Source organism: Sabethes cyaneus, chromosome 2 (assembly GCF_943734655.1).
Source record: "Sabethes cyaneus chromosome 2, idSabCyanKW18_F2, whole genome shotgun sequence".
In the NCBI taxonomy this organism is placed as follows: domain Eukaryota; kingdom Metazoa; phylum Arthropoda; class Insecta; order Diptera; family Culicidae; genus Sabethes; species Sabethes cyaneus.
Window position 1 is genome coordinate 29,179,712 of NC_071354.1, and position 144,179 is coordinate 29,323,890.

At 42.2% G+C, this 144,179-nt stretch overlaps 7 protein-coding genes and 1 pseudogene across 8 annotated transcripts in view; 4 read left to right on the forward strand and 4 right to left on the reverse strand.

Annotated features, from left to right (window-relative positions):
- Window positions 1–4,258: 4,258 nt before the first annotated feature.
- Window positions 4,259–4,358, forward strand: LOC128739031 (U6 spliceosomal RNA; annotated as a pseudogene).
- Window positions 4,359–34,012: 29,654 nt separating this feature from the next.
- LOC128733956 (gamma-tubulin complex component 6) lies at window positions 34,013–55,309 on the reverse strand. Its single transcript, XM_053827868.1, has 4 exons — window positions 54,835–55,309; window positions 53,834–54,776; window positions 53,421–53,773; window positions 34,013–37,179 (listed from the first exon to the last, which is right to left on the reverse strand). The coding sequence occupies exons 1-4, from the start codon at window positions 55,246–55,248 to the stop codon at window positions 34,429–34,431; spliced, it is 4,461 nt and encodes a 1,486-aa protein (XP_053683843.1). The 5' UTR covers window positions 55,249–55,309; the 3' UTR covers window positions 34,013–34,428.
- Window positions 55,310–63,029: 7,720 nt separating this feature from the next.
- On the reverse strand, window positions 63,030–64,142 carry LOC128735223 (uncharacterized). The gene has a single exon (XM_053829715.1). It carries the CDS (start codon window positions 64,140–64,142, stop codon window positions 63,030–63,032), a length of 1,113 nt encoding a protein of 370 aa, XP_053685690.1.
- A 3,944-nt stretch (window positions 64,143–68,086) lies between these two features.
- Window positions 68,087–111,366, forward strand: LOC128738032 (probable E3 ubiquitin-protein ligase HERC2). 2 transcript variants are annotated; one of them, XM_053832846.1, is made up of 13 exons: window positions 68,087–68,982; window positions 69,042–69,283; window positions 76,551–80,322; window positions 80,380–81,791; window positions 81,848–81,999; window positions 94,477–99,007; window positions 99,063–99,254; window positions 104,344–104,659; window positions 104,718–107,565; window positions 107,625–107,819; window positions 107,882–108,350; window positions 108,413–108,544; window positions 109,411–111,366. In XM_053832846.1, exons 1-13 carry the CDS (start codon window positions 68,529–68,531, stop codon window positions 109,417–109,419), a joined length of 14,724 nt encoding a protein of 4,907 aa, XP_053688821.1. In that variant the 5' UTR covers window positions 68,087–68,528; the 3' UTR covers window positions 109,420–111,366. The 2 variants fall into 2 exon arrangements, with proteins under 2 accessions (XP_053688821.1, XP_053688822.1); XM_053832847.1 differs by having other exon boundaries at window positions 104,721–107,565.
- An 8,086-nt stretch (window positions 111,367–119,452) lies between these two features.
- LOC128738683 (ADP-ribosylation factor-like protein 6) lies at window positions 119,453–142,291 on the forward strand. The gene is made up of 3 exons (XM_053834001.1): window positions 119,453–119,630; window positions 141,812–141,940; window positions 142,014–142,291. Exons 1-3 carry the CDS (start codon window positions 119,453–119,455, stop codon window positions 142,286–142,288), a joined length of 582 nt encoding a protein of 193 aa, XP_053689976.1. The 3' UTR covers window positions 142,289–142,291.
- Window positions 120,439–132,128, reverse strand: LOC128738682 (peroxiredoxin-6-like). Its single transcript, XM_053834000.1, has 7 exons — window positions 131,955–132,128; window positions 131,724–131,880; window positions 131,477–131,634; window positions 121,417–121,476; window positions 121,223–121,298; window positions 120,642–121,152; window positions 120,439–120,569 (listed from the first exon to the last, which is right to left on the reverse strand). Exons 1-6 carry the CDS (start codon window positions 132,035–132,037, stop codon window positions 121,021–121,023), a joined length of 666 nt encoding a protein of 221 aa, XP_053689975.1. The 5' UTR covers window positions 132,038–132,128; the 3' UTR covers window positions 120,439–120,569; window positions 120,642–121,020.
- Window positions 142,292–142,348: 57 nt separating the features above from the next.
- On the reverse strand, window positions 142,349–143,772 carry LOC128737688 (uncharacterized). Its single transcript, XM_053832384.1, has 3 exons — window positions 143,529–143,772; window positions 142,739–143,461; window positions 142,349–142,679 (listed from the first exon to the last, which is right to left on the reverse strand). The coding sequence occupies exons 1-3, from the start codon at window positions 143,688–143,690 to the stop codon at window positions 142,410–142,412; spliced, it is 1,155 nt and encodes a 384-aa protein (XP_053688359.1). The 5' UTR covers window positions 143,691–143,772; the 3' UTR covers window positions 142,349–142,409.
- Window positions 143,773–143,980: 208 nt separating this feature from the next.
- LOC128737858 (small integral membrane protein 20) overlaps window positions 143,981–144,179 on the forward strand; it is a 10,051-nt gene continuing 9,852 nt past the window's right edge. Inside the window, exon 1 of the mRNA XM_053832592.1 lies at window positions 143,981–144,179. This exon is cut by the window's right edge and continues 14 nt beyond it. Coding sequence (XP_053688567.1) covers window positions 144,070–144,179 — 110 coding nt within the window. The 5' untranslated portion in view covers window positions 143,981–144,069.

The following is a 144,179-nucleotide window of genomic DNA, read 5'->3' on the forward strand; positions in this document are numbered from 1 at the left end:
TATTCTTCAGCTGACGAATTTCTCGCCGTATCTCTTCGAGATCGGGAGCCGGTACGCGTCGTCGTTTGTAGGCACTCCGAGTTTAACATCCATTGCGTCTCCTGCTGCTATATCGCTGTTGAGGTGCTCATCGAAATACTGCTTCCACCTGTCGACCACTTCGCGCTCGTTTGTGATTAGGTCCTCTCCCTCGTCCCTACACATGTCAGGTTTAGGTGTGTAGGTCTTACGTGTTTGGTGAACCTTCTCGTAAAATTTGAGCGTGTCATCAGCCCGGAGTAGTTGTTCCAGCTCCTTACGATCTCTGTCCTCCTTCTGGTGAATTTTCATCCTCAGGATCTTGGTCAACTCATTCCGCGCTCGTCGACACTTGGCCAAATTCTTTCTCGTGGATATGCTTAGATAGTTTTTCCAAGCTCTTTTTTTCTTTTCTATCGCTTGTTGGCATTCCCCGTCAAACCAATCATTTCGTGCACTCGAGCTTTCCACTCCTAGCACCGTGGTTGCGACCTCGTTGACGGCCGAGCGTATCATACTCCATCCATTTTCGAGAGTCGAAGCATCTAGCTCCACAGAGGAAGGCAGAGCTTCATCCAGCACGCGCGCGTAATTTTCGGCAACTGGCGGGTTGTTTAGCTGCCGAATGTTTAACCGAGAAGGGTGGCTTTGTCGCAAGGTATAGACTGTCGATAGGTTTGAGCGCACGTGTACTGCTACCAGGTAATGGTGCGAGTCTTCCGCCCCCCTTAGGGAGCGTACGTTGAAGATGTTGGTCAGATGATCTCCAGGTGGCCTTATGGATGTCTTTGTGGGGAAAGAAGGTGCTTCTGACCCCCAAGCCTCGGGAAGCTGCAAAGTTGGTGCGTCTCTGGCTGTTATCGTTCGTGTAGGTGTGCAGGCTATGGGGCCCGATCACCGGTCTATATATAGCTTCCCCAGTAAACCATTTGGTCTGTATATCTCGATTGCAATTGAGAAATACGACATCATATCTGAACGAAAAAGTTATATTTCACGCCAGATAAGAACATATATATACCAAAGTGGAGGCAATATACGTGCGAAAATTTTGACAATTATTTATAATTCTACCTTGCATTTTATACAGCGGTTTTCATAACACGCAACTTAATAATCCTGAATAAATGTTTAGGATATAACTTAGACACATTCCGCCGTGACGTTACAACGTTTTGACTTTTCTTTGCACAGTATTTATGTTTTAGCTGAGAAAATCGTTGAGAAGCCCCTAAATATTATTATATATTTGGAAAGAGCATAAAATTTCTTGTTAAAAGGGAACAAATTAATAGCATTTGCTTTGCCCAGATTGTTTTGGAAAGCAAATATGTAGCGTGACGTTACAACGCGCCAGAAATACGTCTTTTGGTTCTTCTGTTAAAAAATATGAAAATTCTGCTCCCTTTCAAATTTTATCTAAAGACTTTCTTCTATGATTTGATAAGAGATGAATACTGAACAACTTGCTATGTTCAGAATTTCGATAATTAGTGAAGTTAATTTTTAAACAGATTTTACTTTTCGTGACGTTACAACGATCTGCTCTACACAGAGAGGGTCGTAGCTCCGTTGTAACGTCACGAAAAATTTGTTCATGTAATATTCGTTAATTATCGCTGTTGCTGCTCTCTGTACATAAGGGATAAGCCAAAAATGTATTGTTAATTTGTTTTTCACTATTTTACTTACGTAATTGTGGGGTTTTCACAAATTACGTCGCGCAGTGGGAAGAATGCTAAGAAAGTGAGACATAAGTAGTATCATCGAAACCTTAAGACATAGCATAATAGTTGCTTCAGAAAAGTTTCTTCATTTAAAAGCACTTTCTAATGGTGAAAAAATGTTCGGACATTAGGGTGTCCTCAAGCAGATACAAAAAATGCTTTCTATATTTTAAGTCAGAAATGATTATTGTCTACAAAACATTTGTATAAAAACTAATTTTAAGAAACTTTGTTGAATACTGAAGATTGTTGAATACTGAAGACATGAAAAAAGTTATAGAGCCAAACTCTTAGGGACACCCTTAAAAATAGTTTTTTTTCCATATAGCTCTTTAATAACGCTTCGTATGGCTTGAAAATGTTCTAATAAATTGGTAATCTAATTCAATTGCATATTTTTGTCGAAAATAGTAGGCTCTATCTTTTTCCCTTTAGAAGCTATTACTGGCTTTTTTATTTTTACATGTACTCTTTAATGTACTGTATCTCGGGGAAAAGCAGCTATAAGCAGCTGATCTCACTTGTTTTTTGTGAGTTAATTTATGCTGTAATCCACTATGTACAACATAGGGTACAACACTGTGGAATATCTAAAAAAAGGTATTATGAAGGCAACCGTAGGTGAACATGTCGAAATAAAGGAAACAAGGGATAGCTCCTAAAGGGAAAAAAGATAGAGCTCTAGTATCTTCGACGAAAATGTACAATTTAATTCGATTACCAATTTATTAGAACATTTTCAAGCCATACGAAGCGTTATTAAAGAGATCTAGATCAAAAAACCTATTTTTGAGGGTGTCCCTAAGAGTTTGGCTCTATAACTTTTTTCATGTAAGAAATAGAAATTTCCAGCTTTCAACGAAGTTTCTTGAAATTAGTTTTTCTTCAAATTTTCTGTAGACAGCTATCATTTCTGACTTAAAATAGAAAAAATATTTTTTGTATCTGCTTGAGGACACCCTAAAGTCCGAATATTTTTTCACCACTAGAAAGTGCTTTATAAATGAAGAAACTTATCTGAAGCAACTTGTATGCAATGTCTTAAGGTTTCGATGCTATTACTTATGTCTCACTTGTTTTGAATCCGTCCGGCTGACCGCCGTGACGTTACAACGCGAGCTTCAATCAGTTGTAACTTAGGTTCTACTTTACTTATCATCATTCTTTAGGCACCGTTTTAAAGGTATTTTTGAGTACAAAGAGAATACGGATTATTAGATTGTTCGAATTTGTACTTTTCTGCCAACGCGAAAAAGTACGCCTTTTTCGTGACGTTACAACGCAAGAAAATGGCCCTATTTCATCCACTTGAAATACAAAATAACTGCAAAATTACATCCAAACTAGTTTTGGAATGGATTCAGCATATATTCTTATGTAAGTTGGTCGAAAACAAGTGATATTATGAAAAGTTTTAGCGCACTGTAGCAGCATTTTCAAAAATATCACGAAAAATCATTTATTTCTTGTAAATTTCATTTATTTTCGATACACGTTTTATATAACTTCCGAAAACGCTAGAATATCAGTTATGGCAGTTTTGAAAGGTTCAAACATTGCCAAATCATGGAAAAATAATCAACAATGCTAATAGCATGTTTTATAAAATGTCTGATTGGTATACCGGCCCGCGGAATGTGTCCTTAATATTGCAATCATCTATATTGCTTAATAATTCACAGTCATGAGTTGTATATGTTGTATTGTAACAACTTATTGTTCAATTTGTTTTAACATACTCTGATCATTATACAATTCAAATGTAAAATTGACATGAAAACGATTTAATGTGAACTTTCGATTACTATCTTGTGTTATCTTGGTCCCTACCTGAACGATCATATTCCCGATGACGATCTGGATGTCCCGTCGTGAGCAGCTGTCGTACGTTGCCTCCAGCTGCGCATAGAACGCTTCATTGTCGTCGTTGGGTCTACTTTCGTGTGAACAATGCACGTTTATGATGTAGTTGAAGAAACGGTGTTTTACCCTACTAGCACAGTTGTTATAAACTAGTTGCGGTAACCGATTAATGACTGATTTCAGTCATAAATAGGTTGCAGCAACCAGAAGTGACAAAAGTGTGCTACTTGGGTATCCTCAACAAGCACATCCTCACGTTGATCGCTTTACAGTCCATTACGCGATCCTGCATTTTGCCCAACCCTACGAAGGCCGTTCCCAGATCGTTGCGAGTTTTGCGAATTAATTGTGTTGATGGCCGAGTCAGATTGCACATGTATCCCAGTTCGGTACTGCACTTCGTATTTCAAATACATACTTCAATTACTTCAATGAGAGATTTTCCAGATGTTGGAAGATTCTAGGATTCGCTTCCCGAGGATACGCAGTCTGCGTTGTACCAATACTTGGTATTCGCAGAGTAGCTCAATTGTACTCGGTGCTCCTTTACAGTTGAGCCTAAGCAGTGTTTGGCTTTTTTTGATATTATGTTCAATAATCCTTTTTGATTGTCGTAGTCCGTTTAAACCATTTCAGTTTACTTTACTCCAGTCCTAGCTTTAGCTGAACACATACTAAGATTGAAACGATACAGAGAAGATTAGCATGGTCTAGGTTTATTCGTCGTACGTAAAAATTCTTCTATCTGTTGGGTCAAGGAAATTTAGTCCCTTTTTACCGGTGTACTTCCCAAACACAGACATCAAATTGGTATAGGTTTAATCGTCGTAAAGAATCTTCAACCGGGAAAACTTTGTCACTTTTTTTCAGGAAAGTAAACAAAAGCACAGTAAACAGATAGTTTTGCTATGCTGCAAGCTATCTATCTATTTTGAATCGATCGGTATCCAAGCCATTAAAATCCATTCATAATTGGCAGAGCTACTATTTATTTATTTATAAATAAATAAATAAGCCAGTAACTGACCAACTTCCTTAAGCGGTTTTTTGTATTCATCCTGGCATCACTCAGGCGGCGATGAATATCGTACAAAAAACGGATAACGGATGTGCCATTAACACACATTACAAATTCCCAGCAAATCTATAAAAATACCTATAAAAATGGATTTCTGTCTGTCTGTCTGTCTGTCCCTAAAAGGGGGGGGGGGCTTCCATACAAATGAAACACAAATTTCTGCATAATTCAAGAGCTAATCAAGCAAATGGAACAAAATTTGGCATGTAGGTGTTTTTGGAGACAAGATCTTTTTTATGGTGAATTGACACCCCTTCCCTCTTTAGGAGGGGAATTATGACTCCTCTCCCCTTTAAAATTGGCTTCCATACAAATGAAATGCAAATTTGTGAAGGTTTTTGGAGGTAAGATTTTTTTCTATGGTGAATTAGAACCCCCCCTACTTTAGGATGGGGAGGGGGTTCCTATACAAATGAAATAAAAATTTCCTCATAATTCGAAAACTAATCAATCAATTGGATTGCATATTTGGCATGTGGGTATTTTTGGAGGCAAGAATTTTTTCTATGATGAATTAGGACCCTTTACCTTTTTAGGAAGCGGGGGGCTCCCATACAAATGAAATACAAATTTCCTCATAACTCCAGAACTTATCAAGCAAATGGAACCAAATTTGGCATGTGGGGGGTTTTGGAGGCAGGATTTTTTTATGTTAGTTTGAGACCCCTCACCCCTGTGGTAGGGGGATAAGGACTTTCATACAAATAAAACAGAAATTTTTGCGTAACTCAAAAACTAATCGAACACGAGAAACTTTAGACTCTTTCATAAAACATTAGTCAATAACAAGACCCCCAAAAACTATCAATAGTAACATTAGATGATTCAGGGCGAGATGGAAACAGGCCACGAGTGTCGGAAGCGCCGGCCACTGCTGGCGGGGCAGCCCCCCGTAGAGATTACATCTATCTAGGTTTATGTATTTTCCTAGATCTACTGACCTCTATTATTTCCTTCAGTTGGGTCACCCCTGCAAAATGGTACTTTCTACGAAAAGATTTTCCATGAAATGGTACATCCCGCGTAACATATTCCGCGTTATGGTCAACCGTGTTCCGCAAAATGGTATTCGGCGAAATGGTTTGTAATGATGGCGAATATGTAAATGCTATCCGCTTTATTTTATCAGGCTACTAGCTGACCCGACAAACTTCGTATTGCCACAAATTAACCTGTGTTGTACATAAATCATGAATCTCGGATGATCTTTGTCACTATCTCGAGTTTTGCAAGCCCCCCAGTGGGCGGCGCTTCCAACGGCGGGTCACCGGCAACACTCGCGACCGGCTCGTCCTGAATGATCTAGTGTTACTATAGATAGTTTTTGTGGTCTTGTTATTGATTAATGTTTTCTGGAAGAATCTCGAATTTCTCGAGTTGGATTAGTTTTTGAGTTTCGCAAAAATTTCTGTTTTATTTGTATGAGAGTCCATATCCCCCTACCACAGGGGTGAGAGGTCTCTAACTATCATAAAATAAATTCAAGACTCAAAAATCTCCTACATGCTAAATTTGGTTCCATTTGCTTGATTAGTACTCAAATTATAAGGAAATTTGTATTTCATTTGTATGGGAGCCCACCCTCTTAAAAGGGAAAGGGGTCGTAATACACCACAGAAAAAAAATTCTGCCATCTAAAACTCTCACATGCCAAATTTGGTTCCATTTGCTTGATTAGTTCTAAAGTTATGAGCAAATTTGTATTTCGTTTGAATGGGAGCCCCCCCTCCTAAAAAGGTAAGAAGTCCTAATTCATAATGGGAAAAATGGTTGCCTCCAAAAACACCCACATGCCAAATATGGTTCCATTTGCTTGATTAGTTCTCGAATTATGAGGAAATTTGTATTTCATTTGTGTAGAAGCCCCCCCTCTTGAAGTGTGGAAGGATCCTAATTCACCGTAGAAAATATTTTTGCCTCCAAAAACCTCCACATGCCGAATTTGGTTCTATTTGCTTGATTAGTTCTCGAGTTATGGGGAAATTTGTATTTCATTTGTATTGGAGCCCCCCTCCTAATGTGGGAAGAGGTCCTAATTCATCACAGAAAAAATTCTTGCCTCCAAAAACACCTACACGCCAAATTTGGTTCCATTTGCTGGATTAGTTCTCGAGTTATGAGGAAATTTGTATTTCGTTTGTATAGGACCCCCCCTCCTAAAGTGGGGAGGGGTCCCAATTCATCATTGAAAAAAAAAATGTCTCCAAAAACACACATATGCCAAATTTGGTTCAATTCGCTTGATTAGTTCTCGAGTTATGAGGAAATTTGTATGGAAGCCCCCCCTCTTAAAGGGGAGAGGAGTTATAATTCCTCTTATAAAGAGGGGAGGGGTCTCAATTCACCATAAAATAAATTCTTGTCACCAAAAAAAAAACACCCACATGCCAAATGTTGTTCTATTTGCTTGATTAGTTCTCGAGTTAGGAGGAAACTTTTTATTTCATTTGTACAGGAGCCCCCCCTCTTAGAGTGGGGAGGGGTCCTAATTCACCGTAGAAAATTTTCCTGCCCTCGAAAACCTTCACATGCCAAATTTGGTTCCATTTGCTTGATTAGTTCTCGAGTTATGAGGAAATTTGTATGGAAGCCCCCCCTCTTAAAGGGGAGAGGAGTTACAATTCCCCTTATAAAGAGGGAGGGGTCTCAATTTACCATAGAATAAATTCTTGTCACCGAAAACACCCACATGCCAAATTTGGTTCTATTTGCTTGATTAGTTCTCGAGTTATGAGGAAATTTGTATTTCATTTGTATAGGAGCCCCCCCTCCTAAAGTGGGGAGAGGTTCTTATTCATCATAGAAAAAATTCTTGCCTCCAAAAACACCTACATGCCAAATTTGGTTCCATTTGCTGGATGAGCTCTCGAGTTATAAGGAAATTTGTATTTCGTTTGTATAGGAGCCCCCCCCCCCACTTAAAGTGGGGAGGGGTCCCAATTCATCATAGAAAAAAATTTTGTCTCCAAAAACACACACATGCCAAATTTGGTTCCATTTGCTTGATTAGTTCTCGAGTTATGAGGAAATTGGTATTTCATTTGTACAGGAGCCCCCCCTCTTAAAGTGAGGAGGGGTCCTAATTCAACATAGAAAATTTTCTTGCCCTCGAAAACTTTCACATGCCAAATTTGGTTCCATTTGCTTGATTAGCTCTCGAGTTATGAGGAAATTTGTATGGAAACCCCCCCTCTTAAAGGGGAGAGGAGTTATAATTCCCCTTATAAAGAGGGGAGGGGTCTCAAATTACCCTAGAATAAATTCTTGTCACCGAAAACACCCACATGCCAAATTTGGTTCTATTTGCTTGATTAGTTCTCGAGTTATGCAGAAATTTTTGTTTCATTTGTATGGGAGCCCCCCCTCTTAGTGGGGGGAGGGGTCTCTAACCATCACTAAAACCTTTCCTGGCCCCAAAAACCTCTACATGCAAATTTTCACGCCGATTGGTTCAGTAGTTTTTGATTCTATAAGGAACACAGGACAGACAGACAGACAGACAGACAGACAGACAGACAGACAGACAGACAGACAGACAGACAGACAGACAGAAATCCTTCTTTATAGGTATAGATTGCAAAACTCGAGATTGTGATAAAGGTCATCCAAGATTCAGGATTTATGTAAACACTAGGATGCCACAGCTTGATGCCGATCACCCCGCTCTTAATGTTGCATTGAGTTTGCCAATCCCTGTCGTGTTTGAGAATGTTATCGACGGTAACTATTTAGATTAAGCCTCCATCGGGAAACGCGCATCTCCGTCGATTGAAACGTGCAAGATCTGCTGCTCTTCGCGCACTTCAAAGATCACGCTGTCAATCCAAAACACCTTTTTATTGAATAGTAGCTTATTCAACCATTGTATAGCTTACTACCAACAAAGGAAACTGGTGCTTGATAAGCTATTATACAACAAAAATGTTTGTTGGGAAGTCACCAAGCAACATTTTAATCGTGCTTGTAGTGATTTTCGAGCCTACAACCGCTTCATATATAAATAGTATACTCTACGGATGCAAGGAAACCTTCTCAGAAATCCGAAGATTTCGTCTGGAAAATTGACGCAGTGTACATGGACCGGAAGGCAGCGTTTGATCGGATGGGTCACGGTATCCTGCTTGCAAGGCAAGAGAAGCTGGGAGTTTCCGCACCGTTCTGCAAGTGACTACAATCGCACCTAACATCCCGTAGGCTGAGTGTAAAGCAACATCTCTGGTCACAGGGGAGCAACCTTGCACTACTGCTCTCTTCTCTGTTTGGGAGTCGGTCTTTTCCTGTGGCTGTCCGATATCTCGCCATATCTTCCCAACATTAGCGATTTTGCAAGTAATTACCCTACCACCACTTACGGCATTGCCAATTCTGTTGTGTACAGAATAAAATTTGATGACGTTATCAATTGATTTGCAGTAGCCATGGCGAAAAGAGTCAAGCAACCACGCTCGATGTTTTGTTCGTATTGCCAGCTCCACGCTGGAGAGAATTCGTCGTCGTTCGTCGGATATAGCCGAACCAGCGTTTACAACATGCTCTTCCTTCTGGAGAAAGGTGAGTGCGTCGAACGGAAGCCTGATCCAGTCGCCCGACAGTGGCGTTGAAGCTGAAAAGGAAGACCAAGAGCAAGATGGCCTCGTTGTTCCGTGCCTTGGACCGGGAGGTTGCAGCAACCTTTCAAATGGTAAAAATCGGAGAGGTTGTGTACAAGACACGCCCGCATATAGGTGACGCAGGACTACGTAGGTCTCTTTGTGGCGATAGTAGCATATATCTATGCATGTAATAATACGATTCTTCATGTATACATGCTGCATGCAGCATATATAAGGTTTGTTGAGACTGCAGGTTTAGAACATTCAATTATTTTTGAATGAATGTTAATAGCGCCTCAAATCTCATTTCAACATCAAACACTATTCAGTTAGACATATATGTATTTATATATTTGATTTGATGATATCAAAAACATGTTATGTTGAAACGGTAAGGTTTGCTGCAGGTTGAGAAATCCAAATTTTTGCAAGTCGATAATTTTTTACAGCGTTCTATTCATTCTCATGATTGAAAGCTACTAAATAAGTTAAAGTTGTTTCCAAAACGTGTTGTACCTTACTGCCTTATACTGAGTTGACAGTCAAATAAATATTAGCATCACTACGGATCCCTCCTGCCTTGTCATGTCCATCATTTTCGTAAGAAATTAATCTAAATGTAATGCTTGACTATGGAAGTTGTGACAAAAGAAATACGCTCAAAGGGAATTGTTCAAAATTATCATATAAGTTTGAGCAGAAGGGCTTCAAAATAAAAATAAAATCTATAAATAAAAACAATATTTAAAAAATTCGAGATTTCCTATTTTCTCAGAAAACTCCAACGAAAATTTTCCGATTTTCTTAGATATCGCTTTTTAAATTTCACGACTCTTAAATTAAGCGTCATAGAACCACGTAATTTAACGTTTCGTTACTCGCGCTAACTTCGATTCATAGTCAGGCGAAAACAGAAGACTGTACTCGAATGCTAATGCCACCTGGCAAAAAACTTATGTAACATTGGTCACCGATTGAGAGAACTGGGTCCACTGATCAACCTTGCTGAAAAATAACTTTATTGCCAGAATCCCAAGATATAACGAGATACAGTTAACGTTCCATAGGTGTTATGCAAAAACAACAGCGCGAAAAACCCTGGGTTAAGCGTCATTTTTTATCAAAATATAAGAAAATTTTCTCAGCAATCCAGAAAAAACACCAGTTGGAAAAAAAATTGCATGACAGTGATGGAAAACTCCAAAGAAAAACGGTAGGGCAATTTTTCGTTATTAAGTATAATAGCCGGAAAACAAACGATTAACGACCACACATGATCGGTTCTGAGAGACCAAACGCTGAACTCCTAAAAAAAATTTCAAAACTCAACTTACCTATGCCTATTTCTAAAACGCAGCAGTTCTCTTTCAGTATATCTGAAATTTACAATTCAATGCATTTATTTAATTCAAATTGTGGCAATACGAAGTTTGCCGGGTAACCTAGTTATGTAGGTAGGTATATATGAATGACAGGCAATTGGTTTTACATTTTTACGACATGAATCTTTCTGCGGTCGACACCGCGTTGAATAGAGATTTGCGTTCTCTAATTAGATGAAGATACCGCATATACGTATGCACCTACACCAAGCAAACGTAGGTATTTGTAATTAAAAAGTAATAAAACCAAACTAATGCATTCGAATAGAATATCTCATTAATAATTGAAGCTGAAACAGTTGAGTTCGTTCTAAATTCCAAAGTTCTACACTCACAGTGATGATGACATCAAGAAATTTACCAAAAGTGATGAAATTCTATACCGATTGAAAGTCTTTTGAGAATTTCTTTGAGTATGATTGCATCTTAATAGGATGTTTTGACCGCTGGAAACACTTACCAACTTTTGTGGTAGGTATCAATAGCTTGTTCATAATTATGTCACTGTAAAGTAAACAGGTTTTGGAGAAATTGGCAGGTTAATGTTGCTAAAACATGAACTATGTCATATCATCATCAGCATATTAAAAAAGTTTTGCTTTAATCGGTATATTTTGGAGCAGAATTGAATTACAACTTGAAACTATTGGATTCTCAATTTGAAACTAAGAGATTTTCCCAAAAAAACGCATAGCTTTTATGTAGCACGCATTTTAAAGTGCGTGAAAGTAAATAAAATAAGTCCGCGTTGTCCTGCTGTGAATAGCTGTATTTCTCAAGTTTTTGTTTGTCCTTTCGATTATTTCCGTTGTTAGGTGACCCACAGGCTGCATCTTACTAAATACGCTGTAAAGAAAAGGACACCTTTATGGGAAATTTAAGCAAAATCTAATGTTTATTATTTCTTTTACTTCATGCTGTTCTCCATGCATTATTCGATCATGTGTCTGAGCTCTGAGGCTTACTGTCGTAGAACCGAAACGATCGATGCGATACGCGAATAGGTGATGCCATAACGTAAAACATGCGATTGCCAATGTGCCTACCTACTGCAACATTTGTACCGCAAGTTATTGGCGTACTACCGTGGCGATTTTAATCTATTGTATAATCATAATTTTTCCACATCCATATATACGAAATTCACTCTATATTTGTACACTGCGGTGGCAGCAGCAGCAGCACTGCACTTCGATTTGCGGCAGGCGGCAGGCGAACCTGTTTTATGGCTCGGTCGAGTGCAGTCGATTATTGCATATTGCATACTGTTGTTGCATACCGGCCGTGCGCAAACCAAACCAAACCAGCTCAGCCTTTCGGTTCGGTTGGTTGGTAGGTATACGTATGCTCGTACTTATTTACTGTTGATCTGCAGGGTCCATAACGAGCCCAATCAGCTTCGTACTATGGCTGCTGTTTGATCGGCTACACTACCGTAAACAGCATTTTGTGGGGTACTGCTACAAACAAGCCCGCAATTACCCACATGAAATTGAAAGGGAAAAAAGCGAACGTCTCTTTTCCTGATTCATCATCATACGGTTGGGCATGCATGAGCACGGCGGACTAGATGCCGGCTGGTCAAAACTTGAACTTCACCAACCTCCTTTCGAATTATTACCACTAGAACTACAGTGTGTTGACTATGCAACAACATCAACTATTTGCGCTAGGCTGGAGCATGGTTTGGACTGGTTGGCCGACTGCTTGGCTTCCTGAAAGGGAAACGTGCGGGGATCTGCTGCTGCCGCTGCTGCTGCAGCACACGGTAACACAGTTACAGAAAGTGATGCTTTTCCTCGATCGAACTCGATCGCTCATACCTCCGCACCACCGCCACCGCCTCCGTCAGTGCGAAAATGAAAGTGAACCAAAGTATGTGCCTACATTACCAAAGTCGGCACACCATTGCATTGCGGGGGAAAACGAGACCCATCAAGGAAAATGCGATAGGCTTTACCGAACATAAAGGGGGAAGCTTTTTTCAGCCCAGGAGAAGCTCGAAACAAGCTGCCTGCAACATTGAAGACTACGACGACGACGACGACGATGGATGATGACGGTGGCAGTTTTCCTTGAAGGCATGCAAAACATGCGCGATTGGGACTGGAAATGATGGCACGGGGCGATTGGAAGGTTGGAATATGGTGCGGTGAACAACTGGCATGTGTGCTGATCTTTCATCACACATTACCCGCTGCATGTGGCCCATGTCATGTTGCCAACCGTTATTTTCCAATACGCGTCGCTACGCTATATTGTATTACGACACGATCAGCTAGTCGTCCATGACTATATACGTGGTTGCTTTGATTTGGCGTGGTAGAATTGGACTTCAGACAATGTTGGCAGAAATGGCATACGTCATGCTGTATATGCCGAAAAGTGCATTACTACTCAGTGGCGGATGATGTAATCCTACCATTTGATGAACTTGAGTGCACTGTGTTACGTTATTCGAAATGCAGACTGCAAAATATAGCATAGTTTGACCACATTTGGGTGCTATTCTAAATGCAGGGGCAATTCAAGAAATATTTCAGTGTTGACCATTTTATCTCTAATCAAAACTATTCACCGCCACAGATGTTCTGCTGATAATATCCAAGTCATCGGTAAAGCGGACGAATTGACTGGATTTGTTGAAAATCGTGCCTCGCGTATTGATATTCGCTCGGTTCATAACACCTTGTAGCGCTATATATTGCATAACAGGCATGAGAGACCACAGGTGTTGATGAAGCTCTCCGTGAGAACTTGATTTCGAATGAACTTGACAAACTTCCCGAAATCCGAACACATCACTGTGTACCATCCATCGTAGATTGAATCAGGTTGATGAGCTTCCTGGGAAGCTATTCTTGTCCATGATTTTCCATAGCTCTTCTTGGTCGATGGTATAATATGCGGCTTTGAAGTCAACGAACAAATGGTGCGTGGGAACTCTATATACACGGCCCTTTTGGAGAATCAACCGCAGTGTATTTGATCCGTTTTAGACCGACCTTCGAGGAAGCCGGCTTGATAAGTTCCCACAAATCTGTTCGCAATTGGTGATAGTTGGTGAAAAATAATTTGGGACAACACTTTATAGGCGGCATTGAGAACGGTGATCGCTCGATAGTTCTCACAGTTCAACTTGTCGCCCTTCTTGTAGATCGGGCAGATAACCCCATCTTTCCACTCCTCCGGTAGCTGTACCGTATCCTAAATTCTATCAATTAGCCGGTACAGACAAGTGGTCAGCTATTATGGTCCCCGCTCCGATGCCATGTTTTCCAACCGATTTATTATCCTTTAGCTGCATGATGGCCACCTTATCTTCGCCTAACGTTGGGGCTCTGGTACCTCTCTGTTTGTCGTATAGTCGAAATTACTTTCCACGCCACCATGGTTCCCTGCGTGGGCGCCATTAATGTGTTCATCGAAATGCTGCTTCCACCTTTCGCAACAAACGTAACCCCCCAACTTCGATGCTAATCACATCACCTTTCCCGACACATTTCGACTCGCGGCACAAAGCCATTGCCGGATCCGTTCAATTTCTGGCAGAACTTTCGCGTTTCCTGAGAACGATACAGCCGCTCCTGCTCCGCATACTCCTGCTCTTGCAGGTAGCACGTTTTCTCCCGGAAGATTTGGTTTCGCTGCATCTTCTTCTGTTTGTGTTTTTCTGCGTTCTGGCGTGTGGCACTGCCCATCTGGGCCGCCCGCGGAGTGTTCTCCTTACCAATCACCCTCCTTTCATCCATTGTCAAACCAATCGTTCCGCTGATTTTGTGCCACATGCCCGATTGAACCCTCCGCTATACTGCTGACGGCTTTTTTGATGGTGTTCCATCGACCTCTTCCGTCAGCGCAGCTTCGTGTTAGTGCACGTAGTTTGAGGCGACGTCTGGCTGCTTCAGCTGCGCTAGATTTAACCGAGGCTGTCCTTGGTAACGAATGTTGATCACAACGGAGAGTTTAGGACGCATCTTAACCGTCGCCAGATAGCGGTCCGAGTCAACGTTAGCGCTTCGACAGGATTTGACGTCAATGATGTCTGAGAAGTGCCGACAGTCGATCAAAACGTGGTCGATCTGTAATGCTATCTGATTTGGTGACCTCGACCTCCAGGTACAATTCTGTAGAAGTCTATGCTGAAAAAAAGTACTACGTACAGCCATATTCGTGTCTACAAAACGATGCCCTACAAAGAAACGCATGCCGGGCGGCCTTACAGATAGCTATTCACCAACACTTCAGCCATGGTCGAAAAGATGGATGTCGGTATGTTCTTCAGCTCTTTCGTGGTCTTGAAGTGCTTCTCCGTTTTGGCCACGAAATTATTGGAGTAGGTTCTCCATGTCAGGCTCGCCCAAAAAAGAACAGCGGCATGGACATTCCCTTCTCGCTGATCATCAGGCAGTCGTCAGACGTCAGCCTTCGGGAAATTGGCAAGGAAGATTATTTGACGTCATCGCTTACCTGCTTGGCGGGGGACGTATAGAACCCGGTTCCCAGCTGATCGTTGTCTACAGCATCTTGCAGGTCTCGTCATCCATTATGACCATGATGTAGCGCTTCGCCGAAAAATCAGAGGGGTTGTGTACAAGACACGGCAGAGATGACGCAGGACTACGTAAGTCTCTTTTGTAGTGATATCAGCATGTATCCATGCATGTAATCATTCGATTCTTCATGTATACCCGCTATATTCAGCGTTGTATGTAACATTTATCAAAGTAGTAACATTGTATACGTTTAATCCTCAATAGTTTTCAGACTTATTTTTATGTGCATTTGGAAACAATTTAACAAAATCAAGAACACAAACTATTACTTTTCCGCTATCTCTCAGAAATTAAAAATTGTTTCTATTACCAGTGGTTTTTCACGTTAAAGGGATATTACCGATTCAATCCCATTTAATTAACGCACATCTTTTCACTACACTTCCAATGAAACGGCAAACATGCGCATTAATACAGAATCATATTATAGCCGAACACTACAGCCGTGTTGAAAAATTCATAGCTGCAAAAAACTCAATGAGATTTCAAGCACATTAAATTTCAACCTTGATCACAAGCGCGAAACTCACATATGAATTTCCCTCGCTATTATACGCGATGACTCTGTTGCTATGCGATGTGAACCAAATTCAGCTAAGAGCATTTTGCTTAATTCTTCTACAGCTGCCATTTCATACAACGAACCAGAGAGCAAAAGAAAATCTACCGTCAGCAGTGAAAAATGCAACACACATTCATGAATTAAGATAGTAACCATATTGGTGGAATTTACATTTTTTGCTTCGCGGGAATCGACATTTTCTTAACTAGAAAGTACCAAACCCAATAAGAATTAGATAAACATGTAATTTAAATGTATGTTTTAGCTTAACTTTGCGATTTATTTGGAGATTTCCCAAGTAACAACGGTAGCTGAATTGCAAGAGCAATGGCTGTTTACGGATTGGTTTAAGGCAATCAAAGCTGCATAAAGTAAGCACCTAAATGGTGTTTAAATAAGCGATGTTTAAAGTACTTTAAGTTTTTCATACCAGTTCTCTCCCTAAAGCTAATAAACAAGCCGGATTTTTTTGCCAAGCAATCTGCTTCTAAGCAGCCATAAACATTAAACTGTTTTACGGCTGCTTATAGGTGTTAAAGTGTAGTGTAAGATCAATAAATGGAATGACAAGTTTTAGGAAATTATAATAGCACTGGAAGCACTGATTACGTGGCGAAAGCGTGCTCTGCCAATACATATGCATTTTTAAGGCGCAAAACAGTACATGCTTCGAATGGTAACCATTTATCCAGCCATCTTTGAGCCACTTTCGGTTTCCCCTTAAAGGTATTAAAGTGTAGAGTGTAAGATTTCAAACTACTTTAAGGCTGCTTAAGGGTGTTAAAGTGGCTTTACATACTTCTACCAAGTTTTCTTTCGGCACACAGCACACATACTGTCAGATCATAGAATTTCGCAATTCGGCTGGCAGCAAAAGTTTGTCAGTTATCGACATTATCGACAGCTTCACGCTAGGCAGGCTAGGCTTCAGGTGTAAAGATATTTTCACTGTCTGTCTGTCTGTCTGTTTCTGCAGATGCAAATGGGGCGGATCATGTGGTGAGTGCTTATGGATCAAAAGATGGCGGGTTTGATTCCCGAAAAAAAGACATGCATTTTTAATTAGCTAGCTTACTTATACGAATTAAAGTTATTCGAAATTAAAAATATCGCGTTCGACAATGTTCACAGCAAAATACAAATGACGCGTTCCATTTTTTCTAATTTAAAGATAGATTTTTTTTGGCTGCATAAAGGTTGATGAGGCGTTGATTAAGCGACTGGAAAAGCAAAACTATTTCTTGTTCTAAAAATAGAATTGACAGCATTGCGCAAATTGGCCATTTAAAAGCGCAAAAAAGTTTCTATTAAGCTTCATTGCAGCTTCAAAAGCAGCTTCAAAAGCAGCTATAAATGAAGCTGAAGCTTGATAAAATCACCAGATTTCGATATTTAAGAGCTGAAAAAAGGTTTTTATTTCTAAACCTAAACCATAAATCAACTACAGGTTGAATAAAATCAAGCTATAAAAGCGTTTGATCAGCCTGAAATTGTTACTTGGGTCATTCCCTCACGCTCACTCACAGTTACGTATCACACGAGAGAATGCCTATGCTGTTCAACAGCGAATTTGTATGTAGGGGAACTGGGGGGAAAATGAACACCCTTAGCAATGTCGCCATTTGCTGCCCCAGGAACCAACCAAATGCTGAACGCACTACATGAATTGAAAGCTGGATTCATATTCCACGTAGCAAAATATAAAGATGTTTGAAAAAGAACGATTTATCATGAAAAATTCCTTATTTTCGAAAGTGTCACATTCGAGCCTGATTTTTTTCGTGTGGGTAAAATGAACATGCAGTGAGGGCAAAATGAACATGTCATAGAAAACTAAAGTTAACATGCAGTTTGGATAAACTAACATTATTTTACCTTATCGTTGTTCTACATAAGCTGTAGATATTCAACAAGGCTGCTAAAATTAAAATAGGACTCCACAAGGTTAACATAATGCATCTTCGCCACGTTCATATAATGCTTGACTTTCAACTTGCTTCATCGGTCATTTTCCGTTATTTTTCGAGAGACTCGATCATTTTTATTGATTGAATTGTAATTAGGTCCTGGCTGCTGATATATGGAAAATAAAACATCATTATACACATTGTTCATTTTGCCCCCATAGTGAAGTTTTCATTTTGCCCCCAAAACACCAATTGTTTTCTAGTGTTTATTATAAACAAACAGTTGATAAAAATATTTGGAATTTTCGACAGATCCGCAGGACAGTGATAAGCAAACAACACTAAATGATACCAATAGTCGAAATTTAATTTGTTTCGCCAAAAAAGCTTATATACTATTAGTGGAAATTACCATCAGCGTCAGATTTCAACAAATATTTTTTACTTTTTCAATTTTTTTCACATTAGAAAGCTTATGATCACCACATATTGTCTCAAACAGCTTGAAATACTTCTAGGAGAAGACACCTATCGATCTGGTACAGATTTTAATCGGTTTACTGGCATTTTGGCTACCTGTTCATTTTACCCCCCCCCCCCCCTGTTCATTTTACCCACAGTTCCCCTATATGTGTATAGCTGTGGGTAGCAGTTGAAGCAAAGCAGAATGTGATCAAGCGGGAAGAAATAGGTGTGAGTTTTGTGCTTCTTGTTATGAGAACAGAAAAACTCACGCGTGATTTTTTTCTGCATAGGATCAAGCTGACATGATTCACAGTTGATTTTGATTTTTGATGAGTTTTGAGATTTTGAGTTTTTACCATCACTGCACTCAGATATAGCGCACTTTTCCAACACATATATCAAATTAGCTTCGGTTTAATCGTCTTCCGTAAAGAATTTGCTAACTGTTGGGACAAAGAACTCTTGCTATTTTCCTAACACACTTCTCTAACACAGACATCGAATTGGGCTAGGTTTAATCACGCTCATAAGAAAGTTGTTGGCACGAGGGGGCTTTGTCACTCTTTCTGGAGTGCTTCCTAAGCAAAGACATCAAAATGGTCTAGGTTTATTCGCGTTTCGCGATGCTAGGAAATGTTGCTGAGACGAGGAAACTTTATCACTTGTTTTAGCTTACTTCCCAAGCACAGATATCAAATTGATATAGGTTTAGAACGTCGTAAAGAATTTTCGACCTGTTGGTACGAGGGGGCTTTGGCACTTTTTTTATAAAAATAAAGGAAAAATGTAACGAGAATAATATTAAAATACAATGGATCAATGAATGTAGCTAGTTTTGGAGTGATAACTACTTGTTTCTGGCGCTAGTGTAAACCGTCTTAATATATTAGCGCCAAAAGAAAGTCGTTGTCACTTTAAAACCAGCTATCTTCAATGATCCACTCGAGTGTTACGAAACAATTTGCAAAACAAAAGTTTTTTATTTCTTCATAAATCCACAAATTTTCCGTTTGAAAAAATCCGTGAAGAACATATTACTAGAAATAATTGTTTCGATCTAGAAAGAAGTAGATTTTGATTTAGTAGCTTAAGCTGTTTTACTTACTACACATCCATTAGTAGTGAAAGGTCAACAATCGCAACTTTTCTAATTATCGATGCAAGCGCACTTACGCCAATGCAATGTACCAGAAGGCAACCTAACTAATGGATAATTGCTTGGCGCAATTCGCATAAGTACATAAACGTAACCCCCAGCTTCGATACCAATCACGCCAAAGACGAACCCTCTGAAACAGAATTCGCATTGTAGAGAAAAAAAATTATTGTAACCGGCTAAACCTGGTCAACTGCTGCAGTCTGCCCGGCCAGTTGTGTAGCAAAAGCAAATGTCGTGGTCTCAACACATGAATGCTACCTCCGTACCGGTCCGATGGTGGCGGTGCGGTGGCCATTCGGTCAGGTTGCGTTTTCGCATAATCATCATCACGGCACATGACCGCAATAATGGTCTCATCAGCTTCTGCCACATTAGTGCCGAGCAAAGCCGCGCATTGACTGCGATTCCAGTCCAAGAGTTCACTACGCTTGACCGCAACTCATCAGGTAGGACATTAATCTTGATGATGGAGACGGTGGCGTTCCCAGGATTGGCACTCCCCGTTACTAATCGGTGTACCACAATTCAAAGTATATCAGTTGAAACATTGCATTTATTTTTATAATCAGTTAATAGCCTTCACAAAATGAGACAAACCTAAACTGGCACCGTCCCTACCGGGTGTGACTTCGGATTGCCGTAGCGGTAATAAATATCAAATCTTTCAGCACTCGGCTAGCGGAAAGATCATTAAAAGGGCACTAGCCATTAGAGCATGCATCACACTGACCGTTTAGTATATCCATCGGTCATTGCTGAACCTTGCTCGAAGCGCGTAAATTCTCATTAGAATGTCCATCTGTATAGATGCTATCGGGCCGGCTTTTACAGCTGGAGCTGCGTACCGCGTCGCGCTCCGATCGGTATCTGTCCGTACGGTCTGTGGTGCGGAGAAGGAGATAGGTTGTGTATAGGGCACACATAGGCAAACACCGATCGACGAACGAAAGGGAATTCCAGCTTAGCCAGCGCTGGCTGGCTTGCTAGCTCTGCCGTGTTGTGGGCTGAGCCCTGATCTGCTTGCTGAACGCTAAACTGAAAGTGAAATAAAAGACTGACTGACTACACGCAGAGGCGAGCGAACCGTTATTATCTATAGAATCCGGTTCGGACCAGGAGGAGGCTCTGGTGATCCAAGCAAAGCAGTATCCAGTGTAACGATGTAACGGGACTTGGAGTTTTCGTTTTCAATCAATGATCGTCATGCTGCTGTTGCTGGTGCTGATGCTGATGATGATGATCATGATAATGATGCTGTTGTTGACCGTGCCGTGACCGCTGTTTGTTGCCGCTGTTTTAGAGTTATCAGCTAGAAGCCGTTAGTTATAGTACTTTCGATGCGGCACGCAGTTCGGTCCGGTTTCGCTTTTCTTTTGTTTGGGTTTTCAGTTATGATGCATGCTGGGTGGATTTGGTTTAGATTATGATTTACGCCCCGAATAGAATATTTTTAATTTATTCATTTGTGCGATGTTCTTAAAATACTAGGAATTTTCCAGATTTACCGTACAAGTTTAGGCCGGAAGGTCTCAGAATTTTGCGAAATTTTGTATACGACCGCAGTTTATGGAAATTAATAAGGAAGCTATATTTAAAAAGTATAAGTACAGATATGTACAAGGGACACAAACTTCTTCACTTTAGGAATTGCTTTGAGAGAATTGAGAGAAAAGGGTAGTTACTCTTTTCTACCTACTCATTTTACGTTCAGGACTTCAATTTGGTGTACTTCAAAGTTCAAATGATGAAATTGATTTAAGAGAAGGGATAGTTTTACATATCCCAAAAAATGTTTACTTTCAGGACATCAGCTTGGTCTAGGTTTAATCAAAACAAATAATTTATCACGTGTTAGACGGATAGATCTTGTTCCTTTTTTTTCTCATGTCAAGGTATGTAGGGTAAGAACCCCACAATTCGCCCCCTCCCCAGAATTCGCCCTCCCATTGGTATTCCCGTGATTTAACTCAATATATAGTTGAAATATACGTTGTTAGTTTAATTTATATTCATTTTAACTCAGTTTTCAGTTATTTGAATAGAATTCGTTGTGTTGTTTTATGTATTTTAATGATTTAATGTGGTTTGAAAAATAGGTAATGTATTTAAGACGCGATTTTTCCATTTTCAAGAACGAGCACGAAAAATAAAATTGAGGAAAAGTAATGGAAAATCGTATCTCTTTGCACTTTTTTCGCATCATTTTGGTTATATCTGTTTCAAATTTCATAATTGTGCTTTTATTTTGATATTTTATCGCAATTCTGCTGAAAATAGAACATAAATGCACTGGGCGAAAACTGGGTATTGTAAATCATATGAGTTCCAAAATTCGCCCGGGTCGAATCTGTATATACTTAGCCGAACTTACTGCGTGAACCAGTTTTCGCCCTCATCTATCAAATATATGCAAATATGCCACACATAAGCAAATGCAAGTCACAATCGATTAGTTTGTTCGCTGATTTATGTTTATCAAAATGGTGAGTAAAAAGTAAAGAATAAATAATATTTTGATGCACATCATATCTTCATTTGAATTCGTCTAACAAAAGAATTACCTGCTAAACATGGGCTAATGGGGTTTCTACCAAACGAACTGTTGAATTAGCAATAATCGACATCGAAATTGATAATAAGATTAAAACCGCACGAATTAATAAGACGCGCATAATATTCTCAAAAATCACAATTTTTCTTGTCATGAGAATAAATCTGTCATGAATAAAACTTTGAAAAGTATTTAATGTGCAATGCAGACAACAAAGAAATAATCGTGTTGATAAAATAGAATATTTCGATAATATCATGAAAATTCTAATAGCTTAGCATTACAAACCCGGTCTAACCAAAAATGCTAGTTAAGAATTCCAAGTTATGTCAAAAAATATCCTAGTTGAGTAGGTAAGATGGGTATGCTTACCAGTTACCAGGAATATTTAATACTGTAAACCGACATACCCATTTACAGACAGTGATTTACTAAACAATTTTTTTTCTTCATCTTTTTATTGACTATATTAAGCTGTTAAGCTTAGTTATTTCTTGGGGAAGAGGTTAGGTTGTGGACTCGAGTCTCACCTTCGATTAGTCAATATATATAGCCGAATATCAAGATTTTCCAGTTCAACTAATTTTTTATTGTTCACAGTAAACATTTACTCTTTCCCAAAAAATTACTAAACAATGATATAAGTAATCAACAAAGGACCAGAAAAAGCACTATTCATTTTAAATATCTTTGACGAGTGTCAAAAGCCTTATTTTACTGCAATGAAAATAAACATTTAGTAAAAACCCACCTTCTCTGTGTTTTTTAGTTTTACTGAATCAGGTATCAGGAGGTGATGATGATCAGTTTATTTCAATTTAGATTAACATTTAACGAATTCCTGATACAAATTGATTGCCATATTAAGCACTGGATAGACATAATCTTAAAGTTAAATAATAGTAACAACAATTCTAACAAAATAATTGAGGTTATTTGGGAAATTTGCAACAAATAACAAGTGGGCGAAATCTGGGTCACATGGGGGACGAATTTTGGATCGCTATGGGCGAAATGTGGTACTAGAGGTTCCTGCACAAAATTGGCTTTTTTGCTATCAAATTTCAATTTTCGCGATTCCTAATAGCCAAAATAGATAGAATATTAATATATAGTCCTACTTGTCTGAGTTCAGGGCTGATTTTATAATAATATGGCGATTTATTCATTTTACAGCATAAAAACCTGATAAAAAGGGCGAATTCTGGGGTCGTTACCCTAGTTGATTTCGCAAGTGTACAAACATGCAACTAGAAATTGTGGCTAGTTGACCACTCATACGCAATGCACCTTGCGTACAAGTTAGCCATTCTAAAGGTTTGCCAAACTTTGACAAATATTTTTAAAATTTCTGCATGTTGATGCCCGAATACTAGACATTTCCTTTTGATGGCTTAGACAGCATTCCATCGGTAAAATTCGCACAAGGTTGATTTTTTTTATCGATATAGCCATAAGAAAACAGGTGTATGCGCTGATTTACAACATCTATGGTCATTCCAAATTCTTTCTTCTTATAGTAATAGCTTAGTACTAACTGAACTGTAGCCGGTAGAAGTCCTTCTGCGATATTATGCATTGTGTCTAGTGCGAAATTTGAGCTCATTCAATATGCAACCATCCCGCTTCAAGCCACAATCAAACGGAACGGTTTTCTCCACTTCTCAATTTACTAGGGTATGTTTGATAGCATTCCTTAGTCCTCATAGGAAGTCACTTACTAAAGGTTGAAGAATTTTGTTATATCCATTTTTTTTGCATGAGTAGCAAAACAGCTCGGGGCGTACTATTATATTGATCCGGAAAATTCTGAATTTTGAAATCAAATGCGGAAACTTTGTTGAAACTAAAAGCATTTCCAAGTTCAACATCGTCTTGGTATAAAGTCTTAATCTAATTACATTTGGAAATTCTTTGAAAACCGGGCTATTTTAATATGGTTGTCCTTATCCCAAGTAACAATTCTAAAGCCAAGGGTTTCATTACATATTACCAAAAGGATACGAGTCAAAACACAGTCATAGCTAGTTCTACAACCATAAAAAAACTGTAAATAAAGCAAATTTATTGTGGTTGCTTATATTACCACGATAGAACTACTTGGCTGCACCACGTCTCCTATAAACTTACCATAAGTGTAGCGTTGCAATACAAAATGGCGCTGCAATCAAAATTGATCTTATCGCGGTTGCCTGTCAAACAGCAAGAAATCCGTTAGTTTTATAGAGCTATTAAAACGGTAACAGCCTGACCCTTCAGATTTATTGCTGCTATTATGAAAAATACTAAAGTTGAAATTTTCAATGGCATCAATGGCACATCAATATACACGATACAATTTAATGCTCACATGCTGCAACTTACTTACTTACTTACTTAACTGGCCTAACGTCTTACGACAAGGCCTGCGCAGTATAATTTCTACATCTGTTTCGGTCCATGGCAGCAGGTCTCCAGTTCCGCGGGCACCCAGTGCTTGCCAGATCTCGCTTCACCTGGTTTTGCCATCTCGCCCGCAGTGCCCCTCTTCGTCTTGTTCCTACCGGATTCGATGCGAAAACCATTTTTGCAGGATAGTTGTCCGGCATTCTAGCAACATGTCCTGCCCAACGTATCAGTCCAGCTTTAACCACTTTCTGAATACATGGTTCGCCGTAGAGACGCGCGATTCCGTGGTTCATTCTTCGCCTCCATGCACCGTTTTCTTGCACTCGACCGCAAGTGTTTGTGGAGTCCGTAGTAGGCCCGACTTCCGCTGATAATACGTCGTTTAATCTCACGTCTGGTATTGTTGTCTTCTGTTGGCAGTGCGCCAAGGTATACGAACTCATCGATTATCTTGAACTCATCCCCGTCGGTTACCACGGTACTGCCCAAGCGAGCCCTGGCGCGCTCAGTCCCACCCGCCAGCATGTACTTCGTTTTAGACATATTTATCTTCAATCCAATCTTCTCTGCTTCGCTTTTCAGTCTGGTGTACTGATCTTCCACCGCCTCAAATGTTCTGCCGACAGCATCCACGTCGTCAGCAAAGCAGATAAATTGACTGGATTTCTTGAAAATCGTGCCCCGCATTTCGATCGCCGCTCGTCTTATAACACCGTTAAGCGCAATGTTGAATAACAGGCAGGAGAGACCATCTTCTTGTCGAAGTCCCCTACGAGATTCGAATGGGTCCGACAATCCACCCGAGATTCTCACAGAGCACTGGATCCCATCCATCGTAGTCATGATAAGTCTAGTAAGCTTACCCGGAAAGCCATTTTCATCCAAAATTTTTCATAGCTCTCGTCGGTTTACACTATCATATGCGGCTTTGAAATCGATGAACAGGTGGTGCGTGGGGACTCGGAATTCGTGACACTTCTGGATGATCTGCTGCAGGGTGAAGATTTGGTCCGTTGTAGATCGATCCTCCATGAAGCCGGCCTGGTAACTTCCCACAAATTCAATTTTACATGTGAAATGGGAGCACTGCCAGTTGTCAAAATCATCTCGCTTGGTTGCCAGATCTATCAGATTATAACGAATTTAACAAATCTTGCAGTTTCGGTACAGCATCGGCACAGTTCGGCGCGTTTCGTCTAACAGAAAAACGGCTGTGTCGAGTGACCGATCCCTTGCTTGGGACAGCACTTTGCAGGCGGCATTCAGGATAGTGATCGCTCGGTAGTTCTCACAATCCAGCTTATCACCTTTCTTGTAGATAGGGCAGATAACCCCGTCTTTCCACTCCTCCGGTAGTCGTTCCGTATCCCAAATCTTGACAATCAGTTGATGCAAACAGCCGGCCAACTTGTCCGGACCCATTCTAATTGGTTCCGCTCCAATGCCATCCTCTCCCGCTGCTTTGTTGTTCTTCAGCCGCTGGATGGCTTCTTTAACGTCTCTTATCGATCGGGGTGGCACATCTTCGTTGCTTGCTACACCAACGTGGTCACTTCCTCCGCTATAATGGTCTTCCGCCTGCACGTCATTCAGGTGTTCATCGTAGTGCTGCTTCCACCTTTCGATCACTGCATGGTCGTCAGTCAAGATACCTCCATCTTTTTCCCTGACCATTTCGGCCCGCGGCCTTTGCGAGATTCGTTGAGACTCTGATAGAACTTCCGTGTGGCGCTTCTTCTCCATGAAGAGTCGGATTTGCTGCCTCCGCTTCTGTTTGTATCGCTCCACGGGTGCGGGTATCCATTCTGACGGGTGCACAGTGGTCCAATCAGCGAAATACGTGATCGTGTGAAATTGCGCCAAAACGTGAAATTTTTCGCATATAGTGTCTTTAGGAACATTTCTTGGTATCACAAACCCCTTCTTGTGAGAGAAGTCTTTGGGTGATTAATTCCCTTAAAAGTGAGATAAGAAATTTATTTTCTCGTACATTCGAGATACAGGTTTGGAACTTTCGGTAAAGTTGTAGTAAATATCAATGCAAACAACTTTGTCAAAGACACCATACTGGTATCTCTTCATGGAAATTATCTATGAAGCGTTATTTGTGGCCAAACCGTTTAAAACAGTTTTTAAACCCTGAGTTATTCTGGTCGACTTTTACGTGTTCATAGTGTTCTAGAAAGTTGTTCATCTTGCTGAAATCAACGTTTTTGTAGAACATTATTATAAGTAATTTTCTGCAGTTTCGGAGATTTTGAGCATTTTTGATGAAAAATAGTACTACTTTGAGCTTAAATATTTCCCAAGGTGGCAAATGGTGGCAGACCAAACAACTCCTACTTAAAAGTACAACAAAAAACCTTTAAAAGCAAGTGTCAATTGACTGTATCTGTTTGTATCCTCAAAAGTTGTTTTAAAAATCCAACACAGTCATGGTTATAGAGCAATTAAAATGTACTTCGGATGCAAAAACGCCATTTTGTTTATGTTGACAATCTCTTTCTAACAGGTTGTTACCAGCAATTTTTTCGCCTATTTTCGAGTCGAAAATGAATGTAGACTTAAAATTATTTGACGCAATTAATAAGAGAAAAGCTTCCAACTTAACTTAACTTAAGTCTATTTTGTTCAATACCGTCGATTGGTGTCTTTTCAAAAGATCGCACTCATAATGGGCTGGTACCAAATGGCCGAAACACAAGTGGTCGAATCACGAATGGTCGAAATCCAAAAAACCGAATTTCAACAACAGTCACAGAAGACCGAATTTTCTCGGAATTAGAAAACACGAATTAACAAGCAGTTAACGATTAACTTTACTCAAACAAAAAATAAAATAAGCAACACATCTTTTTGTTGTACTTTTCAGTACTCGTTGTTTGATCTGCCACCTGAAAGATGAAAGAAGTACTATTTTTCATCAAAAAAGCTCAATATCTCCGAAAATTCCGAAAATCACGTAGATTAATGTTCTACAAAAACGTGGATTTTAGTAAGATAAACAACTTCCTAGAACACTATGAACTCGTAAAAGTTGACCAGAATAACTCAGGGTTTAAAAACTGTTTTGAAGGGTTTGTCCATGAATAACGCTTCATAGACAATTTCCATGAAGAGATACAAGTATGGTGTCTTTGACAAAGTTGTTTGCATTGATATTTACTACAACTTTGCCGAAAGTACTAAACCTGTATCTCGAATATACGAGAAAATAAATTTCGTATCTCACCTTTAAGGGAATTAATCACCCAAAGATTTCTCTCCCAAGAAGGGGCTTGTTATACCAAGAAATGTTCCTAAAGACACTATATGCGAAAAACTTCACGTTTCGGCGCTATATCAAACGATCACGTATTTCGCTGATTGGACCACTGTGGGGTGACTCAACGCAGCATTTGTACCCGCACTGCGTTCTTCTCAGCCAATATCTGCTGGCATTCCTCGTCGAACCTTTCGTTACGTCGATTCGGTGCCACACGGCCTAGGACGTTCTCCGCTACGCTGTTAATGGCTGTTTTCATGGCATTCCAACAGTCCTCAAGAGGGGCTTTATCCAGCTCACCCTCTTCCGGCAGCGCGGTTTCGAAAGATAACGTGTAGTTTTCGGCAATCTCCGGTTGCTTCAGTCGCGCTAGATTATACCGTGGCGGGCGCCGGCATCGTATGTTGTTCACAACAGATAGTTTTTGACGTATCCTTACCATCACTAGGTAGTGATCCGAATCAATGTTAGCGCCCGGATTGGTTCTGACGTCGATAATGTCTGAAAAGTGCCGACCATCTATCAGAATGATAGATTCTGTCTGGTTGGGTGATCTCCAGGTGTACCGATGGTAGAGGTTATGCTGGAAGAAGGTACTACGTATCGCCATCTTCTTAGAGGCGGCGAAGTCGACAAGTCTTAGACCGTTTTCGTTCGTTTGCGGGTGGGCGCTGAACCGTCCAATCACCGGTTTGAATTCCTCCTCCTGACCAACCTGAGCACTACAGTCCCCGATGATAATTTTGACATCATGTCTTGGGAAGCGGTCGTATTCACGCTCCAACTGCGAGTAGAATCCGTCTTTGTCATCATCGGTACTTCCGAGGCGAGGGCTGTGCACGTTAATTATCATTTGTTTATCATTTGTTTATTTGTAAAAAAAATCATCGGACACAAGGTGGTCTTCATGATATAAACACATATGACAGTAAATATATACAATAGTACAATTACAAATTTATCGTCTACGAGAGAGTCGTCGTTGAAAATTATTAGGCGTCATGTTGAAATCGAACCAACCGTAGAGTTCGTTGAACCGCATTGCCATAAATCGGATAGGGTCGTACAGTCCGTAGTTTGCATTCCGTCCCTGCAGGTGCAGGAAATACCTGGTTCTAAGGGGTCGTTCAGGAGCATACAGATTTAGTTGGCTCAGAAGAGTGGGGCTGTCAATATCTCCTAGTAACAATCTAGCCAGGAACGTGGCTTGAGCGTTGGCACGTCTTCTTTCAAGAGTCTCCAAGTTAAGCAGACGGCAGCGTTCCTCATATGGCGGAAGGTTTCTGGGATCGCGCCATGGAAGACTGCGCAAAGCATACCGTAGAAATTTTTTCTGCACTGCTTCGATTCTAGTGATCCAAATTTGTTGATATGGACACCAGATCACTGATCCGAATTCCAAAACAGACCTTACAAGTGCATAGTACAAAGATCGAAAACAGTACGGGTCACGGAACTCCTTGGCGATTTTAAAAATAAATCCAAGTTGCTTATTGGCTCTGGAGATAATGTCATTGTAGTGTATACGGAAGGTTAGTGCGCTATCCAGGACGACACCAAGATCACGAATGTGATAGACGCGTTGTAACAAATGTCTTGCCATGTTGTAGCTAAAAGCTATGGGCTTATTTTTACGATGAAACGAGATGGCGAAGCACTTTGAGATGCTGACGGTAAGCATGTTATTCGAGCATCAATCTTCAAATTTATCCAGAAGGCGTTGCAGTTCAATGCAGTCGGAGTCCCTTTTAATTGCTTTAAAAATTTTTACATCGTCAGCATAGAAAGATCGACAGCCAGGTAGCAGAAGAGCTGATAGTTCGTTTATAAAAAGAGAAAAGAGCAAGGGTCCAATGTTGCTCCCCTGTGGCACGCCAGAGATGTTGTTGAACGAGTCGGAGACCTCTGATCCGATCTTCACACTTAGCCTACGGTGTGTTAGGTACGAACGTAGCCACTTGCAGAACGGTGCGGAAACTCCCAGCTTCTCCAGCCTAGCAAGGAGGATGCCGTGATCCACCCGATCAAACGCAGCTTTCAGGTCCGTATACACTGCATCAATTTGCACCCCTTTATTCATGTTGCGCAGGCAGAACGAAACGAAATCGATGAGATTCGTGGAGACTGAACGTTTTGGAAAAAAAACCATGCTGGTCTGAGGAAATGTAGTGTTGGCAGCTAGCGAACAAAGCGTCGTTCACGATTATCTCGAGAACTTTAGAACTTGAGCATAACGATGTAATCCCTCGATAGTTTTGTACGTTGCGCTTATCACCCTTCTTGTGTATAGGGAACATTATTGATTCTTTCCGTAGAGTAGGGAACGTACACTGCTGAATTGAAGCATTGAACAACAGTGAGAGAGGTCTAGCGAGTACAGTAGAACACTTTTTCAGGATACAAGATGGAATTCCGTCAGGTCCGGCCACTAACAAATATTTTAATTTTCCGATGGCAGTTTTCACAATCTCCTCCGTTACACGAAAAACGTTGTGGTTGATGACTTCGTTAGGTGTGTTTCTAACAGCATAAGCAATTTGTTCTGAGGAAGCAGGAGCACGATTAAAAGCCTGCTTGAAGTGAGTAGCAAAGAGGTTGCATTTATCGCGAGCAACATTGGCTTTACGATCGTCCAGAAACAGATCAACAGGTAGGCCGCCTTCGTTTTTCTTAGAGTTGACAAATGACCAAAATTTCTTCGGATTTCTGCGGAGGTATCCTTGCATTCGTAGAGTATACTGCTTATACAAAGAACGGTTGTACGCTCGAAAATCACTACAGGCACGGTTAAAGTTTCGTTTGGTGGCTTGGCAGCGTGATCTTTGAAATGCGCGTAGAGCAGAGGATCTGGCACGTTTCAATCGACGGAAATGCGCGTTTCCCCAAGGAGGCTTGCGAGCGGGTCGGCGTATGGGAACGAAATCGGTGTTCAAACTGTTCAAAGTGCGAATGAATTGTTCAACAGCCGTGCCAACATCAGGATACAGTAACAGAGATTTCCAGTCGATCTGCGCAATTGCTGTGGCTAAACCATTAGAATCAGTCCTATGAAAATCGAATCGTTGCCGTCGATAACATCCTCAAACGCGACAGGGTTTGGCAAACTGAATGTAACAACAAGAGCGGGGTGATCGGCATCAAGCGTGATAATAGGATCGGCCGCCACGGTAACCGAGCCAAGTTGCATGGCTGGATCATTGGCAAGTATCAGATCTAACAAACGATTATTCCTGTTTAACACTGGATTAGTTTGCGTCAGGCTGTGGAAACAAAAAGCGTTTAACAGCACGGTGCAAGCAGCGGAAGCGTGAGAGCGTTGGTAGTCGATGCTAGGACAACCGTTTACAGGAACATTCGAAACTAAACTGGACTGGTTGTAATCACCTAACAGCAGCGCTAGGTCACTCAACGCTAGATGAGAACACACATTACTAAGTGAGTCGATATGTTCGCTGATACTCATGGTGTCGTCCTTACGGTAGGGGGGTAAATAGATTACGCCAATGCTCAGAGAGAGATCGCCTACTAGGACTTTCACCCATAGCTGCTCAAGTGTTTCGTAGATCGGGGAAGGGCCGGTGGAGCAACTCAGCTTATTAGAGACCGCGATCAACACACCAACGCCACGGGACTTTCTGCTGTTTTGCTGGTTGCGATCGCATCTAAAGACGGAAAATGCGTTCCCAAATAACTGTTGGGAGTGAATCTTTTCGTCGAGCCAGGTTTCCGTTAATACAATTATATCGAAGTTTGACTCAGCTACAGCAATATAAAAGTCGTCGATTTTGGTTCGAAGTCCACGCACGTTCTGGTAATAAATCAGCAATGGAGAATTCGAGTTCGGCTGCGGGTCTGACACAGAGCTGGAAACGGAGACGGCGTCATCGAAGGAATTGTTATAGGAGTTGTTCCACTTGCCTGGTGTGGAATTTTGGGAGCCCCGTTCCGTACACCCACACGCAGGCCCGGGACGACTGTTGTTCGCTGGCAGGAATAACTCGACTGCGGTGAGGAGGTCTGGGGCTACCATAATACCGTAATTATGCTTATATTGAAGAATCGGCCCTTGATTCTTAATCTGCACATCTGTACGACCGATCAACCGGCCACCACCCGATCACCCGCTTCTGCATCTCGCCCATCACTATAAAAGCTGTGCCCAGCACGTGTGTATTGCCGCAGCTCTGGTAGATGGTATGACCATCTCTATACGTACGTACCATCGTTACTTTCCAGCATACCTCCTGCAGTGCTACGATGTCGAACTTGCGGCTCTTCACCTCTTTAGAAAGACAGGTCCATGTTCCTAATTTCCAATCGTTAGTCCGTTTTCGTCGCCTGGGTCTTTGCCGATTGTTCCGATTAGAGTTATTATTATTACTTACGGAGTCAATTGCTTTGATTTTTTTAGTGGTTCAGGCTGGTAAATCCCGCAACCAACCCCACAGTATCGCCGGAGGGCCAACGTAGTTCGAAGGAGCCCTCCTCCCCTGTCAGCATACGACCTTGGTTTCCACCGGGGTTGGTTACTCGATCTCCACCGAGGTTGCTCGTATCCCGGCTGGTACCACGAGGAGGTAGGGGTAGGAGTTGCTAGGTAAGAAGCTGTGGACCACTGTGGGGTCTATTTTATGCCCAGTGCAGAAGGCACCGATGGTACGCATTACCAAGCCGTTTAACAATCATTCTATAAAAAATCAGTTTGTTTGGAAACGGTGGACATGCAAGAAAACAAGTCTGGCAGTTGAGGAAGATTCTGCTGACGTCTGATCAATGTCGTTTTTCGTAAGGAACTGTATAGCTTGATTTGAAAATGATCTGATAGAATTTGGACGATTAGCTCACAGATTTTGATCATCTCTGCTATTTCAATTTGCGGAAGTGATACATCTTTAGATAGACGACAAATTGCTAGCGAAATACATTCCTTGATCTTTGTTACACTAGAAGAATGCATCACAAATTGCGGGACTGAGGTGCTAGTTCTATTTTTAGGAAACATTTCTGTTTATTCGAATTATTAAAAATATATCCTACCTACCTACACTGACTGGGAACTCCTCTCTTTGTGTTTTAGCTTGTATGCTTCAAACTTAGTTTCCCGGGTATAGGCTAGCGAGCTTATGCATTTCGCTTGGTTTAGGATCATCTTTAGGCATTTATTTTGTACGCGCTGAAGCTACAGCACAGCCTGACCAGATCGTGATCACGTATCCATCGCTAGGTAATTGGATGTTCTGCCTATCATCGGGTACAAGGGCCCGAAGACCCCGGGATATGCTACATTTGTTGGTCATTTTGTTAATATGAGACCTGAAGATCCGTTGCCTGTCTAGCATGAGGTCAAGGTAATCGACTTCATCGGTTCACTCACCACTGTATGATGGAGTCGCTGAACCGAAAACTTACGTTCGCAGCCAGAATCAGATTCGGAGACTTCGAGTGTGGGAAAAGAAATTTTTGCTGCATTGATCACGATTCTCCAGCCGCAAAATATTCTGTCAGAGTATCCAAACCTCTCTGAAGCTTGCATAAGAGGGAACGTATGACACGACCTTCGTACATGATTGCTGTGTCGTCCGCAAACTACGACAATGCCCCACATTCTAGGAGGGGAGGGATGTCAGATGTATATATGATATACAAAATGGGCCCCAGCATACTGCCTTGAGGTACACCTGCAGGGATGTTAAATGTTTGCGAACAGACACTGTTCAGAGATATCCGGAACACTCTACCTGACAGATAGCTTCTGATGATCTTTATAAGATACAATAGAAAATTGTGTGGATGCAGCTTGAACACCAGGCCGTCGTGCCACACATTGTGAAATGCCTTTTCGATATCCAAGAGCGCCATTGCTGTCGTCTTGGATACTGACTTGTTTCGCTGGATTATGTTGGTAACTCCATAGAGTTGGTGGATCGTGAACCTTCCTTTGCGGAATCCAAACTGTTCCTCCAAGAAGACACCATTCTCATCAGCGAACGAAAGAATCTGGCTTTGGATTGACTTCACAAACAGCTTGGAGAGATCAGAGAGCAAACTGATGGGCCGATTAAAGCTCTTGGAAACTGCAGGATCTTTCCCCGGTTTCAGCACTGGAATAACTTTAGCTAATTTCCACATTGAAGGGAAGTAGCCAAACTCCCAGCACCGGTTGAACAGGTTTTCTAACAGGAAATTTCGTACAGAATGCCCTGCTTATAGAACCAGGATTCTTGTATGAAAATTCAACAGATGAAATCCTCGGGATACCTATAACTCGGTAAAGCAGTCTCCTTTGCTACAAAATTGGAATCCTCGGGATATGAAAGCATTAATAACCCAGGCTAATGGGCAAATGAAACAGTTTGCGGATATATTACAAACGTATGAATAGCCGTATAAATATAAAAGTGAATTTTTAAAGGGAAATTTCTCTTCCATTTCTAACAAGCAAAAGCCAATGTAACTCACATTTACACGATTATATAATAACAACAATCATGCAGCTCCTTACCGGAGAGACATTTCGGATAGTTCGAATGCATTTGATTAGCTCCCATCAGCGTGTGGCGCACGGTGGGTAAATTGAGTCTAACTAGTTAGCGAGATATATCTTCGACAGTCCACATTAGCAAAAAAAACCGGGTGGTCAAATAAGAAGGCTCAATAGCAGCTATAAAAAGTATATACCTAACATTATCATTATTCATCCGATTCGACCAAACCGATTGGAATTGGCAGCGCCCTATCTTATCACAAACAGAGAGCTACTCAACAAGAGCTGTAATTTTCCAAACGAGAGTATAAAATAACAGCAATCAGGAAGATAGGGCCTACTCCAAACACAATCGGCACAGGAAGCTCCGCACAACAAGATCTAGATTATAAAGGAACTGGTCGCTCGTTCGGGAAGTGGTGCGGCTTGGCTTACGACGCCTCCCTGCCACTACCCCCGGCAGGCGCAGCTGCGCTGCTGTAGTAACCGTTAATGTTGATAACATTAATAAACTCATAAATCTCCTTCTGATAGCCACGATCGTACATCTTGTTGCCCAGATAGATTGTGTACTTAATTAGCTGTTCGAAATCACTTTCGTCGGTGAGCATTTGCGCGTACTTCGGGTGTACGAGCGGTGAGGTGGGGCTCGCTTTGTCCTGCGGGCGCCAATCTTTCGACTTTAGGTGCTTGTAAAAGCGTAAGACCACCCGAAAGATGTCCTCCATGTGGTTGTAAAATTCGACGCTTTCTTTCTTTAGCAAACACAGAAACAGGATTCGTTTGACGTAACTTTTGTGCTTCCGGTAGAGGTCCTCCATAGATTCAGCGGTTTCGAGATCTTTGCGAAATGCTTCCCACGATGCTTGCAGGGCACTGCTGGTGATGTAGTTTTTGAGGGCGTTAACCAGGTGGGACAGTTTGTGCGAGATCAACTGGACCCGGCTGTACTGAGGCGAGCTGAGGACTCGTTTGCCGAATTTTTTGTGAGTTTCCTTTAGCAGTTGGAATGATTTGCCGAGAACGAAACTAACTCGGCGTACTTTGACCAAATATCGGAACACGTTGGTGTATTGTTCGATTGTTTCCGGATTTAGGATGAGATTCAGAGGCCATTCCACGCGATAGCTGAGGTTAAGCATGCTGATTGCATTCGGCTGGGAGAGATCGAATCGGTCAGGGATTTGTTCGACGTTGAAGGACAGGCGGTCGGCATTTTTGTCGGCACCAGCTGCGCTGGAACAGAGAGCGGAATCCAAGATTGTATGCAGCGTTTGGTAGTTCAGCAGCTCGTCTGGGCTGTGGACTTCCTCGAGTAGCAGGAATAGGTTGTCACAAATGTAACAGGAGAACTCTCCATCCATCAGGAAAAAGTAGTTGCGCAGGCTCTCAAAATGACCTAAAATATCCAGATCGTTTAAACACATTTTCATGATTTCACTATTCACGATTTGCATATGAGCTTTCAAAGGTATTACGAGGGAACTCTGCAGGAAGCGGGTTACCGTGAGAACATCGACACTCCGTAACTCGCTGTCCAACTGACGCAGTTCTGACAGATTACCGACCTCATTGTTTAAACTAGCTAACGCGCATAGGTTCAAATCACGCTTTTGAAGGGCCTCCATAAACTCTCTGTAGATTTCATCTTCCTCGTCATTTTCACCAGAATCAATATCCAACATTGAACAGCTTTTTCTAACTTCTGGAAACTCAAAACCATCTTTAGCATGCCGACCTGCCGTATTGAGAGCACTTTCCGGAGTTTCCTGTTCTAGCAACGCTGTATCCGGAATCCCGAACCGACTTTCATTAAACTTCTCCTGAGCGGCAGCCGTGTCTAGTTTTAACTTTCCATTTGTTTCGCTCGCTTCAAGTGGATTAGCGTTGATGTCCTGGGGAACTCCATTGATCGCAATAACCGGCAGTTGTATATCCTCACTGATCGTGTCACTGTCTACCGACATCGGAGTATCTACGAAGTTCTGCATCCCCGTTGTGATATCATATTCACTTTCCAGAATCCGCCGACGGTTCCTAGCACGATCCGAATCCAAATTCAAATACATATCCGGTTTCCGATCCCGTTTCGAGCCACGATCGTGATCGTCCACGATAACGTTATACTCTTGGCTCATAATCTTCGCACGGTTTTTCTGTAACTCAGTCAACTCGCGTGTTCCCGGTTTGACAACGACCTCCAATGTTCCTTCATCCCGCCCAGCCGTGTAATCACTGATTAATATTTTATAACGATTTTGATCACGGTCTTCCACCTGATTACTATTCAGATCTGTTTTGCCGGTGAGACCAAACTCCTGTGAAAGTACCTTCATCTTGTTGCGCTGTGCTTCAGTCAGTTGCCTTATTCCAGCCGAAGCAGTTTCCTTGATCGCTTCCACATTAGCATTCTCGTGATCTTCATTCAAATAGTTACCCAAATTTGACCCCAGAACCTTTTGCCTGTTTTTCTCCAATTCACTAACAACATCGTTGCAGTTAACCGCATCACTTTCCACAATCGTTTTATCCTCTTCGTCCTCCTCATTGGACAACTCTGCCGGACGATCACTAAGAGGACTCTTCTGAGCATCCTCATAAATCGAAGAACCCTCATCTTCCGTCGTACTCCCTCCCACACAAGATTCAAAATCACTATCCCCACCAGCCGCTTCAAGTTTCAATCGTACAACCTCTCCCTCCGCTCGCTTTTGTTTCTCATCCATCATCTGGTTCAACTCCCTGTACCCTTCAATCGTCTTTTCCCTTTCCAAATTCTCTGCCAGCAACCGTCGATTCTCGATCCCTAACGCTTCCTGCTGCACCCGCAGCTCCAGCTCCAAATCCTGCCGGCGAGCCGCTAGCTTATTCTCCCGTATCTCATTCAGCTGATCGAGCAGCTCTTCCCGCTGGCGTTCCTTTCGGCGGCGCAGTTGCTCCGCTTCCGCGTCCTGATCCAGCCGCCACTGAGCCATACAGCGGCGGAAATTTTCCTCCACCTGACGCAGGAACTGTTCCCGGGCTTGTTCCTTCTCTTCGTACAGCTGCTGAACGGAAACGGCCGGTCCGCAGATTTCCCTCGCCTTCGTAACGTACTGCAGCCAGCGGGTTTTCAACTGCTCGACCGAACCGTACGAGAGGCAGACCTCCAGTTTTGGGATTTTCAGCGAGAAGATGGGATGCTGCGAAGAAAATAAAAGCAGATGTTAGATGAGCTTTCAACCGGTAGTTGGTTCGCCCCCATTGTTGAAAAAAGTTCCCAAAGTAGAAAATTAACTTTACTTCCGTGTCTTGTAACCCAAAACTATTCTTAAAATTAATGCTGAAACTTATGATCAAAAGTAATATACGGACCAGGAAGTTATTTACACAATACACAATACACAATACACAATATACAATATACAATACACAATACACAATACACAATATACAATATGCAATATACAATATACAATATACAATCTATACCTATAAAGAAGGATTTCTGTCTGTCTGTCTGTCTGTCTGTCTGTCTGTCTGTCTGTCTGTCCTGTGTTCCTTATAGAATCAAAAACTACTGAACCAATCGGCGTGAAAATTTGCATGTAGAGGTTTTTGGGGCCAGGAAAGGTTTTAGTGATGGTTAGAGACCCCTCCCCCTACTAAGAGGGGGGGCTCCCATACAAATGAAACACAAATTTCTGCATAACTCGAGAACTAATCAAGCAAATAGAACAACATTTGGCATGTGGGTGTTTTCGGTGACAAGAACTTATTCTATGGTAAATTGAGACCCCTCCCTCTTTATAAGGGGAATTGTAACTCCTCTCCCCTTTAAGAGGGGGGGTTTCCATACAAATTTCCTCATAACTCGAGAACTAATCAAGCAAATGGAACCAAATTTGGCATGTGAAGGTTTTCGAGGGCAGGAAAATTTTCTACGGTGAATTAGGACCCCTCCCCACTCTAAGAGAGGGGGGGCTCCTGTACAAATGAAATACAAATTTCCTCATAACTCGAGAATTAATCAAGCAAATAAAACAACATTTGGCATGTGGGTGTTTTTTTGGTGACAAGAATTTATTCTATGGTGAATTGAGACCCCTCCCCTCTTTATAAGAGGAATTATAACTCCTCTCCCCTTTAAGAGGGGGGGCTTCCATACAAATTTCCTCATAACTCGAGAACTAATCAAGCAAATGGAACCAAATTTGGCATGTGAAGGTTTTCGAGGGCAGGAAAATTTTCTACGGTGAATTAGGACCCCTCCCCACTCTAAGAGGGGGGGGGCTCCTGTACAAATGAAATACAAATTTCCTCATAACTCGAGAACTAATCAAGCAAATAGAACAACATTTGGCATGTGGGTGTTTTTTTTTTGGTGACAAGAATTTATTCTATGGTGAATTGAGACCCCTCCCCTCTTTATAAGAGGAATTATAACTCCTCTCCCCTTTAAGAGGGGGGGATTCCATACAAATTTCCTCATAACTCGAGAACTAATCAAGCAAATGCAACCAAATTTGGCATGTGAAGGTTTTCGAGAGCAAGAAAATTTTCTATGGTGAATTAGGACCCCTCCCCACTTTAAGAGGAGGGGCTCCTGTACAAATGCAATACAAATTTCCTCATAACTCGAGAACTAATCAAGTAAATGGAACCAAATTTGGCATGTGAAGGTTTTCGAGGGCAGGAAAATTTTCTACGGTGAATTAGGACCCCTCCCCACTCTAAGAGAGGGGGGGCTCCTGTACAAATGAAATACAAATTTCCTCATAACTCGAGAATTAATCAAGCAAATAGAACAACATTTGGCATGTGGGTGTTTTTTTGGTGACAAGAATTTATTCTATGGTGAATTGAGACCCCTCCCCTCTTTATAAGAGGAATTATAACTCCTCTCCCCTTTAAGAGGGGGGGCTTCCATACAAATTTCCTCATAACTCGAGAACTAATCAAGCAAATGGAACCAAATTTGGCATGTGAAGGTTTTCGAGGGCAGGAAAATTTTCTACGGTGAATTAGGACCCCTCCCCACTCTAAGAGGGGGGGGGCTCCTGTACAAATGAAATACAAATTTCCTCATAACTCGAGAACTAATCAAGCAAATGCAACCAAATTTGGCATGTGAAGGTTTTCGAGAGCAAGAAAATTTTCTATGGTGAATTAGGACCTCTTCCCACATTAGGAGGGGGGGCTCCAATACAAATGAAATACAAATTTCCCCATAACTCGAGAACTAATCAAGCAAATAGAACCAAATTCGGCATGTGGAGGTTTTTGGAGGCAAAAATATTTTCTACGGTGAATTAGGATCCTTCCACACTTCAAGAGGGGGGGCTTCTACACAAATGAAATACAAATTTCCTCATAATTCGAGAACTAATCAAGCAAATGGAACCATATTTGGCATGTGGGTGTTTTTGGAGGCAACCATTTTTCCCATTATAAATTAGGACTTCTTACCTTTTTAGGAGGGGGGGGGCTCCCATTCAAACGAAATACAAATTTGCTCATAACTTTAGAACTAATCAAGCAAATGGAACCAAATTTGGCATGTGAGAGTTTTAGATGGCAGAATTTTTTTTCTGTGGTGTATTACGACCCCTTTCCCTTTTAAGAGGGTGGGCTCCCATACAAATGAAATACAAATTTCCTTATAATTTGAGTACTAATCAAGCAAATGGAACCAAATTAAGCATGTAGGAGATTTTTGAGTCTTGAATTTATTTTATGATAGTTAGAGACCTCTCACCCCTGTGGTAGGGGGATATGGACTCTCATACAAATAAAACAGAAATTTTTGCGAACCTCAAAAACTAATCCAACTCGAGAAATTCGAGACTCTTCCATAAAACATTAATCAATAACAAGACCACAAAAACTATCTATAGTAACACTAGATCATTCAGGACGAGCCGGTCGCGAGTGTTGCCGGTGACCCGCCGTCGGAAGCGCCGCCCACTGGGGGGCTTGCAAAACTCGAGATAGTGACAAAGATCATCCGAGATTCATGATTTATGTACAACACAGGTTAATTTGTGGCAATACGAAGTTTGTCGGGTCAGCTAGTATACAATATACAATATACAATACACAATATACAATATACAATACACAATATACAATATACAATATACCCAATATACCCATATACCCAATATACCCAATATACCCAATATACCCAATATACCCAATATACCCAATATACTCAACATACCCAATATACCCAATATACTCAATATACCCAATATACCCAATATACCCAATATACACAGTATATACAATATACACAATATACCCAATATACCCAATATACACAATATACGCAATATACACATTATACACAATATACACAATATACACAATATACGCAATATACACAATATACACAATACACGCAATATACGCAATATACACAATATACACAATATACACAATATACATAATATACACAATATACGCAATATACACAATATACATAATATACACAATATACACAATATACACAATATACAATATACAATATACAATATACAATTTACAATACACAATACACAATACACAACACACAATACACAATACACAATAAACAATACACAATACACAATACACAATACACAATACACAATACACAATACACAACACACAATACACAATACACAATAAACAATACACAATACACAATACACAATACACAATATACAATACACAATACACAATACACAATACACAATACACAATACACAATACACAATACACAATATGCAATATACAATATACAATATACAATATACCCAATATACCCATATACCCATATACCCAATATACCCAATATACTCAACATACCCAATATACCCAATATACTCAATATACCCAATATACCCGATATACCCAATATACACAATATACACAATATACCCAATTTACCCGATATACCCAATATACACAATATACACAATATACACAATATACACAATATACACAGTATACACAATATACGCAATATACACAATATACACAATATACACAATATACACAATATACACAATATACACAATATGCAATATACAATATACAACAAACCACGTCAAAAATAGTCGTACCACAGAGAACAGATACTCAGCGAAAAGGTCCGCACTACTAGGATAAAATGTAGGGTATGTTACTGCTTCGTCGTAATTGCCTATTTCCGTCCTATCCAACACAGATTATTAAAAATATCAGCGATTTTTATGACACATAATGCAAAACTAGTTATTCCCTAATAATTTAGTTTCATGACTATCATACGCGGTCAATCAAAGTGAGCTAAGATCTATTTGAATGCTTTTTTTCATTAAAGAATTCCTAGCAGCTAAATTTCCTACATTTTTTCGTGCGACGAAGTAGAAAATGTCGACTAATCGTTTTAATTTCCGTCACTCATAAAATGAAAATAACTCACGCAACGCATTGTCGTTATTCTACAGCCGGGAAAACTTGCATAACCTGCAGAAATTTTGCAGAATTACATTTGTCATGCCGTCCTACACAAATACATGCGCGATAGCTTCGTAAACATTATTGTAAATTTTAGTTCGGACGATGAACGATGAACACCTTTTTGCTGATGATGTGCAGCTATACTTCAGTTGTGAGTGCATGTCTTCTTGCGACGTGGCGGCTAAAGTAAACTTCGACCTTACCAGGGTTAAAGAGTGGTGCGCTACCAACAGACTATCTCTGAATATATCCAAAACTAACGCTTTATTCATTAGGGGCCATCCAGATACCACGTGGACAGAAAAATACCAATTTTCAACCCCCCCGTCCCCCTCCGTGGACAAGCGTGGACATTTGCTCAACCCCCACCCCCTTCCCCTGTTTGTCCACGTGGACATTTTTACAGTTTGGTTTTCAACTTCATTTATGCAATATTTATTGAAAAAGCTTACGTGAAAGGAAGCTCCAGTCTAAAGTCACCGACACAACGCATACCAATTTTTAGTCGTTGCGGAAATTTGAGTTTTTCCATGGTTTTTCCGTCAATTTTCCTCAACGTCTTAAAATCCGTATGTAAGGTGTTTGGATCTTAATTCATGTTCTACTGCAAATTATTATTATCGACTACAAGAAAGTCCGTTTCAGCTTAACTTTCGCTTGACGATTCTTCTTTGTCCAGAGCATCCCCTACTAGCACGGTTGTTACAAAGTTGTTGTGGTAGCCGAAATATGACTAATTTCAGTCTTAATTCGGTTGCTTCAACTAAATGGACCTAAAGTGTGCTACTGGGTCTTTGTCTAACCAGAGCACTTCAGCTTGACCGTCTACTTCAACACAACACAAGATCTTTCCGAGACGATGTGATTCGTTAAATTTTCTGAAGGCGAATCCTTTTGGAAATACGTTGCCCATGGATACCTTTTTTGTGGTGAGCTGCATTTGATGTTGAGGCAAAATGCCATCCACATTTGGTGCAAGCGATACAATATTCGTGAATTCATCCAGGCTAGGCAGTCAACATCTAAGTGTACTAACGCAGGCTTAATCTTTTCAACAAGATTTATGTCAGATATGTGCTCTCGTAATGCTCGGTTCATGTATTTAGGTCAACATATGCCTCAGAAGATAAAATTTTATTTAAGGTATAATTAGTCCTCGTCGACTCTGCCAATTTCAAAAGAAGTTTTTTTGTTTGAAACAAAAATTCTGTTCATGAAAATTAATTCGCTGTGTTCAGATTCGCAAGTAGAATGCAGTATAAACAGAATCCCGCTTTTGGGCCCAAAAACTGCATCCGAAATTGGACTCTCCGACGAAAAGCTAAGCTAATGCTAATTTCCCGTTAAGCTCAAAAACAACCACTGATCAATGGTCAATGTTTTTAATTTCTATTTTTTGTAGGAAAAAAAACTTGTCCACGTGGACATTTTCCATACCCCCTCCCCCCATTCCGTGGACAAGCGTGGACATTTTTACACCCCCCACCCCCCTCTAAGCTGTCCACGTGGTATATGGATGGCCCCTTACTAGGAATACGTGTCATATTAGTCAAAAACCTATATTGAAACTTAACGATGTAAAAATTAATTTTGTCGATAGTGCTAATAGTCTTGGATTTACCATCCAGAGTAATTTGGAATGGGATAAATACCTATTTAAACAATGTGGCAAAATACATGCTGCTTTACGATCCCTGCATAAAACCGCTATGAATTGCAGCTCCATTATAAAATTGAAACTTTTTAAAAGCTTAATCCTTCCGTACTTTGTTGCTTGTGACTTTCTACTCTCGGAGGCATCTGCGTCAATTTTATCTAAATTGAGAGTAGCTTTAAATATGTGCGCTCGTTTTGTTTTTGGCCTCAGTCGACTCTCTAGTGTGTCCCACTTACATAAACTGTTAATTGGATGTCCTTTCGAAAACTATGGGCGTATGAGATGCTGTTTATTTTTACACAAGCTAATTGATAACAAGGAACCAGGCTATTTACTCAACAAACTTCAGCCTTTCAGGAGTACTCGATGCTGCAAATTCGTTCTACGTCGCCATAACACCTCAAAATACAGTGATACCTTTTTCGTCAGAGGTGTATCCTATTGGAACTGTTTGCCAAATGACTTAACTTTGGAAATATCTCATACCGCATTTAAGAGGAAATGTATTGAGCACTTCAATCAATGAGCTTTATGATTAATGTTAAAAAACGTACAGTAGAATTTTTTTTTAATAGTTTACGTGACACTCATTCTACCTTTTACACGATGTGACATTACAAGACACTGTCTTAAGTTACGAATAATAAAGACCAATAATAATAAAAATATTTTCTATTATCTGAAAAAAAAAAACGATGTACTTTTGTAGCGATTTACGAAGTTTTCCACTTTTTGACTTCTAGGCTGTGTGCGGTTCACACCCGAATCATTGATTTCTGGGATTCCATAAGCAGTTTTTATGCGCAAAACAAAAGATATGTTGACGATAATTTTTCATTGTGTTCTTTGCGTCTGTCGTTTTTGAATCACTTTGAGCCTTATATACGAATGCTAGTTGGATGCGCAACCTCTGAAAAGTACGTATACGGCGGACGAGTTAAAGCCCCCCTTTTTTACGTTTCAAAGTACGGCTTAGCCAGTCCGGTAACTGGTTGCTAAGTATTGTTATACTGAACTTAGTCGTATCGCTTTTAATCTGTGGCAAATTCTCCGTCGATTCTCGCTTCAAACCCTTTCAATTGCTATCGAACCGATCCTAACGGTCAGGTTTTGTAATTAAAATACAAGTGAGGAAATTTATTTTCTTCTCATACCACATTGGCCACCTAATTTCCTGAAAAGAAACGATTTCCACTTGTTAGGGGGTTCTGGCTAGACCTCTTAAACTAAAGACCTGATTTATGCGCCAGATGACGAGTCGTCTGCCGGGAATTCAGATCGGTTTGGCCTGGCAAGCTCGTTTTCCCAGTTCAAACCCAGAATTCAATTCCTTTTGTTTATTTAAATCATTCCTTGTTTAGTTGTGCAAGGGTAAACCGGGTTTATCTGCTAGCAACTGGGAATGCGATCAAAGAAATACTGTTTATAATTTTTCAACACATTTTTTTTTGTTTTCTACGTTTTCCGAGCATTTTCTTAACTTTTCTGTTCTCATACCTTTCTTGCTCTTCTGAGAAGTAATTAGCCGATCCCCGGAGCCCACGGAAACAATCTCTCTGATATCTTCTCAGGTTCCTGATACCTGATGTGTGGCGTCACTCGTTATCGTTATTTCTCTTGTGAGTCGTGTTCGTTTTCCTGCTTCGTATCTCGCTCGTATTTACAATGTTTGTCCCTACTAGGTGATTATCACCATACCTATGTGGTGTGCAGGACTGTCCTGCACGCAGTGCACCTATTTTGCTTTTTAGCTATAACACGTCAGCCAAGCAAAACAAAAATGTTATGTATGGGGCATTTAAAGAGTCGATTATTATCCATAAGATTGCTGAACTAAGCATTGCTCTATCTGAAGTATTTACGACGCACTCCCAGTTCGCGCAACTGAAATCGAGCAGAATAGCAATCCGTCGAAGTACAAGGCGAATAGCAAAGGCCCCAGGTTACGGCCTTGTGGAACACCAGAAGTATTGCTGAATGCACGTGATACTGTGGAATCTTTTTTTATATTGTTTGTGCAGGGAGAAAATTCTCATAGACAGCACCTTCAAGGTGCCGAATAGGATTCGCAAGGTGCCAACATGCGCCTACCTACTAAAAAATCTGCTGCTGCCCATTTCCTGAACCCCTCCCAGAACTTGTCACTTCATTCCGCCACTACCCTTCACCTAGGGCCTGGGCTGCCCACTCAGTCCGGTACTGACCCTAGCTAAGCTATGTCAGGCCTTGTCGTTGCAAACGGTCTAGCCGTTGCAACTCCGTTATCATCCGTTCAAGCTTGCTCAGACATGCCTGATTGCGCTTACTATCTAAAGCCGGGGCCCATGCCGGTGCACTATACCGTAGCACCGTCATGGAAACGCTGGCCATCAGGCGTCTCTTACTGCTGCTAGGACCATAGCCGTTCGGCATGATCTTGAACAGCGCAGTAACCGCTGATGACGCTTTACCATAAGCATAATCCACATGGCTGGTGAAATTCAGCCTGTTGTCTGCCATAACACTCAGGTACTTCACACTTCGTTTGGAGATAATGCACCACTGTTTAGGATTACCCGCTCTAGCAATTTGCCTAACGTGTGCAATAGGCAAATTGGCCTGTACGACGGGGGATCGTTGCAGGTGGTTTCCCTGGCTTCGGCAGCAGTACCAATCTTTGGACTTTGTCTGAAAATTTGCATACCTCTAGGCAGTTCTGAAGCATCTCTCTAAACATATCGGGATATGCTTGGATCGCCACTTTGAGTGCCTCATTCGGAATCCCGTCAGGACCGGGCGCTTTCTGCGTTTTTAAACCCCTGGCAGTTACGATGAGTTCCTCATTCGTGACCGGAATGAGGACATCATTCGATTGACCGTACGGGGTCGGAGGCCACCAAACTGGATCGTGTTGCGGGAAGCTGTATAACCTACACCATTATCCGTTGTGCAGAGCAAGCACCTGGGGGGATTGCTACATCCCCTGGCGAAGTGCCCGTCTTCGCCGCACCGCCTGCACAGCTTAGACCGATCGGGGGCCTTAAACTTGCCCGCCCGATGGCCGAAGCCCATGCACCTGAAACAGCGTTCAAAACGCCGCGCCGTTTAGACGCAATTGTACAGACTGATCAGCCTACCTTAATTTTGCCAGGCGTCAACATTTTCTTGGCGATGGTCTCTGGCACGTTTATAGTCGCGGATTGCATATCGCGGTATGCCTTCCGCAACCGGATGTCTGCAGCAGCCACATCAACATTAAGCTGATTCCGCCGAGCATCCTTCAGGTCAACTGCCGTCGTAATCTCGTCGAGGTTCTTACACTCGACGAGAATACGCTGCGACAGCGCTTTGACCTGGTCCGCTTCGACCAGGGACTGCTCAACCAGTTCGCTGTAGTTCGAGCTCTGGACCGTTGGGTCCTTTTTGAGCTTGAAGAGCATATCCCCGGCCTGGGTTCGGCGGGTCTTCACCACGTTGGCCCTAAGCTCCTGCAATTTGGGGTTCGCCGTAACCTTGCGCAGTAAGTCAGCGATCAGCGTACGACAGTTTACCTGTCAGTTTCACTACTACTAAGTTTCACTACGCCCTCATGGACCCGCCTTGGCTTTGGCTTTGCAGCCGCGGCCTCGCTCGGTTTCGGCTTAGGCGGTTTACGCCTAACCACCCGCCAGTCGTCGTCCCCAGTCCCGGCAGCACCATCCGGGACCGCCTCCACGTGTTCGCTGGTAGAGGCGCGGTCCGAAGCCCGCTGCCTCTTGGTCACCAGCGTTAGTCCATGGTCAGGCGTAGCCGCTTTACGCTTGGCAAGCGGCGTACGCACATGACTAGGCATGACCACAGCCTTAACGGCTATGGTCTGAGCTTCGGCGATCTCGCATCGCTGCAGAAGCTCATGTCTCTCCACCTCGACAGCTATGACGGTAGAGCGGAGGCTCACCGGCAGCTTTTTAATGTCGAGGTGGACATTGGACCGTGAGTTGATGAACGAGTACAACTCGTCCACCAACCTTTTGGCTTCCTCTAGCTTGCTACTGGCTGAAGGAAGCCCAACTACCGCCTCCAGAGGGTGCACCACGTCCTCAGTTAACTTTTTCCTACCGCTGTCGCCCGTCTTCTTGGCCAAGCTAGCAGCGATGGCCACCGACCTTCTAACTGGGATGTTAGACTTTGGCGGAGTCAACTTTTTCTTCGGTATCGCCCCCGTTTTTGGGGGCTTCCCTGTTTGGGCTGTGCACTCGATTTCGGCGGGCTTTCCTTTTTGGGTTGCGCCCCCAGTAACGGGGGGCTACCTGTCTTTGCCGTTGGTGATCTCGCCAACTTACTACTTTTGGCAAAGATATCATTCGCATTCGTTTCCTCTGTCAAAATTAGAAATTTTTCCATGCTTATGGGTCCCAACTCTAGGCCGCTATCTCCGCTCGTATTGTGTAGTCGCCTTAACGATCCCGTGGTGATCTATGCAAACAGGGAGGCCATGGCTAGGGACACTCCGCCTACTCTACGTGGGGGTAGGGATGTCAGCATCCGATCAGCATTAGTCAGGGATGTATCATCTGAGCCTACACCACCGCACTTTGACGGTACCTAGCTTTGAATGTACCTAGAGACCAGCCAGGGTTTCAATGGGACGGAAGGCAGCTGCACCATCAGCCTACTCGCCGTTTCGGGAAGGTACTTTACCTAAGGTAGTAGAATAGCACAGCCGTCAGCCCTATAGCGTCCAATCCAAACGTTTTTTCCCGCCCGTCCGGTACACCATAATTAGGATCTTTCTGGAACCGATCCTAATGTGCCCACGCCACTCCCGACTCGGCTTTTTTGTTAAAAGTCCTTACCTCTAACAGGACACTACGGCGTCTGCAGCTGGCTTATAGGAGTTGAGCACTGCTCGCCTCTTTACACCACTGCAACACGCCACACGCAGGCACAATGTGCCCCCCTCTCCCTGTTTGCGCACAACTGAGGGTGTTACCAAAGACTGGTATTTGGTCGACCCTAGGCCCAGTTGCGTCCCGGCCGGCCCCGCGTGGGGTAGGGATAATAGTTCCCGCTCCCATCTTAATGGCTATATGGAGTCGCGCAAAGTCGAATGCGGCTTTGTTCGGCTCCATAACCTGGGTTCGCTGGGTTAGGGCCTTAACCCTAGAGCGGTCGCGCTGGTGTACTGAGTACACGCGTTTTCGAAAAACGCGAAAAAATCATCGGAATTTTAATCAAATCACACCAGGTTTTGGTTGTATTCGAATATCTACTGTTCCTCTTTCTAATGATGCCAAAATGTAGCAAAAAGAAATAAAAAAAGTGGTCGAAAGATGCTTGTAAAAATGGTGTGTCTGCGCGCGTGTACTCAGTACACCAGCGCGACCACTAACGTAACTTTTTTGAAATAAAAAAAGTTGCACAAGCGGTCGCGTCGTGTACCAGGTACACGGCGGGCAATAGCTCAAGTTTGTGAATAGATAGAAGGTTTCGACTTGCGACAAAGTTGCTTATCTAGTTAAGACACATCGCGTGATAGACTACAAAATTCGGAACTGATTCGCTAGATGGCGGTAATAATGAAGAAATGAAATTCATTTAGGAATATTTTAGAACCGTAATGAGCTGGAAGGTTGCTGTTTACTACAAAGTTGTTTGTAAAGCCAAGACGCATTTGGTAACGAACTCTGAAGTTTGGAACTAGTCCGCTAGAGGGAGTATACGGTGAAATTTAATTCATTTGGCGATATTTCCGAACCATGACGAGATAGAAGGTTGATGTTTTCGACAAAGTTGTTTAGTAGGTCAAGATACTTCCGATGATGGTAAATAAAATTCGGAATTAAGTCAATAGTAGGTGGAGATGATGAGAAAATCAAATTATTTTCGGAATATTGCGGAACCTGATGACATAGAAACTGATGTTCGCTACAAAGTGGTTTCTGTAGTCAAAACACGTTAGATAACGCATCGTTGTCCTTTTCATCATTGATTGCGTTGTCAATTCCAGCCAATCAACAGCTATTTTTATGGTTTCCTGACAGAAGCAATTGAAACGTATTACTTCAACTTTTATCAAAAGACAAGATGAAGAGCACAGTCTGATCAAGATGCTTTTGACGAAGCAATTTCGTCGTCTACATCGTCTATATAGAAATATCACCAGGAAAAGATTCCTGGAAACCCGTGCTGCGTTTCCATCACATTCCGCAAAAATATTTTAGAGTGTTTGAGTCCCTATTCTTCCCAGGGTCTCTAACAGGTTTATTCGAAAATCTGGTAAACACGAATAAATGTCTAGCCAAAATCTGGCGATCAATTTGACCGATGGGGAGAATTTTTTCGGGAAACATCTTGCCAGTTTTGTTCAACGATGATACAAAATGTTGACTGAAATTAGAAGTGATGACTCCTTTGCAGAACGGAGAAACCGAAATCTTGCAAAAATCTGGGACATTACTAATTATCTGGAAGATTTTGAACTTTAATAAAATTGGTGGACAAGACACAAACACGTATCACTCTTACAACATTTAAAGATAAAAACAATATTAACAAAAATTATTTTTACCTACGAGTCGACCGGTTTCAGGCATTCTATGCCTATCATCAGGACGATGCCGATGTCCAACCCGAATGCCTGAAACCGGTCGACTCGTAGGTAAAAATAATTTTTGTTAATATTGTTTTTATCTTTAAATGTTGTAAGAGTGATACGTGTTTGTGTCTTGTCCACCAATTTTATTATTGTGGTGCTCTTACGGTGGCGCGAAAGCAAGAAAAAGTGATTTTGAACTTTGTCTGGCATGCAATAAAAAAATCTGTAAAATCTAGATTTATCAGCAAAGCAAAACCATGCATGGGTATAAACGTCCTTCAGAACTTGACCCTTCTTTATCGAAAGACTTTGCTGCCGGTTATTAGAGTACAGGAAAATCACTGGGCTAGTGCAAAGATCCTATTAACTCTGTAGCGGCACCGAGACTCGAACATACGACGACTGGCTTGTTGGGCCAGCATCGTAGCCCGGAGCTAACTTGACGGGCAGGCTTAATGGCAACGTGGATGCTTGCAATTATTAACGGGGCTACCCTATATGGCATAAAGACATTTGGCATAATGCTGTTTGGCATAACGCTATTTGGCATAAATCCATTTGGCATAACGGTCTTTTGGCATAATGGTCATTTGGCATAATGGCCATTTAGCATAATGGTTATTTGGCATAACGACTTTTTGGCATAATTTATAATCTAGCCAAGTTTTGTTGTTTGGTGCTTAATCTTTATGTGTGCAGCAATTTACTGAGTACCTTTTGAGTTTTAAATTGTTATAACTCAGTCAATTTGGAAGATACGTTACGGAAATTTTGTGACAACGTAAAATTTGTTGATTTCAGGCAATTGAATCTATTCCTGTGGAACCATTGATCAATTGGGTACACAAGGCAAAATTAGAATTGGTTTCACTGATCCTTTTTGACATTTCGAAAGGATATGGTCACAGTAGTACTGATTGATCATATCGATACTGATTCTAAACGAATAATCGATGGTTTTAGTGCTAAGCATTATTTCGAATCCTAAACCAGAATCTGTGATCCTGTGAAAGCCAGTTTCGCAATGACCATTCAAAACAAAAATTACTACCTACTCCAGAATGTTCAACCTGATTCATCGCATTATATGAAGAAGTCCTTTAAATGAATTTCTAGAGTTTTGACACCCACATCATGATAGTTATTCTTGTAATCCAACCAGTTCTCTACTTCATAGCTGACACTCGTCGTAATTCCGGATTTTCTGGCACTGTCTTTTAATGGCCAAATAGTTCTGTGTGTCGAAACTAGATAAATTTGCGAACTAACAAAATGACACCTGTTGCGTCAAAATCAATTTAATATTGTTATGACAATTGTTAAAGTTCACTTTTGGGTAGCCGGGTACGCTTGTCGCCCTCCTAAAGATGTTTTTTATAGTTGGTAAACCTACTAAAACGAATAAGCCTAGACAAAAGTGGTTTCTGCAAAGGTTCGCCGACAAACACTCACAAACTTTATCACATTAAACTCGATTCTTATAACACCAGTGCAAAAGCCAGTGATAATTAGTAATTGATAATTAATCTTTGCGTACCGATTTCCTGTTCCATAGTATGCTAGAATGTCTTTGATTTTTGTGCTTTTCAAAATTTCTGGTAATTGATTATCTGCTGTCAACCTCAAGAAATTTTTTGTTGCTTCTTGCCATAGAAAGAAACCTTGCATAACTTTTCGAAAAAAACTAAGAATATCACTTAAAAACGTACCGGTGCGTTACATATACCTATACAGTCTGAATTCGTTGAAACGATAGAATTTTGAAATACAACTGCATTTTAGCTAGAACAGGGCCCAACTAGATTTTTTTACAAGCGAGTCAATGCTGTATTTGAAAGTCTTACTTACACTTCACATAGCACACAGTAACCATCCACTATACACTAAATACAAAGTCAAGTTTTTAGTATATGTCGAGCCAGCAGGACAAAGCTTTTAGTCATTATAAAAAAAATTGGTTTTTTTTGTGTCATGTATCTCTAGGTGAGATATGTGCATTATTCAGTTTGTCAACATTGTCGATGATTCACAAACTCTGTTTTGGGAAAATCGCCAAAAGAATCAATACTATTTGCAAACATTTTGGTGTTCTCTTCCAGACCAGATAAGCCATTTTACCGTTTATTCGACAGCTAAAATATCGCAAAAAGAAATATGATTTTGTCAACTGCGACATCTAGCGGGACAGTTCCGAATTTGACCGATCATTTTCAAATTCGTCTTATCTACACACACAACTTTGTCAAAAACCGCAACCTTCTATCGTATCATGATCATGAGATATCATCATAAGATTATAATTTGGCCACGTGCGCCACCTAATGAGACAGTTTCAAACTTTGTTATGCATTACCAAATGTGTCTTGTTCGAACAAAAAACTTCGTAGAACACAATAACATTCTATCTCGTCACGACTCTGAGATATTTAAAAAAATCAATATACTCGTTATAAGCGCCATCTATCGTATCAGTTCCGAATTTTGTTGTCCGCAGTCAGATTGATCTCGTTCAGATAAACAACTTTGCCAAAGACAGCAACCTTCTATCTCTTCTCAGCCCAGAGATATTAAAGATTCTAGTATCGAGATTCTAGAATCATTTGTTTTGGTCACCATTTACGCCATCTAGTGGATCAGTTCTCAAACTTTATTGTTGGTTTCCAGCTGCATCTTAAATAAATAAACAACTTTATCGAAAACCGCAACCTTCTATCTCATGTCAGTCCTGAGATATAGGCAGTATTATTCGCCGTGTACTCAGTAGGGTTGGGTGTACTAGAGTTAAGCGGCCTTGACTTGACTTGGCCTTAACTTGACCTTGAAATGCGGTTAGGCATATATATATTAATATTTTTTGAAACGGTGCAGTGGGCAGGATCAACAAAAGAAACGGAACTTTTTGTTGGCGCTGTTTTACAGGGATAAAAAGTGACTCCTCTTATGTAAAAAGTTACGAGAAATCGATTGGTGATGGTCTCAACGCGCGGAAATGACCGTAAGTAGCCCATTTTGCCCCATTCATACTCATTTTCTAAAAGTTTTGAAAGAATCATTCATAAACTTTCTCTAATTTGAGATTCTATGGTTAGAAAATAAGAAGAATGTTAGGAAAAAGGTATATGAACAATTTTATTTTAATGCGAGATATTTTAGTAGTCTGTTTTGCCCTATTTTACTCAAGGTTTTTTTACCACAGGCAAAATGCCAATTCTACTTTTACCAGAGACTTTCAAGAAGGCATTTATGTTGAGAAGGTTGAAAAAGCAGATTTTCGAACGCTGATCAAACTTTTCACAAAAATGTCGTGTAAGGAAATGTTTTGCCTTGTTTTACCCTACAACTTTTACTAAAATCTGAGAAAGTATTAATAGGAGAAGGAGCAAATGTGAAATGGGCTCCGGCTTGCAGCGAAAATTTGACCCATCCTTTTCCAACAAACGGCATTTCCCACGAGCCCAACAACCTAGCGGTCGGACAAATTAGAGTGCCCAAAGCCACTATGACCGAGGATAATCCTGTATGGAATCCATATTAAAAGTTTGGGTTACATTTTCGTGCTCACCGTTGCCATCCTAATCTTATAGTTAACCATGACTGTTTTGCTACAGGGATTCAAAGCAGTTTTTATTAAAGCAGAGAATTAAAACTTTCCACAATCGATCATTGTACTTGAAATTGAAAAACTAACATATTGAGAGACGACGGAAGAAAAGTTGTATAGGTACGTAATGGAAGGTACTTACCGTCGGTCGAAATGCTTTCAACAGCATGGTATACTTCCCACAGAGCAGTATATCCTCCTCATAACCTCGTAGAAACCCGGGCACCGCCTGACGTCGTATAAGAAACGCCTTATCGAAGTGGTGCTTGGTTTTCGGTCGGTAATGATTCACAAAATAAATGAACAACTCCCCGCTAGGATCGTGCAGCTGACCGCCGAACAGCCACTGCTGAAACAGCAGGAAATAGGCAGAACAGCAGTTTTTCAAAATGTGCAACAGAAAACAGGACACATCCGGGCAGGTGATATAAATGATCTCCTTATACAAATGGTCCAGAAAAACAGACCCAATAGGAAAATCTTTGTCGCTTTCATCTGAAAATAACAATAAAATGAATTTCATAAATGCTTCATTCGATATTTCCTCAGACTTACGCTCCGGATGAATGCCACAAAATTTGGCCAACGCTAGGATTTGCCTTCGCATGGGTTCTATCTGGCGCTGCAGTTGCAGCAGCGAACTTCCCTCGTAGCTGTAAGCTACAATCCGAAAAGAGCTCAAAATCCGTTCGACACTATCGCAGAAAGCTTTAAAAACAAAACCCTCCAGAAGCATGGCATGATTGTACGGATTTTTTTTGGTCATTTTCTGCAACCGTCGAAAACAGGTCCCCAACTGCACAAACTGATCGATGACAGCTTTCATTGCCAGGCAGGAAACTCCTTCGACAGTGAAATTGCCCACCATCAGAAAGCGATTGCTATCATCGTAGCGAAAGCATCTGGAGCTTATTCCAATAAGTAGCAACTTAACGTCTCCCAAAAAGTCTTCATTTCTAACCACTTTCACATCGATTGCTTCCCCTGAACGACCAGCCTCAACCGCCTTCAGATGCAATGTGGCATTACATTCCGAAGCGAAACTGTTCTCCACTGGGACGAATCGATTTCCCAAGTTTTCCCAATTGAAATTGAACACCTGTTCACGCTCTCGGCTCACGGATACAACCGGTTCGGTCGATTCTCCCGGAATAATCTCGAAACTTGTCAGTAGTTGCTCGTCCTCCTCAATCCCACCCTTCATCATGTTATACCGAAAAGGTCCTTGATAACTGAGCAATTCAGCCATTGGATCACTGAAGTAGGTACTCGCCACTGGCGGAAGACCTCGTTCCTTTTTGGTACCGTTTGTGATTTTCAGCATATTGGCAACATTCTCCGAGAAAACCGATTCCGATTTCTTAAAGCAGTAAGGATTAGAGGGGTTTTCCCGAAGAAAGGCGTCCAGCTTTTCCGATTCCACTAGGTAGTCTTCGCGCTGAAATATTGGATATGGTCCCATGTGCATCGATGGCATCCAGTCTCCAGCACGGAATTCCTATTAAATATGAACCATTTGGTATTTAATGGAACTATCAAATGAAATTTTATCTTACCGATTCACTGCAATCCTTTCCATCGGGAACCGAATCCCGCAGCAGCAGCAAAAATTGCAAAATTTCCGTTTCCTTTTCCACGCCCAACAATTTACCCTCCGGCTGTTGTTCCAACTGCTCCAGCAAACGCTGAAATCGCTCACATCTGCGCTTTTGGAACTGATACCGGGCTCGCATTTGCATCTCAAACACATGACAATGCAGCATCTCGAGTGGTTCCTCCATTATCAGCTGCTCGGCCAAATCATTCCCGTTCGATAGGTCAATACCGGGACCAGAACGCTTTCGCAGCAGAATTCCAAATGCTAACGATTTGCACTTTTTTACCGTAGAATCCGACGGGCGACGGGTTGATTCTCGGCCTACGGCTTGCACCAGGCTGCCCACGAGCTCGTGCACTCCGACCGAGGACATTATTTTTACGTAAGTTACGGTATCGATTTTTCACTTTTCACACAACCGTTACACTGTTATTATTTACATTCCGAAAAAACCGTTCAAGTTCGAGGCCGTCCGGGGAAAAATGCGAATGCAATGAATTGGGATGGCAAAGAAGAGAACAAAACAACAGAAGATTTGGCAGTTGAGCTTGAGAAGAATGATGGAAAAGGAAAGAGCGCGAGAAACGATATTCAAAACGAAACGATAAATGTGCTGCCTGCAGGGTTGAAATGTGTTATTATGATGCTCTTTAAAAACAACATTATTAAAATTTAATTATTTATTTAATGATACATTGCTGATTTTCAACGTCGATCTGCGTGAACTATGTAGTGAACACAATCAAACGTAATAAGAGAGAAGGTTTTATCACAGCCGTGAAATTTTTGGATTTAGCCAATGCATACAACACTGTTAAGACGGATCTATTAGAAGAGATTATGCTAGAAACGCGGTTTCCATCTGAGATAATCATATATGGGTAACATCATTTCTAAAAAACCGAAAAGTAGTAATGAAAGTTGGGGAAAACACCTTGTCAAGGACAGTCAGTAACGGCCTTCCGCAGGGTGATGTAATGTCGCCATCATTGTTCAACATATACACGATTAATCTGCATACAATCGACGATGCAGATGTTATCCTGGTGCAGTTCGCAGATGACTTTGCCCTAATCGTTAGGGCAAAATCCATGGAAATGTTGAACCAGAAAATGCAATATAACTTAACAGCTTTTACACGTAAAACTAAAGACCTTAATCTAGACATCAATCCGGACAAAACCAAAATGGTCTTATTCCACGGAGGAAATAATATTTTGAATATCAAAATTAATGACACAGCGATAGAGATGGTTAATAGTCACAGGTACCTTGGACTACAAATCGGTAGGTTCCTTGTGTTTGGAGGACACATACGTGCCCTGAAGCAGAAGTTAGAAGAGCGGCTTAATATGCTTAAAATTATTAATAACATACGATGCGGCGGCCACCCGCAAACTATGATCTTAGTTTACAATGCCCTGATAAGAAGTTGTATAGAATACGGTTCATCGGTTTTTAATAATGCGTCCGCAACGAATAAGAAAACAATACAAACAATGTTAAATGCGTGCCTACGGAGAGTAACAGGGTGTACTAAAACGACCCCAATAAATTTTCTATTAGCAATATCTAGTCAGGAACCGTGGAATATAAGAAGCGAATATGTGGCATGTAGAGAGATTGCAAAAAGTGTAGCATACCGCAACCCATTATACGAACAACTACAAGCAACCTTGGATTATGAGGGAGATGAAAATAAATTAACATATCTAGAAAAGATATACCTGCAACATCTCCACGTTCGAAAAACAAAACACCAATCCTAAAATTATGAAACAAATGGTATTAGGACTGCTTAACGGAAGATATAAAAATAGACACAAAATCTATACAGATGCTTCGATGCTAGACGAAACATGCGGAATAGGTATCTATGTGGAATCAACGAATACACGTATCTCACAAAGGCTTGAACACCAAACATCTATTATGACAGCTGAACTAATAGCAATTAAAATCGCAACGAACGAGATCGAAAAAAAACAACTAAATAATGCAGTAATATTTACAGACTCGCTATCATCTTGCTTGTTGTTGTACCATAATCAAAGAGACCTAAAAAGAGTAGAATTAACAGATGAAATCCTACGAACATGTCGCGAGTGGAAGATCCAAATTCAGTGGATGCCTAGTCATATAGACATTAAAGGCAACGATCTGGCCGACTCGTTAGCCAAGAATGGTGCACAGTATGGAGACCTTCTGGAACACCCAATTCTATTAAATGATGCATATTTATGGCTACAAAAAACGAAACAAATAAAGGCTAACAACTGGTATAAGGAATACGCCGAAGTAAAGGGAAAATCCTTTTTCAAAATCCAGCCGGAATTCCGAGAGAAACCGTGGTATTACAACCTCCCATTAAACAACTTGGAAACTAGAACTCTTAACAGAGTGCTAACTGGACACGACTACAGTAAATACTGGCTCCACAAAATGAGACTGCAAGACAACCCAGATTGTGTTGTATGCCAAACAGCTGAAACAACAGAACATATTCTATTACACTGCAAACGTTTTTCACAAATGAGGACAAAATACAGCTTTGTTAAATATCACACAATAAAACAGCTATTTGACGCAAAAGACGTTCAACTACTTCGAGATGTTGTGGGTTTTTTATAGAAAACTCAATTAAAGATGTAAAAAATATTGTTGCCGAACTTAACGAATTTATAAACAAAACAAACCACAGCAATATAACCGCAGGCGGTGGCTGAACTTAATCGGCTTTCACTGCCTGCTGAGATCAAACCCTGCAATCGCAGCCACAGGGTGGACTGTCAAATCGACGTTAAAGAAGCAGATGGACTTATGGTCGCTGTCACCCGTCCAACAAAACCAGAAGAAGAAGAAGAAGACATTGCTGATTGCATGAATATTTTTAATTATAACATTTATAATCAAGCAATTATCTACAGTGGGAACTGGGAAGGCAAAATATTTATTTTTTGGATTTTTTTCTAGATTTTTCTACAAAAAATCTTACGAGTTTCAAACGTCGGAGATTAAAAAAAACCAACAGCGAATGACATCAATAGTTTGTGGCATTAATCGCGTCAACTATGAGACGCCATCACTGGAGGAAATTCAAGTAGCAAACAAAAGTATAAAAACCAACAGATCGCCAGGAATTCACTGCATTTCAGTCAAGAGGCTCAGTCGTCAGTTTAGTGTTTTCGGTATGTCCCAAGTAACAACGATAGCTGAATTGCAAGAGCAATGGCTGTTTACGGGTTGGTTTAAGGCGATCAAAGCTGCATAAAGGATGCACTTAAATGGTGTTTAAATAAGCGATGTTTAAGCTACTTTAAGTTTTTCAAACCAGTTCTCTCCTAAAAGCTGATAAAAAAGTTTTATAGCAGATTTTTTTGCTAAACAATCTGCTTCTAAGCAGCCATAAGCATCAAACCGTTTTACGGCTGCTTAAAGGTGTTAAAATGTAGAGTGGAAGCTTTCATTAGGCTCACAGCTTTTAAACTACTTTAAGTCTGCTTAAGGGTGTTAAAGTGGCTTTACAAACTTCTACCAAGTTTTCTTTCGGCTCACAGCACACATACTGTCAGATCATAGAATTTCGCAATTCGGCTGACAGCAAAAGTTTGTCAGTTATCGACATTATCGACTGCTTCAAGCTAGGCGGGCTAGGCTTCAGGTGTAAAGATATTCTCACTGTCTGTTCTGCAGATGCAAATGGGGCGGATCACACGGTGAGTGCTTATGGATCAAAAGATGGCGGGTTCAATTCCCGGAAAAAAGACATGCATTTTTAAGTAGCTAGCTTTAATTATACGAATTAAAATTATTCGAAATTAAAAATATCGCGTTCGAAACATTTCACAGCAAAATAAAAAGGCTGCGCACCATTTTTTAAAGTTAAAAATAAATTTTTTTGGCTGCATAAAGGGTGATGAAGCGTTGATTAAGCGACTGGAAAGGTAGATTGCAAAACTATTTCTCGTTCTAAAAATAGAGTTGACAACATTGCGCGAATTGGCTTTTTAAAAGTGCAAAAAAGTTTCTATTAAGCTTCATTGCAGCTTCGAAAGCAGCTATTAATTAGCCTGAAGCCTAATAAAATCACCAGATTTAGATGTATAAGAGCTAAAAAAAGGGTTTTATTTTCAAACCTAAACCATAGATCAGCCACAGGTTGAATAAAATCAGCTACAAAAGCGTTTGATCAGCCTGAAATTGTTACTTGGTGTCTTTTCCTTTGATTGTCACGTTTATGTTCTGTGTGTTAACTAGAGCATCTCCTGTACCTTTACGTTTAATTGTTTCAGCCTACTTCACTTCAGTGTCACTTTGAATATACCGCTGCACATCTTCCTCGTCCTAATCCAAGAGCACATTTCTGACAAACAGTATTTTCTTTATCGAATCATGCATGAGAATCAATTTTTTGAAGTTTTTAAGAATCTTCTACCTTTTTAAAATTTAGGGATGTCTTTTGACGTAGGACTACGTCTTACGGCAAGTTTTGAGATAGGGTGTCATTCCAAAAAATCGAAAAATGCGAGCGTCACGAAAAATGAAAGGTTTTGAGCGTTAATAGCTCAGCAGTTTTCCGATCGATTTTCAATATTCTTACACCAATCGATTGGAAAATCTTCTAAGAATTGACCCAGATGAAGAAAAGTATGGATTCTTGATGTTGAACTATTGAAAAATTGAAAATAATGAACCTATGTTTTACCAGAATTCTCGCTTCGTGATTGGTTGGAAGATTCTTTACGATGATCTAAACCTATACCAATTTGATATCTGTGCTTGGGAAGTAAGCCAAAACAAGTGACAAAGCTTCCTCATTTCAACAAGATTTCTTAACATCGCGGTTCAACCTAGACCATTTTGATGTCCTTGCTTGGGAAGTACGCCAGAGAGAGAGTAACAAAGCCCCCTCGTGCCAACAGATTTCTTACCAACGCGGTTAAACCTAGTCCAATTTGATGTCTGTGTTAGGGAAGTGTGCCAGAAAAAATGACACAAGTTTGTTGTCCCAACAAACCGCAAATTCTTTACTGCGAGACGATTAAACCTCGGCGAACTTGATATCTGTGTTGGAAAAATGTGCTACAGCTGTAGTGTTCGGTTATATACGACTCTGTATGAATACGCATGCTTGCCGTTTCATTAGAAATGTAGTGGAAAGATGTGCTGTTGATAAAATAGGATTGAATTGGTAAAATCCCTTCAACGTGGGAAACCATGGATAATAAAAACAATCTTTAATTTCAGTAAGGTAGCAGGAAAGCAATAGTTTGTGTTCTTGGTTTTGTTAAATTGTTTTCAAATGCACAATCTTTTGAGAATTGAATGTATGCAATGTTATTACTTTGATAAATGTTACATACAACGCATGTAGCGTATATATATGTTGCATATAGCATGTATACATGAAGAATCGAATGATTACAAGCATGAATACATGCCACTATCACTACAAAGAGACTTACGTAGTCCTGCGTCACCTATATATGCGGTCGTGTCTTGTACACAACCCCTCTGATTTTTTTCTGGCTTATTGTTGCTTGATTTATTGGGTTTGGTTTTAATTTCACTTATAATTTTCAGCGAATGTCCATGTCAGGCTGCAGATTTCGTAGTCTATCCTTACTACTGTGTTACCTGACTCATAACGAATATACGTTATATACGGGGGAGGGTCTCGTAACTCACAAACTTTGTGGTTTTTCGTTTAATTGATCATAAATTCGAATAGAGCATATAAATATCAACTATATAACATAAGAAATTACATGTTTACTCCAAAAATAAAAGCGTGAGAGATTTTAGAATTTCGGAAATAGGGGTGCGTTATGAGTCAGGTAACACAGTTGGAATTTGTGCTACTCCCTGAGATCTCGTTACTCTTCAGTGATTCATTATGTAAAATTCAATAATTAAAAGGATTGTAGACGTTAAAATTTAATTGTATTTCTAATCTTTTGATTGCACACAGATAGTGTTTTCTTTAGACACACCCGAACCAATCGGAGTCAATCCAACTTTTCGAACAAAAATTCCAGATTCGGAAGCTTTTTCTTATTTTCCATGTAGGGTAACCAACCTATTTTGGACCCCATCAGCAGCTGTACATAATTTGGACACTTCCATTTTATTTTGCTGTAAGTGTCCAAATTATGTACAGCTATTGAGGGGGTTCAAAATACGTTGGTTACCCTAATTTTCTTTATGATTTGACGATAATTAACAGCTTTGAAGTTCTAATTTGATTGTATTTTGTATTCGCGAGCAGAAAAAATTAAAGAAGATATATTTAATAAAAGAAATGATACGCGACTATTTCAATCGTCGAAACCAACAGTTCTGGAAAGTCGATGAAAGCTCCTGAATCGGCTTCTCGAAAACTTGCCGAGTATCAATCGATGAACGCGATAGAAAACAATGACTGCAATCAAACGGTGACAATTCTCGTAACATTTATTATCGCAAAATTAATCCGTGCTGCCTAACGATAGCAGCAGGCAATCATATATTTATAGCATACAGTTTATAATATCGCCTAATATTGTCCATTTTATTGCTCCTTAGACTTTCAGGCTTTTATTCATAAACGTCAGAATATTTTCGCACACGCATTGTTGTCATTGATATGCAATCACTGTTATTTTCAGAGTTGCCAATAAATGTTTACAATGAGAATTAAGACAATCGGAAGGCCATTCGATCCAACTGAAGTGTATTTTTCGGGAAGCGTTTATAAGTTTTCGTTCATCGTAAATGTAAAATTTTGATTGAAATATGATGAAGTGCAGTTACGGCGAAGCACCAGGAGCGGAAATCCTGAAAAAGCTGTTTATCTGTTTGTCTGGCACGTAATAAGAGAAAATATATATTGGGATATATTGGGCATAATGGCAACATTGGTCACCTTAAACAGCTGTCGATAAACAGAAAACATTCATTTAAAAATATTCATGTAGATGAAAATTTGTTTGATAAATAAATATTATAGAATGGCTGATATAATTGATGCAGTGAAACATCGACGAGCTTCAGAAAACACCATGTATCATGTGATGTACGGGTATTATTTTTTAGGAATCAATCGAGCTACGCTGTCCTTGTTATACGGAAAACACAAAACTACGATTTCCAACTGGATTCAAACATATGAACGATGTGGAACCTTAGAGCGGAAACAGCATGACGTAATTGCACGCAAATTTAATTACGAAAAACGGATGTGGCTGGTGGATTTATATAGACGCCGTCCACTGTTATATTTGAATGAAGCCAGAATTGCTTTCGAAGAACACTTCAAAATAAGTATTTCTGCTTCATCAGTCTGTCGAATCCTTCATAGCGAAGGCTTCACCTGGAAATGTTTGGAACGTAGAGCAATTCAAATTCGGCAGGATGATATATACAGATTTTCCTTCGAACTGAACAATTTAAACTGGGATTATTTTAATTTAGTGTTTTTAGACGAAGTTTCGTTTGATAACCGGGGTATGATGCGTTCTCATGGATATTCTTTAAAGGGCAAAAAGTTAGTTTGCAAAGGAGAATTCATTCGGAAGCCCAGAGTCTCTTGCCTATGTATGATAGGACAGCAAGGGTTGCTAGAATGTTCGTACACTGAAGGTACTTTCACTCGAATGGTATTTTTCCAACATTGCAAACAATTTGCTCTTAGAAGTAATGTCGAAACATACCCCGGTTATCATTCAATATGGATTTTGGATGGAGCACGCATTCACTGCGACGAAAAAATCGTTGGATACTTCCGTTCATTAGGCGTATTCCCAATTTTTCTGCCGGCATATGCGCCTTTCTATAATCCGATTGAAATTATGTTTGGAATTGTTAAGAGAAGGATGAAACAGTATTACAAAGAGAATAGTACCGAAGATTTAAAAATTATGATAGCTCAAGTAATGCAATCATTCTCTAAATATAATATGGCTAAATTGTTTAGAAAATGCGGCTATATTCCTGGCGGTAAATTTGACCCAACAATTGCAACTCACGAGGAAATGATCAACGTTACTCAAAAAGACAATTAAATATTTTTTCGACCGTTTATAATAAACAAGTAGAGGATAACATATAACGTGACTGGCGTTTCTGAACTATTACATTACAAAGCGTAATTTCAAAAAGAATTATGAAAAGTGGTTAATAAAACGTTTCAATATGGTCAACATCTTCAGTGTCTGTGATTTCCATGCTCAACGTTTTGCCTTGTTGGTCTTCTTGCACATTTGTAGATGACTCCATTGCATTGATTAGGTTTTCACTGAGCTTGTCCCTTATCTCTAAAGCCTCTAAACGATGTTTTACAATGTTCATCGTCCCGCGAAGATGTTCAAAACTCGTATCTAGTACATCAAAAGCCTGTCGAAGGGATGTGATTTCCTCATGAAAACTATTATTCACACTGTGCGCTACATTCAATTCTCGTTTAATAGCACTGATTCGAGGTCCTTCCTTGGCACGAAACAAATGAGACAAATGTTGAGGAGGATAGTTTTTCATAGTTTCTCTGAGATGAGCGGGAGCATTCAAAATACTGTTTGCCCAGAATGACCAGGCCATTCCATGTCCTTCCAAGTGATTACCGTGAGTCGATCTAAGATTATCAGATAATTCAAATACGGCTTGAGTCAATGCTGCTCCGGATCTGTCCTTTTCGGCTGGATCAATCAACACATCCTTGACTGAATTCCAAACTGCTCGACTACTTATTGAGAGCGAATAAATATGCAAGTATAAAGAAATTTCTTTGTCCCTCCAGCTCTGCAAAAGATTGTTATTTTCATTACTCAGCTTGTCTAGAGTGTAGTTTCGCCGACCAGATTGGAATAGCACGAACTTGTGAAATTCGCTTTCAATTGGCACTTCGTTGGAGCTCCATGATGGACTAGATGTCCCATCAACATTCGGCACGAACAGTATCTCACGAGCTAAATGTCCTTTAGATAAATTCCAAACTTTGTGCAAAAACTCAGTATTGCTTCCTGCTGACAGTTCCCATCGAGCAACGTAAGTTCCAGATGACTGTCCTTTAAATTGCCGTTTGTAAACCAGCAACGTAACAAAGAATAAATCATCGCGACTGTTTGCTTCATTGCTTGCGCCACTGCATTCTAACGGATTTACTTCGATATCTATGGACGGCAGATTTTCCGAGTTCGCGATCTCGTCCTCCAGTTCCTCTAAATCGTAGTCGACAAACGCTGCGTCGCCAACGGATTCATTGTCGTCTCCGTGCTGATTTTCGTTGTCCATTTTTTCTCTAAGTTCACGAAATCTAAAGTGAAACGAATATTAACGTTGACAAAAGTAAACAAACATCTGTCACTTCAAGTGGGAAATCTAATTACAGAAGTCACCCGATAAATGCAATCGATAATTTTTATAATTTAATCGCAACTTGTTTATAACGATTTGTTAATCGCTTTTTTGTACTGGTATTTTTGATTTACACACCTGGCATAATTATTTGTGGTATTTGATAACGAAAAATATCTAATATTGATGTTTGAGCATTGCAAGCACCGACAAAGTAAAAAAGAAGTTGTTGATTACAAATTATAATTATCCTAGGCGTACTGTACTAATGAAAAACCCGGTGTGAGAATATTTTGGTGTGACAAATTTATTTGACTGTGAGTCTATTGAGGGGAGAAATGCGCAATAATGTTGAATTCGATTGTTAGATCTTTCATGAGAAACATTGAACAATCAGAGAGGTTGTGTACAAAACACGACCGCATATAGGTAACGCAGGACCACGTAAGTCTCTTTGTGGCGATAGTAGCATATTTCCATGCATGTAATAATACGATTCTTCATGTATACATGCTATATGCAGCCTATACAGGGTTTGTTGAGACTGCAGGTTGAGAATATTCAATTATTTTCGAATGAATGTTAATAGGGCCTCAAATTTTACTTCAACATCACTATTTAGTTAGACATATGTATTTGTGTATTTGATTTGATGATATTAAAAAAATATCAAAAAAGAAATCAAAATTTTTGTAAGTCGTTAATTTTTTACAGCGTTTTATTCATTCTCATGATTGAAAGCTACTAAATAAGTTAAAGTTGTTAGAAGAATGTTTTGCACCTTACTGCCTTATACAGTCAAATAAACTTTAGCATCACTACGGGTTCCTCCGACAAGGTATGTCCTTCAGTTTCGAAAGAAATTATCCTAATTGTAATGCTGTTGACTATGGAAACTATGTAAAGAATTGCCAGCAACTAACTGATGCAAAGCAGCAAACGAAACGTTCCAAACTATTCTTGGATAAGCGAGTCGCTGATTTTCCTCGCTTTGAGAATTGCTGCCACACGTCACATGCACAAATGCAAGACAACAGTTTCGAACAAATTCTTGTAGTACCTTTATGGATACAATCTGGCAAAAGGAAAGGATGACCGCTCGCTTTTAGTTGACGCTTCACCTTCAGCACATCAATTTGGATTAATTTCAATCCTAAATGTTAAAGGCGGTGGAATGAAAGGGGTGGTTTTCAAGGGGTCGGTCACTCGGCACAGCCGTTTTTATGTTAGGCGACTTGAAACGAGGCGAACTGTGCCGATGTTGTACCGAAAAAGCCGAACTGCAAGATTTGTTCAATTTGTTAAAATTTGATAGATCTGGCAACCGTGCGAGATGATTTTGACAACTGGCAGTGCTTCCATTTCATATGTAAAATTGAACCTGAGGTGTGTAAAGCCTTGTAAATGTTATTTTTATAAGGCTTTAGAGGTGTGCCGTTTGATATCTCTGCAGTGCCGGGGCACTATGTGCTGAGTGTCCGACCCCTTGGGTGGTTTTATACTTTAAGAAAATTGTTTACCTTCAGGACATCACATTGGACTAGGTTTAATGCTGAAACGATAACATCGGTTGAAGAAGAGGGTGGTTTTGCACTCTGAGTTATTTCCCAAGCACAGATATCAAATTGGTATAGATTTAAGCGCCGTAAAGCATCTTCGACCTATTGGGACGAGGAGTTTATGTCCCTTTTTTTACAAAAAACACGTGCAAACCATGATGACGACTTTGCTTCGACCAATCAGGATGCAAGAATTTCTAGTTGGACGATGCTTCATTATTTTCGGTTTTTCAATTGTGTACACTTACAAAATAATAGCGTTCTTCATTTGAGCCATTTCTTAGAAGATGTTGCGATCAATTGGGTTGTTTAGTGCATGAGAAATGTCTCATTTAGACACATTTATGCACGAAGAACACTTCCAGGAACATATAACAAAATTTATTTTTGCATTTAAATTGTCTACAGCTTCGATATTACAAAAAACATTATTTTAAATTTTTATCAAAAGACACTTGCGTTTATATAATGACGTTGGTGAGTTACGCTGAAAAACATGCATAAGACACGTAAGATGATTTCAACAGGGACATTATTTCATCACGGTGACATCAAGAAATGTCAAAATCTTTCGTAAACGCAGCGGACTATAGTTGAAAGAAGAATGTAAGGTTGTCACAAACTATCAGGGAATCAAGCAGTGAGTGTCGCGAATGGTTTTTCGATGGCATGTAGTCTTATATATTGACCTGGCATATTAGACATTAAAAAAAAATTTTTTTTGACGTTTGTACAATAAAAAACCAAATGGTTTATGTTTTCTTATTTTTATGCCAATCCCATATACCGTTAAACAACCCAATTGGTGCAAAAATATTGAAAATCGATTCGAAAATCGCTAAGCTGTTTGCGTTTAAAACCTGACCACTTTTCGAAAGATTTTTTGGAATGACACTCTACCCAGCCAAACCTTGCCGTAAGACGTAGTCCTACGTCAAAAGGTCATGCACAACAATAAGTGAGGAGCAAATAGGTTTGATGATGACATATGTTGTTGAGTTTACTTTAACATTTCTTCCAACATAGAAAAAAAGACGGTTCGCGTTTAGAAAACTCCGAATCAAATCCTACCCAAGTAACAATTTCAGGCTGATCAAACGCTTTTATAACTGATTTTATTCAACCTGTGGCTGATCTATGGTTTAGGTTTAGAAATAAAAACCTTTTCTCAGCTCTTAAACATCTAAATCTGGTGATTTTATCAAGCATCAGGCTAATTAATAGCTGCTTTCGAAGCTGCAATGAAGCTTAATAGAAACTTTTTTGCGCTTTTAAATAGCCAATTTGCGCAATGCTGTCAATTCTATTTTTAGAACGAGAAATAGTTTTGCAATCTGCTTTTCCAGTCGCTTAATCAACGCTTCATCAACCTTTATGCAGCCAAAAAAAAATCTATCTTTAGATTTAAAAAATGAAACGCGGCCTTTTTTTTATTTTGCTGTAAAACATGTTTCGAACGCGATATTTTTAATTTCGAATAACTTTAATTCGTATAAGTAAAGCTAGCTAATTAAAAATGCATGTCTTTTTTCCGGGAATTGAACCCGCCATCTTTTGATCCATATGCACTCACCGTATGATCCGCCCCATTTGCATCTGCTGAACAGACAGTGAGAATATCTTTACACCTGAAGCCTAGCCCGCCTAGCGTGAAGCAGTCGATAATGTCGATAACGGATAAACTTTTGCTGTCAACCGAATTGCGAAATTCTATGATCTAACAGTAAGTGTGCTGTGAGCCGAAAAAAAATTTGGTAGAAGTTTGTAAAGCCACTTTAACACCTTTAAGCAGCCCTAAAGTAGCTTGAAAGCTGTGAGCCTAATGAAAGCTTCCACTCTACATTTTAACACCTTTAAGCAGCCGTAAAACGGTTTGATGTTTATGGCTGTTGAGAAGCAGATTGTTTAGCAGAAAAATCCGCTATTAAGCTTGTTTATCAGCTTTTGGGAGAGAACTGGTTTAAAAAACTTAAAGTAGCTTAAACATCGCTTATTTAAACACCATTTAAGTGCTTACTTTATGCAGCTTTGATCGCCTTAAACCAACCCGTAAACAGCCATTGCTCTTGCAATTCAGCTACCGTTGTTACTTGGGTATTTTCTACATCCACACCCCTGCCAAACGCGCAGTTTTCACGATTTTTGCCAGCAAAACGGTCAGTTCCAATCAGCTGATCGCTCGGACCAATATCACGCAACAGCACCCCTCGTCATTGAGAAATGTCAATGACCCGCCGTCGGTTAGCCCCCATCGCGAACCGAACGCCCATGAGCTGTCAAATGTTGAAAATTGTACAAATTGCAAAAGGAGAGTGAAAAATATTTTCAACCCATCGGAAAATTCTAATTTATCGTAAAGAAGTGCTGAGTTTTCGACTAAAACTATCCGCAAACGGTAGTTGGCGTGCTGCTGCACGCTTTTCACTAGAATTTCGTCCCGTGCGCGATGGATTTCGACAGGAAAAGTGAATTTTTCACTTGGCCTCAAAAGTGAAGTTTCCATACAGCACCCATCATTGGAGCAATCAGACAAAAAAGAAATCAATCGAACGAGAAGAAGAAAACAGCAGCAACAGAAGCAGAAACAAAAACAGCAACAACCAGTGGCAATCAAACAACACACGAGGCGTGAAAAAAACAAGAAAGGAAAGTGGGGGGATTTCTCCCAGTGCAACGGCGCTCGATCGGCTAGACAGCTGCTGCTGCAGCGACGATTGTTCGTTCTTTGTTTTAGTTTGGGTGGAGTCCTGGTCAAGGTTATGAAATGAATTTCGGCACGTCTGGAAGCGTGGAGTTTCACTTCCGGGCACTCCCGTATCTGGACAAGAAGTGGTTGAAGGCGGATGTCGGTTCGGCATTGCGTTGTTCGGAGGATTTGTCCAATCTGTGGAACCACCTGGTGCAGGATGAGGAAGTGGTTACGTGCAAACTGCAAACGTCGGTCAATGCGTCCGGGGATGTCGCTTACGTCCGACCGGACGGGAAGTACTACTGCGGTGTTCAATCGTTGAACTGTTCGTGCTGTAAGGGAATATGTAGTGCCACTTCTAATTGCTGCTGTGCCGCCTGTCAGTTGCTGGAGACGGACGAACCCGGTCCCACTAAGAAAGGGTCCTGTTCGGCTGCGCTGCAGCAGCCGGGCCAGCAGAATTCAAATGATTCCGTCGGGTGCTGCTCAACGACAATGCTGGAGTCTTGGCTGTGGAGTCCAATTCCAAGTATTTCTTTTTAATTTTTAAAAGAATAGGTTGATTGATGTTTGATTTTTTTCTTGTAGCTATGGAAGAGAAGCGCGCCTGCACCAAAAAGCTGATAGCCGAACAAAGGGAAATCTGTCTGCAGGCAGCGGCAAACTGTTTGTCGTCTACGCGTACGAAACAGCTCCTGTACGTGTACCGGAGGTACTTTATCGCATTGCAAAGGTGCAAACTGGATGAAAAAGTCTCAACAGATGACGGACGTTTCAAGCTGAGTCAAGAAGTTCTGGTGGCAAGCGACCATGAAGCGGCAAAATTGAGCGTAAGTATTAGACAAACCTTCATTATGCACTTAGTGATAGGACGTTGTGAAGTATGTGCGCAGCAGCTATGGAGCGCGTGTCTGCTGCACACGGGAAAGTCATTGGCCTTGGTGTGACTTGCAGAAAGCATGTGCTGACCCAAAAGAAAAAGCAAACATTATCGTAGACAATATTCTCACGATGAAGCTCTATCAATAATAGTGGCAAGTGTGTGGAACGAGACAATAATCGTTTGAATGTTACGTGATTTTATTTAACTTATTGATATGTCAATGACATTGTCTGCGGTTTAGAATGGTTTAGAATTTAGAATGTTTCAATAGAATGGGATACGCACGAACGCCATTTGGAGTGCTGAATGTTTAAACGAAAATGTGTTTCGAAAACGAGGAGTTCGAAGAATGATCTACGGAAAGATGCCATTTATTGCAAAGTGGCCAAAAAGCTCTGTAAAAAACTGTTCTGGGTGAATTCACCATTTTAATAATTCTAGTAGCAAATGATGGTTTATCATGTTTTAACGCTGCTTTTTCCTACTGCAATAAGTTTTAAAACATTCACAGCACAGGTAAACGTTTATAATTCATCGCGTTCGATAAGGTGGGAAATTTACGATACCTTTCTCGCACGTGGAAAAGGGTCTGGATGGCCGATTCATCGCAATATGTGATATATAATACGACTTCATACACTATCGGGGACAGCGGTTTTTTAACGGCATGATCGCCTTTTACCTTCGCCACAATCGGCAACACGCCATCCTTACTGGTGATGGGGAGCTGGCAGATCTAGGTAATAAACATGAAGCGGAATATGATGTAATGGACGGCAACTGCAAAATAAAGGACTGGTTAAGCGATAAACGTGAACACAATGAGGAGAAAGCTGAAAGTGAAATAAACGACGAGGACTCCGATAGCGACATTTACGATGATTCTACTTCACCTTTGAGAGCACAACTCGCATGTGCGTGTATGCGGACGACGAGGACATGCTTCGTTTGAGAAACTGCCTGAAGGGAGACGCGTTCGCTACAGTGCGAAGCTTTCTACTGCACCCGTCAACAGTGCTTAGAGATGCCCTCAAGTTGCGAATTGGACAGCCTCTCAGAGCCGGTTCAATAAATAAGTTGATCGCTGGCAGTGCAGAATCTTGCTGTTACGATTGACGCGTGCGGGCGAAAGGAATACATGCGAAATGTTTGGTTGCACCAGGTATATGGGGAAGGTCAATCTTGCGGACTTTAGTGAGTAGATTTGTGCCATAGGAGAAGATGCCTGCCTTGTTTCTGAGACAGCAGGAGCCTTACCAGAACCAAGAGCCTCGCAAGAAGTCGAAGGCCTTTTTAAACACACACGCTGAGCGGTTGTTCTAGCAAACAGCAGGCATCGAACGTGTCTACGGCGACTGGAGCTAAGAAAAAAAACCAAAACAGCTGCATTGTCTGCAAGAGTGCCTGTGTGTCGCTCGCGAAGTAGAAACGCTTCTTGGAACTCTCTTAACGTGGACGGTGGGTGGCAATACGTGAGGCGAAAGCATGTCGAAAGTGTTTAAACCAGCACAAAGGATGATGTGAATCGAAGAATTGCAAAATAAATGGCTGCACCTTCAAACACCATCATCCCTTATTGAGTGTTAGCCTATTGCAAGATGACTAAGCTCCGCTTCCAGCTTCTATTACGTGCCCACTGTAGCAGATGGGAACGGAATAATGATGCACTGTTACACCTTTCTGGACGATGGATTCTCGTTGACGTTGATGAACCAGGAAGCTGATGAACTGTTGAACCTCACGGGAGAGACCAGCTCTCTATGCCTCAAATAGACCGCAGACACACATCATGCCATGGCCATCATCATGGCGTTTCTGTGCCAAGGGGAAAGCGGTTCCATCTCGAGGATGTCCGCGCTGTTAAAGAACTCCAGTTACCGAACCAAACACTACACGTGAAACAACTAAAAGCTGAAAATAAAACCCCTACTTAAAACGTGTTCCGGTTAAACCCTACTATAATGTTCGACTACGTATTCTGAATGAAAAACAGCACACAAGTGCGACGCTCGCGAAAAACAAGTCGGGAAGGAGAACCGGGCAAACCGATCCCAATATAAACCAACTGTAGTTTTGATCACGAGGAAAACTAGCTTCACGCGGAATTGTTGAATCAGGTTTGTTGTGGCGATATAAAAACGTGTGGATGTCGGATAGTAAACCCGGAGCTCACACGAGTGCTGACGGAAAAAGTTTTCGGATTACGTAGCGAAAGGCTACGTTCGCAAACCGACCAAAGAGGTGCTGACGGAGAACCACGAACGTGTCTGGTATTTACCAGTCTTCACAGTTACCAACTTTAATAAACCCGGAAAATTGACTGTAGTTTTTGGAGTGTCGTAGAATTTAATTTGGAAAAAGTTTTCTTTAATTTCCGGAAAAGTCTCAAAACTCGTCACGTCAGGGACGCAGTCGCAGTGGTAATCGACGGGGATGAGTTCTAGGCTCATTGCCAACAGAGGACAACAATACCAACCGTGAGATTAAAAGACGTATTATTAGCGGAAGTCGGGCCTACTACGGACTCCACGAACACTTGCGGTCGAACAATTTGAGCCCCCGTACAAAGTGCACACTGTACAAAACGCTAATTAGACCGGTTGTTCTCTACGGGCAGGAAACGTGGACACTGCTAGAAGAGGACCTACGAGCACTCGGAGTTTTCGAACGGCGGGTTCTAAGAACCACGAGCTTGCGCGTCTCTACGGCGAACCAAGTATTCAGAAAGTGGTTAAAACTGGACGGATACGTTGGGCAGGACATGTTGCTAGCATGCCGGACAACTATCCTGCAAAAATGGTTTTCGCATCGAATCCGGTAGGAACAAGACGAAGAGGGTCACAGCGAGCGAGGTGTAGAGTTCTGAATTGAGAGATTGGCTATGGTAACTCAGTAACTCGCGAGAATTTGTCATCATTAAACCAACGACACACGTTTCACTTTAAACCAATGAGTGTCGTTGGTTTAATGGTGCGAGTTTTTGAGTGACATGGCCAGTCTCTCAATTGAGAACTCTAGCAAGACCAGGTGGTGCGAGATCTGGCGAGCACTGGGTGCCCGCGGAACTGCCGATCAGTTGCCATGAACCGAAACAGATGGAGAAATTATACTGAGCAGGCCTTATCGTAAGAGGTCAGGCCAATCAATCGTCATCTATAGATGCCCTTGCATATTATTAATCCCTTCTCTCCCAAAATATCTCGCGTCTGCCGATCTGCCTTGTCTCGAACTCCTTCCCTTATTGTCACACGAAATCCCTCCAGCATACTCATTCAGTCATCTCAATACAAGACAAACCGAACAACGAAATAATTCGGGCTTAAATAAGAAACGAGTTGGAAAGACTGGTTGATGAGTTCGTATATTTGGGATCTCTGATCACCGCCGACAATAATAGGAGTAAGGAGATTCAACGACGCATTCACGCTGGAAGTCGAGCCTACTTTTCACTCTGCAAGACGCTTCGATCAAGGAGCATACGCGTGATGGCTGACAATGCTAAGGCGTTTGATGTAATTAATATAGATGCGATTACAGCTGTGTTACCAAAATATGGAATAGGCGGAATGAATCTGCAGTGGATAGACGATTATTTAAGAAACCGATCGCAATATGTCAAGATTGATAAAAGCAAATCAATGTCGTATCCCGTTTGGTTTCTCCCATTTTCTCCCGATTTTTCTCCCAGTAAAATGCATGAAAGATTGTCGCATACTTCAAGATAGCATCGATTGGTTCGTCGGCTTTTGCGAAATGTTTGGTCTCAAAGTGAATACAACGAAGTGCAGCGTGGTTTCGTTCACTCGAAAACCAAACAAATTGTTGTCTGAGTATCTAATAGAAGGTGACGTAATTCCTAGAAAGGATTGTGTATGTGATCTTGGAGTAGAAATAGATAATGAGCATGATAATGATTCAGAAAAAAAATATACGCTATGCCTTCGGAATTTAGGATGGTCTGGAGAGATGCCCGATTACAAGTCGTTATGCATGTTGATTGGAACGGAAAGCTTAGAGAGCAGACGACGTACCACAGATGTTCTTTTCTAAAAGGATCTACTCAGCGGCAGGTATGACGCGCCATATCTATTGAGTCAGATAACCGTGTACGATGGACGTTCTTCGTTGAGGCGGGTTAGGCCTTTTCAATTAACAAATAGAGTCGACAAATAGAAACGAACCAGTATACAGAATGATGTTCATATTAAATAATTATCGAGATATTGTTCAAATGACAAAGCAGCAAATTAAGTGTAGTTTTAGATTGTTTTATGTAAATTTTATGTGATAATTAATTACTTTTAATGATGATAACGGGCGAAGCCTATCAATCAGTTAATCAATAAATAAATAAAAATAAAATGCTGACAGTGTACAAAACGCTAATCAGACCAGTAGTCCTCTACGGACTTGAGACAGTAACTTTGCTTACACCTTATTTGAACAAAAGATGTTGCGGACAAATATACAGCGGAGAGTGGTGTATGCGTATGAATCACGTCTTACAGGCACTACTTGGAGAGATTCCCATCGTAAACCTTGCGAAAGTCGTACACCGCGTTGCAAAGATGCTGGACGACTGTGCAGTGTAATCCGTTCAGGTAGCCCAGTACAGTGGAGAGAAATTCTTGCTACGCCAAGAGCCATCTGAGTAAGAACTCTCTGTTAGTAGAACTATAAATACTATTAAATATATAATAAGTAGACGCTCAAGAGTAACAACGGGTACCTCCTAGAGATTTGATATTTGAGTGCGATAAATTTGAATAGTTGATGAGTTCATATATTTTATATATTTGCCGGAGAAGGTAACACCCGACTGAGAGAAAACAAATCGATTCGTCTTTTGCGCTTTTCCGGTAAAACGCCGAAAATTGAGATTTTTTCAATGCACGGCAGAAGCCTGAATTTAAGTTGTTGACTCGGATCACTACCTAGTGACGGTTTAGATGCACCCAAAACGCTCGGTAGCGAACAACATTCGGTACCGGCGGCACCCTCTGTTAAATCTCATGCGGCTGAAGCAACCAGATGTCACCGTAAACTACGGGCACTCATTTGAAACTGCGCTGGACGAAGCTCCTCTCGAGGACTGCTGGCATGCCATCAACACAGTCATTAGTATAGTGTAGCAGAGAACATTATCGGGCACGTGGCACAGTATCAGCGGACCGACTGTTATGATGTAATCACTATGTGAGATATTCAATCGCTCCTTGCAATAAGCGAAGTTCCCCCGTATCTGGAAGCAATCGTTCATGACACCAGTATTTAAACGTGGCGATCGTCAAAATGTTGTCAACTATCGAGGTATTACGAGCCTTTCAGCAGTTTCTAAATTGTTAGAGATTATAATGTGTACAAGGGCTCTCGACGCTGCCAAAATTTATATAACGAAGGATCATGCCCAGACGATCAGTTACGACAAACTTAATGTGCTTTGCGACGAAAGTTATAGATGGTATGGAGGAAAAAGCTCAAGTTAACGTAATTCATACAGACTTAAGGTTCAAACACGAATCGCTGATTTCTGGAAATTCAAAAGCAGTTTTTACGCTCAATACAAACGATATGTTCATTGAAATTTTTCATAGTGTTCCTTGCGTCTGTCAGAACACAATGATAAATTTTCGTGAACATATCTGTTGCTTCGAGCATAAAAATTGCTTTTGAAATATCGGAAATCAGCGATTCATGTTTGAAACTTGAAGGCGGTATTTGACAAAATTGACCATAAAATTTTATTGCATAAATTGTCCCAACTTGGTATCTCTATGTGAATTGCGGGTGATGATTGATGGTTCTGTGTCACAACCGTTTTCTAACAAATCTGGAGTCCCACGAGGTAGCAATCTTGGACCACTGCTGTTCATTTTGTATTTCAATGATGCTGCTTTCGTTTTGGATGAATGTTTTCAGTGTAGACTAGCGCTGATGATTTAAAACTATGCATGACAGTACGTACGCAAAAAGATTGTTCCCGTCTACAAATTTTCGCTGACATCGTTTGCTGACTAGTGCCATAGAAACAAACTGATTATTAGCGTGGAAAAATGCCAGGTGATGACGTTCCATCGCTCGGTACAACCGATTTTGTTCGATTACCATATTGACGGAATTACTCTTACTAGGGTTACTAAAGTGACTGATTTGGGAATTCTACTGGATTCAAAAATATGCTTTGATTTACATACTTCGACATTTATATCGAAAGCAACGCGGCAGTTTGGATTCGTTTCTAAGGTGGCGAAAGTTTTTTCGGATCCATATTGTTGGAAGTCATTGTACTGTGCTCTCGTCCGCCCAATCTTGGAAAGTGCGTCTATAATATGGCATCCACCATGTGACCTGCTCATGGTGTCTCCGAATTGAACGAGCTCAGAAACGGTTTGTTCGTATCCTGACAGATGCCAGCTTTAGGGGATAGATACTTCGGAACGACGACGGAAGATCCAGCAATCATTATTTATAGCTAAGTTACTAAATGGTGAAATTGATGCCTCCGAAATTTTCTCAATGTTGAATTTCCGTATCCCAGGTAGAACTCTTCGAAATACGACGTTACTGCAACCAATTTTTCATCGAACGGTGTTTGGGTATAATGAACCGTTCTCAGCATGCATTCGCGCGTTCGCAACTGTTGAAGAGTATTACGAGCTTGACGAGCCAAGGAAACGTTTTTTGTAAGGTACACCGGGGCTATTTGAAACGATTTTTTCAAAGTTCGTCTTCGAAGTTCTCTAATAAAACTATAAAATAATTATTTTTAAATTTGCTGATGCCATTTACTAGCCTAGTCCAATGACTATCGATAAAAAATAACGAATAATAAAAGTTGTTTTAAACGAGTCGATTCTTAAAATTTTAGATGCTTATTTGCGGTGTTCCATTTTCAGATTTCTTCACTCTTATAAATTTTTGTTTATTGGGATGGGAATAGAATCAATGTAACCCCTTAGCCTCGCTAAGACCGCAATATGTGCATGGCCGCTGCGTGCCTTGTTGGTATTAGCTACATTTCAACGTTAATAAACCATGTGGGAAATAATAGATTATAATGCGCAATCCTCGCACATTTCGGTAATAAACCTTGTGTGAATAGATTTATTCAGTAGAAAGTGACGGGTCGCTAAAAAGTGAAGATTCTTTAGACAGTATAAGATCATCAAACTGTGATTAATCTTGCTAATGTAAAATCATTTTTTCCTTTGCAGAAAAACTCCAGCTTCGATCGCACGCCAATGAAGGACTGTGACAAGGCCACGTTCGGTTTGGCTCGCGTCGGAACGCGTGCAGCGTTAAATTTCTCCTTCGCTTTTTTGCGCCGTGCCTGGCGCTCGGGCGAAGATGTCGAACTTTGCAGTGAGCTGCTCTCGGAAGCCCTAGAAGCCCTGCAAACCCTACCGGAAGCATCACTCTTCGATACCTCTCAGATGTCTTCGCTTTGGATCGAAGTGGTAGAAAAGTCGATCAAATTTTTGCGCCAGGTAGTGCTCGGCGATGTGATGGGCGGTCGCTGTCTGGTACCGAAAGCGGATCGCCACATCGCACTGAACTTGCTGCTTGAGCTGGGAGCCCAAAAGGGAACGCTGGGTGGTTCGCTGGAAGGAATCTCACTGCTGTTGACGTTGCACGAAAAGGATCTGGAGAGTGAAGACAATCGAAGCCCACCGCAGAACAGCGGAGCACCGCTCGTTCCGCTGTTGAAACGCTACGAACAGATCGGTAGTTTCGCGACGTACAATGCCGGGGATTCGTTTCACTTTGGACCGACGGAATCGTTTCTTCGGTTTCTTACGCTGCCGGAAAACGAGACCACTGACGTGGATTTGAAGCAAGCTGCGGTAATTATCATAAGCCACCTGGATCGGTTAGCTAAGCCGCATTTGCCGGCCGGAAATTATTCGGTGAAGGCAATCAACAAATGCCATCAGCAGAAAATTTTCACTCTCGGTTGGAGTTCCTGTTCGCCGGAGATGTATGGATTCACGTCCGAGACGGCTAGCAACGGGACGAGTCAGCTCTTCGGATCGGCTCCTCGCTATTCAGCCTCGACGATCGATCTTCCGCTTGCTCTGCAAGCGAAACAGATTGTTTGTACGGAAAATAGTATCTACATTCTGACGACCAACGGTCAGATTCTGTTGCTGCATTCGAACTGTACGGAGAATATTACGCCGAAAGCGGTGGAAGGACTGGAGGGAGTGAATGTTGTGCAGATTGCCGCTCACTGCGAGGGAAGGCACGTGCTAGCGCTGAGTTCAGCTGGTGAGATTTGGTCGTGGGGTGTGGGTGAGGGCGGTAGATTAGGGCACGGTGATACTTCGTCGAAAGAAATTCCTGCTCGGATTGTGGCACTTGTGGAGAAGCAAATTAGTGCGATTTTCTGTGGTGCGTCCTACAGTGCGGCGATTACCGCCAACGGGGAACTATATACGTGGGGTCGAGGAACGTACGGTCGACTGGGTCACGGTAATTCGGATGATAAATTCATTCCGATGCAGGTGCAAGCGTTGAAATCCTACACGGTTGTGGATGTGGCGCTTGGCAGTGGCGATGCTCATTCGATGTGTGTCACGGATGGTGGTTTGCTGTTCGCTTGGGGCGATGGAGATTTTGGAAAGCTTGGGAATGGTTCATGTAATGGATCTCCCGTTCCGGTACAGGTTGAAGGTGTGGCGAATGTAGCTAGAATTTTCTCCGGGTCGCAGTTCAGTGTAGCGCTTAGTTACGATGGTAAATTGTACAGTTGGGGAAAAGGGCATGGTGGACGGCTAGGTCACGGCAATTCAGAACATTCCAACGTTCCGCTATTGATTCACACCCTGGAGGGGAGGAAAGTCGTTGACGTTGCGGTGGGTTCCGCACACTGCTTAGCATTGACGAATTCTGGAGAACTTTACGGCTGGGGTAGGAACGATTACCAGCAAATATGCCCGTCTTGTGTTTCTCGGGATCCGATTATTCAAAGTCCGATTCTTACGACGCCTCCAACGTTGCGGATCTCCGGAATGGCCTGCGGAGCAGCCCAAAGTATCGTCTGGTGCCACTCATCTACACTGGGCGTAGCAGCGAAGATTCCATTTGTGGTGGACCTTAGCGACCATACATTCCGAATGCTCGATCAGCTTCTTTGCATGGTGTGCAACACTCAAACCGGCCCCGGAGACATCCGACATCCACCGAGCCAGGAAGCGGAATGCGTCGCGGTGGCTTCTTTGAATCTCCTACGACTGCAACTGCATGCAATGATAGTGAATAACGTCTCCGCTCGGCAAGTAGGTCTAGTGGAGGGCTCACGACTGCTTGCCAGCCTCAAATCTCGAATTCTCGGGCTAGCCGGAGGTCCTGTGATTCTCAAAACTATTCAAGAAGCCGCTCAGTGGACCCTTCAGGTTGGCTGGTCCATACTTTTACCAACGGCTTCAGAACGCGCCCAAACGCTAACCTCGCTGCTCCCGGCCGGTCACGACACAACCACAGCTAGCAACAGTTCCGGCCATCGCTTCATGACTGATCTCCTCGTTGGCTCATTAATGGCCGAAGGAGGCCTGCAGACTGCACTCAATCAGGCCATCAACGCTCAACGCTCGCAAGACTGCACTTCCACTGGGACCCACTTGTCACTATTGCATTTACTCAAACAGCTACTTCGTAATAATTCCAGCTTAACGCAAGCTCGACTAGGTCAGCTAATGCTTGGACCATATCTTAAGACTGAGGAAGCCTTTTCCTCTCCCGAACCGCCATCGCCTAGCCTCGATCTGCTGCATAAGTTCCAACGACTTCTACTGTCCTACATGCACCAGTCCAAAACGGATGATCTCAGCGGTGCGGAAGCCCTTCTCGACACGTACATCCAACAGGTGGTAACGGCCTGTGTGACCACCCTAAACAAGGCCCACGAAACTATCCTACAGGGCAAAGATGGGGTTCCAGATATTCTCAAAAATGACATTTCGGATGCTCTCCTGCACGAACTACTGATAGGTTTAGTTCTGATCCAGCGAGAAAAGTCTTTCTTTCTGTCGTCATTCGATTGGAACAAACACTTCATACCGCTGCTGCACGCTTTAGACAATTTCAACCGGCTAACGCACGAAGGGGAAGTATTCGATTCCGATGACATGGGATGGCCGGGAATAATCTGTCGCGGAGCGACAAAAGCCGGCCTTCCGGTTCAAGAGGAAACCCTCCTCATCCGTCAGAGTGATATCGAAAATCACTGCAACGACGGTGGCCACTGGGTGATCATCAACGGGAACGTGTACGACGTAAAAGACTATCAAGCGGAAAGCCCTGCGACTCAGGAAATTCTCACCGCCAACGCCGGCAAGGACATCTCGCTGGAAATCAGCAACCCACAGCATAGGACTGCACTAGAGTTTATCACATCGTTCCTGCGAGTTGGCCGCTACGCAATCAATGAAATTTGCGACAAGGAAAGTCCCCGTCAAATGACCACCCTCACTCATTTCCACTCCGAGTGCATGCTCTCGTACCTGCTCGGACTGCGGTGCAGCGTTCTACAGGCCGGATCCACCCTTCAACCAGCGGAAACTCAGTGTAAAAACCTTCTAAACTCCATTATTCTAAGCGGAGGCCTGCAAGTGCTACAGCCGAGCAATCCGTTCGACGAGGAAAAAGGTGAAGCTCGGAGCAGTGGTTCTACCGCCGGTAGCACTCCCACCGATGCCTCCAGCCAGATACCGATCGCGGACGTACCGCAGATGGCAAACTGGCCGTCGGTGCTGATTTCACATCGCGTCGAGAATATGCTGTCCAATCTGGGCGAAGGTAAGCTTACCGATCCGTTGGTAGCCTCGTGGATCGCTATCTGCGAACGGTACTGCAAGGAGCACCATCTGATTTGGCATCAGGAATTTCCCCCGGAACATCCGGTAATGGAGCTGGAACGACTGCTGATGGCCGTGCTGATTCGGCACCAAAATCTCGGGCCGCTGGCGCTTGCCGTCGTTGATCGAGGTAAGTTTTTGTTGTGTTACGATTTAGTGGTAGGATAATAATCAATCTCTTCCGCAGAGCTCAGCGGTAACTGCTCGAAACCGCCGCAACCGATCGTCAACATCATCAAGATCGTCCACCAGACGAAGTGGGCCATCGTCAAGATGCGCCAGCAGCTGAACCGCAGCTACAAGGAGGTGTGCGCACCGATGATCGACAAATGCCGCTTTCTGCTGTACGAAATCCGACCGGCCATCAGCCTAGAACAGCATGGCCTTGCCAACCTACACATTCTACACAAGCTGCCCCGGTTCAAAGCGCTGGTCTATCGAATTATTGCCGACATACGGGCCGCCAAGAAGCAGCTGGCCACCGCCAAACCGGAAGACATCCTAAACGTTACGATCCAAAGTCAGTTCAGCAGTTCGATCACCAAAATCCAATCGCAGGAGAATCTCAGCTGTAAGAATCTCTCCACCGAAAATCTAGTCCACGAGAGTTTGATCAAGGTAGAAAGTCTCGAAAGTTTGACGGCGGTCGCTGCCCGGGACCGTTCCTCTTCGCCGGTGGTACTAGCCGTCCAGAAGCACGCAGCATCCGACGAAAACCTACTGAGTGTCGGTAGCATAGAAAATGCTGCGGCCAACAACTGTACCACCGGAGGTGGAGTAATTATAGGCGGAGGTGGTGATGGTGGTGGCGACAAAAAGATTTCCCTCACGAGCGATGAAATCAAAACACCCACCAATGAGTTAATCGATTACAATAGTTCTAAAATGAAGAACCCGGATGGAGGTGACGAATTCATCAACAACGTGATCGCTAGTTTGAGTGAAAAATGTCTGCTCGAGTCGTATCCTTCGGAGTTCAAGAACGGTGTTAGCCAGCAGATTGTGGATTTTATTCTGTACGATCTGTGCGATGTTGAGACGCTACGGCGGGCGATGTACTGCCAGATTCAACGCTACCAGATTCGCAAGCAAGGCCTGGAGATGTTCTACGAACTGCTGAAGATTGTGGGACTCTTCGATGCGGCACAGTATAACCTATTCAACGGATATTTGGGACTGCACGCTGCAAAAGAATGCGATCAGAATGAGAAGTACATTTTGGAAAACTTGAATATGATAACCGCCTTCCAGAAGGCGGACATTTTGATTGCACAGGCAAAGATCATTGAGTGGAGCGTAGCGGAGCTGCAAAAGTATGTCAATCAGGAGAAGATCAACGGGCGACATCGCAATCACGGCGAGAAGGACAATTCCAATTTGGGCACGTACGTGTTTCTGAAAAAGCTGCCGAGAGCTAGGTTTTTGCTCAGTATTTTCGGTATTCTGTCGAAAACATACGAAGCGAACGAGCTCAGTCTACTGATCAATTCCGGAGTTTTGGGAAGCATAATGGGACTGCTGAGGCAAACCGGAGCCGACCTGCCGAACACTCGGAATAATACGGATATTTCGGTCATATACGAAGATGTGGTGAAGAATGTGAGTGTATTTTTTTAGATTTAAACGAAATTTAACGGTTTTGTTTTTGATTGTAGCTTAAATCGGCCAAAGAAGCATTGCCCGGGCCGGAATTAGCGAAGCTAATGAAAATCGGCACGAGGATCGCCCGTGGAGCTGACTGGAAATGGGCCGAGCAGGATGGACCAGGTGGAGAAGGAAGGATCATTAGTGAAATCGGTGAAGATGGGTAAGTAATTGAACAATGAAAAATAGGGTGATTTATGTATTTTGGACTGGCGTTACGCGTATTGATCATAATAAGCCAAATGGATAAATTGGCCTTCTGCGGCAGAGCTATCAGCTGGTTACGTTCGTAGCTCGTTGGTCGTCAGCTAACAGTAAAAATCGGTGCTAATTGTTCTGAGAAATTTGCTGCTCCATCTGGGATCCCTCAAGGTAGCCACCTCGGAACATTGATTTTCCTCATATACTTCAACGATGTAAATTTCAAACTGAGAGTTCCCCGTTTGTCTTTCGCCGGTGATATGAAAATCTTCATATTCGTTTAACCTTTTAAAGTAAAACTGGAGGCTGAGGCTGGTATAGTCATCAATACATCGACGATTAAAAGCATACGAGCATATTAAACTTCAACAAAGAATTCGGGTTAACGATCATGAAATCGAACTTTGCCTGACTATACGAAAACAATATGAAAACTATACGACTTCGCATCTCTAGAAAACTCGGCCACTCAATCCTATAAATTGGAGTATTTCCAGGTACGGTCACTTGGAGGCGCTAGCTAGAGGCTTGCGATGGCTAGACCTATGTTGGGCGCCCCTTCCTAGTTGCCTGCCCCATTTCATATCCGCCCCAGTTGACTACGAGCCTGAGGAGTAAAACGCGCCTAAAGGAGGACAGAGATCGTAAAGAATTAAAACAACTAGTTCGAGCTAATGACACGCGCAAGTTTTACGAGAAGGTGGGCCAATCTCGTAAGGGCTACACACCGAAACTTGACATGTGTAGGGACGAGGGAAGGATTCTGATCACAAACGAGTGCGAAGTGGTCGACAGATTGAAACAGTTCTTCGATGAACACCTCAATAGCGAGGTTTCAGAAGGAGGTGAAACAAAAGTTAACCTAGTGTCCATGGAAGATAGTAATGTGTCAACACCTGATCTTCAAGAAGTCAAACGTAAAATCGGGTTACTGAAGACCAACCAAACCGCTACGCTGGTAAGGACCGAAAACCGGCAGTGCTTTATAAACATGGCTGAAAAACGCTGACAACGGCTCTACACTGGGTAATTTCCAAGATTTGAGAGAAGAAGAAACTATCGGAGGAATGGGTGAAGGAGTGGTTTGTCCCATCTACAAAAAAACGTGATCGGCTCGAACGGTGGTAATCGCCGCATGCAAGGTACTCTTCCAGATCCTGTTACGCCGGTTGTCACCGATAGGACAGTGTTTCGTGGAGAATTATCGGGCGGATTTCATGGAGGGTAGCGCTACTGCGGACCACATTTCCACAAAGCTTACATATCTTAAGGGGAAACCGAAAGTGGCTCAAAGATGACTGGATAAATGGCTACCATTCGAAGCATGTATTGTTTTGCGCCTTAAAAATGCATCTGTATTGGCAGAGCACGCTTTCGCCGCGTAATCAGTGCTTCCAGCGCTGTTATAATTTCCTAAAACTTGTAATTCAATTTATCGATCTGCTATGTATCAATAAACGCTCAGCAAAACATAATTGCTAATGGAAAATAAATTTAACTGCACATATCGATCATTACGTGTTCATAAAAGCGACCAATGTATAATTTGTAATTAGTTAATAGATATTTGGTTACGCACATATTTCGTTGAACAAGCGATTTCCGAAAAAGCAGCAACACAGTATCAAACTTTCGTCACACCAATGAGCTTTTAAAGAGCTTTCAACTTTCGCCGCATCGATGAGCTTAGATGAGTAAACAAACAAAACGCAAACGTAGGAATCAAAAACGCAATCCGATGCAAGCGGATTAATTAAACATCCTAGTGATCCTACGCATTATTCAGTTGCTGCTGTTAATTTTGATTAAATCGGAATGCCTTGATAAAGAAAACAAACCCTTTTTCGGGATGTTTGTAGTCAGTGCGGTTGGCTGCGGATCAACTATTTATGTTTGCAAGCTCCGCTATTTGACATATATTACCAATACTAATGCAATGTTCAAATAAACGTTTCGGTTTTTAACGAACACATGAGATGTACAGTACAGTGTTTGTCGCACTAACACAATAGCGTTAGCCACTTTCGCCACACATGCCCACGTATCGCATATTCATTGATTTCAAAGCAGCATACGATATAGTCGATCGAGACCAGCTATGGCACGCGATTTTCCGGATAAACTGACTCGACTGATCAGAGCTATACATCTTGGGGACACTCTAGAGTCGCTTTAAGACACGGCGAGCGTTGAAAGAAGGTGATGGTTTATCGTACATGCTGTTCAACATCGCTCTTGTGGGGGCGATTCGACGAGCGGGTATCGAAACGAGAGGCTAAATTTTCACCTAGGGTAGCCAACTCCTAGGCTTTGCCAACGACTTTGATATTATAACCGAATTTTGCGACGGCGGAGACAAACTACGCTAGACTGAAAGCGGAGTCTAGGAGAATTGGGCTAAAGATACATGAAAGGAAGAGGCTCAACGGAAACAAACGCGTGCCCTCCCACGGACGGTAACCGTTGACGGCGACGAACTAGAAGTGGTAGATGAATTCGGGTATTTGGGATCGCCGGTCACCGTAGACAACAACACTAACTAGGAGATCCAGCGGCACAAAAGCAAAGCAAAGCCTAGTTGCTACATTCCATTATCGAAACTTGACCTTCTGTTTTTATACGACAGACTTCGCAGCCAGCTGTTGCTATGATCCTTTTGATTCCAACAGGCTCTTCCAATTGAGAACTCGTGTCTCCATCCCTCAGTCCTTGGCTACTCGTCGATTTTTTAAGCGCCTCGACAATCGCAAGTCAGCTTCAATCTAGTTTAGTCATCTAGCACGTGGTGTCCGTCTATTACTGGTGTCAGTGGGATCATTGAGGAGAACAGATTTCTTCTCCGCTCTTAGCCGTGCGAAGATTGTCCACGCCGTCCCAAAAGATTATTAGCAGTAAACACTGACAATCCCACAATCTTCAGAGTACCGGAATAAGTTGAAGTTGAGCTGGTGGATGCCTTTCAATATCTTGGTAGCTAGACAACGCCCAATGGTGGTACCAACCACACGGATCAGGAACGCCAGGGGTGCCTTTGCAGGTCTGCAAAACACTTGGCGCTCTAACCAGATCACTCTACACACCAAAATCCGATTTTTTTCAACTCAAACGTTAAATTCGTTTTGATGTACGCCTGCGAAGCATGGTGCGTCTCAGCGGAGCTTAGCTTAGACTGATTGCACATATCAATGGTTGCACTCAGTGATTGACCCGAACCAGTGAAATTGCACAATGAATCAAGTGAATGAGGTTGGGAGTGACCGATCATCCTCACTGTGCAAAATTCAGTGACTCGATATATAAAGGGTCAATAACTGCGCCGGCCACGTCCTTGCAATCAGATGGGATTGGGGAAGGAGTGTTAGTGTAATCTTTGCTGTTTTTGGGACCGTGTTAACCTCTGCATCCCTGCAAAGATTACAGGAAGGAGTTGCGACTTGTTAGTAAGGCAGGTTTCGTTGGATTATTTATTTATTTATTTATTTATTTTATATAAAACGATTAGAATTATTACATATTTAAGTATTTTTAAGTCGACAGTCCAGATAAACCTGTTCAAGATATTTTAGTTTTGCGAACAGATTTATACAAGAGAAATTTTTTTAGCTTTGCTTGGAAATAGTGTAAACAGGCAGAGAATTGTTGGATCGAGGTACCGAGTAAAATGTGCTATCATTATTGGTAGCAAAATAAATTCCAAACCGCTGGTCGTAGGGAGTTTCGCTATAGGCATCCGCGATTATGATTTGTTTCTGTAAATAGCAGTTTTCTGAGAAAATCGCGCGTATGAGTTATGGTGTATACATTAATCGTTTCGTTTACTACAGAGAATGAGCATGATGTACTGATATTGGATCCGCGTGTTTTAATAGTATATAGTCAATATGTATGAAAAAGATTGACTATCGGGCATCTTAAACTTCAACCAGCACAAAAGGAAAAGAATGTTGGTTATCAATTACTTTGCTAATCAGTTCACTCCAAATACTCTACGAATAAATGAGTATACTCAATGACTTGACCACGTATCACTTGATCTACTTGAAAATTGAGCATCACTATTTCCAGCCCAACCGCTGCTTATATCGAAGACTGAGTTCTGGAGTCTTCGCTTATATCAATGTATCGCAATCATACTCCTAAACCATTAAACAATGAATATGCTGGATGTTTTAATCCCTTCTGTGGATCAAGCATTAATGCGTATGAGAACAAAAGATTCTTCACTTGAAAAAATCGAATTGGAGTATTCCGATGCAATCCGAACTGCTTCAGATTAGTCTCACATCCCCACAATCAGATAATCATATTCATAAAGATATCTGTCTTCATAAACCAAAAACCACCGTAATTTTGAACAAATAGGTACCGTTGTCAACACGTCTCATTATCATACAAAATCAACTGGTAAACAACAGGCTCACTATATTCTCCCTCTGGTATGGATCATTAAATGCAGTGATCTAATGCAAATACTAGAGAAAACCCAAATTCCGACGCCACATGGGAAGTTCAAGAGAGTAAAAGAGATCGTGGTATACGTACAAGGCATCCGGGCCTGAGCTCGATACGTATAAAAACTATACTGCAACTATACCGGGCAAAAATATTATGCTTTTTTGCAAGTAAAACAGATACCCTAGTTCCGCTCGAGCCCACCGTAGCAAGGACGGAGAATACTGCGACCGTCTTGCTAGACTAGATTGTCGACTTTGCACGATTGATAATGTAGTTAGCACCCGCAAAGTCTCTGCGCACTAGATTCAACATCCCCTCGCGGACCCAAAGTAGCAATATCGAGGACTTCACCAAAATCACGCGTTAAAACTCGTTTAAGAACCGTCACGTTAAAAAATTCACATCTCCGTGATTGTACCGTGCAGAACAAAAATCACGTATACTCGGCTCTTAATCTGAGACAAACATTATTGCAAATTACATTTAAATTTCTGCGCGAATTAGTGCACCTGCTAAATTTTTGAAACTGCTATGCATTCAAAGCAAAATGAAATTGAAAAAGTTATGGATTTTTTCAAATGTAAACACAACATTAATATTTAAAATGGTTAGGCAAAATTTACTTAAAAAATTAGATAAATAATGCATAACATTGATAGACCGACAGCGCGCAACTTTGGGTTAAAAATATTAGCCGCCTATGTACCTATCATCTTCAAAACAAAAATGCAATATTGCATTCCTGAATTTTAGTTGCAACACTTTACGCCTCCAAAAGAAAGAGAGAATTTCTGATCAATTTATGTTATGTTTTACCAGCAGTTTAAAATCTGCGTCAAGCGAGCTAATCCAGGCTGAATAGACATGTTCACGATATATTTGCAACACGAATATCCCGTATATTCAAAATAAATACTATTGTGTGTAAAAGGCAAAAACGAGAACATCCCCGTTACTTCTCCCTCTCACACAAAAGCAGACACAAATTAGTAGCTTTGTATACTCGATTGAATCCTTGCATACCTAGCGACGCCAGCTAGGATAGGAATTAAGATTATATATCCGCATCATTCCAAACGGGCAAATACGTATAAGATAGAAAGAGAACGAAAATATGTGTGTACTGCCCGCTGTCGTGCCGCCACTCTGTTTATTAGCGCATCAGTATTTGTATTTGCGCATACGAAATAACTGGGAAAACGGCTTGAAAGGAACGAGCTGGAACGGAACACAATCAAATAAAATAAATTTTTTTGATACTTCCTTTGGCGATAATCCCGTTCCTGATCACTATAGTGGCTATATCTCAAAATATTACTAGTCACCGTTAACTATTGCATTTTATTAACACTTATTTTCTAATATAGAACACTTAAAACACATTGAAAAATCAAAAATATTCACGAGCACACGCGACTCCATGGTGCGTCTCAGCGGAGACAACGCAAAAACTACCGCAGGTATTTAACCGTTGGCTGCGATATTTTATTCCTTTCTGGTGGTCTGACAACTGGATATCTACCGAGGAACTTCATCGTCCATCGTCGGTTTTGTTCTGGCCTAAAATAAAAGGGGAATTTTACCACCTACCTGGCGTCCCTAAACGGTTTCTCCATATGAGAATCTTGTCTTCCTATTCTATTCACTGATATTTGGTACTCCGCGTGTGGGTCGCTCTCATTCCCGCATAAGTTCATTTCGCATGTTGATAAACGAAGTTAATCATGCGGAGAGCGCCTCTCACCTCTTTTCGCTTAACGTGCGCACTACCGCCGAACCGGGAGGCAACCCGTAAATGCCAAAGCGGCTCATGGCACGTTGTGCGAGTCTGCAAAATTGTTCGTATGTTTGTTTCTCCGGGCTAAACAAGGCATGCGGAAGAAACAGTTCAAGTAAGCTTTTTTTGTTTTGTTTAACTTTAATGCGCGAAACTGTGCCACGCCTTTGCTGACCAACGCGCCTTGTATTTTTGCATCAATTGACTGGAATCTAATCTGAAGTTTTTGGAGCGTCATAGAATTAAAACCAGCAAATCAACCCCTTTACACATTATTAAACGCGTCGAGTCGCAGAAACTTGACTTGAAACTTGACCTTCTGTTTTTATACGACAGACTTCGCAGCCAGCTGTTGCTATGATCCTTTTGATTCCAACAGGCTCTTCCAATTGAGAACTCGTGTCTCCATCCCTCAGTCCTTGGCTACTCGTCGATTTTTTAAGCGCCTCGACAATCGCAAGTCAGCTTCAATCTAGTTTAGTCATCTAGCACGTGGTGTCCGTCTATTACTGGTGTCAGTGGGATCATTGAGGAGAACAGATTTCTTCTCCGCTCTTAGCCGTGCGAAGATTGTCCACGCCGTCCCAAAAGATTATTAGCAGTAAACACTGACAATCCCACAATCTTCAGAGTACCGGAATAAGTTGAAGTTGAGCTGGTGGATGCCTTTCAATATCTTGGTAGCTAGACAACGCCCAATGGTGGTACCAACCACACGGATCAGGAACGCCAGGGGTGCCTTTGCAGGTCTGCAAAACACTTGGCGCTCTAACCAGATCACTCTACACACCAAAATCCGATTTTTTTCAACTCAAACGTTAAATTCGTTTTGATGTACGCCTGCGAAGCATGGTGCGTCTCAGCGGAGCTTAGCTTAGACTGATTGCACATATCAATGGTTGCACTCAGTGATTGACCCGAACCAGTGAAATTGCACAATGAATCAAGTGAATGAGGTTGGGAGTGACCGATCATCCTCACTGTGCAAAATTCAGTGACTCGATATATAAAGGGTCAATAACTGCGCCGGCCACGTCCTTGCAATCAGATGGGATTGGGGAAGGAGTGTTAGTGTAATCTTTGCTGTTTTTGGGACCGTGTTAACCTCTGCATCCCTGCAAAGATTACAGGAAGGAGTTGCGACTTGTTAGTAAGGCAGGTTTCGTTGGATTATTTATTTATTTATTTATTTATTTTATATAAAACGATTAGAATTATTACATATTTAAGTATTTTTAAGTCGACAGTCCAGATAAACCTGTTCAAGATATTTTAGTTTTGCGAACAGATTTATACAAGAGAAATTTTTTTAGCTTTGCTTGGAAATAGTGTAAACAGGCAGAGAATTGTTGGATCGAGGTACCGAGTAAAATGTGCTATCATTATTGGTAGCAAAATAAATTCCAAACCGCTGGTCGTAGGGAGTTTCGCTATAGGCATCCGCGATTATGATTTGTTTCTGTAAATAGCAGTTTTCTGAGAAAATCGCGCGTATGAGTTATGGTGTATACATTAATCGTTTCGTTTACTACAGAGAATGAGCATGATGTACTGATATTGGATCCGCGTGTTTTAATAGTATATAGTCAATATGTATGAAAAAGATTGACTATCGGGCATCTTAAACTTCAACCAGCACAAAAGGAAAAGAATGTTGGTTATCAATTACTTTGCTAATCAGTTCACTCCAAATACTCTACGAATAAATGAGTATACTCAATGACTTGACCACGTATCACTTGATCTACTTGAAAATTGAGCATCACTATTTCCAGCCCAACCGCTGCTTATATCGAAGACTGAGTTCTGGAGTCTTCGCTTATATCAATGTATCGCAATCATACTCCTAAACCATTAAACAATGAATATGCTGGATGTTTTAATCCCTTCTGTGGATCAAGCATTAATGCGTATGAGAACAAAAGATTCTTCACTTGAAAAAATCGAATTGGAGTATTCCGATGCAATCCGAACTGCTTCAGATTAGTCTCACATCCCCACAATCAGATAATCATATTCATAAAGATATCTGTCTTCATAAACCAAAAACCACCGTAATTTTGAACAAATAGGTACCGTTGTCAACACGTCTCATTATCATACAAAATCAACTGGTAAACAACAGGCTCACTATATTCTCCCTCTGGTATGGATCATTAAATGCAGTGATCTAATGCAAATACTAGAGAAAACCCAAATTCCGACGCCACATGGGAAGTTCAAGAGAGTAAAAGAGATCGTGGTATACGTACAAGGCATCCGGGCCTGAGCTCGATACGTATAAAAACTATACTGCAACTATACCGGGCAAAAATATTATGCTTTTTTGCAAGTAAAACAGATACCCTAGTTCCGCTCGAGCCCACCGTAGCAAGGACGGAGAATACTGCGACCGTCTTGCTAGACTAGATTGTCGACTTTGCACGATTGATAATGTAGTTAGCACCCGCAAAGTCTCTGCGCACTAGATTCAACATCCCCTCGCGGACCCAAAGTAGCAATATCGAGGACTTCACCAAAATCACGCGTTAAAACTCGTTTAAGAACCGTCACGTTAAAAAATTCACATCTCCGTGATTGTACCGTGCAGAACAAAAATCACGTATACTCGGCTCTTAATCTGAGACAAACATTATTACAAATTACATTTAAATTTCTGCGCAAATTAGTGCACCTGCTAAATTTTTGAAACTGCTATGCATTCAAAGCAAAATGAAATTGAAAAAGTTATGGATTTTTTCAAATGTAAACACAACATTAATATTTAAAATGGTTAGGCAAAATTTACTTAAAAAATTAGATAAATAATGCATAACATTGATAGACCGACAGCGCGCAGCTCTGGGTTAAAAATATTAGCCGCCTATGTACCTATCATCTTCAAAACAAAAATGCAATATTGCATTCCTGAATTTTAGTTGCAACACCTTACGCCTCCAAAAGAAAGAGAGAATTTCTGATCAATTTATGTTATGTTTTACCAGCAGTTTAAAATCTGCGTCAAGCGAGCTAATCCAGGCTGAATAGACATGTTCACGATATATTTGCAACACGAATATCCCGTATATTCAAAATAAATACTATTGTGTGTAAAAGGCAAAAACGAGAACATCCCCGTTACTTCTCCCTCTCACACAAAAGCAGACACAAATTAGTAGCTTTGTATACTCGATTGAATCCTTGCATACCTAGCGACGCCAGCTAGGATAGGAATTAAGATTATATATCCGCATCATTCCAAACGGGCAAATACGTATAAGATAGAAAGAGAACGAAAATATGTGTGTACTGCCCGCTGTCGTGCCGCCACTCTGTTTATTAGCGCATCAGTATTTGTATTTGCGCATACGAAATAACTGGGAAAACGGCTTGAAAGGAACGAGCTGGAACGGAACACAATCAAATAAAATAAATTTTTTTGATACTTCCTTTGGCGATAATCCCGTTCCTGATCACTATAGTGGCTATATCTCAAAATATTACTAGTCACCGTTAACTATTGCATTTTATTAACACTTATTTTCTAATATAGAACACTTAAAACACATTGAAAAATCAAAAATATTCACGAGCACACGCGACTCCATGGTGCGTCTCAGCGGAGACAACGCAAAAACTACCGCAGGTATTTAACCGTTGGCTGCGATATTTTATTCCTTTCTGGTGGTCTGACAACTGGATATCTACCGAGGAACTTCATCGTCCATCGTCGGTTTTGTTCTGGCCTAAAATAAAAGGGGAATTTTACCACCTACCTGGCGTCCCTAAACGGTTTCTCCATATGAGAATCTTGTCTTCCTATTCTATTCACTGATATTTGGTACTCCGCGTGTGGGTCGCTCTCATTCCCGCATAAGTTCATTTCGCATGTTGATAAACGAAGTTAATCATGCGGAGAGCGCCTCTCACCTCTTTTCGCTTAACGTGCGCACTACCGCCGAACCGGGAGGCAACCCGTAAATGCCAAAGCGGCTCATGGCACGTTGTGCGAGTCTGCAAAATTGTTCGTATGTTTGTTTCTCCGGGCTAAACAAGGCATGCGGAAGAAACAGTTCAAGTAAGCTTTTTTTGTTTTGTTTAACTTTAATGCGCGAAACTGTGCCACGCCTTTGCTGACCAACGCGCCTTGTATTTTTGCATCAATTGACTGGAATCTAATCTGAAGTTTTTGGAGCGTCATAGAATTAAAACCAGCAAATCAACCCCTTTACACATTATTAAACGCGTCGAGTCGCAGAAACTTGACTTGAAACTTGACCTTCTGTTTTTATACGACAGACTTCGCAGCCAGCTGTTAGAGTGCAGGACAATTGCAGGGCCAGTTGCTACGATCCTATTGACTCTAACAGCCTCTCCCAGTCGAGATTCGAACATACGACGACTGACTTATTAGACCAGCATCATACCTCGAAGCCAATTGGGAGGCTATCCCCTCCTTCAAAAACTGACGCAAGAATATCCCCACAGCTTCCCACTGTTCCTAACAAAAGTACTAATCGCCGCGAAATGTGAATCCGAGAGGAAGAGAAAGATAGGTGAGAGGAAATTTCAACAAGTACTCCAACGCAACAACTCAGGACAAGCAAGGCCCAAGGTTCACCTACTAAACAACTGTTGACTAACAGGTCATCACAACAATTCACCGACGAACAGATCAACACACTAAACATGGGACTAAACTACGCAGTAACAACGACGCCAAACATCGAGAAGAACACTATCATCGACATGGAAACAGCAGTTTGCATCTGTGATCTTCAAGTCTCCCAAATAAATCATCAAGGAGAATCATCATCAAAAGAAGCGGAACCCTGAAGTCTGCATCGTCAAGGAACTGAAAGAAAAAGCCAGTATACTACGTAAAGGCAGACAAAGGAGACAAGGTGGTTATAATGGACAAGGAGGACCACGATCAACAGAGGCAAGATAAAATAAATAACGGCCCATATAGACAGCAAAGAAACGACCCGCTATCCTAAATAGTTAAGCGAGTTAATTGTAGAATTAAATAATGCCAACCAGCGCTAGGAGACTGCATCGGAAAACTACGGACATCAAACCCTGCATTACCTAGAATTAAAGGACAGCCCAAAATACACAAACCAGGAACGGAAATGCGGGAAATAATCACGGGAAACGGATCACCCATGGAAGAGATTGTCAAGTGGTTGGTAACCGAGTTCCAAAGAATGCCAATATAATTCCCGTGCCGTTTTGTCAGCAGCACACGAGAATTCGTCGAGCTCCTAAAAACATCGTGAGAACTAGCAGATGACGACATAATGGTCTCTTTCGATGTTACGGCCTTATTCCCAAGCGTCCCCGTAAAAGCATCGATAAGTCTCTTGGAAGACTGGCTATTGAGACAGCATGAGAACAACGCATGGAGAAAAAAAGTGGGCGGTTATTTAAAGCTGACTCGTTTGTGTATGGAGGAGAACTACTTCATATTCAGAAACAACTATTACAAACAGTTGAACGGTGCACCGATCCATTATCACCATTCCTGTGTGAGCTGTTCATGGCTAACATTGAAAGCAAGTTGGAACAAAATCAGGTACTCCCAAAAAGATGATGGCGATACGTCGACGTTTTCAGCATAATCAAAAAGGGAGAACTGGAAACCATTCTAACAGCCATGAATGGCACACACAGGAACATATACTTCACATAACGGAAAGCTTCCTTTCTTGGATAGATATCGTTGCAATCAGACAAATTGAAAGCACAGAAATTGAAATTTACAGGAAACCAACGAACAGCAAACGAGTTATACCTAGCTCATCTTACCACTCCCACCAACACAAAGTCCATCACATGATATATTATAGGATGAAAACATTACCGTTAAGTGAGCTAGGGAAACAAGAAGAATTGACACACATTTTGGAAATTGCACAACTGAACGGATACAAAGAAAGGACAATTCAGAACATTATTGCCAAGAAAAGAAGAGAAGCATACAAAAAATCACTCACAACACTAACACCAATAACACCAGAACAAAACTAAATTTTGTAGAATTAACCACAATGAAGCAGTATTGAATTCCAGACCTCTTTCAACATTTCAAATGATCCTACTGATCTAAACGTAATCACCCCAGCGGATTACCTCAATTCGAACATTGTTTGATATTTATGTATAATTGAAATTATATCCATGCATCATTGTTTAACGATTGGTTTTCTGTTTCCCAACCAACAGATGGGTTCGCGTCGAGTGGGACAACGGATCGACCAATTCGTACCGCATGGGCAAGGAAGGCCAGTACGATCTGCGGCTGGCGGACAGTGCTCTGAAAGCGCTTTCACCGGACAAGGACAGCGAGCCGGACGAACTGGCAGATCCCCAAATGTACAGTGAATCGCATCCGACCAAATTGCTGCGCAACGTTTGCATCAAAACGTTGCACATGATGTTTACCTCGGCCGGGATGCACGCCGACCGGATGCAGGAGAATTCACTGCGCAGCGTAGCTTCCATGTTTCGAGCCATCCTAACGAATCGGGTTACCAATTATAACTTTGGGCTGGAACAGTGGACGACGCTCGGGTTTTTGAGGGCCATCTCTTCGTCCAAGGCTTTGTCGAAACAGCTCACCTCGCCGGTTTGGATCGATTTGGCTTTTGAGGTGCTTAATGCGGCTATTACGTGCAAGAAGGATGTCTATAAGAAGTTGCACTGTTTGCGTTTGCTGCAATCGACGTTGGTTAACTGGGGTCAAACGGAAGCCGGTAGAGTGGATGACATTATTGTTAAATTGTTTGAGGTGCTCGGACGGATCAGTTTATATTGTCCGAATGATCTTTCGCTGTTGAACAATTCGGTTGATGTGAAGTCTAGGGTGTTGTACAGTGCTTCGCACACGGGAACGATTGGTGAGGAAATAATCGTACTCATAAGAAAGCTGCATACGTTGCCTCTGTGGAATGAGAACATCAATTCGTTTATTGCCCAGAAGCTTTGTTTGGTTGCGGATGTGTTCCTGGTTAATGAACTGGAGATAAATTTCGAAGGGGAAAAGTCTGCCATCATGGGAACTTTGTGTACGATTGGAGGTTGTGATTCACGTCCTCGACTGGGATTGAATTTAACACTGGATGGGGTTCGGGGAACCATCTCCCGGATGACCAAGAAGGGAAAAGTTGTGATGAACGTTCATTCACTGGCCGACAGTAAAAAGATTCCGATCTTCAAGGTATCCGAGTGTGCTGACATTGGGGCGTTCAGTCTTTCGAAGCTAACCATCAACGAAATGCTGCTGAATTCGTGGGCTGTTCTGTTCTATGGCATCGGTCAAACGCCGATGAATGTTACCAACAGTATTAATACGCAACTTTTGCTGACGCAGCAAATAAATTTCTCCGCCTTAAAGGCAACCAAAGTGCTATTTCGACACCAAAGTTTGTTAAGAAAAATCTTGCGTCAAAGATCGCCAGGAATTACTCGCAGCTCCTCGAAGGATAGCCTATCGGATCGGGATGCTAGTCCCGAGGACGGAAAAAGTCGCAGCGAATCCAACACGTCGGACGAATCCAATACCTATACGGAACTGTTGATTCAAACCATGCTAATCCGAGCGACTCAACCTAGCCCACTGAAAGCTTGCTACTCGTTCCAAGAGATGGAGCTAGCGGCTTTAAACATTACCCAAATGCTTGCCAGTTACGTGCACAATGACATGAACGCTCCGGCGGGTTCCAACAAGCGTGCTCTGCCCCTCAGCATGCCGACGATGATCCACGGCGTTCCGTTGTACAACCATGAATCCGGCTTGGAAGATGCACAGACGCCATCCGGAGCGGAAGTGGCGGCTACCTTGTCGGTTGCCAGTGGAGGAGGTCCACCCGGAATCGGTTGCAATCGAGGAACAGCCCGACGAAGTCCTCCCGGTCCACTGGTGGCGCAGATTATGGAGATGGGATTCACCCGGAAATCGGTGGAGACGGCAATCAAAAGTTTGACGCTGCACACCAATATACGACCAACGGCCGAGCAGGTCGTTCAGTGGATCTTAGAGCATCCGGATGTCACGGCAAATCTCGGTGGAAAGGGCGATGATAACGATGCCCACAGTGATACGGAAAGTGTCAGCTCGGATACGATGGAGGGCAGCTCGTCGTTGCATGATTCCCAGCATGTCATCTACAAGTTGCGGGATGATTTCAAAACGGCCGATCAGTATGCCATGTACGTTAGAGGGTTTATTTGCACGGGAATGCTCGTCCGATGCTGCCAGGACTTTGAGGAAGTTCGAAAGGGTGAAATCGGAACGGTTCTGAAGGTGGAACCCGAAGGACTGCATGATTTGAACGTCCGAGTTGACTTTCAGTTGCACGATCGACCGTACTGGATGCGTTTTGGACACTTGGAAATGTTGGAGGCACCCTGCTCGGAGAACAGTTCCACGATTAGCGTTGGATCGCAGGTTAGAATACGCCAGAGTCAGCATTTTCGGTATCGATTGAACACGGTGCCGCGAGGTAGCGTTGGAACAGTGAATACCATCAATGGTAACGAAGTGACCGTGGAATTCCCCAACCAGATCGGGTGGAATGGACATCTGAGCGAGCTGGAATTGGTATCGAACGCATTACACCTGCAGGGATTGGGCCAAGCTGGAGCGTTGGAAATAATAGACGATTGGTCACGTTGTATTCGTTCGCTAACAGTTTCTTCTAATGAAGCGTCCGCTAAAAACCTGCTCGATCGCAGTTCGAACTACTGGCAGAGTTCATCCACTCAAGGAAAGCACTGGATCCGCTTGGAAATGCACTATCAAGTGCTGATTCAATCGCTCTCGATAAACGTTGATCCGGATGATTACTCGCACATGCCATCGCTAGTTATCATTCGGGCCGGCGATTGTCTGGCTACCCTTAAGGAAATTCACTGGGTATCGGTCAATCCGACGGATGTCGTTGTTCCACTGCTCAACGATTGCCGGCAGTATTACGCCTGGATCGAAATTTTCATCAAACAGTGTCGCAACAATGGCATTCAGTGCAAAGTTCATGGAATTCAGATCGTCGGTAAGCGAAGGCCGAATGATCTAGAGATGATGATGCAAAATGCTTCCTTCCTGGCATCGGACAATGATGTAGGTGCCGAGCCGACCTTCACAGCGAATTTTTCCGATGAACAAGCAGCGAATGAAATCACCTCAAAGGTGCTAGTTTGGGGTCTGAACGATAAAGAGCAGCTCGGAGGTCTCAAAGGATCCAAAGTTAAACTACCGACCTATTCCTCGGTTCTCAGTCAACTAAAACCGATTCACATCGCCGGTGGATCCAAATCGCTGTTTATAGTTTCCCAGGATGGAAAACTGTACGCCTGCGGCGAAGGAACCAACGGCCGGTTAGGGCTAGGACACAACAACAATGTCCCAACCCCAAGACCGGTTCCGATTCTAAATCAGTACGTCGTCAAGAAAGTGGCCGTTCACTCGGGAGGAAAGCATGCGATGGCTCTTACTTTGGACGGAAAAGTGTTCTCCTGGGGTGAAGGAGAGGACGGTAAGCTTGGTCACGGAAATCGCCTAACTTTAGAGAAACCGAAACTAATCGAAAGCTTACGAACCAAGCGGATTCGTGACATCGCATGTGGATCTAGTCATAGTGCGGCGATTACCAGTTCAGGAGAACTCTATACTTGGGGTTTGGGAGAATACGGTCGGCTGGGTCACGGCGATAACTGCACTCAGTTGAAACCGAAGCTGGTAACTGCTCTACAGGGTCATCGTGTCACCCAGGTTGCTTGCGGTAGTCGAGATGCTCAAACGCTCTGCCTCACCGAGGAGGGATTGGTGTTTTCCTGGGGTGACGGGGACTTTGGAAAGCTTGGCCGTGGAGGATCGGAAGGATGCTCCGTTCCGCATCAGGTCGACCGTTTGAACGGTGTTGGTGTGATTCAGATCGAGTGTGGAGCTCAGTTCAGCCTGGCTTTGACCAAAGTCGGCGAAGTGTGGACTTGGGGTAAGGGAGACTACTATCGGCTGGGTCACGGAACTGATCAGCATGTTAGGAAACCTACCCCGATCCAAGGTCTGCGCGGTAAGAAAGTCATACACGTCGCCGTAGGCGCACTACACTGCCTAGCAGTAACCGATAACGGCCAAGTGTTCGCCTGGGGCGACAACGACCATGGCCAGCAAGGATCTAGTAACACAGTTGTCAATAAAAAACCAAATTTGGTGCTCGGTTTAGATGGAGTGTTTGTGAACAGGGTTGCCTGTGGTAGTTCACACTCAGTTGCCTGGAGTATGCCGCAGAACCCTTCGGACCAAGATAAAGAACATCCCCTTGCGTTTGCAGTCCACAAAGATCCCCTGGGAAGCCATAGCCTTGGAATACACGCCTCCGATACGGAACCGACGACTCTGCAACCACCTCTGCTGCCAATTTTAAGACCACAGCGACCTTCGCTGTCGGAGCGCGTTCTGTCGTTGGAAACCTACGGTGCCAGACAAGCAGCTCTTTCGCACATTTTGAACGCTATGAGTATCCTCCATGCCAGATCGTGTATTATAGCTGCCCTAACAGGGCACTCGCAGTTAAACTTGCAGCAGGATAAGGCAACAGAAGGATACACGGAAACGCGTCCCATAACTCCCATATCGGATAACGAACTTCACGACGTGAAAGCCGACGCAGAGATTGTTAAGCAGCAGCAGCAACAGAACGAAGTTATTGCTCATGGTGGGGGCGAAGCCCCAGCGGATGTTTCCGGTTTGACGGTAAGTTTACCATCGTATTAATTTGGTAGAATTACTAAACAAAAATCTTCCACAGTCCAACGACATAAACGATTATGACATTCCGATCGTATCCGGCATGAACAATACGCTGAGTGCCTACCGGAGCCTGACCGGATCGCTCTCGCTGTCGGCGTCAATTTCTAGCTGTAACGCAACGCAGCGCCAGTCGAAGATGTCCGCAAGCGCTATGTCCGTGATGGCTGCCACCATGACTCATCACGACGAGGTAAGTTTTGATATTTTAAGGCATTTCAAAGACGTAAAAAAACAGTTTTCAAGTTGTGTCTAACTTGGTCAAGTTAGACAGACGCGCAGATCGACCACGTTTTGATTGACTGCCGGTGCTTCTCAGACATCATTGATGTCAGATCTTATCGAAGCTCTAACTTTGGTTGGAACCACTACCCAGTGATGGTTAGGATGCCCCCGAAATTCTCCGTTGTAAACTATTTTCGGTACTAACACCATCAAATCAACCAACGGTAACCAACGGAACGACTAGTATGCCGATGAATGTAGTAGGACAGAAAAAGATGCAGCGAATTCAAAACTTCCTGGAGAAAAAAGTTTTCCTGGAGTAGAAAGAGAAGTATGCAGAATTGGCACGGCTGTATCGTTCTCGTTCAGAATCCAGGGTTCAACGCATTCTGCAGCGAGCAGAAATGTGTCACGAAAACAAGATGCTTACTGCACCGTTTGATATCTGCGGACGTGAAACGTGTACAATATACGAGGTGGACCAGCGAGTGCTCGGAGTTTTCGAGAGACGAATGTTGAGAACGATTTTCGTCGACTGACAGGAGAACGCAAGATGAACCGTGAACTCGCGCAGCTCTACAGGAGGCACAAATGTCCAAAATAAATATGGATAACGTGCCAGCCGAGCCAAAAAATTCTGATTCTGATACGGTGAACCAAGTATTCAAAACGTGGCGCTTGCGATGAGCAGGGCATGTAACAAGAATGTCGGACGATTTACATGCCAAGATGATGTTGGGTTTAAATCCAGTAGGAACAAAACGTCCAAGAGCACAGAGCGAGCAAGCTGGTTAGACCAGGTGTAGCGAGATTTTGCGGCGATTCAAAGAACCTCTGATTCTCTGTACTGAAGATTACCTTCTTCGCAACTTCAATGAATTTCCTGTTGCTGTCTCCTATAATTTCCATAAATCTGATCAACATAGCATCAATTATGTGTTCAGTATTGATTGTACATACTTGGCCTGACGACGTCAAAGCTGCTGCACATATCTTCACGCATGTTTGGATACATGCTATCGAATGACATGTACAGAAAAGAAAACACCGCAATACTTCTTACCATTCTTGTCATGCCATGAATGAACTACGCAGTCATACATTGGAGTACTGTTACTAGAAAGATTCACGAAGTATCGTACGCTTTCATTGAAATTCCATTAAACAAGGCTAAATAAACAGGCGAGTCGCCAATGCTTTTCAACGCTCATGAACGTGATGAATGCAGTTTCTTCAGAAGTCTTTCCTGGAACTACGTAAACCAGCAACGCAGAGACCGAGCTTCTGACGGAGTACTTCTCGTATTCCTGAAAAGACACATCCGTTGCCCTATTTATTCCGAATGTTCATACCTAGTGGCGCATATAGGTATGTTTCTTATCTACAAAAAAGAAGGCAAACAAGATATAAATCATACAGGAATCACATCGCTGAGTGCAGTCATGAAGTTATTTAAACTGGTGGTCCTGGAACCTCTACTTTCTTATTGTGCGCAATATCTAAGTACTGATTAAAATAGCTACATGATGGAAAGTACGGCCCAACAAGATCACTTAGATGTTTTACAGACCGATTTGTCGATAGCTTTCGACAACTTAAACTACGCCAATTGAAAAGTACGTAGATTGGGTATTAGAGAAAATCTCTTGCAATGGTTTCGCTCAACTCGACAGTTGGCGGTTGGAAACTGTCGATCCGATAACCATCTAGCCTCGCCAGGTATACCTCAAGGAAGTCACGTAGGCCCTCTGATTTTTCTGCATCTGTGTATCAGTTCCCAACAACACGGAAAAGTGCGCAGCAATCACATTTTTTCGAAACAAAGACCCGATCCTGTTTCGTCATGAGGACCAGGAGTGGCGTAAAACAGCGACTGCTTCGGAGGCAGGCGGTTTCGTGCCAGAAGCATCCCTGTCGTGAGACTAGGCATAGTAGATCTAATAATAAAATATGCTTAAAAGACTTATAGTAATAAATGAAACACATTCTACTGCAGTCACGACATTCATGTACCATTTATAACATAACAGTGGCGGCAATAAAGTAGAGCCTGACATCGGTTTCGTATTACATGCAAACGAAATAAAGCATGCCATCAGCTGCCCCATTAATGACGGTCTATGCGTGTTGAGGATTAAGGACAGATTCTTCAACTGATCAACGTGTACGCATCGATGAACGACAAACGCGATGATGTGAAAAAGAAGTTCTATGAATTTCTCGCAAAGACGTATGGAGAGTGCCCAGGACATAGATATCGTCATTGGGAATACAAATGCACAGATGCGTCGTTGTCGTCATAATCGTCATTAGGGGCATGAGGACTTCTTTCACCTCGTTGCTAGCTTCTGATTAATCAACTTCGCCGCAGCCAAAGAAATGGCCACCTCTAGTATTTATTTTGAACGATGGAGCATCTGGAAGTATACCTGATAACAGTCTAAGGGCTCTAAGGCTCGTGCTCGGTCACATTCGGGTTGATGGTTGGTCCTTTTCGGATGTTGCAGAAGTGCAGTTCTTCCGCACTTCCATTGACGCAGACCGGCAACGACAGATGATCGAGAAAAACGGGTTAGAGTTAACATGTTGGCACCTGCGATAGAGCAGAGCCAGAAGAAGAAACACCAGCACAGGGACTGCTTTCTTGAGGGCCCGGAGCACTGCGTTGACAAACAAAACTTATTTAAAACGATCAACAAGGTCAGAGACCGCACCGTGCTAATTCCTGTTGTGTGCAATGATGATCAAAGAAACTCGATTGCCAAAAGATCGGAGTTGGTCATACGTTGAAAACAACATTTCGATATGGCTGCGCGTCAAGCATCAGAAGAGGCTGAAAAGTCGGACTTGTCGGCGATATTAGATATTTAATATAAGGCACAGACTTTTGAATTTTCCGTTCAACATTCTATTGGTAGGTACTAGAGAAGGGTGGAAGGACTAGTCTTTTCGCATCTTAAGGAAAAAACTGGGAGGATAAAGCTCATAAACTCTCAAAACGAAGTATAATGTAACTGGTGGAAAGCCTGAACCGTGCTGAAATCCCTGATCTCTTGGGAGCAGAGATACGTGTCGTGAATACAACTGATTTTATGGACGTAATGATTGGTGGACATTGCGGAATAAAAACTGTTCCATTCTCATCGGTAAAGAAAAGAACGCAGCTATGAAATAATTTTTTCATCAGCTTGGTGAGGGTAAGGAATAATCGGATAGGTAGTGTTGTGAAACCCACTCTCGTGTAGTCTAATTTTCTCACACACGCGTACTGGCTCTAACAGAAATAACGGCATAAGCATCCCTTTCGGATTTTCGCTCTTGTTTTTTCATGCCCTGCGACGAGTTTTGCGAGTGAGTATTTAGCTAACAGCCACGGTCGTCGCTCTCGCTCATCATTGCAGCCCGAGCGGCTGATACCGATCACTCGCGAGGGTTCGCTCTACCGCTCGCGCGTGGTATCAAGAACGTAAGATGAAGAAGAAAAGAAACAGTGATGCAAAGTCTGTATCTTAGTGTACCGCTAGCCCTCAAGGGCTCGTGAGTGGGCTATGCAGAAAGACGCTATGAGACTGCGTTCGCGAGTGTGTAGGTAGCAAAATGTCTGCACAATACAACGGTGGTTGTATGTGGCGCGCTTGCGTCAGTGGCGTAAGTGTTCGTTGCTATGATTCTCATACTTGCTTGCTTAAGAGTAGGCATCGTTTGCTTCTCGTTCGATTTGCAACAGTGCGGATAGGTCGATAGTTCTGACGGCAAAAGAATCTTCCCAGTTTTAGTACAGTCAAAACAATCTGCACATAACTAATGGTTAATTAGCGATATGAAAATCCATATGATTAACATGTGCTACATATAAACGCAATCCGCCCAGAAGTACACATAAAAATTATACGCATATGAATAGTATGTGCAAATTTTAATGATAATTGCTAAAAACACATAAATGATAACTGTTTGGCACATAAATTTCATTTACTGGGCGCATTGCAAAAATCTATGGGTGGGACACATAGAAACTATACGAAAAGTTTTCTCAGTGTATACAGAAGACTGACTAATTTCAACGATGAATCAAAAACGGGTACCTTGACGTTTGTTGATCTTTTGACTAGTCCCACTAGCTCGACCGCGCAGATCTTTGATTCCTCTGGTTTCATGCTGATCGTGCCTCAGCCTCAGTGACTCTCGAACGATAAATTTTTCATTTGACGTAATTAGAAGACTACGCTCACCTGCTCCCCCAAACCCTTATTCTTAAGATCTAGAATCCTCTAGAATTACTCTACAGAAATGATTGGTCATGGCCTTTTTGTATCGAACACCAGTTTGCTTGTATTGACGATAGTAGTAGAAGTAGTAATAATTTGTAGAAAGGCACTCACTTAGAGTCGTTGAACGAAGACTATTGTATCACGGGCGACGGGGACTGCTCGCTGGAGGGACTCCAGCCGGAACATTTCTTGATCAGGAGACCTTGAACGGACAGTCCGACGCCAAGATATTGTTGTTAAGTGAAATCAATGATGACATTGATTGGGTCCATCGATGTGTAGAACCTGCCGTCTTTCAGCTGGTTCGATCGAATTACAAGAAGCGAAAGTCCGAAAGGTAGACACTTGCCTTGACGATTTGAGATTGATTTTCTTGATGACGACTTCCTCGACGTGCTTTTCAAAAGGCAGGTCGTGCAGCTTGATATGTTTGCTCCTCCGAGAACAACTGTTTCAATCAACTATGGTGTCGGCATCACAGTGACAGTTGCTGATGATGAATATTACATCTTGGAGCTCCTTAGTTAAGATCTTGCAAGAATTCTTGATAGCGATAACGTTCGGGACAAGTTAGATGAGCTCTTCCGCCTTAAACGGGGTATCGTCGGAATTCGAAATTCGCAGAGGTTTTGAGAGGTAGTAAGGGCAAGATTGGGAACTGAGAACGAGACTGATCACGAGTAGGATACTTAGTATTTGCGTTCGCCGAGGTCGGCGATTGGTGGGCATGCGAACGGGTTAATTACTTGATTCCGCTTGACACGCCTTTCTTCTTTCATTTTCCAGATAATGAATGAAGCCACCATTGCCAACGGACTGGACGACTTCACCGTCCTGCTGGGGGAAACCGAGGCGAAGCATCTGATCGAACTGCTAAAACTGAGTGTTAGCGGTCGAACGGGACCGGCGAAAACGTCCGAAACGATTGCGAACACCCTGATCGCCTTGGCGCGTAGTAACACGAACGTCTCCAATATGCTGATCGAAACCTGCATCACCGAGCTGGAGGATTTGTGCACGTCGAGACACTCGCTGGGCAAACTACCGAAACCGGTGATGCAGGAATCGAATCATCCGTACATCGACGATGTTACGATAACCGGTAAGTATAATACGATATTCTGGTATTTACGGAGAATTTGAGCGAATACTTTGGTTAGCAGGTCACGTTAAGATTCCTGGAGCAGATTATCTGCGCCTTGAATTCGATAGCCAGTGTTCAACGGAGCGGCGAAACGATCCGCTAGTCATTTATGACTGCTTTGGACGGGCCGTATCGTCCCGTTCGGGTAGAGAGTGGGCCCAATGGGCTCCGGATCTTCGACTTCCTGGCGATGAAATGCGTTGGAGATTTCAGAGCGACAGTTCGGTCAACGGTTGGGGCTGGCGTTTCTACGTACATGCAATCATGCCAGAATCCTACTTGAAGGAGCTGGGATCCGATCGAACCAAACTGTCACAACCGTCAATGTCAATGGTAATGGCACTGCTAGATTCGTCTTTAGTTCCCCACGGAGGAAATACCCTAGTACGGTTGGCTGCAGCTTTATCACAATGCGCGCAGCTCAGTGCCCTTACGGTGGAACAAAGAATCTGGTCACTCAAAAAGATGCATCAATATCTCACCATCAAAGATGCCCCACGTGCTCTCGAACCAGCTATGGTTGAAATTCTAAGCCCACTGATTCCGATAGTCCTACGGCAGTACGAGTACGAAGAACCGCAGGTTCGAAGCGGATTACATTTGATGCATTCTGAATACTTCAAAACTTTGGTAGCGCTAGCCTGTGACATGCAACTAGATTCCCTATTGCCGCACGGAGAGGCCCACAAGTGGGCCTGGTTCCGTCGCTATTGTTCGGCTGTACGAGTAGCACAGTCACTGATCCGACGAGTCACACTTCCTCCTACCTTCACCCTGGAAGTTCGCAAAAAACTGATCGAAATAGCCTCGCCTGCGGCAAATCCAACGCTGCAAAACACAAGCACCAATAGTTTAACGAGCAGCAATTGTTCCTTGATTCAGCACACGTCCAGCACGTCGAATCTCAGCCAACAGGGATTCGATTCGAGTGGTTCCCTGCACGGAAGCGAAATTGAGTCGATTGACACCTCTAAATATCTGCATGAAGATCACACCTATTTCACACCGCAGTACGATTCGCAACTGTTGCAGTGGTTTAACCGACGACCGGAAGATTGGGCATTTTCCTGGGGTGGAGCCAGTACGATCTTCGGATGGGGACACAACCACCGAGGTCAGTTGGGAGGGCTGGATGGGAGTCGCATAAAGATACCGACTCCGTGCGAAGCATTGAGTTTACTGAGACCGATCCAGATAGCCGGTGGAGAGCAGACCCTGTACGCGGTCACTCCGGATGGAAAGTTATATGCGACCGGGTATGGAGCCGGCGGTCGTTTGGGTATAGGAGGAACGGATTCCGTATCGACGCCAACGCTGGTTGAATCGTTGCAGCATGTAATTATTAAGAAGGTGGCTGTCAATTCGGGAGGAAAGCACTGCTTGGCGCTGTCCTCGGATGGGGAAGTGTTTTCGTGGGGTGAAGGCGAGGATGGAAAGTTGGGTCATGGAAATCGTGATAGTTACGATCGGCCGAAGTTGATTGAAGCGCTGTCCGGAATTGGGGTCATTGATATTGCTTGTGGAAGTGCTCATTCTGCGTGCATTACTTCTCAAGGTCACGTTCTGACTTGGGGTAAGGGACGGTATGGACGATTGGGACACGGTGACTCTGAAGATCAGCTGCAGCCAAAGCTGGTGGAAGCATTGCTGGGATATCGAGCGATCGATATAGCGTGCGGTTCAGGAGATGCACAGACGCTTTGTATTACGGATGATGATAACGTTTGGAGTTGGGGTGATGGAGACTATGGTAAGCTTGGTAGGGGAGGATCCGATGGTTGTAAGATTCCAATGAAAATTGAAAGCCTTGCTGGACTTGGAGTTGTGAAGGTGGAGTGCGGATCACAGTTTTCCGTTGCGCTGACACGCTCGGGTAGCATTTATACCTGGGGAAAAGGAGATTATCATCGGCTTGGCCATGGCAATACCGATCACGTGCGTCGTCCGAAGAAAGTGGCTGCTCTGCAAGGAAAGAAAATCATCTCGATCGCAACAGGTTCGCTTCACTGCGTAGCTTGTAGCGATTCGGGAGAAGTTTTCACCTGGGGGGATAATGACGAAGGACAGCTAGGTGATGGTACGGTTACGGCTATTCAACGGCCCCGACTCGTTCAATCACTGCAGGGCAAACACATTGTGAAGGTAATCTGTGGTTCCGCCCATACACTAGCGCTGTCGACATATCAGCTTAGCGAAGCCGTCCGACCTCCGCCATCTCCACCACTGGAGTATGATCTCGTCCGGGACATTGCCCCGGAAGTTCTGCACGCTCGACTAGTGCTGTTGCATCATTTCTCCGAGTTGATCTGTCCTTGCCTGGCTATGCTGCCGATTTCTGGTGAACTATCGCTCGGATCATTGAAGGATATTCTAGTATATTCGATCAAGGAAGCTGGTTTCCGAAAGGTCATTCAAACAACCATGGTCCGTGATAAACCACACGGTCCGGTAATTGAGCTGAACCGAATTCAAGTTAAGCGATCCCGGATGCGATCGGGCAATGGACTTGCTGGAGTCGATGGAATGAAGAGTGTATTCGGCCAGATGGTGCAGAAACTTCCCCTACTAACGCAGGAAGCCCTCTCGATGCCACATCGCGTTTGGAAGGTAAAATTCGTTGGTGAAAGCGTGGATGATTGTGGCGGAGGTTTTAGCGAATCCATAGCGGAAATGTGTGACGAGCTGCAGAACGGCAGTGTACCACTGTTGATTCAAACTCCGAACGGTCGTGGCGAGGCTGGTGCAAACCGGGACTGTTTCCTGCTTGACCCGACGCTCAATTCGGTGTTACATATGAATATGCTCAGATTCCTGGGAGTGCTGATGGGAATCGCTGTGCGCACCGGATCGCCGCTAAGTTTAAAGTAAGTTAGAATTCAATTAGTGTTAGAATTAGTGTTTTAATTTTATAATATTCGACTAGTTTGGCCGAGCCGGTGTGGCGTCAGCTTTGCGGAGAAACTCTGCGTCCTTCAGATTTGACAGAAGTGGATCGAGACTACATCACTGGACTGCTTTACATTCGCGATATCGAGGACGATCCGAAAGCATTCGCCTCGATGGAGTTGCCCTTTTCTACGCCATCGGCCAAAGGTCACGAAGTTCCATTATCAACTAGGTTGGTTTCCTCGCGAAATAAACGCTCAGCACATATTACTATTTTAATTATTTTTCTACCAGATTCACCAAAATAACGCCCGATAACCGGAAGGAGTATGTAAAACTAGCGTTGCACTATCGCATCCACGAATTTGACGAGCAGGTGAAGGCCGTCCGTGACGGTATGTCGAAAGTTATTCCCGTGCCGCTGCTATCGTTGTTTTCCGCTGTCGAACTACAGGCAATGGTGTGCGGTTCGCCGGATATTCCTCTTTGCTTGCTGAAAACCGTGGCCACCTACAAAGGAGTAGAATCAACAGCTTCGTTAGTCCAGTGGTTCTGGGAAGTAATGGAAGAGTTTACCAATCAGGAACGGTCACTGTTTCTTCGTTTCGTTTGGGGCCGCACTCGGTTGCCGCGGACAATTGCCGATTTCCGCGGGCGAGATTTCGTTCTGCAGGTGCTGGATAAATACAATCCACCGGATCATTTCCTACCGGAAAGCTACACCTGTTTCTTCCTGCTAAAGATGCCGAGATATTCATGCAAGGTGAGTTCGAATTTTAACATAAATTGGAGGGGAGAGTGCAAATGTTAACTTTTTCATTGCAGGCTGTGCTCCAAGAAAAGCTCAAGTATGCCATCTACTTCTGCAAGAGCATCGATACGGATGAATACGCACGGGTAGCCATGGGCGACCCTACGGAAGCTACTGGCAGCGAGGATAACAGTGACATTGAATCGGTAAGCTTTTTTTAGCGGATCCCTGAGTTGACTCTCTGAAATTGGTGTTTCGTCATTCTCAATTTACAAGATTTACCTTTTGCTCAGAATGAATGCGGAATTATCAAAAATATTTAATTAAATTACGGTTTTATCCAGTTAAATTGCGATCCCTTCAATCTTCTTACTGGGCTTTTGTTAGAGCATATTGGTAATTCTTAGACAGGAACACAAACAAATGATATTAGCAGCCTGCAGGCTCGCTTCATCAGGGGTGTCAGTAAAAAACGGTAAAAGCGATAACCTGCCACTTAACGATTTTTGATCACATGATGACATGAAATAACCAGCAGTTTTCCACCATTGTTTGTAATGCTTTCTACCTAAGTCCTTGTGAATTGAAGTGTTAGCATTACGCCGGTTTCCCCGAGACATTGCAAAATTAACGACTAGCTATATGAATGTGAGTCACGCAACTGTATAGCTGGGAGGTATGTAACAAAAGCAGCAAAACATGATTTAGGTAAGCCGAATAAGCATAAACCGAAAAGAGGAGCAGAAAAACATGCTGAGGTAAAGCACGTGAATACTCACTTCATCAGAGCCGTATGCGTTTGAGGAGCTCTGCATTCGGCAATTCTGGATTTCACCCGCTTCATAGCGACTTTTGCTTCTCTACACTCCACCGAGTTCCATTTCCTTTCCTCGGAGTGCGCAGTTAAACCAGATTGTTCTTTTTACGCAACTTTATATTAACATAGGCTCTGATTCAACAGATTTGTCCAACAAATGATACTGTATCAGAGAGTTACTCGGCAATACACATTTGTTTTAGTAAACATGCAATAAATTAAATGTCTACCCGTCTACCGTTCCTTTCTTTTCAGATTGCTTAGATAAAATCGTGCCTCTGCGAGAGCTTATACGACTGATCATTTTACAATCCAATAACCAAAAATAACTGAATAGAAAACGAATGGCAATTGTCTATTTTTCTGAGCATTGTGAGCTTTTTTTCGAAAACACCGCAAATGGTTTAAAAAAAACCTACATACTAATCCGACTTTATCCACTAAAAAGCAAACGCAACGCACTCTCGCTTTCAAAGCTGTCGAATCATTATGCTTAGCTGGAGGTTTTCTTTCGAATTTAAACCGCCCCCTGAATTGTTTTTGTTGAATTATGCCACCCACCATTTTTTCATATAGTTGAAAAACAAAAACTGTTCTCAATATAGGTACTGATAAAACGAATAAATGTTTTTATTTATGAAGATTATGATCAAACACACACAGCACTAAAATCAAACGACTTTTTTCTCATGGAAAGTTTTTTATATTTTCAAATAAATGTTAGCGTTTGGCAGGTAAATAAATTGAAGGAAAACCCCTATCTTTGAAACAATCAAATCATCTCGGAGGTGTGCGTTCAGATTAAACAGCGTATCCTGTAGGGACTTTAAACAGACATTTGAAGTATACTCCAACATAAAAACGGAAACCCATTTTAAACGTTAACACTATGGAAAAAGAAGCAAATCTTAGGTTCGACCCAGTTTTTCTTGGTTATGTTATGAATCTTGCTTTTTGCACTCGAGCGCACCTTGAAACATAAAACTGATGCAACAGTTTAAAATAGTAAATAAAATTTAAAGAAACGTTTGAAAAATGCACCGATATCCATATACCAAAATAAAGCAGCCATTTCTGTTCTAAATTTGTAGTTGTAGTTTGCACATAGATTGAGCAAGTTGAATCCACAAATAGTGTAGATAAAAAACAAACAAAAAAAACATTAGAAGCTGCGGACTCATTCGTCACACAGTGATCTTTATTTGCAGAACTCGTTGTTGAAACAAAACCGTAGCAGTTAAATATCCACTATCTACTCTATCATAGTATACTTATATAGAACGTTATTTCTACAAAAAAAACACGCATATAATGGCGAACGAGAAAAAAATAAAAACTAAACGACAACCAATCATCCTACTTCTATTGGTAAAGTTACTGGCAGCCGTAGTTGTATCTGACATCGTAGATCGAATTGAATTGCTAAAAACGACTGCTAGAGTCATAGTCATCATGGTAGGAAAGTTGCTTTTAGAAGTCAATACATGGAGAAAAAAAAATCGACTGCCATTCAAACAGCAGTAGCTAATAGTTGGTTGTTAGCAGGCAGTCTAACTAAACATGTTTACTAAACACGTACACATAAAAATACACGTGAGTCCTACTGGCCGCCGCCCGAACGGCAATCATTGTGAAACTAACTGGTAGCACTTTTGTAGCTTCTGCTAAGATATTTATTTAGATCTTAAACTAATTCAGCTAAATTATTGAAACTATGGAGAAAAAAAACGATAATGAAACACCCTTCGTTAGACTGAACTTAGATTCATGTTAATTTTCAACTTGTGCCGCCCGCATATCATCGGTTCTAGTTTGTAGTCTAACTATCTATCGATTAATTATTACCAATAATAGTTTGTGGAGCCAACCTAACTAGCTAAACTGACTAGCCTGAAGGGTAGATGTAAGTGCTTGTGCCGTTAAGCCGCGTCTGCGCATCAGTATTGTTCCTTATTCCGCGGTGCAAATCATCGCTGAAGTGTCGTTGTTTAGTATCGCCACCCCTCTTTTATGGACTAACTTGAAACCAAACCACAACCAAACTCCCAAACGAAAATCACCTTTATTGAAAAAAAAACTCACGGATTTTTTCCTTTGCGCAAGCGCCTGGCAGTGTAACATAGAAAACCTAGTTTCTCTTTTGTTTTTTTTACAATTCTGTGATGCTTTTTACGTTCAAATATCCTTGAAATAAACACACGAAACACAAACTGATTCAACAATCATATATATGTGTCTTCAGAAAAAAATCTAAACTATTCTGTGATTTGCTGTTTTTTAATTTGGTCTATGATGATTTATGAAGTACCTAATCTATAGTCTAAGTTTTTATGTTGAGAAAAATAATCAGCGACCTGGTAGAAAGTGGCGCATCAAGCTTTTCGGATTTAATTTTTATCCAATCCAACTTCGTATTGCCAAAAATGAAACTGTGCTGTACATGAATCATGGGGGCTACCCCCGTGCAGTGACCGGTGCTTCCGACGGCAGGTCGCTGACAACACTCACTTCAAGGCGAGGAATCATCCAGTGTTACTATAGGTAGTTTCTGGTGGTCTTGTTATTGACTAATGTTTTTCTTTTTCCAAAAACATTGCTTTTGGCATTCTGAATCTTCTTACGAAAGTTTTTTCGGAATACAAGGGATTACCGCCAAAATAATGTGAAATTATTTTTTCATTGCTTAACTTAAAGTTCCTAGGTTTATTTTCGTCGGAATCCTTTGCGCTTTGCAGTTGCCATATCATCTGAAAAATAAAGTTATTGAGTTGCATATTGCAAATTGCTTCAAAAACGCGAAATGCAAACTTGCAGACAGCATATAAGTAGAATCCTAGCAGCGAACTGTCTATTATTCTTGCCAATTTATTGCGATTCATAGGATTACATAGGATTCATAGGTAGGATTTTACTTGCAAACTGTTTACAAGAATCATTTACACAACATATTTACCTGTATCTTCCACGAATTGAAGGATAATCTCTTCCACGTTATCATCTGAATAGATAGCATCCTCATACCATTCATCATCCATTTTGATATGGTAACCGCTTTACTAATTGACAACAAAAAGTGTTCAGCCGACGAAGATTACGATTCGAAAAATCTAGCAGCAAGTTGAAATTGAAGGTGTATTGTTCACTGTTCAGCACTTCGGATGAATTGTCTTAAAAATTAATTTGCAGGGATTATTAACAAAACTTAAAAGCAGCTATGTTGCCAGGTTCAAAACATTCAATTATGACACATGACATTTCTTCTCCATCACAAATACATATACAGTATCAAATGGAACTGCAACTAAAATTGCGTTGCGGTTGCTAGCATTTTGTTTCATATTTGGCATGTTACAAAATTTCAAACTGTTATAAAATTTAGAATAGAACAAACATTGTGTTGTACATGCCCTTAGCCTGGTAAAATAAAGCGGATAGCATTTAAATATTCGCCATCATTACAAACCATTTCGCCGAATACCATTTTGCGGAACACCAATTTTCGGTTGACCATAACGCGGAATATAAAGTTTCGCAGAATACCATTTCGCGAAAAACCTTACGCGGCATGTGCCATTTCACGGAAAATCTTTTTGCAGAAAGTACCATTTCACAGGGGTGACCCAACTGAAGCAAAGTAATAGAGGTCAATAGATCTAAGAAAACAAATAAACCTAGATAGAAGTGATCTCTACGGGGGACTGCCCCCGTAGTGGCCGGCGCTTCCGACGGCAGGTCGCCGGCAACACTCGCGGCCTGTGTCCGTCTCGCCCTGAATCATCTAATGTTACTATTGATAGTTTTTGGTGGTCTTGTTATTGACTAATGTTTTATGAAAGAGTCTAAAATTTCTCGAGTTCAATTAGTTTTTGAGTTACGCAAAAATTTCTGTTTTATTTGTATGTGAGTCCTTATCCCCCTACCACAGGGGTGAGGTGTCTCAAACCATCATAAAAAAATCCTGCCTCCAAAACCCTCCACATGCCAAATTTGGTTCCATTTGCTTGATTAGTTCTCTAGTTATGAGGATATTTGTATTTCAGTTATATAGGAGCCCCCTCCACTATTGAAGGGGGAGGGGCTATAATTCCCCTCATAAAGAGGGGAGGGGTTTCAATTCACCGTAGAAAAAAAAATTGGTTCCATTTACTTGATTAGTTCTGGAGTTATGAGGAAACTTGTATTTCATTTGTATGGGACCTCCCCACTCACCATCCTAAAAAGGTAAGGGGTTCTAATTCATCATAGAAAAATTCATGCCCCTAAAAACACCCACATGCCAAATTTGGTTCCATTTGATTAATTAGTTCTCGAGTTATGAGGAAATTTGTGTTTCATTTGTATGGGAGCCCCGCTCTTGATGGCGGGAGGGGTCTCTAACCATCATAAGAACCTTCCCTGGCCAAAAAAACCCCTATATGCAAATTTTCACTCCGATCAGTTCAGTAGTTTTCGATTCTATAAGGAACATACGGGCAGACAGAAATCCATTTTTATAGGTATAGATTTGTATAGGAGCCCCCCCTCTTAGTGGGGGGAGGGATCTCTAACTATGATGAGAACCTTCCCTGGCACCAAAAACTCCAACAAGCAAATTTTCACTCCGATCGACAGAGGAGTATTTGGACCAAAAAGCTGGCCAAAATGAGAAAAGTTAAAACTCGTCCAATCCCCTCCAATTAAACCTCGCTGTCTTTCCAGATACCTATCACCAAGGGGTTTTCAACAGCAATGATTACTACGCACCTTTGAAAAAAGTTACTTTTGATTACTTTACTGATTACCTCTGATTACCAGTAATCAATCTCTTGTGATTACTATAAATTAATCATGATTACCAATGATTACTTAATTAATTCGTAAATGATTACAAAAGTAATCTCTGATTACTACGCACTTATACGCCTTACAGGAAACCCCTTGCCTATCACACAATGTAACGTAATTTTGAAACCATTTGTATTGTTTACATCTTCTATAGAGCTGTCAAACTTCGAATAAAAATGGGCCATATATTTTCGCTCATATAGTTAAGGATGTTGCCTTTCACATTTCTAAGGCTATATATATCCTATCGACCAGTTGTAAAATGAATCTTTAAACTTAAAGATTTTACAATTATTTGTTGATATACCGTGGACCCCCGTTCGTTTGACCGTTTTAAATCTGAACACTTTTTAATTTGAACCCCGTTGGTTTGCATGACGTGCAAATTAAAAATGGTTCAAATGTCATTCTCAATACGACATCATTTGCTTATGCAGACAATGCACATAAACACGATTTGTTTGTACTGATCTAGCGTGTTTAATCTGTTTCACATTGCGTTTTCCCAACGATTATGGTAGAAATCCAATCGGAGAATGAAATATTCGCTGCTTGCAACTGCCAACTGAATCAAACCACCAAAACAATAACAAAGAGCAGGGTTACCAGTTGTTCAAATTAAAAACTAACCCCGTTCGTTTGCGAACGGGGGTCCACTGTAGACTTTAGATTACAACGAATATAATGATGACAAGCGAGCAGTATTTATAAGAGCCAAATAGCACAAATATGTTGCTTTAAAGTAATATTTCTGGCTTTAGTTTTCAAAAGGTCGCATAATCAACCCTTTTGCATGCATTATGCGACCTTTTGAAAACTAAAGCCAGATTTGTTCATGTTCCCGCCTTTTCTCATTACAATCTTTGATGCCATTTGATGGCTTAGAGTCCCAGAAAAAGGGTTGTGAGTGAAATTTTTGCAACCTTTTGCAATTTTATGATATAAAAACTTTTTACTAAATGATGAAATATTCAATTCTCGGACTATTTTTTGAATTTTGACTGGCAGACTCTACTAGAATATAATGACGTTGATGATATGGCAGGTCATTTCTGCGACACAATACGCCAGTGGTTGAACGAAAATTTGCCTATCGCTAAAAGGCCAGTTTCCCCTCCATGGTCCAACCCTTGCCTTCGTGAATTGAAACGAGAGCGTAATTTTTGGCAACGCAAACATCGTCTTCGGAAGACTGCACTGAATAAACAAAATTTCAAGCGCTCAAGTGATGCGTATCGTCGGTTGAATGCTATATTGTACAAATCGCACGTTATGCGGGTTCAAATTGATCTCCGCAGAAACCCTAAAGGTTTTTGGAACTTTGTCAATTCGAAACGGAAACATTCCGCCATACCTTCTAATGTGTATCTTGATGAAACCGAAGCTAAAACCACTATGGATTCATGCGAGCTGTTTGCGAAGTTTTTCGTTTCCGTTTTTGCTGACAAATCCGCATCTGATTCCGAGGCTGTCATCGCTTCTGCTGGTGTTCCTGTTGATTTAGTAGACATAAGTACGTTCGAGATAACTCCAGTTATGATTCTGTCAGCTGCAAAAAAACTCAAACGGTCGTGCTGTCCTGGACCCGATGGTATTCCAGCTGTAGTTTTCGCCCGTTGTGCAGTGGCGCTAGTGGAGCCTTTGTGCCTTATCTTCAATAAATCCTTCGAGCATGGAAAATTTCCGGATATCTGGAAGGAGTCATTTATGTTTCCTGTGTTCAAAAGTGGCGATCGTCGGAATGTACGGAACTATCGTGGTATTACTAGCTTGTCTGCTGCATCCAAGCTGTTTGAAATAATAGTGAGTAATTTCATCCTCGCCAGAACAAAATGCTATATCTCTACCGACCAACACGGATTTATGCCTGGTCGATCCGTAAGCACGAACCTAATGGATTTCACGTCCACCTGTATAACCTACATGGAACAGAAATCACAGATTGACGTGATTTATACTGATTTGAAAGCTGCGTTCGATCGTATTGACCATAAAATACTGCTGCAGAAAATTTCACGGCTTGGCGCATCTCGGAATTTTACGAAATGGCTCAGTTCCTATTTGTGCGGCAGAATTCTACGTGTGCAGCTCGACTCCTGTTTCTCTTCCCAGTTCACCAACTGCTCTGGTGTCCCTCAAGGCAGCAACATGGGACCTCTCCTGTTTGTGTTGTTTTTCAACGATATTGCGACGCAGCTTGGAGTGGGATGTAAACTGATGTATGCAGATGATCTGAAATTATATTCGGTGATTCGTTCTATAGATGACTGTGTCCGGCTGCAGGGGCTTTTAGATTTGTTTGTAGATTGGTGCAGGAAAAACTGGCTTGTGATCAGCATCCCGAAATGTCAAGTAATGACTTTCCACCGCATTGCCAGTCCAATCGTCTACAACTATCAAATAAAGGAACATGTACTCACTAGAGTTGATGAAGTTACCGACCTGGGGGTACTGCTTGACGCCAAACTCACCTTCAACTTGCATCGCACCACTGCAATAGCAAAAGCTTCTCGACAACTAGGTTTCATCGCTAAAGTCGCTCGTGATTTCAATGATCCACACTGTCTGAAGGCACTATATTGTTCATTAGTACGTCCACTCATTGAAAATGCTTGCTTGGTATGGTGCCCTTACCAGCTGGCATGGAATCTACGCATCGAACGAGTTCAAAAACGTTTTGTGAGGCTTGCGTTGAGAGGTTTACCTTGGCGTGATCCAGCAAATCTACCGCCGTACCCCGATAGATGTCGTCTCCTGGGTCTCCAGACACTCGAGCATCGCAGGAAAGTTCAGCAAGCAGTGTGTGTGGCGAAGATATTAAATGGCGAGATCGATTCACCGACAATCCTGTCTGCCTTAAACATTCGTGCGTCGCAACGCTCACTTCGATCGACCGGATTACTGCAGCCGCGATTCCACCGGACAACCTTTGGATCTTACGAACCAATAACGGCCTGCATTCGAACTTTCTCCGGCGTTGAAAGCCTTTTTGAGTTCAACGAACCATCGTATAAGTTTGTACAAAAATTAAACAGTATAAGATTTTTATGAACTTGACTTAGAATATTCAATAAGACATTTTTGTTAGTTGAATTTTAATTAAACAAATAAACAAATAAACAAATTTAGCAGTATTTTTCCTAGGATAAATTATACTATCATGAAATTTCAAGCATTTGAAAGATAAATTTTATGCCATTGTGATTGTGAGACACCAGAGGAATGCTCTATAAACTAATTGAACAAGAAATTTCAGGTATTATAAGATAAATTCGCCAAATTTCTTAACATTCTATCAAATTTACGCATGCTTTGAGTCTCTTCATTACGCAATTCATTCGATAAGCGTGCTGTCAGTCAAAAGGGCAGATTTGTAAGAAAAATAAGTACAGGTCGGCCTCAATTATCCGGTTGAAAAAATAAATTTTTTTTTGCAATGGTAAACAGGTTTTCTAAGTAAACACATTTCAAAAATCCTATTTAAAAACTTTTTTTTAACCGGGTTATCGAGTCCGACCTGTACATGCTGGATCTGGATTTGGTTTTGCTGTGATAATTCTTGGGGGTCACCCATCGAAGGGATTCCGAGAGAAGCATGCCTAAGAAAACGAAGGAAAGTGTTTAACACCTCTCTCTCTCTCTCTCTCTCTCTCTCTCTCTCTCTCTCTTCCTTCTCTCTCTCTCTCTCGCTCTCTCTTCCTTCTCTCTCTCTCTTTTTCTCCACACACCTCTCTCTCACACACATACCTCTCTCTCACATCTCTATCTTACCTCTCTCTCATATCTCTGTCTCTCCCTTTATTCACACAATTTTAATAAAAGTTTCCATTCTTCAACTATCGGTAAAAGGTACACTACTAGGTAGATACAAACATAATTACATAAAAAATTACGCCATAGAACAAAAGGAACTATTTTTCAGTCATTACCGTTTGTTTACTCTAACAAAAATGATTAACAATACTTTTGACCAACTTTTCGGCTCAAATACTCCTATCGGCGATCGGTTCAGTAGTTTTCGATTCTATAAAGAACATACGGACAGACAGAAATCCATTTTTATAGGTATAGATTTGTATGGGAGCCCCCTCTTTTAGTGGGGGAGGGGTCTCTAACCATCATAAGAACCTTCCCTGGCCCTGAAAACCCCTACAAATTTTCACGCCGATCGGTTCAGTAGGTTTCGATTCTATAAGGAACATACGGACAGACAGACAGACATCCATTTTTATAGGTATAGATTGGGGATAGGCATTTCCCACTGGGAAATTCCCAGGACTCACCACAGTATTAATTCACTTTTCAGTAAAACTTACCTTCTAATTCCCTCCCACCCATCTCTCAAATTACATTGAAATCCATTTATGTCGCCGTGATAATCGGAAAAGAGAAATATCGAAAAAAAATGTCTCAAAATTGCGTAGGCCGTTTTGAAATGTTACGAGAGACTTTTTCTTATAAATTCACTATTTATTCATTCAGCGATTCCCTGAAGAAGTCGTTAAAGTCGTGGTTTATTTAGTAGTACTTATGTTTATCGGAAGCTAATAGAAGCGCTAGCACATTTAAAACCTGGCGAACGTGCTACTCGCTAGCTAAAATGTTAGCGGTTAGCTGATTAGCGGTGCCCACCTCTGAACTTTACACAGCAGGTGAGTTACGTGCCCCATACTAAGCATTCCAATAAAAATAATTCTAACGTGCTTTCGACCTAAACGGCGGAATCCCCATAATCGGTTGTTACCTTGGTAACCGGAAATCAACAAACACTGCAGCACCGTGGGCTCCTCGTTCTATGTGCAGCCTTCTGCACCATCAGTCGACGAGATGCCATTTCCTGCTGTAGGTGTGGTTCTTGAAAGTGTAGTTTCCTAAAGTGCTGCTTTATTTCCTTCAGCCTGTTAACTGAATAGTAACAATGTAATAAAATAATAGTTTTCGACATTAGAAAATGGCACGTTGTTGCCAGCTCGCAGTCCGGAACCGGGTCTAGTAAATATGTATGCTCGATAGAATTGTGTAGACTAACATCCCCTACTGTGCAAATATTTAACGAGAAAATCTACGCCTCGTTTAACCCCACAGCTTGAACTTCTGTGTAAATTGTGAAACTTTTAAGGATACCGATATATGTACCTAGATATAGGTAGCGTATGTAAATAACAAATCCCCATAACCCATAGCAAAGCATTGCACTGGAAGCAATCCGAACAGAAATTGGCAACCAGACACCGACCGAAGGACATGCAATGTGCGGGCATCGTGGACTGGGCGGGTGATGTGTGTGATCAATATCAGTTCCTGAGCGCTCTGTTCTAGCTCGTACAGTGGCATTTGAAAACAATTGCATCCCGTCGACTGTCAACCCAGACAGTCATCGACGGAAGTCGGAGTGAATCAACGGCCTTGACACAAATCCTAACGGACCGCTACGTTTGTGTGCGAGAGCGTCTAGCGCGTATCGCTCGCAATCATGGGTCTCTTCGACAAGTTGGCCAACATGCTGAAGATCAAAAAGGAGCAGATCAACATTCTGGTTGTGGGACTGAACAACAGTGGCAAATCGACCATCGTGAACCATTTTAAGAATCCGGATGAACGAAACTCGATCATCGTACCGACCGTTGGCTTTAGTGTGGAACGATTTCAAAGTAAGTAGCCAACAACTATTTTTAGACTTAAAGCTAACCGCAAAACTCGGTATGGGCACTTGGGCATGTGGTGCTACATTTGCGTGACCAACGGCAATATCTGCCTACCAACCACAAGCAAGGGCGCGTTTGGGTGGCACATTAATCAGAATTATGCAATCTCTGCAAGACAGCTGAGCCGCCCATTTCAAGGTTTATCGATTTTCATTTGCGGAAAATGAATAATAATGACTACCTATCACCATACGACTGTATTTCGTGCATTTCTTTTTGGGCGACCTACCTTTGAACAGTGATTGGAATTGTTGTGTTTGATTCTTAGTAGGGCTGTCCTGCTTTTTGTGCACCGATTTTACTTATTCAACTGTACCACCTCAGCCAAGTAAGGTTTGAACGAGTTATGTATGGGTCATTTATAGAGCTGGTTATAACCTACAAAATTCGTAAACTAAGTACTGTATTGCAGCTCGCGGTTCACACTTGTTGATGCACAAGGAGTGTTCTTTGTGGTAGCTCGTAGCTTAAACTTAATTCAAGAATTTTGTAGATAATAATAAGCTCGTAAGTGCCTCATACATAACATTTTCAAATTTAGCTTGGCTGAGGTGGTACGGTCAAATAAATAAAAAGAATAATTATAACTGTTATAACTGCTTACAATCAAATGCTAAAAAAAGTTGCTCATCTACAGTTCTTTTTTTTTTTGTAGTTCATTTAGAAAATCCCTCCGGAAGGCCTGTAAATTATCAAGATCTTGCTGATCTGATTTTAACATCATATTGCATACCTACGCAACTTTGTTGTTAGTGAAATTTTTGCAATGCGTGTCGTATCACATAACCACATTCATAAATGACAAAGCATCTCCTTCGGTTACACGATCCGTGTTGAATTGTTGAGATAACAGGTTTTGCCAGCTCAAGACTCAATAATAGTGCCCTTCAAAAATATGTATTTTATATTTATGTTTTTTCTCTGACGCCTCTAAGAGCACTGGTTGTACTTGAATACCTTGGCTTCGTTCCTCATCCAGACAGTTAGTTGATAAGACTGTCAAAAAACTGCACATTATAAGCCCAGGTCGTAACAGAAAATGCACCTATCTTGTCAACGTAAACTACAGACTCACTTGTTTTCCGTTGTATATAAACTTAAAGATTCAAAAGGTTAGTAACAATGCAAATAAACGCGTCGCCTACACCACAGTCGAATGAAATTAAAAGCGATGCCTTTTGAAATGTGATATCAAATACCTACTGCAAATAAAACTCTTGCATTGAAGGAAGAGGCGCAACTTAGAAGCAACTAGGTATAATTATTATTCAAAGGGTTCCAAACACAAACGCAATTTTCTTCGGCAAAGCTGAGTTCGCACCGAACCAGCAGCGCCTCATTTGTAGTCGGTGGTGGTGCGCACGTACACGTGACCGGACGGCATTGAGACACGCTCGATTCCGCCGGGAAACAGCTTGTCGGCATCCGCCTCGGTAACCTCCGGTAGAATCATCACCTTGGTGCCGGGCTGTTCGGAAGGAAACAGGAAATTTAGGAAATCTTTTCACCAACGGGAACTAAGGCTGTGAAACTCTTACCGTCCAGTTGGCTGGTGTTGCGATCACCTTAAGGCGATCGGTCAGTTGGAGGGAATCAATCACCCGTAAAATTTCGCTGCAATGACATCAAAAATGTGTGTATGAGATAAAACTTTTGGCTGAACACCTTAATGTGAAAAACATAACTTTAGAGCATTTTTTTACCACAATTGGAATTAATCCTATTAACTTACTCTACATTTCGGCCAGTCGATGTAGGATAGTGCATTGTTAGCCGCACGCGGTGATCGGGACTAGAAATAAATAAAAATGTTATAAATATATAACAATTACGATTGATATACAAATTGGACAGCCTTAACTAAACACAAACTGACATGTTCACAACATGCTATACACAAAAATAACAGTTGTAAACTAGAATATCTCAACAGGTCATCCAGAACTGAGTTTAAGGGGTATGAAATGGGAAAGGTAACTGAGAAAGCGCCCAGCTTCTATTCCGTAGTAATCTCCAGATCGCAGCACATGATCACGATTTCTTGGGAATTTACTTTCACTTTCACTTTATTCTCCAGTGCTTTGACAACGAGCTCCTTTAAAAGGCTGGGCTCCTAACTCATAGATTCTTGTATAGCTTGAAGGACATCTCTCCCTTTTGAGTCTACCTGATCCTCACCACTTTTTCGTCGAGCTCTTTCAGTTCCAGGATTTATTATACTGCTCGGAAGATTGATGCCTATGAAACATTGGCATTCATTTCGACAACTACAGCATTGTACTCTTCGTCAATTTCACAGCTTCTTCTGTTTCCTTTCTCCATTCCATTTCGTTCAAGTTTACGGTTTACGACATAATACCATTCGCTGCCTTCGCCTTCATGCACCTCCACTTCTTAACGTGCGTGTAACGTGCCAATCATCTGCATCTAATTCAGCATTAGAACTTGTCTTCTTTTCTGTTCTTGTAAAGGCTTGCTACTACTAGTACTCGCCAAAGTCACTGTGTTTGGGACTGGCGATCATTACAGTTTTCCGCTTGTTGTTTTTAACACGCGCGTCTCTCCAATTGGTGTGAAGCCTCCTCTTCATCTCCATTAACAGTTTAGAGTCCGGATGGCTTGTGCAGAATTAAGAAATTGTCTCCGTTGTACTCGGTCCTGGACTACTCATCACCAATTCGTTGAGCGTCTCGATTCTCTCAAGCCAACCTTAATCTGGTCAAGCCCTCTTTGTAAAGAATAAATTTCACTATACAATCATCCGGCATCTTTGCGACGTGTCCGGCCCACTGTAGCCTTCCGACTTCCGTCAGATGAACGATGGGAATCCCTCCAAGTACCGTCTGCAGCTCGTGGTTCATGCAAGTGCGCCACTCTCCGCTTTCCGTTTGTACTCCACCAAAAATAGTCCGCAACACCTTCAATTCAAATACGGCAAGGGCACGCAAATCTTTGATAAGCAAAGTTATAATCTCGAGTCCTTAGAGGACTATCTTGTGCGATGGTGTGTGCTCCTTAATTCAGAGTCAGTCAGTTTGTCCGAAAACCCGTTCTCGTGCATTACTATCCATAGCTTTTCGCACTCGAACTCGACTGTATCGTATGCTGCTTTGAATCAACAGCAACAACAACAAGAAGATGGTAACAAGATCTGAGAGTGCTCCTTGGCGGCATTTGATCAGCATAATGTCGCGGTAATTATAACAATCGAGCTGATAAAAAAAAAACTTTCCCCTGTGGGCTGCCTTACGGCTGCTAACCACTAACATGTTCGTCTTGTGGTGTGCTATTTGTAGTTACAACTCCAACATTTCTACCAGTTCGTAGTTACTACTACGATGTCATCCAGGTAACTAACAATCTTCAATGCGCTCGCCAAGCGATTAAATATATCATCAGCCGGCGGAATCCGGTAATGGTGGGGTGCACAGAACTACAACCTGCGAGTGAAAGTGTAAGACAGACGCAGTTGGAAAGATCGAGAACTGGATGCAAGGGGCTAAGCCACAAATTGCCCACCATAAAACGGAGGTCCTGATGGTGAGCAACTGTAAAGCAGTACAGCGGGCTGTTATCCCCATCGGAGAGCACTTCATTACCTCAACACGTGCTGTGAAGCACCTGGGAGCAGTGATAGACAATCGATTGAGCTTTAATAGCCATATCGACTACGCCTGTCGGAAAGCGAGGAAGGCTATAGCACGTGGTCTTCGATTGTCCAAGATTTGCCGCGGTGCGAAGCGAGATGCCACCCCTGAGTGTAAACAGCATAGTGAAGTAAATGTGTCGAGATGAGAGCTGGAACACCGTCTATAGCGTTGTAGCAATGATTATATTGCAGCTCGCAGCTGCAACAAAAATGGAGAAATGACCTGTAAACGCCGGTTAGCACCTCTCGACAGACGCAGCGGAGGCGGTGCAAGAGGTACAGCATTTGGCTTGGACAGAAACCATGCAAGGGTGGCCGTGAAATGATGGACGTTATGTTGGCCGAGGTATCCGAGGGGGGTTCCGTAGCCGCAAAGTTACCGGGTTTGCTTTGACAAGCAAGTGGTCGTGGGTTCGAATCTTTGTAGAATCAAGCCATTCGATGTCAAGTGACAACTACGCGCATTCACTCGAAGCTGCGCTGCCGGAAGAGGACGAGTTGGACAAAGCCACTCTCGAGGACTATTGAAACACCATCAAAACAGCCATGAGCAGTATAGTGGAGAGCATGTGGCCCGGAATAAGCGGAACGATTGGTTTGACGATCAATGTAGGAGGGTGGTGGATGAGGAGGACGCTGCGCAGGCGGCCAAGATCCGCAGTGCCACATGTCAGAACGTGGAAAAACACAAACAGAAGAAGATGCAACGAAACCAAATCTTTCGGGAGAAAAAGTGCTACCTGGAAGACAGGAACATGCAGGGTTGGAGGGGCTGCATCGTTCTCAGGAAACGCGAAAATTCTACCAGAAACTGAACGGATCCCGCAAAGGCTTTGTGCCGCGAGCCGAAATGTATCGGGATAAGACTGGCAGTATTCTGACGGATGATCGTGAGGTGACCGATAGGTAGAAGCAGCACTTCAACGAACACCTGATTGGTGTCCAGGCGGAGAAACATGGTGGCGGGGAAATAGGCAAATTTAAGGAGGCCATCATGCAGCTAAAGAACAAGTCAGCTGGAAAAGATGGCATCGGAGCGGAGCTTATTAAAATGGGCCCAGAAAAACTGGCCGTTTGTATGCACCGGCTAATTGTTAGAATTTGGGATACGGAACAGCTACCGGAGGAGTGGAAAGATGGGGTTATCTGCCCGATCTACAAAAAGGGCGACAAGTTGGACTGCGAGAACTATCGAGCGATCACCGTTCTCATAGCCGCTTATAAAGTGCTGTCCCAAATCATTTTCCGCCGTCTATCACCAATTGCGAATAGATTTGTGGGAACTTATCAAGCCGGCTTCGTCGAAGGTCGGTCTACAACGGATAAAATATTTACACTGCGGCAAATCCTCCAAAAGGGCCGTGAATACAGAGTTCCCACGCATCATTTATGCGTTGACTTCAAAGCCGCATATGATACCATCGACCGGAAAGAGCTATGGAAAATCATGGACGAGAACAGCTTCCCCAGGAAGCTCATCAAACTGATTAAATCTACGATGGATTGTACACAGTGCTGTGGTCGGATTTCGAGTGGATTGTCAAGTTCATTCGAATCACACAGAGGGCTTCGTCAAGGTGATGGTCTTTCATGCCTGCTGTTCAACATAGCGCTACAAGGTGTTATGAACCGAGCGGATATCAACACGCGGGGCACGATCTTCAACAAATCTAGTCAATTCGTCTGTTTTGCCGATGACATGGATATTATCAGCAGAACATCTGTGGCGGTGACTGAACAGTACACCAGACTAAAGCACAAAGCAGAAAAGATTGGGTTAAAGGTATATACGTCTAAAACAAGGTACATGCTGGCCAGCGAAACCTAGGCCGAACGACGCCGCTTCGGCAGTAGTATATTGATCTTCGGCGATGAGTTTGAGATAGTCGACGAATTTGTCTACCTTGGCTCACTGGTAACGGCGAATCTTCACAAGCTTCACAAGCAATTGCGGTCGAGCAGACTAAGTCCCCGTACAAAGTGCACCCTGTACAAGACGCTTATTAGACCGGTTGTTCTCTAAGGGCATGAAACATGGACAATGCTCGAGGAGGACCTGCGAGTGCTCGGAGTTTTCGAACGACGAGTGCTAAGAACGATCTTCGGCGGCGTACCGGAGAACGGAGTATGGAAGCGGAAGATGAACCATGAACTCGCACAGCTTTATGGCGAACACAGTTCCAGAAGGTGGCTAAAGCTGGACGGATACGATGGGCAGGGCATGTTACAAGAATGCCGGACAACTACCCTGCAGAGATGATTTTCGCCTCAAATTCGGTAGGAACAAGACGACCAGGAGCACACCAAGCAAGATGGTTAGGCCAGGTGGAGCGAGATCTGGCGGAGAGTACTCGGTGTCCGAGGAATTGAAGATCGGTAGCCCTCAACCGATTTACATGGAGAAACTTTGTTCAACAGGCTTTGTCTTAGGACGGCAAGCCACCAAAGTAAGTAAGTGGTAGTCGAAGTGTTAGTGGAATGTTGTAAGCAAAGCGGTGACAGCGATCATGACTGTACTACTGCTTAAGTGGAGAGAGGACCAGATTATGGCACCAAGCCCGGTGTAGTACTCTGTCGTAAATGCAGAAGTTCTGACATTAGCGTGCCCATACACACATACATACGAGGTGGGGCACCCAACCGTTCAAAAGAATGTTTCCGCCCTGAAAAATCAAATAATCGTAGGATGGTGGTATAATAATCAATGTAATAATATATCATAAAATTTCCGACCTATTACGTATAAATCTCAGGACTTTCAGGTGCAATAGTACAATTGGATTTGTCAAAGTTGAAATTCGTCTGTCAAATTAGATTTGAATTTGGACTAATTTGGGCTTGAAACTATATTTCAAATTGAACTGGGAATTGGTCTTAAAGTTGGATTTGAAATTGGACATAAATTTTGAGTAAGTTTTACTTGGAATAAGACATAAAATCGGGTTTTCAAGAAAATCTGAATTCTATTTTCTTGATTTTTGCTCGCACTTTCTTCTTTTTCCTTCCGTTTTTGTTTTTTATCGTTTTTCTTTTTTTTGTCCCGTGTTTTCTGTTTCATTGTACCATTTTTTTCGTTTACTGCCGCATTTTTTTTTATTTACAGTCCCGTTTCCCTCATGTTTTACCTCGTGTTTCTCATTCATTTTGTCGTAATTTTCATTCACGTTTTCCATTTTTTTTCTTTTCCCTTTTTACTTTTCGTCTCTTTCTAGCTTCCCTCGTTCTCGTTTTTCGCCTTCATCTATTCCGTTTCTCCTCTTTTAGATGGTCCATCTTTCCTCCTTTCATCATTTTACCAGTTTTATCTTTTTCTTTGGTTCATTTTTCCTGTTTTTCATTTTTTTGTACTATTTTCCCTTTGATTTTCCCTTGATTCGTTTACCCGCTTTTTCTTTGTCTGCCCCGTCTTCCCTCTATTTGTCTCGTTTCCCTCCCTTTTCGCTCTCGTTTCTTTTTTCTGGCTACTGTTTCCTCTTCCTTTTTTGCTGTCCCATTTTTCACCATGTTCAGTCCTGATTTTCCTCTTGTTTTTCTCTTTCCAGTCTCTTTTTGTGTTTTTTCTTCCATTTTTGCCAGCTTTTTGTCTTTTCCAGTCTCGTGTTTTGTTTTCTGTCGCGTTAACTTCTTTCTATTTTGTTTGTTTTCGTCTGTTCCGTTCTTGCTTTTACTATGTCCTGCTTTTCTTTCTTTTCTATCACGTTCTGATTTTCATTTTAGCCCATTAGTCATATGGTTTCATTTTTACTCCATTTTCCTCTTTATCTGTGCTCGTTTCTTGTTGTTTATTTGTTTATTAAAGACATTTTACACGTTTCGGTGCATTCGTGTCTGTTAAAACGTTTTATCATCTATCTACAACTGTTTGTATAGTCCTGTTTCCTTGAGGTAATTCACTATTTTTCTTTCACTTTCGTTTTCGTTATCAAATGCTTGCTGGAGGCTAGTAGAATTCACTTCATGTTTTTGTCTTGCGTTCTCGTATTTTCTACAGTACAGTATTATACGTCGGACATCGACCATCGTTCCACAGGTTTCACAGGTTTCGTTTCTTGATTTTTCTGTTTTCATACTTTTTTTTGCTGTCGTACTTCAAAGTACTCTGGCCTGGCCTAGGTCTTTTTTTCCTACGTTTCTATCTTACTTTGTTCCTTTTTCAATCCGTTTTTCTGCTTCTCTAAGCAGTTTGTCTTCGTTTTATTTATCCTTCTGGCTTCTTTTCTCTCATTTTTCTTCTTTTCTCTTCCATTCTTTCTCACAGTCTCCACTTTTTTGCCTTATTTTTCTATTTTGCTCTCGTTTCCTTCTGTTCGGTTCTTTTGTATTTGTAATTTATTTATTCTAGAACTTTTTTTAGTGGAACTATTTCAACGCAAACGCAAAAAGAGTGGCAGATTTAATTGAATTCTGCAGACTTTTGAATTATAGAAATAATTTTGTTCTATATCTAATTTTAAAGAAAGGGAGGGCCACGTGGCCCAATGTGCCCCAGCCTGGGCACGCCATTGAACCCACAGCTTGCGCATAGCGTGGTAGGGACATCACAAAAATGAAAAATCCTGCGAGGATGGCCATACAGGGATAGAAGTTAAGTTGGTCACCATCCCCGAATCGGTGTAGGTACATCTCGCCAAGTGACGAAGCTGTGCAAAGTCATACTCTCCTCCTGAAGTAATCTATACCTATAAAGAAGGATTTCTGTCTGTCTGTCTGTCTGTCTGTCTGTCTGTCTGTCTGTCTGTCTGTCTGTCTGTCTGTCTGTCCTGTGTTCCTTATAGAATCAAAAACTACTGAACCAATCGGCGTGAAAATTTGCATGTAGAGGTTTTTGGGGCCAGGAAAGGTTTTAGTGATGGTTAGAGACCCCTCCCCCCACTAAGAGGGGGGGCTCCCATACAAATGAAACACAAATTTCTCCATAACTCGAGAACTAATCAAGCAAATAGAACCAAATTTGGCATGTGGGTGTTTTCGGTGACAAGAATTTATTCTAGGGTAATTTGAGACCCCTCCCCTCTTTATAAGGGGAATTATAATTCCTCTCCCCTTTAAGAGGGGGGTTTCCATACAAATTTCCTCATAACTCGAGAACTAATCAAGCAAATGGAACCAAATTTGGCATGTGAAGGTTTTCGAGGGCAAGAAAATTTTCTATGTTGAATTAGGACCCCTCCTCACTTTAAGAGGGGGGGCTCCTGTACAAATGAAATACAAATTTCCTCCTAACTCGAGAACTAATCAAGCAAATAGAACAACATTTGACATGTGGGTGTTTTTTTTGCTGACAAGAATTTATTCTATGGTGAATTGAGACCCCTCCCCTCTTTATAAGAGGAATTATAACTCCTCTCCCCTTTAAGAGGGGGGGCTTCCATACAAATTTCCTCATAACTCGAGAACTAATCAAGCAAATGGAACGAAATTTGGCATGTGAAGGTTTTCGAGAGCAAGAAAATTTTCTATGGTGAATTAGGACCCCTCCCCACTTTAAGAGGAGGGGCTCCTGTACAAATGAAATACAAATTTCCTCATAACTCGAGAACTAATCAAGCGAATTGAACCAAATTTGGCGTGTAGGTGTTTTTGGAGGCAAGAATTTTTTCTGTGATGAATTAGGACCTCTTCCCACATTAGGAGGGGGGGCTCCAATACAAATGAATTACAAATTTCCCCATAACTCGAGAACTAATCAAGCAAATAGAACCAAATTCGGCATGTGGAGGTTTTTGGAGGCAAAAATATTTTCTACGGTGAATTAGGATCCTTCCACACTTCAAGAGGGGGGGCTTCTACACAAATGAAATACAAATTTCCTCATAATTCGAGAACTAATCAAGCAAATGGAACCATATTTGGCATGTGGGTGTTTTTGGAGGCAACCATTTTTCCCATGATGAATTAGGACTTCTTACCTTTTTAGGAGGGGGGGGGGGGGGCTCCCATTCAAACGAAATACAAATTTGCTCATAACTTTAGAACTAATCAAGCAAATGGAACCAAATTTGGCATGTGAGAGTTTTAGATGGTAGAATTTTTTTTCTGTGGTGTATTACGACCCCTTTCCCTTTTAAGAGGGTGGGCTCCCATACAAATGAAATACAAATTTCCTTATAATTTGAGTACTAATCTAGCAAATGGAACCAAATTTAGCATGTAGGAGATTTTTGAGTCTTGAATTTATTTTATGATAGTTAGAGACCTCTCACCCCTGTGGTAGGGGGATATGGACTCTCATACAAATAAAACAGAAATTTTTGCGAAACTCAAAAACTAATCCAACTCGAGAAATTCGAGACTCTTCCATAAAACATTAATCAATAACAAGACCACAAAAACTATCTATAGTAACACTAGATCATTCAGGACGAGCCGGTCGCGAGTGTTGCCGGTGACCCGCCGTCGGAGGCGCCGCCCACTGGGGGGCTTGCAAAACTCGAGATAGTGACAAAGATCATCCGAGATTCATGATTTATGTACAACACAGGTTAATTTGTGGCAATACGAAGTTTGTCGGGTCAGCTAGTAAGACATAAAATCGGATTTTTAAGAAAATCTAAATTCTATTTTCTTGATCTTTGCTCGCACTTTCTTTTTTTTCTTTTTCTTTCTGTGTTTTTCTGGTTTTTCTTTTTTCTGTCCCGTGTTTTCTGTTTCATTGTTCCATTTTCGTTTACTGCCACATTGTTTTTATTTTTAGCTCTGTTTCCCTCGTGGTTGTCACTCATTTTGTTGTAATTTCACGATTCCGTAATTTCATCATTCACGTTTTCCAATTTTTCTTTTCCCTTTTTACTTTTCGTCTCTTTCTAGCTCCCCTCGTTCTGGTTTTCGTCTTCATCTATTCCGTTTCTCCTCTTTTAGTAGTCCATCTTTCCTCCTTTCATCATTTTACCAGTTTTACCGTTTTCTTTGGTTTATTTTTCCTGTTTTTCTTTTTTTTCTGCACTATTTTCCCTTTCTTGATTTTTTTGCCCGCTTTTTCTTTGTCTGCCCGTCTTCCCTCTATTTGTCTCGTTTCCTTCGCTCTCGTTTCTTTTTTCTGGCTGCTATTTCCTCTTTCTTTTTTCGCCGTCTCATTTTTCACCATTTTCAGTCCTGATTTTCCTCTCGTTTTTCTCTTTCCAGTCTCATTTTATGTTTTTTCTTCCATTTTCATTCTATCGCGTTAACTCCTTTATATTTTGTTTGTTTTCGTCTGTTCCGTTCTTGGTCTTATTATGTCTTGCTTTTCCTTCTTTTCTATCACGTTCTGATTTTCGTTTTTGCCCCATTAATCTTATGGTTTCATTTTTTCTCCATTTTCCTCTTTTGTATTTGTAATTTATTTATTCTAGAACTTTTTTTACTGGAACTATTTCAACGCAAACGCAAAAACAGTGGGAGATTTAATTGAATTCTGCGGACTTTTGAGTTATAGAAATTATTTTGTTTTATATCTAATTTCAAAGAAAAAGGAGGGCCACGTGGCCCAATGTGCTCCAGCCTGGACACGCCATTGAACCCACAGCTTGCGCATAGCCTGGTAGGGACATCACAAAAATGAGAAATCCTGCGATGGCCTTGCAGGGATAGAAGCTAAGTTGGTCACCATCCCCGAAGTAGTGCAAAGTCACACTCTTCTCCTGAAGTAATCTCAAATAAAAAATATTTTGTTTTGTAGGTAAAGGTAAAGGTAAATAAAGTTTGAAAATGGTGTTTTGCGGGAGCGCCGTTTTATTACGACGTGTTTTTCTGTTCGGTACTGGAATACTTAGATATGTGTTTGATCGGTTTTCATCCACTTTCCGTGGTTATATCATTATAAAATTATTATCAAAATAAACAATTCTCTAAAATCGCGAAATAAAAAAATTTGATTTTTTCAAAATTTTTAGTCGTTTATCCCTTTAAAAACAAGTGCATATTCGAAGTGAACAGTTTATCAATCAAATCGTAACATGCGAGCCACTTTTTGAGGATTATTTTGAACGAGTGGCTATGCCAATGTAGTTGCCGATTAATTTACATTATTAAAAAGATTTAGTACCACTTTACAACAATTCGCAAATCACTCTTTTTTTCGGAAGTATTTTTGGGTGAAGCTCATCCGTATACTGGCTTTCTTTTTCAAATGTGTAGTCTGTACAAATACAAAATATTAACCTACCTGATTATGTACAAGGCTCGTACGGTGTGGGCCAGCTCTGCATTGTCTTGGTCCTTTTCGTCCAGCATCCCGAACCGAACGGCTAGTTCACGATTGGGGTCCGCGATAATCGGATACGGGAAGTTACCGAGAATATCTGGACAGTAGGACTTGATGTCCTACACAGTACAAAACAAGATCAAAGCAAAATTTTTAATGAAACATTTTTGTTCTTTTAACAAATTTTTGTAGTTTTTCAATCACTCACATTAACCCAATCCACGTGACACTTGAGATCATCCACCGAATGGGCCAAAATCTTCACATTTCTCTGAGCAAAGTGCTCCCGATGTACGGCGATCCGACCCAGTTCGGTTGTACAAACTGGAGTAAAATCGGCAGGATGCGAAAACAGGACACACCACCTATCATGAGTTCAAATGAAACACTGTTATAAGCACTCCGATCTTAGACAATTTTTGTTTTTTCAAATACTAACGAGTCACCAAGCCAATTGTAGAAACTGATGGGCCCCAGTGTACTGTCGGCCTTGAAGTCGGGAATGATAGCTCCGATACGCATTTTGATCTGATTCTCTGATTACTAATTATACTCAAAAAAAAAACTTCCTGGAAAACACACCACTGCGACAGTGTTCAAAGCTTCGCGCTTACTGATCTGTACTCGCGGCATGCACTCCGCTTTAAATGGATTCGCAAGAAAGTAATACCTACTTCGAACGCATCCGTGGGCGCTGCTGCTACACCTGTTTGGTTGGACTCCGACCGAACCGTGTAATCTAAAACCGATTGCATTGTTTGTGTGCGTTCTTCGCTTCATTCAGATATTCAATTGCACCGGCTTTTCTCATATGCAGAACATATTGAATGAATGAATTAACTTCTGCTGCTTTTGCTATAAAGATACTCTTGATCGAGCCTAACTGCCGCTTACCGGTAGTTATCCTGTTTTTGAAGAAATACCTAAAACCACAATTAAATAAGAATCTTCAATTGAAAATAATATCAGTCTGGAACTGATAAGCGCCATAAATGAGAAGAAAAAAAGAATGCACAGTATAAGTATAAGAACCATCACAATGAGATGCATTGGTGGTCGCTGGTCGGCACGCGTCCATAACAATTCTGTAGCCATGCCAAGCCATCAGACATCAGACGAATAGGGTGTTAACCTCGCGAAATCTGTTATCAAAAAAGGAAGAAAATGGGTACGTAACTGTCGCTAACCGCTTGCTATTTTTAATTTGACTATCCACCGGCTGAAAATGGGGCAGCTCAGGTTGTTGGACATTTGATTCAGTGTGCCTCATGTTACTATGTAAGGACTGTATTGTTTATCTCGCGTTTATTTTTTTTAAATTTTATTTGCTCATATGCATCAGAGCATTACGTTACTACTGGAGATACTTTACGACAATGTAGGCGCCCCCTTTTATAGAAAGGTTATGCCACAGCTAGTGAAAGTAGACCTCGAAACAAGTGCACAGGGTTGTCGAGTTGAGTATCATGTATCATTTGTATTATTTCAACTCAAAGTTCATTAAGACGCAGTATGAAGTTCACAATTTTGAAAACTCAGCATGGGATCTAAATACGGTATTTGGCTTCAGCAATTTGCAGCAAATTGTTGTAAAACCTGCCAGAAAAATTAAAAATATTTAAGGACCGTTAGAATTTTCGAAAAATCTATTTTTTTGTTTCTTATCCGTAATCAGGAAGGCCACCCAATTTCAAATTCCTGATTTCAAATTCTTGTTTTTTCCGGTTTTCCTGGTTGATGTTTGAAAAAATCCTGGTTTTGCCTTTCTACTATATGTAAATATAAAGAATAAAGGTATAACAATCACTCAGAAAACCGAATTTCGAAAGGAGGCTCAGTGAGCCGAGTGTCTAGTACCATACGACTAAGTTTCGAAAACTGAGCACTTTCCGTTTTTTTACGTGAGGAAACGCGTTGCCAGGCACACTAATGATGTATGTGGCACAGAGTGGGACTCTAACCCACTAAAAACCTCACGGACGTCTGACCTTAACCCCCCCGAAACTACCGTTCCCAACAAACATTTTTGTTGTATAACAGCTTATCAAGCGCTTATTATCTTGTAATTAGCTATACAACGGTTGAATGAGCTACTTTTCAACCAAAATGTTTGTTGGGCTAAATATTACTTCGGGGGGAGGCTGTGTTTGTACACTGCTCCGTACACCTGACGAGATGTGAACCGATCCGGAGATGGCGACTGTCATAACGTCCACTCCATCACAGCCACCCTCTCAGGGTTCTGACATCCTTGATGCTTCTCTTGCTCCTTCACTGTCCACTTTCTTTGCACCTGTCGAGACGTGTACCGCTTCAGAGATGGTGACCGTCATGACTTCCATCTCCTCATGGCCACCCTCGCAGGGTTTCTTGTTGGGCTCAGTACTGCTCCGTCGAGTTCGCCACAGCACTTCTACTTCACCTGTCCAGACACGAACCGATCCAAGGTTAGTAACCAACATAACATGTATCCACTCACGGCCGCCCTCGTAATGTTTCTATCCAAGCTTGGTTTGCTCCGTCCCGCTCGTCACTCCACCGATGCGTCTGTCCAGACAATGCTAATCGGGTGGATAGTTCGCTGGTCGTTTCTCCACTGTCGTTGCAGTTGCAACATAATCTGTACACTGTGCCTGTACACTTCTCCGTACACCTGTCGAGACGTGCACCGATGCTGGGACGGCGACCGACTTCACGGCCACCCTCGCAGGATTTCTTTCCGTGAGTGTTGTTATTTTGTCAACTTTCACTCTGCTATCGTCGACTCGAGTAGTCCCCGGCGGTGAAGTTACCCTACGCTGACGAGAAGTTCCCCGGTGGTGAAACATTCCCCGAGACCGATTACACTAGACTCTATTTAAGGATTCGACTGTTGATCCTCGCGCCATTTTCGCTGCAGCGCCGACATGATTTGTGTGATGGTTCGGCTGATTATATTCCACGTGTGAATGTAACGACACATTTTTTGGACTACATTGTCTTGGCTGGAGTCCTCACCGCTGACTCCCACAGAGGGTGATAGGCCCGTAGAACGGCGCTGATGGTGGAAAATTTTTCCATGGAGTCGTGTTGCTTGATAGTGCAGCACCACGCTGCACTGGTGGCAAACATTGCGCTTCGCATTGCCCCAAATCGTGGGCAGTCAAACACCACGTGCTCCGGTATTTTCTCTACTTCAGCGCACTCCGGACAGAGAGGTGACTACACGTGACCGAATCTATGCAGGTACTTTCTGAAGCAATCGTGACCTGACAGGAATTGAGTCAGGTGGAAGTTGACTTCCCCGTGTTTCCTGTTCATCCACGTGGACACATTCGGGATCGGCCGATGTGTCCATCTTCCATTGATAGCGTTGTCCCATTCCACTTCGCGTGTTCGTTCGCGGAAGCCTCTATTTCTGTACCATTCTAGATCCTCCTCCAATATCAATCCAATGGGGATCATGCCGGCAATGACGCAGACCGCTTCCAGTGATATGGTGAGGTAGGCGCTCACTACTCTCATGCTCATCAGTCTGTACGTGCTATTCGAACGTGATAGATTTCTTTTCGTTCTTAATGCCGAGATCCATGCAGGGCTGCCATATCTAAGTATTGACGTGGTTACATTAGCCAGGAGCCTCCTCCTGCTACTATTTATCGCCGAATTGTTCGGCAAGATTCTGGTAAGCGCTATGATCGCTTTTGCTGCCTTCTGACAGGCATAATCTTCGTAACTATTGAAATTAAATTTAGTCGGTCGTTGATGTCCACGCCCAGCTGCTTCAGGTCAGGCTTACAGTCGCTGATGTATTCCCTGACTATGATCTTTGCCTGCTGCACTGCTTTTCGGTTGCTAATCACTACCACCTCTGTTTTATGATGAGCTATTGACAGTACCTCCACCTCTTCTCTTGATTCGCCAGTTACTATCAACGCCACATCATCAGCGAAGCCGTCAATCTCCACACCCCTGGGGAGGTTCAGCTTCAATACTCCATCGTACATCGCATTCTATAGCGTCGGGCTAAGGATGGAGCCCTGAGGAACGCCTGCCGTGATTGTAATCCTTCTCTCCCCTCTGTCTGTCTCGTATATCAGTGTACGATTATAAAAGTAACTTTTCAAAATCCTGCAGAGATAGACAGGAACCGTTGTGCTAACCAGCGAACGGGCGATTGCTTTCAAGCTGGCGCTATTGAAAGCATTCCTCACGTCTAAGGTGACCACCGCACAGTAGCGATTTCCTCTTCTTCGTTTTTGGGCTTTTGCCGTAGCATCCACTACCATTCGTATGGTATCTATTGTAGACCTGCCTTTCCGAGAGCCGAACTGCTTGTTTGACAGGCCGTTCTCACTTTCCGTGTACTTGGTGAGTCTATTCATGATTACTCTCTCTAGCAGCTTGCCAACCGTATCCAATAGGGATATAGGCCTATACGCTGAGGGATCTCCGGGGGGTCTTCCCGGCTTCGGCAGCAACACCAGCTTCTGGCGCTTCCAGGCATCGGCGAAGTTACCTTCGTCAACGCATTTCTGCAGTGTGGTCCTAAACATATCTGGATTCTCCATGATTGCTACTTTCAAAGCCAGGTTCGGAATTCCATCTGGACCTGGGGCTTTCTCTCCCTTCATGGCCTTCACCAGCTCGGTTAGCTCCTCGTTGGTGATTCGAGCTTCCTCTACGTACTCCGCCTCCTCGCCATACGGCGGGTTTGACCAGGGTGTTGCGGAAACAACCCGTCGATAATGGCTTTTATCTTCTCCGGACACCTTTCGGGTGGTACGAAAGGACCCTTAATTTTTGACATGGCAACTCTCTCCCCAAGAATTCGTGTTGGCGCTACGACAAAGTTCTTCAAAGCAAGATTTCTTGCTGAGCTTAACTGCTTTGTTAAGTTCGGTTCTTGCTATCCTGTGCGCTAGTATTCTTTCTTCTCTATCGGCCTCATTGCGAGCCCGCTGACTTCTCCTTCTGGCACGAAAGCACTTTGCCCGTAATTCAGCAATCCGTCGTATTCCACCAGTAGACTGGGCGGCGACCGTTCCTCGGTCTCTTTATCCTCGGCATAGTGGCATCGCACGCTAGTGTTAATACTGCTGTCAACCCTTCCGCACTTAGGTTCGAAGGAATGCTTTGAAACCTGAACGCTTTAACAAATACACCCTTGTTAAAGCACGCCGTTTTCCACCTCCGCTCGCTTATCTGCCTCCCATATGATTCCATCTGCTTCCCGTTCCCAAAGCGGTACCGAATCGCTTGGTGGTTATTGTGAGTATATTTCTCGCACACTCTGCAGATCGTAATCCTTGCCACCCCAGGGCTGCAGAAGGTGACATCGATGATGAACTCCCTTTCTTCCCTACGGTATGTGCTAATAGTGCCTTCGTTCGCTATAACTAGATTTAGCTTTGCTAGGGCCTCTAGCAGACTGCGACCTCATGGATTGGTGAGGTGGCTTCCCCGCTCAACTGCCCAGGCATTAAAGTCACCGGCGATAACAACTGGTCTTCGATCGACCAGCTCATCCGTCAGCTGATCCAGCATCTGGTTAAACCGCTCTATTGTCTATCGTGGAGGCGCGTAGCGCATTTTCAACGTGCAGATGAAAACACCGTTATATCTAACGATTACGAAGCCTTCTTCTGCAGAATAGACTACTTCTTGTAGAAGTTATCTTCCCACCGTCCAAATTGCCGTCGTTTTCGCCTTATCCGGTGCCCAATTCCCATCACCGCACGGGATGGAATTCGATATGGCTCCGAGATAATAGCTATATCACTCAGTGCTTCCACCATGGACTGCCAGAGCAGTTGTCGTGCTGTATAGCAGTGGTTCAGGTACATTTGCGTCACCTGCACGGTGATCTAGCAGCCGCCACCTGTTTAGAGGCCGGACATCCCGGGTTCCGATTGCTTTAAGATACTCAACGGACATACCGACCAGCCCACTTTGATTTTGCCAGTCTTCAGTGCCTTGTTGGCTGCTTTAATAGGAAGTTTTATTGAAGCTACTTGCCCTCCATGAGGTTCCTTTCTCATGTGGATGGTCATTCGGACATCCCCCAACTCGCATTGCTCCTTCAAGGCTAGTCTGGCTTCTTCCTCCGAAGTAACCTCGTCCAAATCCTTGCACTGGAGAGTCGCTTCCAGGCACAGAGCTCTCACTTCCACCGCGTCACCCAGTTAGCTTTTTATAAGAAGAGCTACTAACTTGCGGGTCCTTTTTCAGCTCCTTGAGTTCCGGCTTTGTCCGCATGGCACGCAGAACCTCTCCGTACGAGTCACCATTTACTTTGACTATTAGCGTTTCGCCTTCATTCCTCCCCTTAATGAACTTACGTTTACCGGGTCTCCTTCTGTTACTGTTTTCTGTTCCTTTGTTCCCGACGACTTGCCACGGATCGTGGCTGTATTCTTCGGTGACCTCTTGCAGTAGTCAGCTGTGTGCTAGTGCCCGGCGTATCCTTAGGTTTCTTGGAGCCTCCTGGTCTTGCGTCTCCTGGCGAAGGTCTTGGCCTCTTCGGCGTGGAGAGAGAACCGGATTCTTTCACCTTTCCTTTCACTGCCGCCCGGTTCGCTATCTGTGGTGCTTCATTATGCTTTTGATGTAGGACTACGTCTTACGGCAAGTTTTGAGATAGGGTGTCATTCCAAAAAATCGAAAAATGCGAGCGTCACGAAAAATGATTTGAGTTTTGAGCGCTAATAGCTCAGCGGTTTTCCGATCGATTATCAATATTTTTACACCAATCGATCGGAAAATCTTCTAAGAATTGACCCAAATGAGTATGGATTCTGGATGTTAAACTATTGGAAAATTGAAAATTATGAACCTGTTTTACCAGAATTCTTGTTTCGTGATTGGTTGTTGGAAATGGCGTCATCAAAGTAGAAACGCGTTTTGGTTGAGTTGGCCGTCTTGAAAGGTAAGAAGCAGCCAACAAATATACCCGCTCCAAGTAAAGGTATTCGGTCAAGCGTCAAAATGCATAAAACCATGGGTTTAATAAAATGAAATAGTTTTAGTAACATCTTTTGCATCTTCATATGAGAATTTATTCGTTCTTCAAAGAACGGTTTTCGGTAATTGATGAAACCTAGGTAACTTGGAACTTAAAGCTTTTCACTCGGTTTTCTTTAGCAACACAAATTTATCCATCACCAATGCTACAGTAATAGGTACTTACTTACTTATGTGTCCTTTTTTTTGGTCTTTTTACTTCTTTAGACTTATGTGTCCATGTCCGCCGGTTCGACAGAACAAAGGGATGAAGTCAGAGATCTCCATTGCTGACGGTTACCCGCCATAACTTTTACTTGTCACCAGGACAGGTTCTCGTCTGCAGCCTGCATGTCGTTGGCTAAGCTGCGTCGCCATGAGCCTCTGGGTCTGCCTCTTCTACGCTGTCCTTGCGGATTCCAGTCGAGTGCTTCTCTGTAGACCGCGTTCGCTCCTTTCCTCAAGATGTGTCCGATCCACTTCCATCTACGTTCACGAATTTCTGTGCCTATCGGCCGTTGATGACACCGACAATGAAGTTCCTCATTGGAAATTCACTTATCAGGCCGCCAGGCACGAATGATGTATCGCAAGCACCGATTAATGAATACCTGCAGTTTTTGCGTTGTCTCCGCTGAGACGCTCCATGTTTCGCAGGCATACAACAGTACGGATTTGACGTTTTAATTAAAGATTCGGGGTTTCGTACGTTGAGCGCCAACTGTTTCGCAGACCTGCAAAGTCAGGCCTGGCCTTCCTGATCCGTGTGGCTATATCAGTCTTGGTACCACCATCGGGCGTTATCTGGCTACCAAGATATTGAAAGGCGTCTACTTGCTTAACTTGTTGTCCCGCTACTGTGAAGTTGGTGGAATTGTCAGTGTTCACTATCATAGACTTAGTTTTTGCTACATTGACTGTGAGATCTGCTGCCTGGGAGCTCTCGGAGAGGGCATCCAACTTGCTCTGCATATCGTTTCGGCGTTGTGCGAACAAGACAATGTCGTCGGCTAGGTCGAGGTCATTTAGCTGCTCCATCGTCAGAGCATTCCAAGGCAATCCTCGATTTGGTCTACTCTCAATTGCTCTAACTAATATTTCATCAATAACGATGAGAAACAGAAGCGGTGATAAAATGCAGCCCTGTCTCACGCCAGCAGTAACCCTTATGGGGTCGGACAAGACGCCGTCGTGCAAAACCTTGCACGAGAACACCTCTGAGCCTGCAGCCTCGATGAGATGGACTAGCTTATCTGGAACTCCTCTACGCCTAAGTGCGCCCCGCGTTTTCGTGATTGAGTCGGTCGAACGCCTTTTCGAAGTCAACGAACACCAGCAGAAGAGAGTCCTGGAATTCGTTGATCTGCTCCAATATAATGCGGAGCGTTGTAATATGGTCTACACATGATCGGCCAGCACGGAATCCAGCTTGCTGCCACCGGAGAGTAGCGTCGATCTTCTCCTGGATCCGGTTGAGGATAACCTTACAGAGTACTTTGAGAGTAATACAGAGCAACGTGATGCCACGCCAGTTACCGCATTCAGTTAGGTCTCCTTTCTTAGGGACTTTGACCAATATGGCCTGCACCAGTTCACTGGAAAAGTTGCAGTTGCCCATATATTGCTGTAAAGCTGCTGTAATGCATCGTCTGGGCTGACAACGATGGGTCAGCTATGAGCATTTTGGCTGAAATACAGTCTATCCCTGGTGCTCTATTGGATATCATACTCTTGATGGCTACTACAATTTCATCCAGCGATGACGCCTCCGAGTTCACGCGATTAATTCGACGAACTATAGGCGTCATACGCTGCTGGTTTTGTTAGTCTCTAACATTTGAAACTCGAAAGAGTTGTTCAAAAGGTTCAGTCCATCGCTTAAGCCGTTCTGCACGGTTGGTCAATATCTGACCAGCTCTGTCCTTTAATGACAAGTTGATGGTCGGAAGCAATATCAATGATTCGCTTGTTGTGTACATCAAGAAGGCTCCTTCTCCACTTTCGGCTGATGCAGATGTGGCCAATTTGGTTTTCTGTTCGACAGTCGCGAGAAACCCATGCGGCCTTATGTGCTGGTTTATGGGAAAAGAGCGATACACCAATGACCATGTTGTTATCACCACAAAACTTCTCAACTCATCTCAACCCACCAGAAATCTCTCAACTACTCTGTTCAGCTGGATCCTGGATGTAAAAACTCTCTTTCTCCTGCTGCAGATCGGCAGCATCTGTTGCCATATAACACTGGATTTCAGTAAGTTTACTCTGCTGGGCATGGGTTAACATGTTCCATGCTCCGATTTGTGTCCCTATTTCCGTTCTATAGGTCGTTGGCAATAATCTAGATCGATTGCTGTTTTCATTTTGTGTAACATGATTGAATTTTGGGTAACAGTAGATTGTTAGCCCAAGATCCCTATCCCGCTGATGGAGCTGCCATTTTAGAGCGGGCGGGAGCCGTTATTGCATGCCCTAAATTAGCGGGCAGTTTCTGAGCGGACGTAGACTTTAACGGACGGAAGATGCAGTTCTGGGAATGACTGATAGTCTGATAGACACGACAATGATGCTATGCTCAATCTGTCAATGCATGCCGTACTCGAAGATGTTTAAATACAACTGCAGCTTTGGTAATACTAATTTGGATGAGCTTACCCTGACGATTGCTGATCTTGCTATCTTCTATTTACACATGGAATTAAGGATGTGTTAAGTACTGTGGTTTGCTATTGGTTTGCAGAAAAACGTTACTGTAGATGCTCTGAACTCACCGCTTTAAATTCAGGAGCACCGCAAGGCAGTCATCTGGGACCACTTTCGTACATCATATTGACCATCATATCATATCATATTGAAGAACTGCCCTACGCAATTGCCAAAGCCTTTGTTCAAGATGTAATTTGCAAATCAGTAACGAAAAATGTGCTATAACATCATTTGCAAGCTATTTCATAACGATAATTGTCAACTACAACTTGAATGGAAATACCAGCAAAAGAATCAGTAGGTTTAAGGATCGAGAAGCTAATCTAGATGCAGACTAAACTTTCAACGATCACGTTAATACGCTGCTACCTACGACCTACGAAATTCATCAATCGTTTATGATGATTTCCTATTCATAATATTCAAACCATGCGTGTACCTCAGGGAAGTAATTTATGATTGTTGCGGTTTTTGCTATATTAGTCAACGAAATATCAATTTTTTAACCAACCGCTTATTACAAAATTATTATAAGATGCAAAAAAAAAACTGTTGTTGATACCATTTTAACATACGACATCCTTTCTGTCCGCCCATTTTGTCCAACAGATCAGGGTGTCTTCTTCACCGCGTTCGACATGTCCGGTGCGACCCGTTACCGGAGCCTCTGGGAGCACCATTTCAAATCGTGCCAGGGCATCGTTTTCGTAATCGATTCCAGCGATCGAATGCGACTAGGTAGGTAGAAAAACTTACATACAATACACGTACCTGATAATCTTTTTTTTGTTTGTTATTCATTCGCCCCTAGTGGTTGTGAAGGACGAACTCGAGATACTGCTGCAGCATCCGGACATCGCCAACCGGCGGGTACCGGTGCTGTTCTTCGCCAACAAGATGGACTGCTCGGATGCGCTGAGCAGCGTCAAAATCGCTGCCGGACTGGGGCTGGAGAAGATCAAGGACAAACCGTGGCACATCAGCTCGAGCAATGCGCTCACCGGTGAGGGCCTGCAGGACGGCGTCCAGTGGTTGGTGCACCAGATCAGGGAGTGTGTCGCTAGCTCTAAGCACAACGGCAACTGAACAACGGCAAAGAAGAGTCTGTATTTTAGGTTTAAACGCTGGTAATAAACGTTTCCGGACAGCCGTTGTTTTATTGGAATATATAGGTAAGTATGCAAATTGGAGTATGTAACCGATTGCCTTAGGCAAGTTCTTTAATAACAAACAGAGATCCATCCGCATCTATTTGGATTTTAGAAGACGCGGACGCCTGCGAGGTTTCGTCTGCATCCTTTTCCGTTTTGATTGCTCCATCCGCAAGAAATTCGATATGATCCGAGTCAGATATTTCAAATAGCTCATGTGGTGTGTACTCGTCTTCGGAATCTGACGATTCCTGTTTGATTTCCGTCTCCAATGCTTCAGATTCTTCTTGTGTCAAAGGCGTTTCCTGTTCTAGCTGTTTAGCTTTCTAAAATATGTATCACTGATAGAAACACAAGTTTAAATGACAGAAAACAAACAACTCACGCGTCTTGCCAGCTCCTGCTCGCGAATTTGCTCGTGTTGTATTACCTCCGGCAACACATCCTGCGGTTTGTAAATAATCAGTTTATCCGGCAGTGCAGGCGGATCGTGGTTGTGACCCGAGTTTATGAAGAAGTAACTGTAATTCTTGTCCGTTGCCAACAGCGTTGAGCAGTTGTGGCTCTTTCGCTGCTCACACACCCAGTAGGTAATTTTCTTTCGTGGAATAGAATTGTTGTACCGATAGCCACCGTAAATAAACCCATAACTGTCGTCGGTTGCATAGTAAAAGTAGAACTGAGCGATCGGTAGCACCCGTTGCAGCGTTAGCTTGCCAGAAACCATCACGTCTGGAGGGGGCGGAACTGACTTTACTTTCTTAACAACGTCCGCTGATTGTTGCTGATTCTCGTTTGCAGCTGCCAAATCTCGTTCGGTTTTAACTTGTGGAGGGCCCTTTTGAATCTCTACCCGAATGGACGTTTTTCCTTCAGCGTTCGTCCGTAATATTACCTTAATGGGATCCCCTTCGCCCACCTCGTCCAATACCTTGGTGTGATCAATTGCATTTTTAGCCAGCGCTATCTGCCGCTCGTTACGTTCCTGAATTTTATTCAATAGTTTTGTATTGTTTGTTCGGCATCGAATGCTGTAACGGTGAAATTCTTCCAAACTCTCCAAACAAGTGGAGCAAATTGAAGAGTTAGAGTCGGCTTGAGGATCAAGCTGTAAAACGAATTCAATCGAATCGTTAACATGAGTTAGGCTTAACTTTTCCGTATAGAACACTGACCTTTATTTGCAATAAAGTTTCAATCACTGGAATGGCACCGACCTTGCCGCATATGCGACTCTCGCCGATCTTTGTTAATTCGTTATCGTCACTTGGTTCCGACAGACACAACCGGCAGAACTCCGGTTCCTCGTACTCGAACACTACCGTCACGTTTGCCATCACAGCAAGGCGTATAATTCAGTTGAACTTTTAATAAACACCGATTTTTGAGATTCTTTAGAATAATACAATGATTAGAAATTGAGTCAGTCGCTGAATTAGGGATTACATCGAATTTTGTCTTTTGTCAAATAAGTTCGATCAAAAGAAAGTCGGTAAAGTAGAGCACTCTTGGCATGACAGCCACAGCCACAGGGTGTTGTTATTTTGCTTTCACTGAGCTGTCAAAATCAGCTGCTTATACGCTTACGCTTAGAGCCGCACCGCATATTAAATTCTATCAATCCAAATCCACCGATTGTGGTATACTTTGCGTAACATTCTAGCTTTATTTCGCAATTAAATCACGAATTTAACTGTGCTTAGTTGAGTGTTAAAAATGGCTCCACCACCGGTGCTTAAGGGTCGCAATTACGTGCTGTTCATCGGGGGACTCGTTGGATTGATCGGATTAGCCTGCTACCCAATCATCATCGATCCCTTGCTGAA

Bases quoted from the DNA above. Each gene is read 5' to 3' on its own strand.
- LOC128738683 (XM_053834001.1), top strand. From the start codon at position 119,453: ATGGGTCTCTTCGACAAGTTGGCCAACATGCTGAAGATCAAAAAGGAG. The intron at 119,631-141,811 runs GTAAGTAGCCAA...TTTGTCCAACAG, and splicing joins TAGTGTGGAACGATTTCAAA to ATCAGGGTGTCTTCTTCACC. The intron at 141,941-142,013 runs GTAGGTAGAAAA...ATTCGCCCCTAG, and splicing joins CAGCGATCGAATGCGACTAG to TGGTTGTGAAGGACGAACTC.
- LOC128735223 (XM_053829715.1), bottom strand. From the start codon at position 64,142: ATGGACAACGAAAATCAGCACGGAGACGACAATGAATCCGTTGGCGAC.
- LOC128738032 (XM_053832846.1), top strand. From the start codon at position 68,529: ATGAATTTCGGCACGTCTGGAAGCGTGGAGTTTCACTTCCGGGCACTC. The intron at 82,000-94,476 runs GTAAGTAATTGA...CCCAACCAACAG, and splicing joins AGTGAAATCGGTGAAGATGG to ATGGGTTCGCGTCGAGTGGG. The intron at 108,351-108,412 runs GTGAGTTCGAAT...TTTTCATTGCAG, and splicing joins TGCCGAGATATTCATGCAAG to GCTGTGCTCCAAGAAAAGCT.
- LOC128738682 (XM_053834000.1), bottom strand. From the start codon at position 132,037: ATGCGTATCGGAGCTATCATTCCCGACTTCAAGGCCGACAGTACACTG. The intron at 131,635-131,723 runs GTGAGTGATTGA...TGTACTGTGTAG, and splicing joins GTCACGTGGATTGGGTTAAT to GACATCAAGTCCTACTGTCC. The intron at 121,153-121,222 runs GTAAGAGTTTCA...CCTTCCGAACAG, and splicing joins CAACACCAGCCAACTGGACG to CCCGGCACCAAGGTGATGAT.
- LOC128733956 (XM_053827868.1), bottom strand. From the start codon at position 55,248: ATGTCCTCGGTCGGAGTGCACGAGCTCGTGGGCAGCCTGGTGCAAGCC. The intron at 54,777-54,834 runs GTAAGATAAAAT...CATATTTAATAG, and splicing joins GAAAGGATTGCAGTGAATCG to GAATTCCGTGCTGGAGACTG. The intron at 37,180-53,420 runs GTAAGTACCTTC...TTTTCTTCGCAG, and splicing joins TGAAAGCATTTCGACCGACG to CATCCCATCTTCTCGCTGAA.
- LOC128737688 (XM_053832384.1), bottom strand. From the start codon at position 143,690: ATGGCAAACGTGACGGTAGTGTTCGAGTACGAGGAACCGGAGTTCTGC. The intron at 143,462-143,528 runs GTCAGTGTTCTA...TTCGTTTTACAG, and splicing joins AAACTTTATTGCAAATAAAG to CTTGATCCTCAAGCCGACTC. The intron at 142,680-142,738 runs GTGAGTTGTTTG...TACATATTTTAG, and splicing joins AGCAGGAGCTGGCAAGACGC to AAAGCTAAACAGCTAGAACA.